Source organism: Rhinatrema bivittatum, chromosome 17 (genome assembly GCF_901001135.1).
Source record: "Rhinatrema bivittatum chromosome 17, aRhiBiv1.1, whole genome shotgun sequence".
NCBI classification, from domain to species: Eukaryota; Metazoa; Chordata; class Amphibia; order Gymnophiona; family Rhinatrematidae; genus Rhinatrema; species Rhinatrema bivittatum.
Window position 1 is genome coordinate 13,199,343 of NC_042631.1, and position 144,179 is coordinate 13,343,521.

The 144,179-nt window shown below is 42.6% G+C and overlaps 2 protein-coding genes across 3 annotated transcripts; both read right to left on the bottom strand.

Moving 5' to 3' along the window:
* Positions 1-6,160: 6,160 nt before the first annotated feature.
* On the bottom strand, positions 6,161-109,656 carry LGR4 (leucine rich repeat containing G protein-coupled receptor 4). Of its 2 annotated transcripts, XM_029582745.1 has the most exons (17): positions 109,272-109,655; positions 74,942-75,013; positions 54,625-54,696; positions 52,859-52,930; positions 34,438-34,653; positions 33,564-33,635; positions 30,011-30,079; positions 27,903-27,974; positions 27,103-27,174; positions 26,272-26,340; positions 25,261-25,332; positions 24,951-25,016; positions 23,016-23,087; positions 22,016-22,141; positions 21,633-21,751; positions 9,826-9,900; positions 6,161-9,048 (listed from the first exon to the last, which is right to left on the bottom strand). In XM_029582745.1, the coding sequence occupies exons 1-17, from the start codon at positions 109,448-109,450 to the stop codon at positions 7,775-7,777; spliced, it is 2,769 nt and encodes a 922-aa protein (XP_029438605.1). In that variant the 5' UTR covers positions 109,451-109,655; the 3' UTR covers positions 6,161-7,774. The 2 variants fall into 2 exon arrangements, with proteins under 2 accessions (XP_029438605.1, XP_029438606.1); XM_029582746.1 differs by lacking the exon at positions 54,625-54,696 and having other exon boundaries at positions 109,272-109,656.
* A 10,516-nt stretch (positions 109,657-120,172) lies between these two features.
* LIN7C (lin-7 homolog C, crumbs cell polarity complex component) lies at positions 120,173-128,121 on the bottom strand. Its single transcript, XM_029582656.1, has 5 exons — positions 127,819-128,121; positions 125,707-125,825; positions 125,326-125,397; positions 124,102-124,311; positions 120,173-122,541 (listed from the first exon to the last, which is right to left on the bottom strand). The coding sequence occupies exons 1-5, from the start codon at positions 127,856-127,858 to the stop codon at positions 122,386-122,388; spliced, it is 597 nt and encodes a 198-aa protein (XP_029438516.1). The 5' UTR covers positions 127,859-128,121; the 3' UTR covers positions 120,173-122,385.
* Positions 128,122-144,179: the final 16,058 nt, after the last annotated feature.

A 144,179-nucleotide genomic window follows, 5' to 3' on the forward strand; every position in this document is an offset into this window, starting at 1 on the left:
ATTCAGCTTATTTCAGTCAGCATTTAATATGTTTTATTATGAATAAGTATGATGTACATAATATAATTATATCTTTATATTAACTTAACTTTTCTATATAAGGCATATAACTACAAGTACAAATTAAAGATAAGTAGGGAGGGGGGGGGGGGGGGGGCAACATTTTGAAGGTTGAAAAGGGGCTCCTGCTCCTAAAAAGGATGAAGCACGGGGCTAAAGGAAACAAACTAAATAATAGCAAACTGCCAGGAGCTGATAGCATTCAAGGCTAGGGTTCTACAGGACCTAAAGTATGAAATTTCAGACTTACTGCTGCTAATCTTTACCTTATCTTTCACCTATGGCTTTTTAGTGAGGATTGGAAGATAGCCATTTTTGAAAATGAGCTGTAACAGTAACAAGTACAGTGCCACAAGTCTGAAAGCTGTGCCAGTAAAATGGAAATTGTTCAGAACAAAAATTACTACACCCATGGATAAAAATGGTTAATAGGAAACAACTAGTATGGATGCATTGAAGGTGCAAATAAAGATACTGAACTAGTCATTATAGTGTATTTGAATTTTCAAAAGGCACTTACTAAAATGCCTCATGAAAGACTCCTCAAGAAATTAAGTAGCATAGGCTAGAAAGTGAACTTAGTGGGGAATGACAACTACTTTACCTCTTTTCATTAGGGTAATTAACCAGTTAGTGCTACTGTAGTTAAATAACACAGTGGTTGAAGGACCAATGTTAGTTAATAAGTTAACTATCTAGAAAAGGAAGCAGTGAGTGAACAGATCAAATCTGCACCCAACACTATTCATAATACTTAAAACACAAGTAGATTGTGAGGTACTGCAGAAGAACCCTGCCAGATTATAGAGCTGGACAGCTAAATGACAGGTGAAGTTTAATATGGGCAGGTGCAAGAGGATGCATGTAGGGAAAACCAAACAAACTTAGAGGTACACAAGGCCAGGTTCTGTAGTAGGAGTCAGCACTCAGGTGTTAGAGAGAAAAAAAAGCCATTCAAGCTGCCTTTTATTTTCTTTGGACTGTTTATTTTTGTATGGAAGTCATTATTCATTTCATACACTTTTCAGCAGTTTTTCCCCCTTTGGCTTTTATATATTTCAGATCTTTTTCTACATTGTAACATCTGTTCTTTGAGTGCCCATTTTTTTTGTGGATCTATTAATGCATTTATTTTTTGGATATTTTTTATATTGAGTATGGGTGAAGACAATGTGGATATATGGGGCCTTTATTATTTTGATTTTTTTTATGAATTATAGGATGGGTAGACTGATCATAAAAATCAGAAAATGATTTTTCTATAATTACAATTTTGTAGAGATTTAAACATTTACATTTATCTTTTTTCCTCTGGTATTATTTTGGAGTAAGATACATTTATAGATCCTTTTTTTTTTGTTTATGTTAATGTGTTTCATTTGAAGATGCAGCTTTAGGAGCATGTTGCTTCAATACATCCTCTTAACCCTGAGCTTTTGTGGGGAGGGGGGGCAGTGCGGGATGTCATGCTTCCATTTTTTGTGAGAGGGGTGTGCGTGTGTGAGGAGGCTATAGAAGTGATATGTTGACATCCTCAGCCTCATGGACAATAGCTATGAAAAAGTAAATAGAATGGTAGGAATTATCTGGAAAGGAGATTAAAACAAAGTATCTAAATACTTCATCGATCTATGGTGCAACCACACCTCTAATCTTTGGTGCAGTACTGCTTGCTTAAGCTTGAGAAACTAGGAAAGAAAGAAAAAGGCTACAAAAATTAAGGGAATGGAACAGCTTCCATGGGAAGAAAGGTTAGGGCTTTTCCTCTTGGTGAACAAACAAGAGGACATGATAGAAAAATCAAACAGTTAAAACAGACAAACAGAATAGTTATTTACCCTTTTAGATAGTATGAGGACTAGAGGCCACACGCTAAACTAGCAAGTAGCAGATTTTAAATCAAATTGGAGAACGTTATCGTTTAACACACAAGCTATGGAATTTGAGGATATAGTCAAGGCTTCAACAAACCTAGCTAGATTTAAAAAATTTGGATAAGTTCCTGGAGGAAAAGTCCATAAACAATTATTAGCCTGCTAGACTTGAGGAAAACCATTTATCCCAAAGTGAGCAAGAAGAAATGGATCTGCCTGCTACTCTGATTGGCTACTAGCAGAGAGAGGATGCTGTGGTTGGACCTTTGCTCTGACCCAGCATGTTCTCTTATGCACATTGACCTAACCTTTCATTTCTTCCTCAGCTGGCACCTGCTTTCTGATTGACAAGGTGTATTCTCTTCCTGTAGCTGCAGGTGGACTGGTACTTTGGCATGGGGGGGGGGGGGGGGGGAGGGCAGGAGAACAATTACACCAGGACCAGTAGAGGCCCTCCAGGGCCTGCTTGCGACAGGAAGAGCATCATTATCAAGCTCCCATCCCTGCTGCTTCCTTTTTGTCTGGTGCAGGCAGCAGATGGGATGCATTGAGAAAGATCTGCTCAGTTGCTGCTGCCCCACTTCTGCAGCTGACAGAGGTCTGTGAGCAGAATGAGTTAATCAGATGCTGTAAGTGGGAGGAGCCTCTTTGGCAAGGCTTCTCCCCCATTTACAGATGGAGAAGAGGAGGAGCTGTGGTGAGTCAGCAGAAGAGCAGGGTAAAAGTACATGGGTGGAAGATGAAAGCAGTGGGTGTTTGGGGGTGGCATTGAGAGCAGTAGGTAGGTAGATAGAGGAGGGAGGATTCCAGCAGCAGAAAAGTGCAGCCAGAGTTGGGGCTAGAGTGGAGAGAAATGAGAACATTAGGCAGGGATGGGGAGGGTAGCAAAGACTTGAGAGTAATGGGAAGGGGAATGTAGGTGTGTTGGGGTCCCATTCAGCTGCATCATCTTACTTTAATTAAGGCCTGTGCCTTTTTCTTCCAATTTAGGATCTAGAGCTTTGTACATCCCTCATTAAAATTCAGAATTTTGAGATGTTTTCTTGATCTATTCAATTGGAAAGTTTCTTACAGAATAGAGTTAGTCCAATGGGTATAGGAAATACTGGTTCAGAAGCTGGTGGAAGTCCTAACAATTTGTGGTTACATTCTTACCATGATGTAGTTTTAAGTTTGATTCATTGTTTTTCTGTGTGTTTCTTTTGTAATTACTCATGCATATATCATGGTTCTTGCATCAATATTCTCTTGCTTTGTACAATTCTAGAAAATAAAAAAATATTTAAAAAAAAACACTGATGGATCCTGTTGAACAGAATTCTATGACCTATGTTGGTAGGGGAGGAAACACCTAGTAGTCAGCAATATTAAATAAGCAGAATAATTAAAAAAAAAAAGTGTCAACCTTCAAGACTACATAGTTCTTTTCTTTTAACTTGAACTTCTGTTCTAGCCTATGCTAGAGCTCAAATTAGGTTGCTTTTGTCTTATTCAAAGCACAATTCCCTATTGTATACCTAGGTAAGGACAATCTTTACTAATAAAGACCTTTAACACACTATAAATTAGGTCTTCTTGTTTGGTTCTAATGGAAAAACTGAAACTGCCACTTCACTGCAAAAAGTTATTTAGTGGATAAACACTGGGAAAACAGACGCTTTAGCTGCCTCAGATCTTATACTGTGTGCTTCTTCCATGCCAATGATACCTCAGTTGCACAAGTTTTTAGCAGCAGATTGACTTATTCACTTCCTCCCACCAGCTGCACTAGCCTGACCATTTATTGCCAACAGCAAGCATCAGAGCAGGTAATAAGAGGACAGAAGGAGCAAGGGTGGGGAGTTTGGAGTGTGATAAGAGCAAGGATGGTGAGATAGTGTAACGCAGGCCTGCCAATCTCATACTAAAGGGAGATAGGTGCTGCAAGCACAACAAGTAGACTTGTTATGGAAATATGATTTAGGATTGCTCTTATATCCCAGCTCAACTGAAAAGGCTGATCCAATCCTGCTTTTGGCCCACTGCATGCATGGACTTGTAGTTCTGTCTAAGAGGTAGTAGTAGGCCAATGAGAACTCCAATTCCATACATGCAACAAGGCAAAACTAGGATGATTATCCACCTTGATCAAAGGACCCCACTTGGCTCCATTTTGAGCAGAATTTTCCTAGAAATTCACTGTAAGTGTCCCTTCCACTTGCTCTCCCTACTCATCTGGCCCCAACTCCTCCACCTGCCAGTATCTCCCCCCTCCACCTCTAGGCTCAACTGCTTCCACTCTCACCAGTTCCAGAGTTTGACCCAGTTCTCAGTACTGCCCCTCACTCACACCCCCTCATACAGACTCCCTCACACTCACAAACATCCCCTCATATAGGGTCCCTCTCTTGCATACACACCCATACAAGCTCCCTCCCTCATGCATACAACCTCACATACACACAATCCCTTTTTCATATATACCAGCTCCCAAATATCTCACACAAACTCCTTCAATCTCCTCAATATAGACTCCCTCTCTGGCACCCACAGACAAGCATCCCCCCCTCTCCCACTTACCCTCCCTGGTCTCACAGCCCCTGCTCTCTTCCCCTCCCTCACACACATACCTTTACACATTCACTCTTACTGAGGGCCTTCATCTTCACTGCAAGTAGAGCACATCCTGTGGCATGTGGAGGCCTTCATCTTCACCACGAACAGCACGCACTTTGCAGCATGCCGGAGTCTCCTCTGGCAATTCTGCATTCCACAGTAGCGCAAAATTCCCCCAGGACTAACATACAAGTAACAAGTCTACCAAAACTGACCCACCTTTGTACAGCTTTAATGATGTTATTGCATATTAGTCCAAACATTTCTCACTGGGTGATATCCATTCTGTAAAAGCTTAGAAAAAAGGAAAGACCTAATGGAGGTTGCTAACTAACCAAGTGGGAGATTAAAAAACCCTTTATTACATTGGTGCCTAAATTATGCAACAAGCGTGTGCATAATTTTCAAAGCAGATTATGCATGTCCACAAATATACCTGCACACATTTATACCTGGTATTTAATGTATGAATTCTGTAGGAAAATTTAAGCGCAAAGCTTTTGTGGAGATTTAAAGAAATTCCCTTTAATTTGCTCCACAATGAAAATAGACAAATCTGTTGCAGTACAAATGTTTTACCACTTTTTAATGTAATATATTCCATGAGGAATATCACACTTCAGGCAAACTCAGCAGATGTTCCTAAAATCCAATACATACAAGGCTTATATACTATTTCTACAAAATAATGGTTCAGCAAAAATATTTTAGATTGACTTCTACACTTTGCTTCAACAGCATATCTTTAGATCATGACCAGTTAACAGGTCAGCATGACCCTGGTCCTGACTGCTATTACCTACAAACAGCACATTTTTGTTACCATAAAGGATCACATCTATTTTCTACCAAATGCAATTAATTCTTCAACTTTGGCATATTGGTACTCTGCTTATCTAAAGATTTTTTATCTAGTGCAGGGAGCAAGTTTTGCAACTATTACATATCTTATTAAAATCTAAAATAGTGTTCATAGCAAGAATCAGTAAAGAATAAGTTGAATTGAACTATATTGAACAGAGATACAAAACATTTGACAGTCCTTTGAATTTTCCAAATGTATACACATGCCCACACCCCTCCCCAACTCCACCCCCAAGAATGCTTCTGCTCTGTCCAGGGCAACTTGCACTTTTGCCATGTATGCACAAAAGTCTACCCACATAATGGATGGGCACTTTTGTAAGACTATTTCTATGCATAGCACTTGTCCTGCAGCATAGTTAGTGTATTTACTGTAAACCACCAAGTACAGTAATTCTGCTGTGGGCAGAATAGAAGTATTTTAAATAAAATATACCTTGTGGTAGCTTTATATAATGCAGAACACCTGACAACCTGAAATTACCATCAGGTGGGCAGTCATGACACGATTTAGAGAAAAACCAAACTAGAACACTGGCTTTGGCTGAATCTAATATAAATCTTTTAAAATAAATATTCAGATATCTACCATCAAGAGTCAAATTGTATGTGCACAAACTAAACTAGTCCTCAAGGTTTAAAACGATAAGTCTCATAAGAGCTGAACTATTCAATACATTATATAGTGGCTAGTAGCAAAATTGTGTTAACTTTATAAATACATTAAGGAAAGGTTTCATACAATACAAAAATTCCATTCTTAAGTATACAGTATTTTGTTTTATTTTACTTGTGAATGTTTATAAAATTACAATATAAAGTACATTCCTCCAATATTTTGTACACTACTTGATTTTCATAGACAGATTTTGTTTTATTACAATGACAATGTACAACCATGTCTATTTACAATGAAAAAAGTATATAAACCACAATTTAACATGTTGCTACTGGCAGCCACTAGAGTTTAGGAGGTAGCTTTAATTGGGCAAAGTGAAGCCACATATCCCATCATGTACTGTCAAATAATTTACAATACAAAGATAAAAATTCATTATATGTACAGTATGTACAAAAGTTCTAGAACTGCACTCTAGCTTAATCTTTAAATAGGAATGTTTGCAGAATAACTGATATGGCAGTGGAATTGCTATTGCTTTAGCCCTAGTGTTCAGAACATGTATGTGTTAAGCTTTAGTCACCTCAAAGTACAACTTAGCATTACGACTGGGGAGGGGTTTTTTTTTTTGTAATTTACCACTTTACAATTTCCATGTCAAAAATCAGCTATCATAACCACAGCATATATTTTCATATCAATATAAATATATGCTAGACCCAATGCATATCACCCCATTACCTATGGTTACCACTACTAAAAATGCCATCATGGACACAGATCTTTTGATGTACTAATACAGAGAATGGAAGCTCCACAGAAAATGGAAGCGCCACAGAAATGCCTTGGCTGTATTATCTGGCATTTCATTTTGCATTGACCTGGTGAAGGAAGTATAGCTCTCAAAAACTAGCAAAGATGGACCAAGTACAGTAAAGGGATAGTCTACATCTTGTTTGCTGACTTGTTTATATAGAGGCAACTTTCTCTAAATGGATTTTAAAATGTCACCTTATACTCACTTCAGTGATATCTAGCACTTTAATTTCTTTTTTTCAGTGCAACCCAGTTATATAATACTGAAAAATACTGTTCTGGGCTCACCAAAGTAGCATGCCACCACAAAACTAGTTTGTTCTGCTGCTTCCCACACTTAGTATAGTCATCTGATCCATTCTGCAGAGTTTAGGGTTGGTAACTATCTGTATTTAAGCAAAGTTGTCTATCCTAAGAAAAGCAAAGCTTAGTTATTAAAAAACCCTCATAAATATACTATGTTTATATTGTTCTCACAGTTTATTATTTGGGATAAATATTCCCTCTCTTGACCCTGCATTAAAAGATGTCCTGAGATTCTCTCTAAAATCTACAAGAAAAGCTCACAAGAGGATTGTTAGGGACACTGAAAATTTAAAATCTGAAAATACGTGTCTTTGTGCTTAGAAGGGAAAACAGCATTAATCATGCACCTCACAAGAGGTGAAACATCCAATATACCATGAGCACAACAAAGGTCATGAACTGTAGAAAATGAATCACATTTTGTTTCCAAAGGAATAAATATCAAATTACAAATTCTGGTATAAAAATGTACAGTCTGGGCAACTATTCTTTAACAGTAGGGCTCAAGGAATCTACCGCCCACTTCCCTTCTCATAAGCAAGGAGGTTAGGATTATCCAAAAGTGCGTCTGAGGTGAAAGCTCTGAACAGGTCTGCACTACCAGCTTTTGCTGTACTGTTTCTAGAACACAGAGCAAATTTCAGTCTTTCATTCTTGGTATATTGTAAGCATAACGAACCAAAGGAAATCCTTTGCTTTGATAGAAACAGGCACGACCACAGGCTTGCACTTGGTCTGAGCTGTCCGATACAAAAGAGTCTCCCTCGTCCGCGTAATCAGAATGAGCAGATTGAGTGCCGCAGTCTGACCAGTAGCCATCTGAGCGGTGGCAAGCCACCACCCCAAGTGTCGGACAACTGTGAGACTTTATTAAGTGTTTACATGGTACAGGCTTTGTTAAAAGGAAAGACTCACAGCAGTCACACACAGTAACATTACCCTGCAAATGTGTATACATGCCACAGTCATAGTAGAAATCCTGGGTCTCTTGTCCACCTGGAGCATTGATAGCCACAATCACTGATCCCGTCTTTCTGGTAATGTGCCGCTTTAGTAATTTCCAGTCTTCCTTGAACTTTGGGTTGAAGAAAATGTACAGTACTGGGTTTAGGCACGCAGGCAGAGGAAAAAAGATCAGAGTAACTGACTTCATGATTTCAGGGCTAATAGAGATTGCCGTGATCAGCGGAGCAAATGAGAAAAATGCAACAGGGCAGAAAAAAATACAATTGGTGAAGATCAGCCAAGCAACATGCTTGATCATGCCAGACTGCACGTTTTCAGAAACGTCTTCTTTTTCCAAGTTGCAATACAATTTGGTGTAGATGATAACCATTAGCAGAAAAGCTAATGAGTTCAGGAGGACCAAGGTTACCGTAAAACCTAACGAAGGCGTTTCTCCAGTGGGGAAAGGCAAGCAAAGTGGGGAGGCTGAAAACTCCCCTACATGGAAAAGTGGCAAGCACCCTGCAGATACAGCACATAGAAGAGCAAACACTGCAGCAATCTGCAGTCGTCTCAGATGGCTTTTCTCCTTCTTAATGATATGCTTTGCAGACAAGCTTCGTTCAACAGCTGCCAAAGTCAGGAAGAAAATGGCACTTTCTGATGAGAAAATAGCAAGAAACCCAGCAACTTTGCAACCACTGCCGGTTTCCCACCATATGCCAAATTCAGCAAAGCGTCCCCAAGAAACTGCATCCAGGAAAGTTAATATGCCAGTGTACACTCCCATAAATAAGTTACAGACAGAAATCAGACCAATAAAGAGCTTTGAAGATGACCGTGGAGAACAAGGTGCAAATATGGTTAAAATGACAAGCATGTTTAAGAACAGTGCTACCAAGAAAATAAACCAGACAGTAAGTCGAATCATCCAGCTTCCCAGTAAATATTCACATGGTTTAAAAGCCCCTAGAAGACAAAGACAATGAATTAGAAACTTACATTACAACAGAGGAAGTTTTGTGGGTATGCAGACATCATATAAATTGATTACAGCAGGAGTATACAAAATTCTATACAAACCAATGCTCAGGGAGTACATGCAGTACAGATATTGTAAGCTGAGGTGTTAGCTGAAATCTCTCTCCTTTCCCCCAAAGCTAACATGGTGAAAGGATCATCAACAATTCAGTGTGACCCTTTGAAATGCAGCTCACTCCTACATGCCGAGAGATGTGTTAGGTATCACTGACATGTCACTGTGCTAATACAAATGTATCTAACTTCAGTGAGGTTTTTAACTAAAGATTTTGGGAAAGATCTTGCTGTGCATTCCACATCTGTTCTCTTATCAACGGGAGTGAAAGAATTAAGCACACTTAGTACCCTTATGTGCTGCTGCTGGTTGGATTTCCCTCTATTTTGGGAATCAATTCCAGGTAACTTGCTGGGCTCCAACCCCTGACACAAGGGAGTTTCTTATGAAGTGAGGGGATCCAGATACAACCCAGCAGAAAGCTAAATGAAGGACTCCAAATTACTGCCATGGACTAGTTGTAGAAACTGCAGAAGATTAACTTTCCTGAAAAAAGTGTCTTTGTACAATCAACTAAACTGAGATACTTGTTTTAAATACAAGAAAATCACTGAACATTTCCTGAATGGATCATTCAGAAAGCTTCATTTACATATTAACAGTATTTCCAGCTCCAATATGTGGGGGGGAAAAGCATATGGTTTAGTTACCTGTTGAAGGGCTACAATGAACCACTGAAGGAATGTGTTCCTTATTTTCATCACTACTTAGATCATCTGTATCGGCTGGAAATCAGAAAAAAATCATTGCAAGCTCTTTTCCAAAATACAGCTTTTGAACAAAAAAAAGCAAAATCTAACTGGATGGTTTCGTACTGTTTTGTTATAACTTCCTATATTTTCACATCTAGCTTTATTTTCAATTAAAGTGTAACCTCGCTTCTGAGAGTTTTTTTGCATACTTTCTGCTTTAGACAGAAGCAAGTCAACCTGTTACAGTACAGAATTAATCTGAGAAACATATCCAGAAAGACTTCAATCCCTGGCTCTTGATCAATTCACAAAAAATTCTATATCCAAAATGTATTAGAAAACTCCCATTATCTGATCTGGAAAAATCTATTATCCAGAACAGCCCCAGTCCCAACCAACCATCCTGGATAAACAGTGCTTTACTGTACAACCACTGTAAAAGCAATCACCTTGTTTTCTATCCTCTGATATTGTAGTATTGGCATCTTCACAGATATGATCCCTCAATGCTGGCACTTATTTACTATTGGCCCTGCCCCCAAAAGTATTAAAAAAAAAAATTCTACAGCCTGGTATGGTTATCCTGCTACAGATGAAAGATTAGAAGAGTATAGACCAGTAGTACTCTGATCTGTGATATAGGAAAGGCTGAACAGCTCAAATTTGTTTTTATTTTTTTAAATGCCCAAGACAAAAGTATGTGGTGTGTCAAACAATCATATAAAAGACAGGCCAAGTAGGTTCCCCAACACGGTCCATATTTCATAATGGCTACATCAGGAGGGATAGAACAATGTAAATAAACCAAAATGTCAATAGAACAGGTCAGATCAAAACATGCACACAATTGTCTAGCATATCATACAAATGATTCTAGAATGGGCAATGTCAAACACTGCTTGGGCAGTAGGAGATGCTGAACCAGGTACAAGTCAAAATCAGAGCGTGTACCAAAACTAACCAATAAGGTGAAAAGATTCAGGCACTAGCCAAAGAACTTGGCACTAGGGATCATGTGACAGAATGCAGCCAATTAATTTAATGGATAGGAAATGTCAATCAGAAAAATGAAAATCATGTAAATAAAAAAACCCACAACCATTCACTCTTGATTGAGGCCCATGGGTGTCAAGTGCCCAATTCAAAAAATCCATCTCTGTTCATGTTGTACAAGTCACTGGGAGAAGTCACTTCCATGGAGCATAGAGCAACCATACTGATCACAAAAAAAAAAAAATCTCTATTCTGCAAGTGGGGGGGGGGGGGGGGGGGGTTCCAGCCAATGAGCAACAAGGGGGGGCATCGTTCCTTGATAGGAGTATATGCAAACAATGTTCAAAAAGTTTAGTCCAGTAATGGGGTCTCCACTGCCTCAGGTACCAATTTAGATTGTGAGAAAATACCCACTATACTTGGATGTAACTCGCCGTGAGCTACAATGAAAAGGCGTGAGCTACATTAAATACATAAAAGAATCTGATATGGGGCAGGCTTGACAGCACTCACATGGGTAATGGCCTGGAGGATTACTGGGTCAGTGGTTTTCCTGGATAACTCAAATGATTGATACCTGAAAGGTAGGAAAGAAGGGGGAAGTATTGCTTGTTGGAGATGTTAATATCCCAGTTATAGACTGGAGAATTGCTTCTGCGGACTCTACAAGATGTAGAGAGATAGTGAGTGCCTTTCAAGAGGCTCTGCTCAAACAGATTGTAATGGAACCCTTAAGGGTGATACTTGACAGTGCTCACTAATGGGGATGTCTCTGATGGGCCAAATTAAAAAGAGCTATTACAAATGCAACAAATACCTCTATTAGAAAAAGTAAACAAAAGTAAGAGGAGTAAGAAAATCTGATTCTTAAAAAGAGGTGGCTTAAAAAAAAAGCAAACAGCACTCAGTTCGGTGTTCATTAAAGACTATCCTGAAGGAGGTCTGTTGGTTGACAAGAACATAGATGGGGGTAGAGTAGATGAAACTCCATTTACAGAAGAGAATGAATGGAAGGAGCTAGGAAAACAAAGTGGACAAGGCCATGGAGCTCAGAGATGTGCTGGTGGGTCCGCTAAAAAGACCTGTTCAATAGATCCCTGAAAACGGGAGTGGTGCCATGGGATTAGAATAGAGCGGTTGTGGTCCCGTTTCACAAGAGTGCGAGCAGAGAGGCTGGAAACTACAAGCTGGTTAGCCTCACCTTTGTGTTGGGAAAATTAATGGAGACACTACTGAAGGAAAGGATAGTGAACTATCTACAAACTGATCGATTGCTGGACCAGAGGTAGCAAGGATTCACCAGGGGAAGGTCCTGTCAGACAAATCTGATTTTTTGATTGAGTGTCTAGGGAACTGGATTGAGAAAGTGCTAGATGTGATTTAATTTGATTTCAGCAAAAACATTTGATATGGGCCCTTATAGGAGACTAGCGAACAAAATGAGAAGCTTGGGAGCGGACACCAAGGTAGTGGTGTGGATTGCAAACTGACAGGAGACAGCGTGTAATGGTAAATGGAATCTACTCTGAAGAAAGAACAGTGTAAAGTGGAGTGCCACAGGAATCTGTTTTAGGACCAGTTCTATTCATTATCTTTGTAACACTGCAGAAGCGATAGAAGGTAAAGTTTGAGTATTTGGATGATACTAAAATCTGCAAAGTGTACACATCTGAAGGAGTAAAGAGAATGAAAAGTGATTTAAGAAAGCTTGAAGATTGGTCAAGGATTTGGCAGCTGGGATTCAATGCCAAGAAGTACAGAGTCATGCATCTGGGGTGCAGTAATCCAAAAGAGCTGTATATGATGGGTTGGGTGAAACTAGTGTGCACAAACAAAGAGGCACACCTTGGTGTGAATTTGTAATCTGAAGTGGCAAAGCAATGTTATAAGATGATGGCTAAAGCCAGAAGAATGCTGGGCTGCATAGAGAGGAATAACCAGCAAGAAAAAGGTGGCAGCGATGCTCTTGTACTGGTCCTTGGTGAGGCCTCACCCAAAGTACTGAGCTCATATCTCAAAAAGGATAGACAGCATGGAGGCAGTGCAAAGAGGCTGGAAGAGAAGAGCTGCAGACCTTCAGATACCTGAAAGGTTTTAACTTTGAACTTTTTCCACTGGAAAGGAAACAATAGAACTAGGCAGTCACAAAATGAAACTCCAAAGGGGAAGGCTCAGAACCCATCGAAAATATATATTTTTTTTTTCAGAGGATCCAAGATGGCGTCTTGAGGAGAGGACGCGCTGAAAGGAGCTCCTCTGCTTGGATTGCTTTTTCTCTTACCTCATGAAATAGAATGCCTCATACAAAGCAAAAGGGGCGGGTGAGGCAGGAATCCGCAGCCGCCGCTTCGCCAGATCCCCTTCAGCCGAAAATCGAGGGCTTTCTCAACGCGCCTATAACGTCTACCCCAGAAAGGAGGTCTGCGGCGCCGGGTGAGGAGCACGCCCAGGCGCCATTGGACCCCGTCAACATCTTTGAGTCCTGGGGCGCTCGATACTCCCTCTCCCCCAGTCCACGACGGGAACCTGGAACAGGCCTGGACTCTGCGACCGGAGGGGTCAGCAGGAGCTCAGGCGGCAGCGGCTGATTCCGGGTCAAGACCTGTCGGAGGGAGGGCGTGTTCTGACGCTCGAGAGGAGCGGGGAGACCAGCAGAGATCCACCGTGCAGAATTCGGTGGACGAGAACATGCCTAGGAGTGTTATCGGAGGGGGAGAGGAACCGGCAGACGAAATGCAGAAAATCTCGGAGGTCTGCCGGGTTAAAGAGGTAAGCCCAGATCTCAGTTTTAAATTAACAAAACCTCAAGAAATAACTTTGGACGTGGTTTGGAACGCATTAGTAGCCTTGGAGAAGGCTATCTCCACTTTGACTGTGGCAGTGACTAATATTCAACAAAAGGATAAGGAATTTAAACCTGTGATGGAAGTTCAAGAAAAGAAAATTAAAGAGATTGAATTGGATGTGACTAAAATTAAAGAAACTCAAGTGAAAATGATACAAAATGAAGTAAATATTTCTAACAAGTTGTAACTCTTGGAAAACTCTCAAAAATATTTAAAATTTGAGGACACTAAATTTTCCTTCAGTAAAATTAATATCATTACGTGATCAATTCAAGAAATATATCTTGGAAGTTTTACAAGTTCCAAATGAAGCAGTACCACCTATTTCTAAGATATATTTTGTATCAAGAGTAACAAAGTATTCAAGCAGAACAAAATGCTCCTATAGATTTAGGGGCAGATTTGACTGCTTTTCTTGAAACATCTACATCAGTACAAATAGAATATCGGGGAACAGTACTGTGTACTTTTGTCTTTCCATCAGACCGAGACTCAGTGTTGAAATGTTTCCTACGTAACAGAGAAAAGCTTTTCTATGGTGAAAAGTAAGAATATATCCTGATCTTTCAAGAAGTACTCAATTGCGCAGAAAACAGATGTTGGAGATGTGCCAAGAAGCAAGGCAGCTGGGCGCAAAAATCACAATTAGATATCCTTGTAAATGTTTAATGTTTATAAATAATAAGTATATATACTATGATCCAACACATTTACGTTCCTTTTTGGATAATTACCAAGCTGAGACAGTGGCAACTTAGTAGTTTGGGCAAGTTAAAATAATTCTCTCCTTAAAAAATTTCTTAAAAATTTTGTAATTATATGATTTATGCTCCTATAACATCTTGGATCCCATTATATTCCTGAGTTATATTATACTTATAATTGTAAGAGTCCAGGTTAGGATGTATTTATTTTGTAATAGACATAGTGTCGGGATATTGCCTATGTATGAATAGAGGATTGGATATATTATGTAATGTGAAATATTGTGACTCATTCTCAATTTGAAAATGCATAAATAAATTAAAAAAAAAAAAAGAAAATATTTTTTTCAGAGAGGTTGGTGGATGCCTGCAATGCCCTTCCTGAAGAGGTGGTGAGGAGAAACAGTAAACAATTTCACGATAAGCACTGTGAATCCCTAAAGGCTGTGGATGAGAATGAACAAAAGGGTACATGGGGGTAACCTGCACAGAGCAGCAGTTAGTACCTTTAAAGAAGGCATGTGGAATTACTACCCTTAACCAATTAGCCTCGATTCTTTTGATGCAACTGCAACATTGCTCTCCACTTGGACAGTGGGAAGGGAGGGGTATTCTATTTTGACGACAGGCAACACTGGGCTCCAACATTTAAGGTCTGGGGTACAGATACACTTTCATTAGGGATAAAGCACCAAACTGGCCAAGTCCATGGCATAGTCTGAATTATCAGGAAGGCTGCTCACCATGTTTAAAAAAAAAAAAAAAAAAAAAGTGTTGGTAGCAGTAATTATTGGTTTGACATTTGCTTGTATTACTATCCTTAACATAAGGCATGGGGGTAACCCGCACAAAGTGGCAGTTACTACCATAAGAAACTTGCTGGACAGACTGGATGGACCATTTGGTCTTTTTCTGCCAATACTATGTTGCTACTAGATATCAAGAAATCCCTAATGTTTTTACCTTGTCTAATGGCAAAGCATAGTGGAAATACTCCCCTAAGAAGGTCAGTCTGTAAATCAACTGGGGTAGTGTATGTAATCAGATGTCCCTGGCCCATTTGTATGTGGGGGAAATTTGTAAAGTTAAGGCTAGCATTTTTGAATATCTATCAAGGAACGCTACCCCCATATTACTCATTGGCTTGAAGAGAGCCACTCTATTGCAGAACTGCCATGTGTGATAGAGATGGTTGCTACGCACCCCATAGAGGCAATTTCTCCCAGTGGCTTGTACAGCGTGAAGAGCAGTGGATCTGAATTAGGCCCTTTGACACCCATGGGCCTTAAGAGATTGAATGGGAATCTCTTCCAATTTGCACGATTTTCATTTTTACGATTGACATTCCCTATCCACTAATTTCATTAGTTGCATTCTGTCACATGATCCTTGGTACCATGCCATTCCTTGATTGGTTAATGCTTGAATCTTTCCACCTTACTGGTTTGTCAGTTTTGGCATGCTCTCTGATTTTAAGAAGCTTGAACCTGGTTCAGCATCTACTACTGTTTTTGATGTTTGCCCACTCTAGAACATTTGAACAGTATGTTCTTAGTCTATTCTGTGTGTATTTATTATTCATCTGACCTATTGTTCTGTTGGCATTTAGTTATTTTACATTTTGGTTCATTTACAGTGTTCTGTCCCTCCTGGTGCAACCATTGTAAAACACGGACCGTGTCAGAAGACCTACTTGGGTCTGTCTGTATTTATAAAATTTACAAATTACTTTCCAAATTTTACAATAAAATCTTCCAAAGTGATGTACCACAAAATTAAAAAAAAAACCAGTACAAAACAAAAAAATACAGGAAAGTAAAGAGTACCATTATAGAAAAATACTCCCAAGACAAAGCATACAGTCCTGCTACTGGTTCCAAATCAAGACAGTCATAGCTTAACACTGAAATCCAGGTCTTCAGCTTACGGTGAAACCGCATGAGATTATTCTCTTCCAAGATGGACAAAGCAAGATCATTCCATAATTAGGCAGGGTCATAGAGTGATTTGCTTTGCAACTTAACCTGCCGAAAACCCCTCATTGGTGGAAGTTGAAACTTTTATTATGCACGCATACCTCTGGTTGATGATTTTCAACAGCCTACAAGACATATGTGGGGGAGAACAGCGCTCCTATTTTGAGTGGCACCTAATAGTTTAAACATACATTGTAACCAATACAGTTTTATTATTTATTATTTTATTTATTTATTTTATTTAACAACTTTTCTATACCGACATTAAAATACACATCATATCGGTTTACATTGTAACAAAAGGTAGAAAATACAAATAACAGGGGGTGGGGTGGGGGGAAAAACTAAGAACGTGGGGTCAGAGGGGAGACCCCAAACTAAGATAGGGAAGGGGAGAAGGCGATAGGAACAGTAACATGTTAATTAAATGCAAAGGAGCAAAAGATATACTATAAATAATATACATAATATACAAATGGAGCCAGGAATCGAAAGGGTGGAGGCAGTTATACGATTAAATGAGAATACACATATGCAATTATACAAAGGGGGTGGGGAGGGGGTTACCGGGGGTCTGTGGGGGTGAGAATGTTAATCTGGGAAGGCTTGATGAAAGAGCCATGTTTTTAACTGTTTTCTAAATTTGAAGGGGCAGGATTCCATACGGAGGTTGGGCGGTAGGTCATTCCAGAGCTTAGGGCCGGCAATGGAGAAGGCGCGATTCCTGGTGGTCGAGAGGCGGGCTTTCTTGAGAGAGGGAACTAGGAGAGTACATTTATGAATTGTTCTGGTCGGGCGTGAGGGTTGTGTGGGTTGGAGGGGTTCATTAAGCCAGGAGGAGTTGTGGTTGTAAATGGCTTTGTGTGTAATGGTGATGGCTTTGAACAAGATGCGGTAGGGGATAGGGAGCCAGTGAAGGTTTTTGAGGATAGGGGTAATATGATCTGATTTGCGTGAATTGCTGATGATCCTTGCAGTGGCATTTTGCAGTACCTGGAGGGGTCTGATAGAGGAGGAGGGAAGGCCCAGATACAGGGAGTTGCAGTAGTCTAACTTAGCTGTTAAGGTGGCTTGTATGACAGTTTTGAGGTCATGGGTGTGGAGAAGGGGCTTGAGTTTTTTTAGGATCATGAGTTTGTAGAAACCTCCCTTGATAACCGATGTGATGTGGTTTTTGAGGTTCAGATAGGGGTCGAGTAGGACACCTAAATTCCTTACGGGGGGTTGTGAGAGGAGAGAAGTAGTCAGGGGGTCAGTGGGGGTGTTAAGCATAAAGGTTTGATGGTTATGTATGAGGAGTAGCTCGGTTTTGGCAGAGTTAAGGGCGAGTTGCATGGATGTGAGAAGGTTGTTGATGGAGGAGAGGCATTTCTCCCAGAAGCTTAGTGTGGTAGCTATTGTGTTGTGGATGGGGATGATGATTTGGACGTCATCGGCGTATATGTAGAATTTGAGTCCTAGGTCAGTAAGGTGATGACAGAGTGGGAGGAGGTATATGTTAAATAGCGTGGAGGAGAGGGAGGAGCCTTGTGGTACACCTTGGGAGAGGGGGAAACGGGAGGATTCTGATTGGCCAAATTTGACAGAGAAACATCTGTTATTGAGATAGGATTTGAACCATAGGAGTGCAGTGCCAGAGATACCGATGTCGGTAAGGCGGGCAATGAGGAGGTCGTGGCTTATCGTGTCGAAGGCAGCAGATATGTCGAGGAAGGCGATGAGGAAGTTTTGGCCTTGGTCAAGGCCAATGAGGAGAGAGTCTGTAAGGGATATGAGTAGGGTTTCAGTGCTTAAGTTTTTACGAAAGCCAAACTGTGCTGTGTGGAGTATGTTGAAGTCCTCAAGGTATGCCATGAGCTGTGTATTAACTACCTTCTCCATGATCTTAGAGATGAAAGGGAGATTGGAGATGGGGCGGTAGTTAGTTGGGTCTTTGGGGTCCAAAGAGGGCTTCTTGAGGAGGGGTTTGACTATGGCATGCTTAAGGGGGTCAGGGATGGAGCCTGAGGAGAGGGAGCAGTTGATTAGGTCGGCTAAGGGTGCAGCAATGGTATTGGGGATGGAGATGAGGTTTTTGGTGGGTATAGTATCGGAAGGATGGGATGCGGGTTTAGATTTTTTAAGGATAGTCTCAATTTCCTTGGGAGTGGTGAGTTCTATGGTGTCAAGAGAGGCGGAGTTATGGTGGGTGATGGGAGGGTGGGGAATTTGGGAGGCTGTTGGGGGGAAACGGAGGAGTATGTTGGATATTTTGTTGTGAAAGAAGTGGGCAAGATCTTCGCATTTTGTGTTTGCTTCTTCTTCAGCTGTGTTGGGGGGGAGGGGGTTGGTGAGTGCTGCAACATAAGAGAAGAGGGCTTTAGGGTTGAAAGTGTATTGGTGGATTTTGGCAGAGTAGTAGTCGCGTTTGGTATTTTGTATGGCTAGGCGGTATGCGTGTAATTGGGTTTTGTAGGAGGTGGAGCGCTGAGGGGTGGGGTCTTTACGCCATGCTCTTTCTTTGAGTCTAAGGTCGTGTTTCAAGTTGTGTAGTTTGGAGGTGTACCAAGGTTTGTTGTTAGTTGGAAAGGCGCGTTGTTGGCGGGTGATGAGGGGGCAGAGTTTGTTGGCTATGTCTTGGGTGGTGCTGACCCAGGAGGTGAGAGCAGTGTCAGGAGAGGAAAGGTCAAGGTTGATCAGGGATTCGGAGAGGGTTGTGGAAAGCTCCTCGGTGGTACATGTTTTGCGGTAAGAGAAGGAGGTGTTGTTATGTTGGTAGCTACAGGGATTAGATGTGCCTATGGTGAGGTGGGTCTCGATGAGGGTGTGGTCAGACCATGGAACCGGGGTGCAGGATGGTGGAGAGGGGGACTGGATGCATGAGTTGGTGAAGATGAGGTCTAAAGTGTGTCCCATTTTGTGTGTGGGGGTGGAGATAGTTTGGGTGAAACCTAGTGCTTGGAGGGCAGTGAGGATGGTTTTGCAGGAAGGTGAAAGAGGGTTAGCGTCTACGTGGAGATTAAAGTCTCCTAGTAGAATGGCAGGCTTGTCACAGTTTATGTTACTGGAGATAAGTTCAATGAGAGGGGAGGGGTTTTGTTCAAGGAGGCCAGGGGGGGCGTAGATGAGGCAGATTTGGAGATCCGAGGATTTGAAAATCCCAGCTTCCAATTTGGAGGGAGGGTTGATACTCAGGGGCTTAAGTTTGAGGGTTTTTTTGGATATGAGGAGGATACCTCCCCCTTTCTTTTTGGGTCTGGGGATGGAGAAAATATCATGGGAGGAGGTAGGGAGTTGGTTAAGGATGACAGTGTCTGTGCACTTAAGCCAGGTCTCAGTGACTGCACAGATGTCTGGTTTGTGGTCATGAATGAGGTCCTCAAGGATATGAGTTTTTTTGATGAGGGAGTGAGCATTGAATAACATGAGGGATAGAGTAGCGAGGCCGAGTAGTTGAGTTAGGGGGGAGGCTAATATGGGGATGAGGGATTTGTGCTGGGTTGGGGGGTTGTACGGAAAGGAGGGTGGTTGTCTGCGTGAGAGATGGTGAATACAGGGGATGGCAAATGTGGTAGGAGCGGGCTGAGCGTGGGGGGGCATGGTGGGGGGTGTTGACTGGAAGAAGGCCTGAGGGGGTCGAAATAAAATGTGGGCAGAGTTGTAGTGGACTTGGAGTGGGAGGTATGTGGAGGAAGGTAGGTGAGAGGTCGGAGGCTGGGTACACAGGTAGGAAAAAAAAAATGTTACAAGAAGACGGTAGGTAGAACAAATCAGAGCCAAAATACAGTGCAATACCATGTAACGGTGCAGTCAAATAATGCAGTACAGTGTAGCATAACAAGCAGTGCAAATCAGAGCGGGGTGGTACAGTGCATGTGGTGGAAATGGTACATAGTGGGGACAGAGGGTGATAAGTGAAACGATATTGAACAGAGGGTTATTGGCTGAGTACAGAGAGTACAAGGGCTTGACCTTCCTTGAGTGGGGACTCAACAGCTGGAAGAGTTTACGGGTCGCACGAAGGGGCGCAATAAGGGGCAAGCCCCTTAGGTCGCGCTCCTTCGTGCGTGCGACGCCCGGCGCGCGGCGCCGTGGATGTGAGCCCCGAATTTAAAGGGGCTGAGGCAGGCAGGTTTCCCAGGCGCTGCAGAAACAGCGCGGCTCTTACCCTGTGATTGGGTCAGAGAGCTCAGGGAGGGCACGTCCGGGTCACGTGGTCTCGGTGGAGCAGAGAGGTCGCAGGGAATGCTGGGCTCTTGCCCCGAGTAGGCGGCGCCGATCGCGCGAGCCGGGCTGCAGGTAGGCAGGCAGAAGGGCCGGCCGGGAAAGAGATCGCCGCGGAGGTGAGCCCCGAATTTAAAGGGGCTGAGGCAGGCAGGTTTCCCAGGCGCTGCAGAAACAGCGCGGCTCTTACCCTGTGATTGGGTCAGAGAGCTCAGGGAGGGCACGTCCAGGCACGTCCGGGTCACGTGGTCTCGGTGGAGCAGAGAGGTCGCAGGGAATGCTGGGCTCTTGCCCCGAGTAGGCGGCGCCGATCGCGCGAGGCGGGCTGCAGGTAGGCAGGCAGAAGGGCCGGCCGGGAAAGAGATCGCCGCGGAGGTGATAAGCAGGCGATTCCTGTCTAGAGTGGCCCATAACAAGTCTCGATGCCATGCTGTGAACTACCCGGAAGGCCCCACTATTGTGGTGTTACAATTATCTAGGACTGCAATGGCTGATTGATTCTTTGACACACCTTGTACTTTTGCCTTGGACATTAAAAAACTGACTTATAAAAAGAATGAGCTGTTGAGCCTTTCCCATATCACACAGTACTACACCCTCATTTGTTCGTGTGTCCAACATTCTCTACCAGAATTCTTGGCTATTAAAGATTAGCCATGTCCAGTACTTGCAGAACTGAGATAAACACAGAATAACCTGTGCTTGACCCTTCCCCCGTTAGATCATGCCCTAGCATTTCTGGTGGAAAATTAGTTTGGCATGAAAAAGCTTCCAGATTTAGACATTGCTGTTATTGCTTCAGAAAACACAAATTCTAATTTACAATCACTGTACACACTTTACATGCTTGAAGGCTTATATACTGCAAGTAAATACAGATTCAATTAAAAGGTAGGAAACAGAACTGATGTAGCCAAAAATCTTGGACATTTTTCCCCACAGCTAATATGCTTGGTCAGCTAAGATATTAGAGTTGTAAACAGCATTGTCAACAGTTGCTCTAATACATAAAACTATTTTCCCCAATACATTAAACTACCAACCTTGATCATGATTTAATACACTCTGATCCTTCTGACTGGTATCTTGTGTGCTGGAGCTCAGATAAGAGTCACAACCCGAAAAGGCACAACACTGGTAAGCATAAGGCAATGACACAGACCTAAAATGAAGGACGAAGCAGTTTAATGATAACTGGAGAGAGACACAAACATAACAGCAAAAAAAAGAAAAAAGCCAGAGTGCCTCAACACACACATATCTTTAAGATGCAAGTGGTGATAACAAATAATTTATATATAAACTGAAACAGGAGTGGCACAGATTTGGTGGAAATTCTCATTAAAAAAGCAGAACAGTTAAATTAACTGAAGAGCCTCTCACAGCAGTACTTTAATATGGCTCTGAGGTTCTGCCGAATGGTTACCGGAGTTTGGGAAGGTCCCTGGCCATCAGAGGTGTGCTCAGCTCCGTGTTGCCTGCGAGTTTAAGGTGGTTGAGGCCCCTTAGTCCTTCAGCGGGAAATGAAGTCAGCACATTGAAACTCAGGTCTCTAGAAAGAATATCAAATTGTTAACAAAAGTAATACATATTAAAAATATAGACTAATTTAATCTAACTGCAGTCAGGGTGACCCAAACATTCTGGTTTGTTAATGTTTGTTCTGTGGCAATTTTATGAATGGTGGTTGTATTACTTTTAACACAATATTTTAGAGCTTGCCTATACAAGGTCAAAAGCACTCCCATAGTACATTAAATCTCCAATTAATTTCATGAGCGTGGAACGTGATTGTTTTATGTAATTTTTTTTTATATATTATAGGCTGCTTTGATTATCTAATATTGATTAGCAGTCAAATCGAACATGATTGACCATGAAAACTCACTTTAACACAGTAAGTGATTTTGGTCAATTTAGTATTTTATTTACTGTTGGAAATTTACAAAGTACTTCGTGAACCCTTCATCACATTTGGTTCGCTGTGAATGGTGTGGATCAAATTTCTGCTGACATCACTGCAATTATTGGGGAGAATAGGTGTATGGAAAAAACCCACATCCCTCAGATTAACATTTTGTTCCAATACCTTGGGGCCTGGTTTCTTGTCTGAGTTATACTGTGATTTCCACCATTTTCTTTAACATTAATACTAGATACAGCATTCTCTTTAAACCAATTTAAATTCTTATTGGCATACATCAGCTTCCTGGTCATTAAAAATACATAGTCCAAGTATACTAACAAGCGCTGATATCACATTATAATAGTTCTACAATTCAGAACAGCTTTTGGGTGAAAGCAGTCTATTACAATAATGCTCATATCTGAAGCACATCTGGCAAAATTTGCCAAGTGTTTGTTTTTTTTTAATAATTTCAGCATATACCAGAACTTTCCAATGTTTTATCAAAGAGCTCACTTACAGTGTGCGCAGAGCAGTCAAGCCCTCAAATGCATCTTTCCCAATGTCTTGGATTTGATTGTGTTGTAGGTAACTGGATAAATTTGCAGACAAAAATTAACACAAAAACACAACTTTGTCATGATGTACACAGTATTCAAATGGCTTCTTCCTTTGCAAGATCACATTTGTGTGTCTCATTTACAGATTGCTTTTATCCAAATTGGTTATGGGGTTTAAAAAAAAAAAAGGCAGGATAAACTGTATTTTGGGCAGATTCTACAGATGCTCAATTGCTAAGATCAATATGTTAATGAAGTCCTAAGAGACTCCTATATCCTGGTAAGCATCATCCTACATGCCTTTTGAAGTCTAAACCATTCCATTTTAAAGTTGTGAAAAGAATAAGTAAAAAATTACATTAAGAAAAAGCATTAGCAAACAAATGCCTTCATCACTTCCTGCACCAGCAAATGTTAAATTCTTTATTCTAGCAATGCTGTGTTTTATGCACCCAAAAACAATGATATGTTCTTGACTTTGTGAAAATCCTCTTAGTATAATATTCATTTCAATTTCCTTTCAATTTAGAACTGCTAAGCTGTCTAGTTATATCAAGAAATGCATGCAAGACTATTCTCATTCTAGAAACTCCGTACATACTCAGGATTCATAGAACTTTATTAGCTCTTTCTGGACATATGGTTTGTATCAGCCACACCATATGAACACTAACTACAGTATTAAAGCTTAATATCCTTGTACATTCTGGTTGCTATTGGTGTCCAATTAGAGACTTGTCAATAGTTATCAATTTATAAGCGATCTTGAAAAGATCATACAGCAGTCTTACTTCCAGTGGGACCCATTTCCTTCCTGACATCTACACCTATCTTCATCCTGAATATGCTTAAGGTCCCCCAATTACTGCCACTAATCTGGCACCAACTTCTCATCAGCTCTTATCCTTGCTAAGATGCATCAATGTTGTGCTTTCTTAGCAAGCACCAGAGAAAAACAGTAAAGTTTTAAAAGAGAATTCAGACAGCCCAACAATTAACACTTGCTTTGGAAGACAAAAAACAACTTTCAAAGAATGCAAGAATCTCTAGAGAATACAGTTATTTGGCATTTAATAACAGAATTTGTAATTTCTGTCATTATGCTGAACAATGATTTTAAGCATTAAATGATGTAAAATTTTTCCTAATTAGGAAAAAGAATGACAAGAGAGACAGGCATGGCAATGAGCTGTGAAATTGTTCTATGGAAATCAGAAGAAACATGCTGTAGAAAGAAAATAAATGCTTGTTTTTGCTGTATTTTGCTTAACAGATCAGCTTGCAAATGAAATTCCAGATCAAGAAGCCATGACCATGTATTGTAATCATTTCTCGGACATGTGCATGTCTCATTTAAAAAGTTTCAAAACGGTTTCCTGAAAACCCAGGCTAAGAATCTTGTACCCTTAATGCTCATATTACGGAATCACTCACTAAAAGACAAAATTGGTAAATGTGGTAGGCTGAGGTGGTTTTCCCCCCCCATTTATACTTCAACCATGCAAGATTACTGAGAAACTGCCTCACATCTAAAGATAACACATGCTGTCAGTGGCGTTACACTACAAAATAAGCATTCAGCTCAGCGAAGGATCGATTTCCGACTGTCCATGGAGAGTTATTCCAGTGCATGCAAACAAATTTGATATAATCAAAGTCATCTTGTATAAAGTTTTTCACATGCTGTTGTAATGGTACAGGACTTTGGTTCTGTAGGACGGATGTCCAAGGTTCTGTTGAAAACTCACTCTGCATACACTGTTCCAGACCATAACTTGTTACTATAGTTTTGGTCTTTTGTTAGTCTACCTCAAATGAATCTGAAATCTCTTCACCATGGGCTTATTCACCATTAACCTTATACCAACATGAAGATAAACAAAACGTCTACTTACATTTCTTCCAAGCTATTGCAGCCCTTAAAACCTGAAAGCTCTTTTATATTATTGTAGGACAAATCCCTTGAAAACAAAATCCAAAAACAAAGGGAGAGGTTTGTCGTCTATTTCATTTTTCAGACTTTAAAGTACCAAATAAGGCACTGTATTATACTGCAGATTAGATGAATTTATTCCAGTGTAGGTTTCAAACAAACATTTATGCTAGCAAAGATAATGGTCAGGCATTTCCTTTCGACTTTGCCTGAAGTGCTGTTATTTTACCATAATTACAATAGCAAAGTGCAAATACAGGAAGGAGACTTACAAAGTTCGAAGCATCATTTGATGCTGACACAAACTCATGGGTACACTGGTGATCTGAGTGCCTGTCAGGGTGCTGTGTGACAGAAGAGAATAAGTACACTTACTCCCGTGTTCAACAGATGAAATGTACTAAAGTACATCTACATAGTAAAAGAAATGCAGCATCAAATGCATATTAAATCCTAAATGACACCAATTTATTTTCTTTCAAAAAATTCCCATACAGCACAGGACTGATATTTTTATTTATTTTATTTATTTCTTTTGTATACCGACATTCGATCGAGATATCACATCGGTTTCCAGAAAACAGGTTGAATAGAGCCGGAACTGCCCTATTTTACATTGTAACAAGATAACAGTTGATTAAACAATAAATATAAGGAACATTGTAACATATGAATAAAATTAAAATTAAATATTAGATGTGGGTATATAGAAATGGCATATAGCCTATATACAATATGTACAATTGACTTGGTTATGAGTAGGGTGGGGGACAGGGAAAAGGGAGGATAGAGAGGGGGAGTAGGGTGGGGGACAGGGAAAAGGGAGGATAGAGAAGGGGAGGAGGGGTTATGCGTTCCTAGTCCACAGGTCTCCCATTGCTCTGCCCTACCTGAATCCCCAAGGCACATGGGTCACATATGCAGCCTTTTCCTAAAAGGCTAAAATTCAGGGTTTTTTATTTTTTTTTTGGGGGGGGGGGGGGGGGTGAGATTGTAAGGAGAAGAAAAATAAGATTGGTATCCAGCCCCTCCCGAGTTAGGGAGGGTTACTTCCATGGCTCTCCCAGCTCCAGCAGGCCCAAGGTCTTGTTAGTGATATAAAAGTAGATCCCTGCTTATACAGACAAGCAGCAAGACTCGTGCAGACATGTAATTTAAGAGCAAGTACATGAACAGCCACCACAAGAATGTCTGAGCCAATTGAAATGGCCAATGTCCAAAAAAAAGTTACATAAAGAGAAATAAGCAGCTTTTCTTCAGTAATATGAAGGCATTGTACTTACAGACTCTCCAGATTATTGGTTCCTGTCAAATTTGGAAACCATTGTACTCTGCTGGCTCCCCGAATGACTCTACATAAAAAAATAACACCCATATTATAACAAGGAAACCTATTCTTCTTATGGAACTGATTTTTTTTTTGTCTTGCAAAATTTAAAAATCTAGAGCCATAGATCATGTCATCTGCAGCACTCCATGTATCCTTCAAACTCTTAAAGCAGTGATGTTCAACCCAGTCCTGATTCTTAGGAAAAATATACCTTCTGCATAATTATGGTAGATATCCTGACAGACAACTAGACTGCTTGAAAGATCAGAGGACTGCCTAGAGAATCAAGTCTTCGAGAGACACTTAGCCTCAACTAGGAATAGTTGCCTAGTTTGCACATAGGTCTACACTAGACCTGATGTTCTGTGCAGGGAGGTCTGAATTTCATTTGACACATGGATCTAATTACCGACATAAGTTGCAGCATAGCTATATCTGCTAGAAGTGAAAATACACCAGTTCCACACAGGATGTTCTCTCTCCTGTCCCAGCCCAGGGACCCTCTTGAGAATAGCTTCTTAAATCACCAATATTTAAAGAAATGATCAGAGAATGAGGTCATTTACACACACAACACTCTTTGATCTAGGCATGTAAGATGAGAGCGAGTATGTTTAGCATAAGATGTCACTCCTAGTTTTTCTAGAAATTCAGAGTATTTATTTAAAACTTTTCTATGCCGACATTCATAACATCGGTATAAAAAGGACAAGATTCATGACATCTACACAAAGCACAGAGTGCTCTCTACTATACTCAGCTCTGCTAACAGAACAGTACTTACAGTGAGTGCAACTCAGACAGATTCTGAAAAGCTGAATTCCCCACAAAGGACAGAGGATTGTCGTAAAAGTGTCTGTAAAACAAAAAGGCGTTACAGCTTCCCCTCTTGTCTGCAACCTAATTACCAGGTCCACCTGATGGCTCCTGAAGTAGCAATGCCCAAAGCTGGCTTTTACACAACAGCGGCACCTACACTCGAGATTCAGGGTGCCTGGGTACCATGAGCCAAAGGGAGCAGAGTTGGGCCCTGGTTTCAGAGGAGAGAAGATTAGCTTTTAGGGATGTGCATGTCACTTCTGTTTCAGTGGGTACTTGCGTACCTCGCCGACTTTCTAGTACATACAAAACAGGTATCTTTTTTTTTTTTTTTTTAAATAAATGAGTTATATGCGTATCGTCCATTTTTTGGCATGTACCAGTAAGTCTGAGAGGTATGTGCATACCCGCAAAACAGAATACACAAATGCACATCCCTATTAGCTTTATTTTGATACCCTTGTCATAATGGCAATGAGCAAGGTGGGGGCAGGTTCCGACTGGATCAAAAGCTCAAGTGTTGAGAAAGGCAATAAAAATAAAAAGCCACAAAATTACCAACAGAACAATTTCTATTAATTCATGATTAGTTGGAAAGATTTTGACCCTTACACCCAGCCAGACGTCAGCGATCAAGACAGGTCTAATCTGAAAGTCAGGCACACTTATTAGCAGATAATGAAACCTCTTCTTGCAAAAAACTGTTGAATAGTATTATAGTAGATGAAAATTTTCACAAGTTTTTCTTTACATTTTTATACTTACATGGTTTTTAAAAGTGGATTTCCACTGAACGAGCCATCAGGAATTACTGAAATGTAATTACTGTGAAATCCCCTGTAGGATAAGCAAAAAAAGAAATCTCACTTTGAATTTGATTTAGAAGACTGGAATTACTCTTTCAACTGAAATGTCTCCTCTTGTCACCTCAGCACTTTTTTTTAATCAACCTTTTGAAAAGGTAAAGCCATGCAAGCAGTTTTTATGCTTAAGTTCAATGGATTATTTTTCCAAGAGATTCCCAAGTATTTTCAATGCCATCTGACTCAGATTGCCCAGTTCTCGGAACGGGTGGTGCCCACAATGCTTTCTAGTGACTTAAGCAGCTGCTCCAGTCTCTCAGTGATAAGACATTATTTATATTCGGCTTTGTCTCTGCCTCGACAGGATAGAAATATCTCTGTAGCAGACTATCATCTTTTACACAGCATTAGAAAAGTTGGCATGGGCAGAGAATCTCCAGATAAATCAGTGAAAAAATTAAGATCAGAGCAAACATTACTGTGCTGTCCTTGTCCTGAACTGGGTCAAAACTGCAAAGACATGATCTGAAAGACTGCTGAGCAAGTTTTGATTAGTTAAAAGATAGTACTGCGGCTGGGTAGAAATGCTTGCTTTTAAGGCCAAAAATGCTGAAATATGCAAGATTTTGGGCCTACATTTCCCTTGCTCAGACAATTTCTAAGATGTGAGCTAATATGGTGCTCCCTTCCTGCAAGTCTGAATTTATTTCCAGTGACAAGTGGTCGAGGTATCTGTAGTATGGATTGCTTGGGATTGAACCAACATTCCTTCCAAATCGCTTCAATCTCAGGTGTGGGGGAAGAGCTCAAACGGGCATTCTGGTGACCCCATCTCAAAAAGGGAATGGCAGAACTCAAATACAGAGAAAGGCAACCAAAATTATAATGGGGTTGAACAGCTCCCCTATGAGAAAATGCTAACAGTTTAGGGCTCTAAAATCAATAAGAGAGCTATAATAGTACTTGAAAACCGGAGGGTTGCCAATGTATTGCCAATTTTTAAAAAGGGATCTGGGGTGATCCAGGAATCTGTAGATCAGTGAGTCTGACATCCTTGTCAGGCAAAATGGTAGAAACTATCATAAACAAAATTGCTGAACATATAAGAAGGCATAGTTTTTAATTGGACAAAGCCAACCTGGATTTAGCCAAGGAAAGTCTTGCCTCACCAAGTTGCTACATTATTTTGAGGGTGTAAATAAACATATTCTTGTCTCATTTAATCTCCTGTTACATGTATTGACTACCAATCTTTACTAACTCTGTTACTTAAGGATTTTAAGTCATTACGAATTCATTGTTTTTATCCCAGTTCTTATCTCCTGTTCTTTGTAAGACTCTCATCAGTCATTTCATCTGTTGTCTGTAAACCGAAGTGCTTAGTGATTTTATCTCTAGAACCTCGGTATATAAAAATGTTAAATAAATAATAGAGGTCTCAAACCATTAGTGTTGTGGAAAGGATAAATAGGGAATGGTTATTTACTAGGACTAGAAGACAGTCCATGAAACTAATGGTAGAACTTTTAAAATCAATTGAAGTAGGCTTTCATTCGGCATATATTTAAATTGTGCAATTTGTTGCCAGAGGATGCGGTGAAACCAGTTAGCACAGATGGGTTTAAAAAGGGTTTGGACAAGTTTCTGGAGGAAGGGAAAAGTAGTCTATAAATCATTAGCAGCCACGAAGACTGAGAAGCCACTGCTTATCCCTGGTTATGGAGGAAGATAGGATCCCAAAGAACAGAGCCAATCGAGTACTTGTGACTTGATTGGCCACTGTCAGAAGCAGGATGCTGGGCTTGGACCTTTGACCTGTCCCAGTATGGCATCTCTTATGCGATGCTCACCCCTCTTAATGCATCTTTTACGTCAAACAGAGGCGAGAGCCAAGAAACAGGAAAGCTTGTGTTTTGGCAACCCCTGCCAGTTCTACTGCACATGCAGGCAAGATATGCCATGAGACATTTTCTGTACTTGAGAAGGTTAATCATGGTGAAAGGGGGTTGGACAATTTAAATATATATATAGTGCTGGAACGTTAATTGGAAAACTGGGGCAGTAACTTACAGTTCTTTCAGATTGGCCAAGGATTTAATGGCTTCTGGAAATTCCACCAGGTTATTATAGTTGAGATCCCTGCAAGGAAGAGCAGAAACCTCAGAGAGCACTTATAAAATGTATCACAAATTTCCCCAGTTACTGGAAAGTGTTCAAATTTAAGCAGATATTTTACAAAAATTAATCATTTGGTCAGTTCTATGGAGGAACTTCCTCAGACAGAAAAATGGGAGCAACAGGCTGACCGTATATTAGATAAATGACAGTGCTTAGGAAGAGCTAACCAGCTTCAGTGCTTGGGTGCATCAGTAGTCCTAGCCTAGAAATAAAAAACCTAACAGTGTCAGGTTGAAAACCAGTTCTGAAAAGGCAAAGGAAAACAAAGATAAACTTGCCTCTGGAACTCTTTTACCACTTTTCATTGGGTTGTGTTAAAATGTTACTCTAACACATCTGCTGCTCTTGCTGTATTTTGATCCCCAATTAAATCTTCCATTATATTCTTAGCTCAGTATTCAACTTAACTTTCAATAAACCACTGCAGGAGAAGCAGCATGCCAGCTAACATTCCAGTTTACAAGGGACACCAAAAATTTATTTTATTCAAAACAAGGCTAGGATAATAGGAACGTGTAACATCAAAACTACAGCATTTATTTTCAGCTTTAAATGATCAAAAATCAGTTTTTGCACTAGGGCAGCCTTTTTATTTTTAGATAAGAAAGGAAGCCCTCAGGAGTGGCTTTAGAAGGATTTAAAAAAAAAAAAAAAAAGTGTTTGAAAAGATTACACAACCCAAAACTGAAACGACCTCCAATGGGGGCCAGCCTTCCAAAGGAAACGATGGCAAACACTCCCCCCTATAGCAGGCTGGCAAATCACAGCCCAGATGTCCTATTTCTCTGTCAACAACCAATGCTTCAGCCTTTCAGATGGCCACCTCCGAATTAGTGAAAGACTGGTGTATGCAAGTCTTCCTACAGCCGTAAAGTCTCCAGCACAAAGCCACCGGTGGAACGGTACTAATGAGTTTGCTTATTTATAATAGTTCTAGTCCCCTTCCCCCCCCCAACTGTCTTGTGATAACATTGCCAAATCAATTTCTACATCAAGTTCGCAAACTAAGGGGGGTCATTTTCCAACGATATCCAACGCAAAAAGGGACTTTTCCCACGTGAAGAGTCCCTTTTCGCCTGCTATATCTAAATTGGGGTGGAGTCCACACCGGAAAGGGGAGGAGTTGGGGCGGCCTCGGGGCAGACTTCGCCGATGGCGAAAGGTAAGACCTCCTTATCGCCGCTAGTATGGCGCTATTGGGTGCGAAAGCCAGTAATCGCACAGTGGAGGTACGATCGCTGCCGGCTTTCGCAGGCCCGCCCCCCCCCGCCGGATTTTCTAAGTTCTGCGAACTTAGAAAATCCAGGCCTAAATGCACAGCTGTGACTTAGTTGATCAAGAGGAATTTTATATAACACACTTAGACTTAAAGAACCCTACCCTCTTTGAAAGGATGCAAGCTGGAATATTTATAGCAGAAAATGACTAAGCATGTATTACTGCGTTACACAGGCACTCAAAATAAGCTGTACTCATACATTTGCCAATACCAGATCTGCCTCCCATATCACATCTTCAGCCTGTCAACTGCCACAGGTGCTGAAAACTGAAGAGGATTGAGAGAGGCAGAACGGGAACTGTGGGGTACTCAAGCACGCGCTGCACCCTTGGAGCTGCTGCCTATATGGTGGTCGCAGGTCCTCTGTCTTCATTCTCTTGCTGGCAAACCTGCCCTTTCAGAAGCATATCAAAGACAGAAATTATTCTGTTCTTCTGTGTCAGAACGGACAGATACAATAAAGGATTCAGGCTTTCCTCGAAGATATCAATCTGGGAACACCAAGAGCAGCAGTATTCCTCCCGGGTGCATGCAAACTCCCTCAGGAATCTGCAACATCTTCCTATACTGTCTGCTCTGTATGGAAACAGCGTCAGAAGCAGGGAAGACTTGACATGATTTAAGTATGGAGCCACCAGGGCAACTGCCATCTCCTCCAAGCATAACCATGACTACAAGTTACCTAAATTACTTTACTACAGAAAGACAAATGTCTTTAATCAATATCTTTACAAACACTAACAGGCAGATACTAGAAGTAACAAAAAAATTGTTTGTACAACAGTCTTGGATAACTTTCATGACTGTGGCAAACAAGGCAATCCGTGCACTGCATTGCACACACCAAGCCAATACAAATATTAGAGGTTGGAATGAGTGCTGTTAGGCTGCTATGCAGTCAAAATAACTGTACCCTCTTTAGCACACGTCCACAGTCTAGAAGTGGAACTGTACACAGGCCAAGAACCTAACTCATTCACTCTTTAGAGTCTAACTGTACACCGTATTGTCTGAAGGAAGTGCATCCCCTGCTGTCTGCAGGTCTTCCCTACCAACTTCACATTAGGCTTATAGTTAACAAAAGAGTTAAAATGCACATTGGTAATGAAAAATGGTACCAAGTTTTGTCCTTTAATTCATTGCTTATGTCAACTAGATATCTACAATACATCACAATTTAATAGAACTGGTCAATGATTGGTTTGTAATTATTAAAAGGGCTAGAGATTAGAAATGAAGAAATAGGTGCATGGGGGTAACCTGCATAGAGAGGCAGATTATATCCTTAATTAGCCTTGATGCTTTCGATGCAACTGCAATATTGTTCTCTGCTTCAATGGAGGGGGAAAAAGGCAATAAAAGGAAGAGGATTCAGCCAGCCAACGCTGGGCCTAGACTATTACGCTCCGGGGTACAGATATGCAGACATTAGGGAAAAAGCACAGGACTTCTTTTACCGGCAAGTCCAAAAGCAACACATATTCAAACAGCGTTGTCTGAATTATCAAGAAGGCTGGTCACCCCGTAGAAGTTTTGCTAGCAGTAATTTTGTTATGGGTTTGACAGTTGCTTGGTTTTGATTGTAAATATTACTACCCTTAACAGAAACATGGGGGTAACCTGCATGGAGTGGCAGTTACTACTGTATCGCTTGCTGGGCATACTGGATGGACCATTTGTCTTTCTGCCATCATTGCTATGTTAATAAAGGTGTTTAGGGTTAACTTGACGTGGAGGGACCTGGGTTCAATTCACAGCTCAGGTTTCCTGCTTCTCGGGTTGGCCGATGCAGCAGGAGATGTCCACAGCTCCTGGGACAGGGCGTGGATGTGGGGGCAGGTAGAGTGTCATCATGCAACAGAAACACCTTAGTGGCTGGGTGTAAGGCAGAGTTCTGGAGAATGTGGCCCAGTGCATGGCTCCTGGTCAGACAGACAATCACTGCAACCACTGGGCTAGCTAAGAGGAGGAGGAGGGAAAAAAAAAAATCTCCAGATAGATGTGAACGAAGCCTAATATCACATCCCAGCCCAAAACAGCAGGAGGATCTTCTTTATACCATTTTCTGTTAACATCCCCATTTACTTGGCATCAATTATGTTTGTCAAGAGGCAGAGTTATTTTTAAAACATGGGCCTGGGATCATCAAATCAGGCTGGTACTTACAAGATTTCCAGATTGTCCAAGCCATCAAAGCAATGCCGCCCTACAGTCCTTATCTTATTGTTGTGCAGATGCCTAAGGTGGTGTGAAAAAAAAAGTCTCAATCAATTGATTTGTTTTGATTGCATTTAAAAAGTTTTTTACAAATCAGACTTGTTACCATTAATAGAAGAATGCAGAGACAGACAAGGCCCAGCCTATTTGTGTTCAATTTATATTCCACTTTTCAGCATTTTTTCAGGTTAACTTGTCTCATGGTCATGACATTGCTGGGATTAATCCTTCACAATATTCTTTTATAACAAATCATTTATTGATACACACACACACTCCTCCTTAGCACAATGTCAGCACTGCAGTAATTCATATAAGATTGTCCAATTACACATGGCTCGCATGGCTAAAATAAAATCACTTACATAGGTGTGCATCTGTCACAGCGTCACTAAGATTGAGAGAGATGTAGCATTTTGCAAATATTAAGGCTTAAATTTAATTCCCGGGGGGGGGGGGGGGAGCAAGAGTAGGGTCTTATGATTGGAGGTTTCATTAGTAATTATTTTTCCCCACAATTAGGAGTTCCAAAATTTGCAAAAAAAACAAACCAGGAAGCAAACTCGGGGCTTTGCAGGTCAACTGCTTTTGGAACAAAATTATTTCTGAAGGAAGAGTCCAAAACCAGTTATTAGGAAGGTACACTTGGAAAAGTCCTTGCTTATTCTTTGGCAGGGAAGGAGAGGGTTAGATCCCAATACATTTCTGCTTACTTTACAATTTGAAAACTTGCGGACTTGGAAAATTCTTGACAGTCCTTGTTTTATTGAGAATTCCTAAGCTGGGTTGGGTCCTTCACTGTTTGGATGTGTTGCATACTTACAGAACAACAAGACTTGAGAGGTTTGTAAAGGCAAAGTCAGGCAGGTGTGTGATTTTGTTGAGTGCCAACGTTAAGGCCTGTAGGGATGGCAGGTTGCTGAGAGAGTAAATGGGAACCTCCGTCAAACTGTTGTCATCAAGCCACAAATGCCGTAGCTGAACAAGACCCTGAAAACTATCTTCAGGGATCCTAACAATATGGTTAGCATCCAAGCGCCTGTAGAAGGGAAAAAAAATAGTTTAGATGACTTTTGTAAAAGAACACAGGATGCCGCATCACAAAAAACTGCAGAGACCAGAAAAAAAAAAAGTCTTGACATGGGAAAGATCTGACAACATTTAACCTGTTGTACACGAGTAATTTTATCATTAAATCAGAGGGAGGGAGGGATGATAATCAATAAGCTACAGTGAAAGCTTGTGTCAGGAACAGGACAGAGTTCATGGCACCACAGCTGGTTGGGTTATGCTGGGTCAAACCATTAACTTATGGTTCTGGCAGTATGCCTGCATTGAAGACTTTTATACTCCGTTGTCAACGAAAGTATGCAGAGACAAAAGCCCTGTTGACAGTTAATTCATGGGGGAATTTACATGTACAGCAGGAAACAAAAATATGAATGTACCCAAGTCATTGATTTATTATGATTTAAAGATGTTTGTACCCAAATACACTGCACGTAGCCAGGACTTGTCAGGACAAGTTTGCTGCAGGAAATTATCTGTACTCCCATTAGCACTGTGAAACTTTTAACAAAAAAGTTATACCTTATACTGCAAATGAAATGCAAACATCTCCTGCTCAGGGAACCCTGGTTTCATTTCAAGACTTATGTATGCAGGAGACATTCCTTTGGTAAAAATCTTTAAGCAGGTTAAAAAGGATGTTTATTTTCATCTTACATTTTCTACTGCTCTCAGAATAGCGTACAAATATATTTGCAATAATCATGACCATCATGACCATCAAAAAATTACAAAAAATTATATTAACCCATAAACTGTTACCATAAAAAAGGAATTCTGACCAATGCTATGTTAATCTTAAGAAAATATTTCTACAATGAATTGGAAGCCAGTGAAGGCTTAACATTGGAGAGAGAGATGATCCCTGCGTTTCAGCTCTAGCAACAATCTGTCTGCCTTTTTTTCACCCATACTGCAGTTCTGCAGCCAAACTATATATATTTGCAAATAGTGAGTTGCAGTAATCTAGGCAAATAGTTATCAGTGCATGGATTACAGCAGCCAAGTTCTTTTCCTAAGACAGTTTATAGTCCTTAAGAAAGGAAAGAGGAAAAGGGGGAATTAGATTCAGACAGCAACCAACAAGGACATTGAATTTTACAGTCTGGGAAAATAAATAAGCATGAGGGTAACTTGCTGATGCGGCTGTTACTACCCTTAACCAATAAGCCTGATGTTTTTGATGCAACTCCAACATTGCTCTCTGCTTCAACGGCAGAACGTGATAGGGAGTTGGACTCAGGCAGCAACCAACAAGGGCCCTGAATTTGACAGTCTGGGGAAACCGATAAGTATGGGGGTTACCTGTACAGCATGGAACATACTACCATAAGCTTGCTGGGCAGACTGGATGGTCCTATTCTGCAGTCATTTCTAAGTTTCTATAAAGGTGTTTGCACACCCATAAACAAACAAGGTTCTCCATAAACAGCAGGATGAGTTAGTCAAAGCGTGGGTAACGTCATACAATGGCACCACCACAGATCCAGCTCTGATGCATGGGGAACTCACCCTGCCTTGTGACCCAGCAAAAGCGGTTGACTCTGCAGGGATGTGGGCAGGAATTTAAGTATGGCTAATTCATCCTATCTACTGAGAACCAGGTAAGCAAACTAGCTTTCTCCATTGACAAGCAGGCACAAGTTAGCCATAAACGCTTGGGGAAGTCCAAGCTGAGGGCTGAATAGTGGAGTACGTAGTGGGAAGGCATGAGCAATCCAAGTCACAGCTCTGCACATGTTTACGATGGAAGTGGCCCCGAGGTGAGCCACTGAAGCCATCTTGGCTCTTACCTGAGCAGTCCTGACAGTAATCTGTAAGCCAATACGTAGCACTGCACTATACAGTCTGCTAGCCAGGTGGACAGTTTTCATTTGGCAACTGCTCTTCCCCAAAATATTGGGATCATAAGGACAGTTGAAAAGCTTGATGGTGAGGCTGTGCCCTCTTACAGTCCAAGGAGTGAAGAGCCCATTCTCACCTTTTGGTTTATGTAGTCCTGGAATGAGTGTAGGGAGCATAAAAAGCTCAATTAAATTGTGAAAATGCAGACATCACTTTCAGAAGGAAAAAAAAAAAAACTGGGGCAAGTTTGTAGAACCAGTCTATTATGAATAAACTGGAAAGTGTTATGGCCTTACTGGTACATCTTTGCTTGGTTACATCTCAGGGCACTGGGCATTCTCCAAATTCTCTGCAGCACAATCAATCAATTTAATCTTCCTGATCACAGCCCCCCCAGATTTATACCATCGCTAAACTTTACAAGTAATTACATTACCAATTAGAATTCACACCAACATTGCCAATACTTTGATAATACAATGAGCACTGGAAAATAAAGTGATCAAATTAGAATATGCACAACTAGTTAACACATTCACCGTCACATTCAGAGCTAAAATTCTACAAAAAAAAAAAAAAATTGCTTTCCTCCTACTCATTTCCTCTCCCCACCTCGTCCTGAACGACTCCCTTGGATAGAACACCATAAGCCTTCATTTATAGCTTCCCGGCTTCTCCCTCCCCCAGTCTTCGGGCCACAGACCATGCCCTCCCCCCTCCAGAACCTGGTGCACGTGCACGCCAAGTCTGGCCAGGGTCACCACTGAGCAGCAGAGCCTCCTCCCCCACCAGGGACTAAGCATCGCTTCCACTGCGAGAACCTAAGCCACCCACACAGCAGTGCACAGCACTACCACCCCCTCACTCCCCCCTCCCATTAAATATTTTGTGTGTGTAAACTGTAGACACTCATCTATACAAATCTAGAGACTTTGGCACCATAAGCAGCTTCAGCTAACAGTCTAACATTACTCCTTATGAATGCTTAACAGTTTTAAATCATCCCTGTTAATTAACATGATCACAAGGTGCGTCCTGCACTAAACTCAATGGGGGTTGTACAAACTAATCTCTACTAAAAACTTCCTTTAAGTGCTGCTTCAAAACCGCAAAGAAATCACTCAAATACTCTTAAGTGAGAAATCAGATTAAAAAAAAAAAAAAAAGTGTCAAATACTGATAAGCCCATTGTACAAGGTAGGATGTGAGTTATCTGCTTTTCATAGTTACTCCCACTTTATCAAGAGGAGCAGTAATTATTTCTTTCAGACACACAGCAAACAGGACATCCGATGGATGTAAAGAAAACCTGGAAAAAAGTGAACCAGTTAACCTGGGGTTACATGCAAAGTTATAGGGGCTAGTAAGGCAGACCAGAAAATTTGAATTTAACAAAAAAAAACCACAAGAATTGCCATACTGGGTCAGACCAAAGGTCCATGTAACCCCAATATCCTGTTTCCAACAGAGGCCAGACCAGGTTACAAGGACATGGCAGAATCCCAAAAGGTCGATAAGATTCCATGCTGCTTATCCCAGGGATAAGCAATGAATTTCCCCAAATCCACTTTAATAATGGTTTATGGACTTTCCAATGCTTTTTTAAACCCAGCTACACTAACATCTTTCACCACATCCTCTGGCAACAATTTCCAGAGTTTAATTATGCATGGAGTTAAAAAAAAAAAAAAGATATATGTTCTATTTGTCTTAAATGTAATTACCCAGTAACTTCATTGAATCTCCTCTAGTCTTTGTACTTTTTGAAAGAGGAAACCACCACTTATGTTCCATTAGTGTTTACCATAGAGACCAACACTAATGGCACCCTTTTCATTTGTAGCAAGAAGCCTGTGAAGGAGTGGGCTGTACTACTACATGACCAAGGGGCACTCAGAAAGGACAAAGCCATAGCAGAAAAAGACTGAATCACATAATTTAGTTTATTCAGGAGCAAAGTGGGGAGATACCCAACCCAGACATTCTTTAATGGTGAAAATGATTCAGAGGAACTGAGGGAAATCACTGGGAAAAACAAATATCACTCCAAACGGACAAGCCTTGGAATTTGTTGCCAGAAAATGTGGTCAAGGCATTTAGAATAGTTGGGTTTAAGAAGGGCTTTGACAAGTTTTGGGAGGAAACCCCATAAACAATTATTGGCCAGGCACACTTTGAAAAGCCACTGCTCAGAGCTAGGTGTAAATCAATAAATGAATGGATCTCTTCTTTCAGACTTGCCAGGATTGGCCTCTGTCAGACAGGATGCTGGGCTCCATGGATATCTGATCCAGCAAGGCACATCTTAGGTTACCTGATTAGGGCAATTAGCTGCCATAATGGTCAGACCAAGGGTCCATCAAGGCCAGTATTCAGTTTCCAAACAGTGGCCATTCCAGGTCATGAGGACCTGGCAGGACCCCAAAAAATAGATTTCATGCTGATTACGTCCAGAGATAAGCAGTGGCTTTCCTTAAGTTTACCTGATTAAGGAGTTTATGGACTTTTCCACCAGCAACTTGGCCAAGTCTTTTGTAAATCCAACTACACCTGTCTACCACATCCCCTGGTAACAAGTTCAACAGCTTAATTGTATGCTGAGCAAAAAATAATTCTATTTGTTTTAACATGTGCTATTTAGTAACTCCCTGGATTGTTCCCTAGTCTATTTTTTTTTTGAAGAGTAAACAGTCTATTTGCATTTACCCATTCCAGTCCATTCATGGTTTTATAGACTTCTCTCAGTATCTCCTCAGTTGTTTCTTCTCCAGCCTTTCCTCATAGGGGAGCCATTTCATCACCTTTATCATTGTTTGCGCTTACCTTTTCTAGTTTTGCTTATCTGACATGCTGTGACCAGAACTGCACACAATATCTCTCTTGATATAGATATAGTCACACCATAGAGTAATAGAGGTATTGTGATATATTCCATGTATTTTGAAAATTTGTATTCTGCTAATCTACAGATCTCAGCCGATAAACATGCATTTTATTCTCCATTCCTTTCTCAATATTTCCTAGCATTCTAGTTGCTTTTTTGTCTACCACCACACACCGAGCCAAGGATTTGTTTAATTTGATTTACATTCCAAAATGCATTACATTCAGGTACTGTAGGTATTTCCTTATCCCCAGAAGGCTCACAATCTAAGGGACACATTCAATAAGGCTTTTCTCCCATTTTGTGCCTTAGTGAATCAAGTACCCACGGCAGCATATTGTCCATGATAACCCCTAGATCCTTTGCCTGGGCAGTGACTACTAATACAGAATCTAACATGTTAACTACAGTTTGTATTATTTTTCCCTTAGGTGCACTTCTCCACATTAAATTTTATCTGCAGTTTGAATGCCCCGTCTCCCAAGGTCTTCTGCGATGTCACAACTGAATAATTTTATGTTGTCTGCAAATGTTATCACCTATTCTCACTCCCTTTGTGCAGATCATTTATAAAAATTTTAAAAAAACATCAGTCTGGTGCATATCCCTGGAGCACGCCACTACTGACTCATCCATTGAGAAAATCTGCCCCATTCCAAATTCACCGTGATTTGTTTCAGATCATCCAAATCACCACCATTAAATATTGTTTATAGCACATATCTCCCAAACATCCTCAGTTACCACTGAAGCAAAGAATTTGTTTAGTCTTTATGCAATGGCCTTCTCGTCCCTAAGTGGTCTTGTAGCCCCTCTATTATCCAACAGATTCTCCCAGGCTTCCTGCTTTGGATATATTTGAAAGGTTTTCATCATGAGTTTTTCCCTCTGCAACAACCTTTTTTTCAAATTCTCTTTTTGCCTCCGACTTGACAGTGCTTAAGCTTTTTTCCTATTTTCTTCATTTACAGCCTCATCTTTTAATCATTCTGGCAGGAGTTTTCCTTTCACCTTTTATGTTGATACCATGTTCCACCCTGGTTAAGATGGAGCCCATCCTTTCAGAATAGGCTTCCCTTCCCCAAAATGTTGGCCCAATTCCTAACAAACCTAAAGCACTATTCTCTGCACCATCATCTTATCCACATATTGAGAGACTACAGCTCTGCCTTCTCTGGGGTCCTGCGCATGGAACAGGGAGCATTTCAAAGACTACTACCCTGGAGGTTCTGGATTTCAGCTTTCTAGTTAGAAGCCTAAATTTGGCTTCCAGAATTCCCCTCTCGCAAATTCATATGTTATTAATACCCAAAATAGGAGGTGCTCATCCCTAGTACTGTCTCTAAAACCTTATCTAGATGAGCAAGGTTTGCACCTTCACAAGATGACCAAGCAATCCTCACGTCCAGTCACCCAGCTATCTAAAATTCCTAATGATAGAATCACGAAACGATGGCCATTCTAACCATAAACCCTTGGAGGCCTATTCTGTGTGAGAGGATACTGCATCATCTGGAGGAGGTCCTAGATAAAGAATCACTTCCCTCCTACACCAACGGATGCTCTCCTAGGTGACCTTTCTCCAAGGCAGCACAGGGGCTGCCAGATTGGCATTGGACTTTACTATGTCCCTGTAGGTCTTACATAAGAAATTGCCATGCTGGGTCAGACCAAGGGTCCATCAAGCCCAGCATCCTGTTTCCAATAGAGGCCAAACCAGGCCACAAGAACCTGGCAAGTACCCAAACACTAAGAAGATCCCATGACTCTGGATGCCAGTAATAGAGGACATTCCCACATGATTAAATAGGTTAGACTTCTCCAAGAACTTATCCAAACTTTTTTTTTTAAACCAGCTACACTAACTACATCCTCTGGCAACAAACTCCAGAGCTTAATTGTGCATTGCATGAAAAATAATTTTCTCCGATTAGTCTTAAAATGTGCTACTTGCTAACTTCATGGAGTGCACCCCTAGTCTTCTCTATGAACCTCTCCTGCCTTGGCTCCTCCAGGTCTGCCACTAACTTCCAAAGATCAGACTCATTCTCTGAAAGCAGAAAGCTCTTTGCACAGAGTGCACACATACAACCTCTCACCAACTAGCAGGTAAATCCTATACGTGGCACACACTGTGCAAAAAAGACTGGACTGCTGCCTGCATTCTAATATCGTTGCGTTGTTAAGATAAAGTTGCTAAGGGAGTAGAGATGTCAGATTTAAATTCCTTCAAATTTAATTTGTGTATTTTATGTTCATTAGTTAATGATTTGCAGAGGGACTGCAGTTAATCTATTAAGTCATGGTTACTCCCTTCAATCTCTAAATCCCTAATTGACACTGCTGAAAAATTTCCCTCTTATTCTCTAAATCAAAAGAACATGGCAGGGTGTATGGGAGTCTGCGAGGGAACAAAAGGCAAACCAAAAAAAGTCTCCTTTTATTTTACTTTAAAATGTACAAACAGGTTAACTTGGGCTTGTCTGGCTAGTAAGTGCCAATATGTAGGTGTATGTTGCCCATATAAATAGCTTGAATTAGAACATTTTCCAAGAACTCAAATGGAACATGGTACATCATCTTTCCTCATCCGATTACAAATTATTTTTTTTAAACCCTAAAGCAAGTTTACAGTTATTTTGGTGAAATCATTTCATGTGTTCAGGAAACTACTCGTATAAAGCAAGCCAAAAAGGTTTAATCTAGTAATGTTCTATGAATTTATTTTTATTTAAATACTTTTGATATACCGACTCAAGACTAGTGTCTTATCGTACCGGTTTACATTGAAACGAGGGGTAACCAATAAACTATGAAGATAGAGTTACAATGAACAGGGAGTTTACAGAGTAGGAGAGTAGAGAGCAAAAGCATACGATTAACAAAATAAGATATAAATAACTAAGTTTTAACATAACGAAGTTTCACATAGGAATGAATGTAACAAGCTTAAACAATAAATAAGTCTATAGGTCTCTAACACTAACATGAATATATGATGGGCCACCTAGGACCTGCAAGATTCAAGTTAGCTGAAGATTTCCTGTCCAACAGAAACCATAGATGTACGAAACCTCTAGCCACAAAACTCCCATCAGCAGATACGGTCATTTGTCAAGGCTCTGTGTGCCATTTCTGCCCTGTAATAGCACCCTTTGAGGGGTAACTTCTGGTGCTAGGACAAAAAAAAGAGACTCAGCCATGGCAACATCCTCTCGTGTCACAAGCAAAGAGAACAGGGAGCTGAACACCCCCCCCCCCCCCCCCCGTTCCACTTTTACTAAATGTACAGAGCAGAGATGTTTAAAGCAAGTAGCTCAGATTTTTTTTCCCTATGAAATTGGTAAGTGCCGATTAATAAAAGCACTGGGAGACACCCTCTTAAGATCAAAACTGCTGCCATTTACCAGCTTCTTGAAATTAAGCTTTGGTTTTAAAAACGTCAGTTTAGTTCGTTTGCATTTCATATATTCTTTTGCCCTTTGTAGCAGACTGCTACAAGAGAGGTAACTGGCAATACGGCAAGCAATCTGGATAGCTGGAAGCACCAAGGACATTTACCAAATAGCAAGAAACAGGAACTACAGCCACAGTCTGTGGGGCAGCCCAAAGAATAACTGGACTTCACGCCTGGCTCCCTCCACAGAACACCAGACGTAAGGCCAACACCATGCCGCTCTCTATCAATGCCCAGGGCATCAGAGACAGACTGCCCTCCTCCTGCTCCATTTTAAATTAACAAGGAACTTGCTTTGCAGGAAAGCTAAGTCTGAGAATGGCATGACCATGACATTGAAACGCAGTTTCTAATAGAGAAACAGAGGAATGAAAGCTCTCTCAATGACAGCCAGTCAGCATAAGCCTACAAAGGATGTCTCAGATTTGACCGGAATGGCAGATTCGGTAGTATTGTTGTAAGCAGTAACCCGAGTACGGCACCTAGAAATCACAGGCTAGACATGCCGTGGCAAGACCAAGCTCTCACTTTGACAGAGTGCCTTTTACCAGTCTAAAGAAAACACAGCGTGCATGGCAGAGCAGTCTATATATACATACACACACACACTTTAACAAAGCTAAATCCCTGCTGAAATCAATTCTATTTGCAACATCTTTCTTACAATGTAGAAGGTTCTGAAGTCTGTTTTACAAACCACTTCGTCAAAACAAGGCTATAACAAGTGACTCTGGTAAGTGCTCCTAATTCAGTGTAAGCAAATATTTGTCGATTTGTTGTGAAATAAGATTAGGAGGGTACAATACTTCATTTTTCCCAGGCAGCAGTGCATACACAAATGGTATGTAATTACTTTGTGACCGGCCGCTTATTTTTCTGATTAACGAGTCACTCAATTCATTAGCTTCTGTGGGTGGTCTGACCCAATGTAGTCCATATTTCAATTACCAAACCCTAATGTCAAAGCCACACACCGATTAGAAATTTGTAATAAAGATTTCTAGAGTTTAAAAAAAAAATGTTCCCTCTTTATATTGTGGTATGTGCAAATTGTCAGGTGTCAATTTCTCATCAATATCTGAACTGGCAAGAATTTGAAAAGCTAACTACAGTAGCACTTTAAACAGTCTCATGAAAAAAAAATCACACAAAATAGCTGCATTTGACACCAAGAACACTGGCTCATAAGAACACAAAATTGCCACACTGGGTAGACCAAGGGTCCATCAAGCCCAGCATCCTGTTTCCAACAGTGGCCAATCCAGGCCATAAGAACCTGGCAAGTACCCAAAAACTAAGTCTATTCCATGTTACCATTGCTAATGGCAGTGGCTATTCTCTAAGTGAACTTAATAGCAGGTAATGGACTTCTCCAAGAACTTATCCAATCCTTTTTTAAACACAGCTATACTAACTGCACTAACCACATCCTCTGGCAACAAATTCCAGAGTTTAATTGTGCGTTGAGTAAAAAAGAACTTTCTCCGATTAGTTTTAAATGTGCCCCATGCTAACTTCTTGGAGTGCCCCCTAGTCTTTCTATTATCTGAAAGTATAAATAACCGAGTCACATCTACCCGTTCTAGACCTCTCATGATTTTAAAGACCTCTATCATATCCCCCCCTCAGTCGTCTCTTCTCCAAGCTGAAAAGTCCTAACCTGGGTCTTACTTCTCTCAAATGATTTCTATGCCCACAACAAAAATGGTTGCACAATTGAGCCCTTGATAACCTTAACCCCCCCTCTTCACGGAGCCCAAACAAGCTGCAGCGATTCATTGAATAAATTCCATGGTGCAATCCTTCAAATATAGGATTCTTAACATTTCTTACCTTAGATGATTCCCAAATATTTAAGATTTTACAAAAAAACATTTCTAGGGAAAGAAAATGGGATATTTCCTGTCTACTAATCAAAGAAAAGTTACAAAAAAAAAAAAGCTTTAGTCTAGAACACCGGGTGCCTGCGCACAGGGATGCCACTCACCATCACCAGCGGGCTCCCTGAAATAACTAACAGTGATGAGAAAGACAGAAAGAAAGAAAAAAAGGTGAAAGAATCCATCTGGAACTGAGAGGGGAGGGGCGGTGTGTGATCCTTGATTGGGAGACCCGCCCCCTCTGATGTCACTGAGGACTGTGACGGACATTAAACGGCGCCAGAACACCAGGCGTCGCGCACTGAAGGGGCACTCCCCTTCGTGCATCCCGTAGTGTTAGCCATTCCCCATGTTCTTTTATATCCCTTAACAATCCCCATATTTAAATGTTTAATGTATTTGACAAAGGTAACGCATAAGTTCCTGCAAATTTTGTTTAAATGTAAACAGATGTGATATGTAAAATCGAACACCGGTATATAAAAGTAAATAAAAATAAAAATAGATTTTTCATAGCAGACACGTCAAGGTAAGCTTGGCAATACTGGACATCTTTGAAAGCAGGCCAACAGGATCAAGAAACTTAACATTAAAAAAAAAATGCTCCAGTTTAAGCAAGTTTCATCCTTCTAAGGAAGGAAAGCCGGCACATCAGTGGCATGCTAGATGTCCTCTAATCAATGGATGCAAGTACAGTCCTGCACTTATCTTGCCTCTACGTCCTGTGATCAGAATGAGATGTCCCACTGGCGAAGGACTAGGAGGAAAGCTTCTTCCCAGAACACCCTAGGTCTCCCGTCACATTAAAGTCCTAGGTACTCGCCAGAGCTACCCAACAGCTTTCCCCCAAAATCCTTCATGTTGGAAGGACACACACACACACACTTTTTTTTTTTTTTTAAATAGCTGTCCCATTAGAGTTTTTTTTTCCCCTGGGGAAAATGTCAGCGTTTATTATGACAAGAAAAAAAAAAACCAGGAGGAAAAAGTGAAAGGACTCATTTTTCTGGGTAAATAGAATGGACCGAAGCCAGGACTGTAAAACATACAGATTCTCCCACCCACCCATGAGCAGCATCACCACCATCTCTACTCCCCATCCCACCGTAACAGCCAGGGCTGATTTAAGATTTGAGTGCCTATAGGGTAGAGATCCCACCTCAAGAGCTCAGTGAGGGACTGGAAAGCAGGGGAGGGAATTCTGGACCACAGTGCTGGATGCCTCTGATGTGGCATTGCTGAATGCTCTAAAGTGGGGGAGAAGGCTCTGTTTGGTCCCTTAGGTGATTCCCTATGCCAAAGCCCAGGCCTCATGACTGTGCTCTTCCTTCCCAGCGGTGATCTGGCCTTCTCTCCTTCAGCAGCAAGCTCACCGAGGCTCCCACACATTGCAGTGCTGCATTACTGCGGGGCCAGGGAGCCTTCTGGGTGGCACCAGACAGCAGGCACTTTGGCTGCTTTGGGGGGGGGGGGGGGGGGGGCGCGGTGGGGGAGAGCAAGGAGGTGGGACTTGAAACAGCAGCAGCACTGGAGGGAGAGTGCTTTTGTTGGGAGTGACTGGAAACAGCCATGTGCTTTGGCCTGCACTGGATTTCCAGCAGTGGCTGGAGGCTTTGACGCACTGCAGTGGCAGCTCTGGAGCTTCTCTTTAATTAGCCTAAAATTAGGGAGAAAAATCAGTTTAAACAGACTGTCACCTTTGGGAAAGTTCTGGGAGTTTATGGGTAAAAAAAAAAAAATAAATCAGTTTAAACTGAAAATGAGGGACTCTGCCCAAGATTAATAGTTTAGATTTGGGTAATCTTCTAAACCTGACCCCATCATGCTTTATTCCTCAAAAGCTCGGAAATGTGTTAACGCTGCTCTAAGCCCAGTTGATGGGGCTTGGGCTCTAAGCTGAAAGGAGCAGGTTGCACCTGCAGAAAGCTGGAGACCGGTTCTTCAGATCTTCATGGGATAATCTGAGGGTTCCTCAAGGGGTTCCACCACAGCACACACAGTCTTAATCACCTCCTTCAAGACAAAACATTAAGTTACGCTCACATCCCTTTTATTTCTCCTCGTTTTCCTTCCCTGTGTGGTGCCTTGCTATTTCAAGAGGAAAGACAAATAGCTACTTTACAGTGAAATTAAAAAAAAAAAAAAACAAAAAAAGTCTGCTTTCAGCAGTGCACTGGAAGCTGTCCAGTCCCTTCAACCAGTCACGTCCGTCACCAGAAACCTTTCCTGCACTCAAGCCCGTCCCCTCTCACAGTGCGTCCTGCTGAGTGCCGAGCTGGTTCGGCACATCCCAAATGCTGACAGCGCAGTTGCCACTACGTGACCTTAAAAAAAAAATTGAGAGTAATTCACTTCTTTACCAAGCTGGGGAAGGGGAGGGAGCTAAGTCTCTAAAGCCAGGCTCTGACAAAACTGGAGAACTACCAAACAATCAGATTAGTGATGTCGAAACTTGTGTTTCTTGGATTCACCGGATTACAGCAGGAGAAAGCAGGCGGCACTAATGCGTCTGTATTTGTAATACAAAGATCTATTTTTGGATGCCAATCACACCCCACAGGAGGTTGGGTTTTTTTGGGGGTTTTTTTTTAATGCCTTAAAAATCAGGGCTTCCCAAGCCTGTCCTGGGGACCCCACAGTCAATCAGGTTTTCAGGATATCCACGCTGAATATGCATGGAATAAGTCTGCATTTCATGGAGACTCAGTATATGCAAGCTCTCTTGTGCATATTCAGCGTGGATATCCTAAAAACCTGACTGGCTGTGGGGGTCCCCAGGACAGGCTTGGGAGGCTCTGCATTAAATGATACCCAAAACCCTATACCCTTGTCCCACCTAGTGCCAATATATTCAAGTATGAGTAACAGCATGGTTTGGGAATTTTTTGGGAATGTTACAACACTTGTGCTTTACTCATTGATTTTTAAGGTGTGCAGCCAGTCCCTTTGCATCCCCTGTTTGCACTGAACCAGTTATTCCTGGAATATGTGCCTTGCGTACATGGAGAGTGATGAAAATAAGTTTATTCAAATTTTATATCCTGCAATTTGCTACATCAAAGCGGGCTCCCAACACTTACAATGGGTAGTAGTCTCTCCAAGCACCCCTCCCCCTTTGATAGACTGGGTGAAGGCATGGACTCTTGTAATCAAAACAGCAACATGGTATGAATTGGATTGCAAAACCTCTCACTAATAATATCTTAAACACTTGGCAACGGCTCGGGTGATAATCTGGGTAACATGGAGATATCTTGTTTATTAGTGACAAGGGCAATACAAGTAGGTGGCAACTCTTAAGCTTCTCCGCACACACCCAACAATGGGTCAGCAAATGCAATCCCTCCTAAAATAAGAGACCAAATCTGAAAGCTCAAGTTAAGTGCACTATTGGCAAGCCAGTTTAGTTTTTACTAGCCACTGAGAAAAGGTGTTCACTGTAGAGCATCCCATGGCCATGCAAGGACCCCGTTCCCATTCCTGCCCCAGCTGTGGCTGGGAATGTTGAGTAGGGCGTGCAGCAGCGATACCTTTAGAGTCCACAACTGCAGGTTTCCGGAAGGAACTCTGATGTATGCACCCCCCCCCCGACACACACACACACTGCTGCCATCACTAGGCTAGGTGAGTTGTGAGGGGGGGTTAGAGGAAGCAGAATCCCTGCTTAGTTGTGAATGAAGGCTCGATGGCAGCAAATTCCAACCCTGGATCCAATTTAAATGTTAAATTCAAAATGTGAGTTTGCACTTCTTGATTGACTATAAATGACACAAAAAAAGTCTTTTAATGACTGATGCATTTGAACTTACTGGGTCCTGTTAACTGTTTTCCCTTATGTAGCCAATACATGCATGTACACATTTCTGTATGACTGCAAGGCAATTCTGTACATATAAACATTAATATGCCACCTCGTTTAGAACATGCGAGGCCACCACGGAGTTGTAAGAACTGCTAAAAATGCAACAGAAAATCTAAAGCCAGAAACAGTTAAGCAAGCCTTAGAAATATATTTAAGAAGATGGAGAACTATTTAATTATGATGGTGTTTAATTCTTTAGAGAGTCACTTCACCTCCAGCCTCTTCCCACCCAGAGTGCAGCAACTTGTCTCCTTCTCCAGCTCCTCCTCTCCCACAAACCCAACTGGCAGAGATATCCTATTGCATGTCTCACCTTCTCCTTTACAACCCAGACTGGTGTCCACGTTACCCAGGAGCTCTTTCACTGCCTCAGCTCCTGCACCCATGAACTGGATAAGAGGACTGGGAGGTCTGACAGGGGCAACAGACTGGACAGTGCAAGGAGTCAAAGCCTTGATAATGCCATTACTGTTTACAAGTCTCAAGCTGCTGCCAATTCGGCCACTTTTTCTCCCACTCCTTATGGCAAAACTAATTGACAGTAAAGACCCAGTATGCTGTTTCATCTTATGTTCCTCAGATGGTAGACTGTTGGTTAAAATTCACATTAGATACAGAATTTTATGACTGTCAGTCTAGTAATAACCAAATCACCTTAGCAAAGCTGCTTTGTTTGATCTCCTGCCATTAATTTTATTAGAGGTTTCCTAATTCAGCACTTTTGCTATAAAAAGGAGGTTATTTACCAGTGAGAATCTAATGTTATAGCTGTAGAAGAGCCCTTTTATGAAATAAAATGTATTTTGATCCTGACTGAACACGTCTAATACAATTCAGAGGGGGAGAAATGTCATTTGTGACAGACGATTGCTCTAGATCACATCAGCTGAAGACTTCACAAACGTGCCGCAAGCAGCAATGAAGATCTGGAAGCAAATGAGAGGAAGAGAGCTCAGAAGCTCGGGGCACTTTGACTAACAGCATTAATTAAGCTGTAGCAAACTTGAAAAGAGGAGAGCTTTCAGCCAGTCTCTGGCTTTCTTCATTTCGTTTCCTGCCCTGACTAGGCCTCCATCCCCCCAACACTGCACGAGGAAGCTTTGAATGGCAGGAAGGCAATTCCCTAACCCATGGATTTCCTCTTTCCCTTGCACTGTCTCGTAACATTATGAGGCCTTAAAAAAACAAAACAAAAAAAAACACAACTTTCCTACGGTGCAGCCTCCAGGCTTAGGCTGAAAACCCAATTTCAATCACATTCACCAAGTCTTCCTGTCAGAGCGATGGGAGGAGCTCTTTCATGCTCTCAATTCTGCATGAGCCTTTAATCCTAGCCCTACAGTCTATCACTTAAAAAAATGGTTGTGTTTTCCCTTTTTGATATTAAATGCAGTCTTTCCTTTTAAAGCAACAATCCTTAGGTTAAAGCTGAACGTGTCATGTTAAATATCTGCAAAAAAGAGAAGCCATGAAACTTAAGATAGCTACACCTGCAACTCCTGAAGATGGACAGTACGCCAACTAACTGGTGACAATGCAGATTCCAGCAGGATCTCGGGGCATAAGAGTACTACAGATTCCAGCAAGATACTGGAGAACATGATATAGGAGTTAACCTCTTGCATTAAGTAGATGAGTCACTTCCTTACAAGTCCTGAATTACCGTGGCAAAGTCACATGGTGTGCAGGGGACCTGCCAGCCACTTCTGTGTAAGGTGAAAGTCGAAATGAATTCAGAATGTACATGGACCACATAAAAATGTGTTTGGTGGGGCAGATCAGGGTCACTATAGGTAACCTTCTATAGTCTTTGGTCACCCTTTAGAGAATTGTCTTTCATATACGGTATTATACAATGCTTTCTAATGTATGTTTCAGTGACTCTGTAGAGTCTTGTAAAGATGTTATTTGATGATTGTGTTCATTTTAATAGTATCTCCACTGCAAACTTTGGAGGGTATGGGAAATAAAGTATCAGCAGATGTGGACAAAAGACTGATTCATCCAGTCTGCCCAGTTATTCAGTCAGACTGGTCACAGCCTCCCACTACCATTGCACACCTCAACTCCCAACACAGTAACAAATGATGCACAAGCACACCAAAATGGATGAACAAATGTTTGAAACTTATGTACAAACGGGCCATCCATCAAGGTTTCAGCCTTAGTTTCACACTTATACCAATTAAGCCCTCTTTGTTTGTGCATTACCCTGCGTTCCAATACAGGCCCAAAGTTTATGCGGAGGAACACAAAAAACAAACATATGACAGCAAACTGTCAGACTTTGTTAGCCTGATGGGCCACATCAAGCCTGGAGATGGTCCCAGTGACCAATTCCATTTTGCTATCAACTAAAAAATAGGAATAGACGGCGTAGCCCACAAATGGTTCTCTTCATTCTTAAGGAACAGGGTATTTCCAAGTAAAAATGGGAAACCACTTATCTGACACCTTCACCATCGATTCAGGTGTCCCCCAGGGTTCAGCATTCTCTGCAACCCTGTTCAACATCTGTATGCTACCTCTATGTAAATTACTGACAGAACTAGGCATCACCTTCTTCCTATATGCAGATGACATGCAGTTCTACATCCCCTTGGCTTCATTAATTGAAAATACAACATCAATACTTGCAAGATACACGATGGCAATTCAGCAAGAACTCATCTTAAACAAAACCAAAACAAAAGAAAAAACACAACACAAAGCCATCTGGTTAAGGAGAAACCCTTCAATAACTAAACCTCCATCCCTAAATCTAGGTGATTTTCAAATTGCACCTTCTGATAGTGTATGAGACTTAGGAATCCAGATATGAAAACATTACAACAGAAAGGCATGTAAACAAACTAATCACTACAGGATATGCAAAACTGCGCATTCTACACAGACTGTAACCACTACTAACTTTCGAAGACTTCCACACTGTCCTACAATCTCTAATTTCTCAGACTGCTATAACTCCCTTCTACTCAGACTCCCATCCTGCCTATTAAAAAAATTACTGCTATTACAAAATGCTGCTGCAAGACTCCTAATAGGAACCAGGAAATTTGATCATACCACACCCTCGCTAATTGCACTGCACTGGCTTCAGATACAATATCGAATCCAATTCAAAAGTATTAACTAATATTTAAAATCATCCACACTGATCACCCTGGACTGATAGGCATTACGCTACAACCATACACTCCACAGCAAACTAAGATACCACCAGTCTGGAATACCCACCTGGAACACATAAGATCATATGCTTTCCATAGCAAGTCTTAGATTATGGATGTCACTACCAGAGTCAAAACGAATGATCCCAGAAAGAAAGATTCCAATGAGAACTAAAGACTTGGCTATTTAAAAGCCCCTATTACTCAACTTAAGCCTATCAGAATGCAGAGTAACATTAACAAGTACAAAGACAATATTAAATAACGAGAGAATGAAAATCTCATGACTGTAACCACATCTCTACCTATAGCATTTAAGTACATCACTGTGTATATACACAAGTACATATTATACCAAAATTTGTTGACCTAAGTATGTCTTCCCATAGTATGTGTTGACCAAAGATATGAATGTTATTCTTGTAGACCGTTGTGGTCTTCATTTGCAATGACAGTACATAAAAATAACTAAGTACAGCAGACTTATTTTAATAAAAAATATAGACTTTGTATCAGCTCCCTGTTGCACTCATGCAATTTTTTATTCCTGGATATTATCTGCTAGTTGGGGGATTGATCTTTTGCCACAACATAGCAACTAAAACTCAGTTTTCTTTCCCGTAAAATCACCAGGATTTAAAGTTAATGCGTACGTAAATATAATTCTAAATTTCTGTGAAACACAACCTGTTTTTTTAATGCATGCTTCAAGCATAACAAATTTCTAAAGCCCTTTAATATTACAGTAAAGTAGGGATCATAAACTAGTGTGCCATACGAGTGTGAGACGTGCTACTTATTACCCCTTATCACTTCTGTAGCACTATTACATGCAGTGCCATGCACAAAAAAACAAACAGTCCCTACTGTATAGAACTTACAATCAAGACAGAACAAAAACACTTTGCTCCTTTCAATCAAATCACCATTATTTTCAGCTGAATGCTTTCTCCGAGTGCCCACAATTTAATTCAAGTGTCACTCCAAGTACAGAGGATCATCAGTGGAAAAAAGTCTATGCTTCAAACTAAACTTTCATATTTAACCAACATAGATTTAACATGCTGAAACAACTTACAGAGACTGCAGAGTACTTAGTCCTTTCAGGGCTTCACTAGGAACAGTTTTCAGCTGATTGTTCTGTAAAGTTCTGGAAAAATAATATGTATGTGTTAGTGTCAGATTTGGCATGTCTTGTTTAAAATAAATTACACAGTTGTGCTTTATTATGTTGCAAAGCTTCAGTTCTTCAAACCTATTGGCGACATTTACATTGAAAATGGACAGTACACAAATAAGCCAAAAAGTCATTCTGCAACAGTTTCTCTTTAGATCCTGGGGCTCATGGGTCCCCCATCTCAGAGTTACAACCTAGCCCTAGGTATAGCACCAATTCCTGCGATAAGCAGATTCTGCTTATATAAAGTTGCTTGCTGCACAAAATTAGCAAGTCTCTCCCTCGTTATCCAGTCTTTGGAGTAAGGTGGAAGCAGCATGTCACTGGCTCAAAATTAGAGGGAAAGAGGCCAAAAATGCTCGTCCATATTCAAAATCACTAACCTGCCTCAATTAAAAAGAAAAATAAATAAAAGTTATCCATGCTTTCCAGCCCTATGGCAGTGGCAGTGCCCTGGATTTGATTTATGCTTCTGGTCCTTGGGCTGGAAATTCTGCAGAAGCCACACTCAGCCACTGGGGAAGTGAGCCTCAACCATACAACAGCGACATCCAATGCCAAACGCCGGTGTATGCGTAAGGAGCTGTCGTCTGGTTGACCACTATTACAGTGGCTGGGGATGAGATGGGGGGGGGGGGGGGGGGGGGCAGCAGGAATGGGGACGGCTCCAGGTGGTTGCAAACTAAGTCATTCGGTGTCACAGCCCAATAAATGCCACCTCTGAATGAATCAGAAGCCCAACAGTAGGAAGAAAAACTAAGGATAAAATACAAAAATGTTTAAAGCTAACTTATAAACCCAGAAAAAAAATGTAATTTGAAGAAAAAAAAAAAGTCTAGCAGGAATTAGACCAGGTTTTGTTGCACCCATGTAAGCACCTTGAATGTTCTCTGGATCACACTAGGAGGGCATGTGTCATCATCGACAGCTTACTGACCTCGAATCCAATTCCCGCACCCTTACGGCAATTCTCTTGAAAAGATCACGCACTTCCACAATAGAGCAAAGCCCCTGGGCTGAATGGTAGTATCCCCCCCTCAGGACTGAATGGGTAGTGACTGGTACCTACTGTGGCATACTGGAACTCTTATTTACAGCAGCGTAAAGTTACATTCATAATAAAAATCTAAAAACATGAACAGAACATCTGCATCAGGCTGCTGTCTAGAAGCAATCTTAGTTTACCAGGTCAAATCTTTAATCTGCTTGTTCAATATTGCAGATTTCTTGTCCCAGGAACCATTTCTATGGTACCCAGAAGCACCACTCCACGGAAGCCAGCAGAAAACAGCCGAAAGGACTATACAGAAGGAAACAAGGCAGGAAGTGCTATGATGCAACTTCCTGTCGGAAGCTGTTTTGCAATTCCAGCCCAAACGGCAGTGCTCATGGATGACAACTGTTTAAGGAAACGCTCTTACATTTCTCATCTGCTGTTTTACAGATTCACATTTAACTGATGTTTAGTCAGGGTCCTGCTTTTACTTTGTTTTTCTATATTTTGTTATCCACATTCCCAAGATAAGTCCACAAGGATTCTATGAAACAGGAAGATGAGGATTTTGTGTTTTGATTCTTTTACAAAGAAAGGCCAATACAATTTGACCAGATATGCCGCCAGAACAGAATAGAGCGCATTCCGTGAGCTGTCCGGTTTCGTTACTTACAGAACTTTCAGCTCTTTCAGACCAGAGAGGGCCTTCGGGTGGATGAAAGACAAATCATTACCAGCCAGCCGCCTGGAAAGAAATTGAAAGACTTTTAAAAAAGAAAAAAGTTTCTACTTAGTCTAAATCAGATGAGGGATCATGAGCAGATCAGAGACTATAGCTGTTACTGCAGTATTTTGTATTAAGTTATACAAAACCCTCCTAACATCACATTTCTGAACAATCTTTCAGAACGAGAATTACAAAATAGAGGGACAGCACTGCAATAAAAGAAAGCATATCCTTGCATACACATTATGTTATGCGTACAACAGTTATCAGCAAGCGCCTGACCCTTTAGAGGGCCAGAAGGCAGCAGCAGTGAGTGTTGTACAGGCCCAAATCCCATCCAGGCCCCTGCCTCCTCGCACCACGCCCAGGATCCCCACAAGCAGCAGGAGCAAGTTCATTCAAGCTCTTCCCCACTCAACCCACACGACTCTTTAAAAAAAAAAAAAAAAAAAAAAAAAAGGCCAGGCCCTCCCACCTATCATTCCTTTACTATAGCCTCTAACTTCTTACTCGGTGGCAGAGGTTATTTGGGAACAAGCTCTGAATACAGGCAAGCAACTTTGGTTTTGCTCACCTTTGCAGACTTCAAGCTCTTATTTAATATAGTCGCCCTGCACATTCCTTAACGTTAACAACAATGTAGATGGAAAGCAGGCCATTTTAAATATTTCAAGAGGCAGTAGTTACGGAAGACCAGATCTACAGAGGTAATGACATTGCCCGTTTGTCTTGTCGGGCTTATTTTCCTTTTTTTTTTATCTTCTTGTTTCCTCATCACCAATCTGTGTGGTCCAACCTTTGTTGCATGGGACTTCAACACCACAAGATCTTTATTAAAGAAGCATTAGAGGTGATAAAAGGGGACACACCCAGTAATCCTCAACTGCCAGACAGGCAGCCCTCACAATAGGGCTGAGCAAGCAGAAGGATTCCCTCCCTCCTCAGTCATGCTTCTCAGGAACACTACCATAATGGGCTAGAAAATATTGTGCGAGAAATATAGGAAAGACATTTGCAACACCACCACCTAATCATTTTTGTAAAAAAAAAAAAAAAAAAAATCCCCCTGTAATCTGCACCTCCTCACCGCCTTCCAAGTCAGTCATCGGACTGGCCCCAATTATGATTTTAACCAACAGGAATGCAGTCTACAAATTACACTGTTAGTGTGTCTGCTGAGAGCTAGATAGTTTTATCAGAACGTGGAGGTTAGAAACTTTGCTTGTGGTTTTTTACCAGCACTACAAGGTCAACTTTTATTCAGAGTTCAGAACACTGGACCGGGCAGATCCTGACAGCTGCTGAAAGACCGGTTTACTAAACTCCCCTTCCGTCACCTCCCACTCAGTTTCTGACCCAGTCACTCCCTCCAAGGGCCCATACCAAGAGCATTCTGTAAGTTAAACATGTGGAATAGCGTCAAAGGCCTCTGATACTGTTCTGCACAGGCGACCTATAGAGTGCACTTGGTATCAAGCCCTGGAATGACTGACTGGGTCAGAAACTGGTTTAGTGGGAGGCAACAAAGAAAGGTGGTGAATACATTTCACTCGGAGGAGGGGGTTGCAAGTGGTGTGTCTTAGGGATTGGTCCTTGGACTGATTCTTTTCAATGTTTTTGTGACAGACATTGCAGAAGGATTGTTGGGAAAAGGTTTGTCTTTTTTCCAATACCAAAATCTGCAATGGGGGAGGAATCTAATGAAGTGTCAGGATTGGTCTGGAATCTGGCAGCTAAGATTTAATGCTTTTAAAAAAAAAAAAGTTAGAGTAATTCATTTATGATACAAAAACCCATGGGAGAGGCACAGTATTGGAGGTAAAACTCTAAGCATGAAAGAGCAGCGGGATCTCAGGGTGATTGTATCTGATGATCTTAAGGTGGCCAAATAGGTGGATAAACTGATGGCAAAAGCCAGAAAGATGCTTGGCTGCATAGGGAGAGGAAGAGTCAGCAGAAAAAGGGAGACAATATCTTGTGTAGGTCCCTGATGAAACCTCACTTGGACTTGTGTACAATTCTGAAAACTCTACATTCAAAAGGATGTAAACCTGTTGGTCCAAAGGGAGGCTACTAAAATGGTCAAGGGTCTTCATTCTAAAGCAATGGTTCCCAACCCTGTCCTGGGGACCCCCTAGCCAGTTGGGTTTTCAGGATATCCACAATGAATATGCATGAGAGAAAATTTGCATGCACATTCATTGTGGATATCCTGAAAACCCGACTGGCTGGGGGGTCCCCAGGACAAACATGTACAGCCTAGAGGAAAGGCGAGATGGAGGTAATTTAAATGTCTCTCACATCTCCCCCTAAGGTTTCCATACACAGAAAGCAGGTCTCTCAACGGAAAGGTAGCTTTAGAACGAGGGGGTCATGGGATCAGGGGGAAAGGAGTGATCTAAAGAAAAGTTTCTTTAGATAGAGAGCGTGGTGGATGTGTGGGACAGCCTCCCATTGGAGGTGACAGAGGCAAGGCAGTATCTGAATTCAAGAAAGCCTGTGATAAGCACAGGGGATCTGAGAGTGATGGGAATTGTAAAGCTAAATTAGTTGGGCAGATGAGCAGATGGCCATATGGGTTTTTTTCCTGTCATGTTTCTATTTTTCTGTGATCCCCAGATTTTCAATCAAAACCTGCCCGTGTCAGGAGCACAGGATATGTATTTCATTCTTTTTAAACTTGTTTGACTGAATATTAGTTTACTTCAAGGAAAAAATAGTTTTGGCTCGGGTTTGGTCAACAACTCGCAGATTATTATGTCCTGACAGATCTCATAAGTACATTTTTCAATTACTTGACTGTTAAGTTAATAAAGTTAACATATGCTCTTAGATATTCATTTAATTACAATTGCTTAAAACTAACCATATGAGTGGAAGGCATAGCCTAGTGGTTAGTGGCTACAAACCAGAGAAACCAGAGTCCCAATCCTTGTGACCTTGCTTAAAGTCACTTTACCCTCACTTGCCTCAGACACAAACTTAAAATTGTGAGCCGACAGGGAAATAGCTACGGTACCTGAATGTAAATCTCCTTGGAAAATCAGAATATAAAAATCAAATTAAAAAAAAAACAAAACACAGTATGCAAAGATCTACCCACCTTGCTTGGATCGAATGCTTAAACAGCTCCTACTGAACAGCATCTCAGTACAGTCTCAAACTCCTAACTTCTACAAAAAACAGTGGCAGGAGCCACAGTAATGAACATGAGGCCCACTCAACACAAACTGCACCGGCTACCAGCAGAAAAATTAAACAAAAAACAAAAGAAAAAAAACAAAAAACTTAGCCTTTAAATGTGTGAACAGACAGGTGCCAAAGGATCTTCTCCCTTCCTCTTGCATCTTACACCCCCCACCAGAAAATTCAGATCCTCCCAAAAGGATCTTCTCTCCTCCCCCTCCCACGAAACTGAACTGCAGAAGACTGCGGGGTTTCAGCTGCTATGCACCCAAAATCTGGAGCGAGATAGCACCACCTCTGTCTTAAGACCATGCTACCTCACCTTCTGGGGAAAAAACAAGAGCAGAAGCTTGATGGCTCAACCAGGCCTTTCCCCAGGCTGTTCCCTAGTAAAGAATAATCTGGGAATTTCTGCAACACTGAATGCACTCACTCTCACAACTAACATTACTGCTCAGGTACCATTTATTCCAATATAGTTTGATTGTGGTCTGCTTTGAGGCCAGTCTTTGAAAAAGAGGAATATCAAGTGTCTAGATTATTTTTAGGATTTAAAAAAAAATAATAAATTAAAGTGCTCAAACACAAATCTTGGTTCGATAGATAAGCTGTAAGCTTTTGTAAATCTAGGAACACTTTCTGAACGTCCATTCAGTGCAGAGAACTCCCTTAAGAATGATGGTGTCTTAGCTCTACTTTGTGAAGTACTCGAGGAGGATAATTGTGAAAGTTGTTTCTGCAGGGAAAGCAAGAGGGTTTGTGTTTTTTTAAAACAGACCCCCCTGTACGTGGTGAGCCCATGTGCTTAATGCCACTATGCAACTTTACCTGCCATGAGAGGAGGTGCTCCTGGGGGCAGGGGGGGCTTGCACTCGTGTGCACACTTGAATTTTTAAGAGGAATGCACATATTTTGTCCCAGGAAAGCCACCCGAACAAAAACAGCATGTGTGGATGTATTCAGATAATTTTCAAAGAACTACACAGGTATGTTTACTTACAAAAAAAAAAAAAAACAAACACTGGAGCAAAATCTGCAGATGAAAATGCACCCATGGACTTGGCAGCAGAGGGTGCAGTAAGATAGCTTACCCCCCCCACCCCCAAAGCACACACAAACATGTTCCTTGGAAACATACAAATGTACTTTTCAAATACCAGGAGCTGAAAGGAGCCAAAGATTTTCCTATTCTGTACTGGCTGCAGAAACATACAGAAGTAATCCTCCCAGGTAGCCAGATCATCATGAAACCAATTCATGTGTCCCCTCTACAAGCTGTAAGAAACCATGAGAACTGAATTTTGGCGGGATCTGAAATGTCATACAAGCGACTCGTTGGTGGACCTATGCTACAAGGAAGCAGGCTTGTTTGCTGAAAGAATGGCCTGACCTAGTTTATGTATGCCTTTTTGGACTGTTTCTTGGTTCTAATGCAGAGGTTTCCAAACCTGTCCTGGAGGACCGGCCCAGCCAGTCAGGTTTTCAGGATATCCAATGAATATGCGTGGGATAAAATTTGCATGCTCTGGAGGCAGTGCATGCAGATTTATCCCAAGCCTGTTCTGAAAGTCAAAAGAAAACCCTCTAAAAATAGTTGGAAGTCATTCTCTTGCCTATTTTTGGACAATACACTTCTGCTTATCTCAGAGTTGCTGGTCCATGTCTGGATGGATATACATTTTTCAACTTCCAAAAGTTAAATTTGAGCATCCCCAAGTCCTTGTTCTACATAGTCCAGAATATTTTACAACCTTCCAATCCTAACCACACCAATTCTTCATTACTCACATTATCAGCATGGCCCAAGGCTCTTCAGACAGTTTTACAGACAAAGCAAACACTAATTTCCATGGTATACAGTAATAGATTACTTCTGGTTTTGTAGTTAAAAGTCAAGGGATCCTAACAATGCCTCAGACAATTTAGGAAGAACATTTTATTTGATTTGAGATTTTTTTTATTTTTTTTTAAGCAGGTCCTTTACTTAAAACAGCATTTAAATTGCAGTGATCACTACCACTCACCCTAATGAAAGCTGCTAGACAGATTTGTGCTTCTGCCCCCACCCCTGCGTTTGAATAGCACTCTGCGAGTACAGGCAGACTTGTATGCTAGCGGGAAAGTAAGGGTTAGCGGTTTGCCTTTCATGAAGACAAAATGGAATCTAGGTTAACATCCTCTCACGGAAGTGGGGCGAGGGCTATCATTCTCTTCCGATGGCAGTACATTTTATTTAATATCATAAATTGAAGGAAAAAAAGACCCATTTACAAAATTTAGGATGCAATATAATATTGTACAAATGCCCTGGAGGAGCAGCGTGGAAACACCATTTCAAGTGGGTTAAAAAACGTGACCGACAGGACGACTGAAGCCAAGGCACCAAAATATCCTCCTCCCTTCAGTGGTTATTTTTTTTATGCTAAGAGGTAGAAATTTCCCCTTCACCTGAAATAAATGATACTTAAAGATAAAAAATAAAAAAAAGTTACCTGTCAAACCCAACATCTACTCTTACACTTTTCAAGATTATACATAAAATCCAAGGTTATTTAGCCACACGAATATTTTTAAACACCTCAAAATGTGTTTGTGGTATAACACACAAGGCCCACTATGGATTGGGCATCTATAGGTACAACTGCATGCACAGATACAAGCGCGTCAGATTTCAAACACTGCCCAAACATAGGTACATCTAGGATTTTAGATACCTACAAATTTCTAACAATTCTGTTGCACAGTTATTTAAAGAAATAAAAGGCAATATGAATATTAACTCATGTGATCCCCATCACATCTGTTTCATTTTGCCACAGAAGGAGCTGCTCTCTCAGAACTGAAATCTCCAAACATAAGGGTAAGAAAGATCTTGTAGGATGCTTTTGATTAGGTTGGTAAAGATTTGTCCCAAGAACCAAACAGATATTGCCCCCCGCCCCCCCCAAGGCTCTTATCTGTCCTCTTCCTGTGGAAGTCACTTCCATGCAACCCATTAAATTTGTGGGCTCAGTCATTAGACGGCTCCCATACGACAACCTGTGAGAAGCTGGATTTCATTCTCTGCAAAAATGTAATTCTGCAGGAGTTTAAAGTGGCACTAGTTTAACTAAAGCACTGGGAGGCAGAGGACAAGAGGGGAGTGGAAATAACCAAGGAAGAAAAAATCCACAGAATATTCAACAAGGTCACCACCACAAATTGTATATTTGATACAAGTCCTAACCAAGCGAAAAAAAAAAAAAAAAAGAAAACCTTGCGTGACTTAAAATGGGAATATTTCACTACCTCAAGGCAACGCTGGTCTCTTGTACAGTTGCAACCAACTGACGACTGCAATGCTTCATTTCCCATTTCTACGGAGCCTGGCACGCTTCCAAGTCACAGGATGCAATCAGCCAAGCGCGCAAAGGTTGTGTCAATTATGCAGTTATCAGTCATGTACTAGCCTTGGGGAGCAGGGAGTTTCATTGGGGATGTAAACTGAGGTTTTTCAATATAGATTAACCTATTAAACCACCAATTACACATAAAAACGTTATACACAAAAGCAAAACCTTGTGTAAACATTCTCAGCTTGTAGCATCCAACATGCGGAATGGTGGAAAGAATGTAAAAAAAAAAAAAAAAAAAAAAAAAAAAAGTCAATATCTGTCCATCCAGGAGCCAAAAAACCTCTGAAAAGGGAGCGTGTCAAATTCAGAATGCTGGAAGAAAGTGGCAATATCAAAACAAGTTTGAAAACCAGAAACAGAGGCAACATAGCTGGAGGAAGTGCCCTTCCCCCTCACAGACTGATCACCATTCACTTCTCTTCCCACTGCAATCCCCTCTCTTGACTTTACAAATAGAGAGAAAAAGCTACTTTGGTTGGCTCCAAGGAAGCCCCTTTTCCCATGCTTGCTTGCTAAAGCTTGAACTTACATTAGAATGGTTTGTGGAAGCGGAGCAAGTTTGGACACAGTTTCAATTTTCTTCCCATCTCAGTCGGGGGAGGGGGCAGTGTTTGGTACAGAGCTCTCACCAACATTACACTGCCTTTAACTCCTGCAAGTTACCACAATCCTTAATAAAGCCTCAGTGTTTTATTCTGAAGCCGCCCTGTCTCCCCCCTTTCCCCCTGGAGATCTTTCCCTTTGAGAGAAATCTGAACATATTGCAACAAGAGGGGAAAACCACAGAGCGCCATACATGTGCTCAATGTGTAATAATGCAAGATGCCCGCCCCCACACACACTACAAATCGGAAGCCACCCCTTCGCATGCTTCCCCCTACTTATATGAAATTTGAGCCCGGACGCTACACTTTGGGAGAGAAAAGGGTTAAAATCCTGCCTCTAAGTGGCTGCAAGGAAAAGGTGAAGCCAGCTAACTTTTTAAAGCAGCGAGAGTGCAGTCCGATCTGATTAGGTCTGCACAGGCAGACTTGGCACCCAAGCTAAAGAAAAAACCTGCAGAAAGAGTGGTCAACAGGCTCCAGAGGGCAGAAGGTTGAAAGTTTCCATACAACTCTGGGGCCCGATGCAATACAGTGCGTGCAGCCGAGCACACTGTTTAACCTGTGGCTGGATGCGCATTTTACATACATATCCACAACCCTTTATGCTACAGGGGGTTTAGCATGTCCAACCCGTGAAACAGCGCTCCTCATGTGCAAATGCATGTTGATGAAGCTATTAGCTGCTCTCCCCAGAAAAAAAAAAAAAAAAAGTTGTGCCCGACCCGCACAGAAAAAGCTTCTGTATATCCTCAGACAACGTTGTCATGATATTAAGTCTGAGGAACCAAAAGGTTTTAAAAGAATAAAAAAAAAGTATGCCTGCAGTCAGCTTCGGAAAAACGGGCGCTCATAAAATCGGGTACCCACTTTCGTAACCGCCGACAGCCACCCCTCCTGGGCATCCATTTGTCCCTAGCACCTCCTTGGCAGCACAACTCATTTCAATATTCAATCTCGGGCCCAGGAGATGTGCTGGGCATGCATTAAAGCGAGCACTCAGTAAGTGCCTGCTTTCTGTGTTGATATGTGCTAAAGGTAGAAAGGGAAAGTCCCTCAGTCTTGGAATTAACTACTGCAGAAATAGCACATCATGTTAGAGAATAATGAATGTGGATTCTCTCTTCCTTTGAATCAAAAGTCTTCAATCTCGAGGTCAGGTATTTCTCATTTGATAATGCAAGAGAAGTGACATTCATAAAAAGAAAAAAATTTAAACAAAAAACTCCCATCTTGATTTAGGAGTTTCAGATCACAATCTGATATCGTGCCTGTGGCATATCTTATATGGATTGTGTAGCAGAGTGGTCAGAGCAGTGGGCTGAGAACTAGGAAAACCAAGGTTCAAATTCCACTACTGCTCCTTGTGAACTTGTGCAAGTCACTTTACTTCAGGTACCCCCTTTTGTTTTAAGCTCTTTGAGCACAGAGAAATATCAATGAAAATATATTTTAAATACATTTTTTTTAAACCCCAGTCACGCAGAGGAGCAGATAATGGGTCCAGGTTATGCTAGGGCTGTTGATGCTGTGCAGCCAGCATTTGCAGCCCCTGGGTGGGAGAGCGAGTGTCGACCATCATGAAACGTCAACACCATGTGACAGAAACTTGAGTCCACCCCAGTGGGGCTCTGGAAGGAAATGCCTGGGACCCTGGATAATTGCAAATGAAGTCTTATAGTGCCATAGCTAAAGAAAGATTTAGTTGAATGCCTAAAAAAATGTAGGAAATGACTGCTGGAAAAGAAAAAATAGCACATACAGAAGTACAAGGAGAGACCTACTACTGGTCTAATATAAGAAATGCCTGGGTCAGATTCAGGTCCATCAAGACCAGCATCCTGCCTGCAACATTGGCCACTCCAGGTCCCAAAGAGTAGATCATTTTCTGTTAGTCACCCCAAGGGGTAGCAATAGCTTTTTTCAGGTCTAGCTGGCTGTAATGTTTTATAGACTTTTCTGCCAGGAACTTGTCTAAATCTCTTAAACCCCACTATGCTGGTCACCTTGACCACATCCTCTGGTGTGCTCACAAGAAAAAAATATATATATGTTTTAAACCTGCTTAGTATGTCCCTAAAAGGCTAATAGCTACCCTTTATTTACATATGCCACCCAATGTTATGAACTTCTGTCATGTTCCCTCTTTTCCAAGCTAGGGCCTTAGCCTGTGCAGCCTCTCAACATAAGAGTTGTCCCATCCCCTTTATTTCACTTTACCCTCCGCCACACCTTTTCTAGTTCTGTGTGAGATAAGGACACCCCCCCTCCAGGTGTGGTTGCATCTTTTTTAGATCATTCCTAATAAGCAGTCTCAGAGCACAATAGATTAAATCAACTTTAGAAACCAAAATGAGCTAGTTTATTTTCATAACATTTTCCTAATTGTTTGACAAAATTAAAATATCCTATTAAGATGTTGTGTTAATTCTAATTTAGAACTTTTGTATACCAACATTCCTTTGCATATCACATCGGTTTACAATGAACGGGGAAAAACAACATTGGAAAGGAAAATAAAAAAGTTACATATAATAGGGAGATGAAGGAACAAGGGGGGAAATAGGATAGAAAATAAATGGGGTCAAGCGGACCAAGGCAAGGTGTTTATAAATGAACTTGAGGCACAAATAAGTAAACTTGTAGGGAGAAGGGGGGGCAGGGGAGGTTCTGTAAATGCCAGTTTGAATAGCCAAGTTTTTAATTTTTTCTTGAAAGCTGTTGTACAATGTTCTTGGCGTAGATCAGGGGGCATAGCATTCCATATTGATGGTCCAGCTATGGAAAGAGCTTTTTCTTTGATGGAGATGTGTTGGGTGAGTTTGGGCGAGGGAGTGAGGAGGCATCCTTTGTGATTTCTTGTAAATTGAACCCAAAAGAAAAAAACTTAAGGCTGAACTTTTTTTTTTTTCACACACACTTTTGGTCTACATTCTAGCATTTCAGCATGTTCTGTCATGTCAGCAACCTTAGTTTTTACAACTCTGGTCAGTGTGATTTTCAAAGTGCAGTGATGACACCAATGTACTACTCACAAAAACTCCAAGGTCTTTTTCCCCCCCAATAGAGAGCCCAGTATTGTTTACTTGTAATTGAGATTTCTTTTCCCTCTGCATTTTTCCACATTAAATTTCATTTGTCATTTAGTTGCCTAGTCTATCTAGTCTCACAAGGTCCCTTTGCAGTACCTCACAGTCTGCTTCTGTTTTAACAAATTTTGAAAACTTGTGTCATCTGTAAAACTTATCACCTCACTTGTCACCCCCTTTCCTGATCATTTATTAAGATGTTAAACAGCACAGGTCTCAGTGGTATTCAGGCAATGACTTCTCCATTTGGAAAACTAATTCCACCTGTGTACATGGGAGCATAATAGCAGAAAATGACCATACGGCTTATCTACTTTGCCTATCCACACAACTGCTCAGCTCTGCAGACTTCCTACCAATTCACAAGAGGACACTGCCTCCTATCCCATGACTAATTCACTGAGGAATCTAATGTGGAACTATTCTATCTAAAGCCTTCTGAAAATTCAGATACGCTATAAATCAACCAGCTTACATATATTTATACCTTAAAAAAAAAAAATCTAAGATTGGGAAGGTAAGAGTTCCCTTTGCTAAAACCATGTTGACTCTTCCCCATTAAGCCATGTGTCTATGGGAGAAGCTATTTTGCCATACACAGATGTTGAGCCCAGTGGTCTATATTTCCCCGGATCACCGTGGAGTTCTTAAAAAAAATATATATATAAAAAAGAATTGTTATATTGACCAACCTCTAGTCTTCAGGTATTGTGGCCATTTAAAATGGTAGGTTATAGATTACTACCAAGAGATTTTCAAGTTCATGTTTTGAGTTATTTCAGGACTCTGAGATGGATGCCATTTGATCTTGGCGATTTGTTACTTTTTGGTTTGTCAATTTGATCTATTTCATCCATCAGAAATTTGTTTTAGTTTCTCAGAATCAAAGAATGTTTACAGAGTGGATTTTGTCCCCAACCAACATCCTCATTAAGAAGAAAGCTGAATTCTTTGTCCTCCCTGAGCACCATTTACCTCAGTAATCTAGTAGTCCATCCTACTCCCTCAGCTTTTTGACTGCTGACTACACTGAAACAAGGATTTCAAATTAATGTCCACCATGATGTCCAGGGTCCTTTCCTGGGTGGTAACTTCTAACATAGAACCTAATATGGCATACTACAGCAGTAGACGTTTTGCTTAAAGGGTATGCTTTAAGGGTTACATTTCACATATTTTATGCACGAGTCATCTTGTGAAAATTATCCAGGGGGTTGTGCAGGAAAAAAAAAAAAAAAAAAAAGATGTGCGCGTATAGCTTGATTCTATGTATACTTTAGTTTTCTCTTGCACTCGAACGGGGTCTGATAGAGAAATCATTTACACGTGCTCTCCTCCCCCCCCCCCCAAACACGTGCATGTGTACTGTCTGCACAGAGTTACACCTGCTCCCAAGCAGGTATAACTTCCTACACCTATGCCCCCCCACACATGGGGAGAACTCGCAGATTTTCAAAGCAAAGTCATGCGTAAGAGTCTGCTTCGAAGGCTTAGCTACCACAGACTTCAGTTCTATATGGGCTGCTGAGAATTCCCCTTTGCTAATAAGTTCAACCTACTCATTTTGAACTGGCCTCCTTCCACTGGGGTTGCAGTATCCTGAGCCTGTCTGATGGTGGGGTGGCTTCCTCTTTAATTTCTCCTTCCCTTCCCCAGTTCAGCCATGGCAGCGACTGGGCCTCCCCTCTGGAACCCAGTACATGAACTTCACTGGTCTGACCACTAGGTGGCACTGCTGGTGGCCAAGATTTCCCCACCGAACATGCAGAAATCAGGTCCACAAAAGCTTTTTGCTTGCCCGCATACAGCACTTTCCACCGAGCCGTTAATACACTTGCAATGTTAATGAGGTTCAGCATGCAGAGCTTCTCCTCTTCATGCCAAACCTATGCTTCAATGCCTTGGAGAGGACTCTACAGCTTGAAGTAATCCAATCACTGTAAAAAGTTTTCAATGACAAGTTTTACATTCCATCTAAATATCTGAGGAACGTGATTTAAAGTGTCAAGCATGTTGCAAGAATTAATCTTATGCTGCTGCTTGAAGCAAAAGGATGGGCCCATCTTGCTAAGCCAGTCCTGGATGCTCTTTCACGGGACATGTCTTGTGCAGAATAAAGCACTGCTTGTCTAGGGAAGCTGTTGGAGGCATTATCTGCAGCTACTTGTGAAGACGCCAGGTGCACTTCTACTTTGTTTTGTCCTTGGAGCTTTTCCCTGAATTTGTTTACCTAGTGAAAGCTGCTGCTCGTTTTGCTAATAAAACTTGTGTAATCTGGGATGCTTACAGAGCCTACTTGCTGGCATTGCAAAATTGATATTTATCATCTTGTCTTGATGCTACACTTGTAGAGTTGGTTTTTATTTTTTAGTTGGGAAAAGTCACTAATCTCTGGGACTGAGCTTCCATGCTCACATGGTACTGGCACTCTGGCTGTGGCTACAAAACTGATGTTAACAGCTATTTCCATTGAGAGGCTTTTCCACTGGTAAATCAAATTAAAAAGTGCAGAATACCGGATGATTTGGAGGGGATGTGACGAACCAATAGAAACCTAACCAATACATATCCAGCATAGCACTCTGCTTCAACGGCAGGGGAGAAAGTCTAACACTTCTTTCAACGCATAGCTCTCTGATACAATGGCAGGGGAATGTAGAAAAGAGGATCTGTATATGGACAACAACCAACAAGGTCCGAATTGCATAGTCTGGGTGGACAGAGGCATGGGTGTAGCGGCGGTTACTACCCCTAATTAAGCTAGATATTCACTTGGATGCAGTTCCAGCAATGCTCTCTGCATTAATGGTGGGGTGGAAGGGAAATAGAACTAAAAGGTACTAAAAGCCAAGAGTAACAAGTAAGAAGGAAAAAAAAAGTACATAGCTTGCTGGGCAGACTGGATGGGCTGTTTGGTCTTCTTCTGCCGTCATTTCTATGTTTCTATGTAACTGCTAATGCTATCCTAAAAGGGATACATTTAGGCTAGGGTGGTGGATTGTTGCTGCATTAATTGGGCTAAGTTGGAAGGGGATAAAATGTAAGGGGGAAACTCCATAGGTGGTTCCCAATGACGTCCATGCAGTCTTATCCCAACAGCAGGTTTTGATTGAGCTAGAGGTCCAAACGAGCAGGATGCCAAAATGTTCTTACTGTGAATCGATGAAGAGGTAGATGTATCGTTAGGAATTTGCGTGAGGTGTGGACATAGTTTAAAAAAGTTTGTCTTGGAAGCCCAGATAAAATATATTCTACATATTTAAAAAGGGTGAAGTAAGGCCAAATGTCTACCAGCATGGTTAATGGTGAAGTGAGGCAGTTAAAGCCAGAAGGGCATCTTTTTGAAAAATAAAATGAAAAGCACATCCAAGTGATGAAAATAGGAAAGAGCATCAATGCTTGCAGTTAGATGTGAATCCGTAAGACAAGATAAATTTGAGAAGCTTGCCATCTAGGCAAACACTAACTTTTTTCAAGTACATTAGATGCAAAAAGCCTGCAAGGGAGTAGGAAAGGGAGAGAATATAAAACGGCAAATGTTATAATGCTTCTGCATAGCTCCATGGTGAGACTGTGCGCAGTTCATTGGAAAAAAGGTACAGATAAGGGCATCCAAAGCGATGAAGGGGAGAGAATGGCTCCCCCCTACGAGGAAAGGCTAAAGAGAGGTTGGGGCTGTTCAGCTTGGAGGAGAGATGGCTGAAGGGGGATATCAGAGATCAATGAAACCACAAGTGGAATAGAATGGGTTATTTATGCTTTCAAAAAAATTATAAAGACTAGAGGGTACTCTATGAAAAGTTAGTAAGTAGCACATTCAAAACAAATCCAAGAAAATTCTCATTCAACACAAAATCTCTGGAATTTGTTTAGAGAATATGGTTAAAGCAGTTAGCTTAGCTGGGTTTAAAAAAGGTTTGGACAAGTTCCTTGAGAAGTCAAACTTATTAACACAGTAGACTTAAGAAATAGCCACTATTTACTACTGCATATGAGCAGCATGGGATCTATTTCTTGTTTGGGATCTAGCCAGGTACTTATGACCTGAATGGCCACCGGTGGAAACAGGATACTGGGATTGATGGACCTTTGGTCTGACCCAGTATGGCAAGTTCTTATCCCCTGTACTTTTACATTCAAAGTTATGGTTCATAGTAATACAACATTTGTAGTATGGGAAGGAACCACCACTATCAGATCATCCCAGACCACTTTAAGATAGCAGATAGTAAGATTAGGTAGGTACAAAGCCACATAACCCCTGACAGACAACACTATTGGAGGAAGCTGTCAGTGGGCTCACTTAACTCTGGGCAGAAGACAGCTGTAACACCAGAGGAAATATTGTGCTAAGTCCTTTAAAAATAGATTGTCTGCAGTGCTAAGCTACAAGGCCAGAACACAGACTGTCTCACAGATTTGCTGATCTTAAAAAGGAGGGGCACATTCTTCTTTCTGGGACCTCCTGCAGACAATTGCGCTAGTTCTCTGGGCTCAGGAGGTCCCCCCCTTCAGCTTGCAGTGACCTCCTGGGATGGCCATGCTGAACCTTCACACCCCCTTTTGTAATGCCCCGGCTCCAAAAAAACTGGTTTAAAGCACCAGAGCCAGCTAATCTTTTTTCCACAGCTAACTTGGTGGCTGACACCTGAAGAGCTTGCACCCAGCACCATCTTTAGATAATTCTTGGGTCAGTCCAATAAAATGGATCCACAGCCTACAGAGCCCAAGTGGGGTAAAAAAAACCAAAAAACTGCAAATAATCTTTAGGCTCCCCTTTCGCTGGATTCATTTATATTTCACTCCTGAGGCAATTTGATAAAGACTTCTAAAATAGTCTTACACAGCCACTTTCACAGTTAGTCTTAGAGTAAAGTGGGGGACTTAACAGTTCCCCTATTCAGGCCTTTTCAAGTATGAGCACACAGCAAGAGTCGCAGACCTTGAAAGCAGGTGGAGTTATAAAAAAGAAAAAAAAGCTGCACGCTTCTCGCCAACCTCTGTGAAAGTATTAGAAATTCTCCACTTCTACAGACAGGTCTGACTCAGAGTGCCCAAGTTGTGCAAATTAACCTGTTCCTTAGATGAAATCTGATGAATATTCATGGTGTCTGTCCTAAAAACCAGACCACCTGAAGTAAAAATTAGGCAAAAAAAAAAAAAAAGGAACAGCACCCAAGAATAAGACCGCAAGTAGTAAGATGGACACCACAGGCTCTACTCTGGAATCTTTCGATAAATGCATTATCACCATTCCCACAATACCATCTTATCATACTATAAATATGCAAAGGCGCGCCCAGTCACCTAATGTGCTAAGCAGACCATGTTCTCAAACTGCCTTCAGAGTCCATCAGGGCTCTCCTGCAATCTCCCTCCATGTTTAGTCTGAAATGTCTTAAGCCTTGAAAGCAACACTTGATACCCCTAATCTTTTCTGTAAGCAAAAGCCCAAATCACTGCCTACAAACCATTCATTGCTTAACCAGATATCCCATTACCACCTGACAGCCATTGAATAAAACCGGAGAGGCTATGGGGCTACGGGACAGTCACAGAAAAGGCAGGACTTCCTGCTTCTCATGCAGCTTCTTTGCTGGCTATGATTTCACTTAATTATTCAGCGCAAGAAGTAAAGCCATGAGGAGTACACACAGAATGGTAAAAGCTTGAACCTAAAAAAATAAATAAATAAATAAATTACATAGAGGCCTACGTCGAGTCATGGGAGCTTTAGATTAGTTTGCAAGAAACTACCGGCATGCTTTGACTCTGAAATTCAAGCAGGGCAAAGCGCGGGCACTGAAAGCATCCCTGCATTTTGCACCTCAGTGCAAGGGGTTGGTGGCGCAGGGAGGAGCAAAGCAGCAAGGAAATCAAAGCCATGCACACTGGTCTCCTCCCCCATCTAAACACAAAGCCTCATCCCTTCCCGTCATGGAATCCACGTTCACCTTTTAGCCACATTTGGGGGCCATTTTATCCAGGTCACTACCTTTGCACATTGCTCTGTCAGGACTGCAGCAGGGGGACAGATCTCTCCCTACCCAACCTTCGCTGGCTTGTGTTCTCTATCCCTGGTTGAATTTACTCCTGGCTCTGAAACCTTTGCTAAGACTGAAATCCCTCATGGAATGCTGAAGGTTTACCATCAGTAAAGGCAGAGACTTCACTTGGAAACCTTTCAAGGCAACAGGACCCTGTGCTTGGGGAGGGGGTGGGGTGGGGAAGAGAAGAAACTGAGCTCTTGGGAGCAGGGTTTGGGAGCTGCAAGCAACAACTCATTGGCTGCTAACCGCAGCAAAGCATTTAGAGCTTCACCGACAGCGCCAACGTGCTTGTTCTACAACCAGAAACTCTTCCACTCTGCAAACCTCAACACACGTCCACGTGCATCCTTTTGAGCTCGAGAGAGCAATCTGCGTACATAGACTAGGCATCTGAAATGGGCCCTCCCTCAGAGTGGGTAAAAGTGGGCCATGTTCCACAGCCCGCACACATTTTATGGGGTGTTCTTGGGGTGAGTGGGGGGGGAGCAGGTGCCAATGTATACGAGTACTTTGTAGTTGCAACGAGTGCCAAACCAGACGTGCCCCAAGCTTCAAAGCCAAAAGCAAATGGGCAAAGTCCACAGATTGCTGGTACCCAGAAAGCAGTCTAAAAAGGACTCCTATAAAAGGGAATGTAGTGTGCTATCAATTAGCAGGTGAATCTTTATTTCTTAAAAACATGTCCCCATGTCCCTAAAACTGCAAGTTTCTGTACTGAACTCAAATAGCTGCAATGCATTTTTCTGTTTTTACAGCAGCTTAGAAAGAGCCACAGACTCCTATAATATTTTTTATTTATTTATTTAATGGCTTTTATATACCGACGAACGTTGGGAACATCTCATCGGTTTACAGAGAACACAAAATTTAGCAACAGGCTTTACAATTAACGCATGATTATATGAGGAACAGTTAAACCAATAGTGATTACATATAATAATAATATAATCTCTGGTCAGTTTTTATAATAAAATGTTTCTGCTTGCTCCAGCACACACATCTGGAAGTAATCCGGACCTGGCACCACAGAGCAGCCCGAGTTCCAGTGGTGCAACAAGGTGCACAGCTGGCAGGACGTTAACACGCACGGTGAGCTAAGGTCCTGAGCTCGCTATGGATATGAATGCTGAATTTAGTTCCCTTAGAACGATCATGGAGAAGGAGGGGAACCCAGAAACAAGCTAGAACAGTTTCAGGGAGTAGAGTCCTCCATTCCCTCATCACACCCCTTGGTTTCCCATCTCATAACCACCATCCAGCTAGCAGTCAGAGGCCCGGCAAGAAGCCATGGTAAAGGGAGTCCCGGTGGCCCTTCAGCAGCTACATTTTACACCCGAAATCTAGCTCCTTGCTACCCTCATCTACAGATTTTCATCTTGCTTTGAACAGAAAACAATGCCTCTAAAAGAATTATATCTGAAAAATTTCAGAGATATACAATCACAGGAACATATCTGCATGAAACAAGGAAATAAACTCATCTGTCACCCTCTACTAAGCTCCCAAGCAAAGGGGATGCCTACAGAAGACAGCCCATGTTTAAGAAAAACCTGTATCACAGGGGTGTTTAAAAGAAAACCCCCAAATCTGCCTCTCCATAGAGCTTTGGCATTATGCCAATTATATTGTAAAAATAAAATGAAAAAAAAAAAGCTAAAAAGGTTTTCAAGATTGACCACCCCGTTTAAGTTTAATCAGTTTGCAAATCCGTTGCCTTGATTACCTATAATGAAAGGAGTTTCATTAAAAGAAAAACTAAACTAAACATTTGCAGTCTCAGTAAAAACCTCATTTGACAAAAAGTTGTGTTATAAGAGTCAGGACTTCAGTGCTTTGGATATCCTGTCATACTGGTACTCTATGCACAGGTTTTGCAGACAAACATCTTAAAGAGAAAATTCAAAATAGCCAGTGTTATATAAGGGTAGCAAGTCTGACTGGAGAGTGGCACATGCCAGGGGTGGCTGCAGATCTCAGCCCCGACCGTTTGCTTCCACCACACCCCTAGCTTATGGCGATTGCACAACCAAGCACTAAAGCATGACTGGGCGTATAATTGCCTTTTCTGGAATGGAGCCTGCCCAGTAAACGTTTCCAAATTCAAGGCAAATAAGACACTTAATTGCCACTTAATGTGAAATAGCTTACAAGAGCAGCCCAGGACAACACACACAAGTATCAGAAAAGATACATGCAAGTCTAAAAACGGTAATAAATAGTTTGTGTCATCGTAACACGACTGCCGTGAAAACAGTCACTGGCATTTCCTGAGGTGGCCTGCTACTTCCCCGTCATCCTGTCTCAACTCAGAAGAAGAGTGGCTCTCTTTATGCTACAAACTAACGCGTGCCAAAACCACAGCTGGACATGCAGGGCCATCCTGTCAGGATCTTCCCAAAGGCATCGGCACCGATGTCTTGGGGGATCCTTCCTTCTGTCCATACTGCATGCGTGCTTTATGCAGATCAATGAGATGCAGCATAGCATCTACTGAAAGCCCTACTGACAAGAAAGGAGGAGTCTGGTGAAAAAGTTTCCTCAGGCATAAACTATAAATCAAACCAATAACCATCTTAAATGATGGTTTTAATTGTTAAAATAAGTCTCCATCAAAAAAAAATAAAAAAAAAAAAAATATATATATATATATATATATATATATATAGATCTGCCAGCACTCCTATTTTGAAGTGTGCTGCACAACAAACAGTATAAGATTAATATGAGCAGGTAGCCCTACGCCAGCCAAAACACGAGATAGCCGCAGCTCTTGTGCCCAGAATGCCACAGCAGTATTAACCACACTTCATGTGGAGGACCCCTCTCTGCCCCTCTACATGTACCATTCTATTTAGTTAACATTTCGTTTTTCACTCCGAATATTCCAATAGGACAGAGAACTACAAAGCCTTGCATTTAAGTACATTTTGGCAGTGTCTGGTTGTTTCCCCATTAATGTCAAAACATTCAGAGGATTTTTACCAGGACAGGAAACTGAGTGGAAAGAACAGACAATGGATGCCCCGGTCAAAAACATCCCCCATTTTTGTATAGTACTCTTGTTTCCTCAAACCCTCGCGTGGAAGAATTTACTAAAATTTAGCAGAAAATACCAAACAGGAAAAGCCACCCAAATTTGTAATCATGCCAACAGCAAAAAGTTGCCTCTAAAAAATATTCAGAAAAAAAAAGATAAAAAATTTATGGACTAGGTTCATGGATTACAAAATTTGTGCATTTCACTGTATGGGATTTTCTGCCCTTATCTGCTACCTTTCAGTAACTTCTCACACACGAGCATTTAAGGACATTGACGCATATACAAAACATTTTTTTTTGCCTTTGGCAACAGTGGGGAATAAGCTTTCTCCTTGTTAGCAATAAATGCTAACTCCAGCTACATTCAGAAATCATACATCTACCTCTATGACGTACAAACTGGAGCTCCTGGCATGATAGCACTTGAATAGCATTTGGGACTTCCCCTCGCATTAGCAATTCTGATTTTTGTACATCTATACTTGATTCCTTTCCACCAGTGATCCCCCAAGAGCAGGTCTGTGGTTCTCAGGATATCCACAACGAATATTCATGAGATATTTCCATGTGCTTGGTCTGTGATCAGGATTAATGGGGTAGTATTTTGGTTCTCCAGAAAGCCAGGCTGGTTTGTAAGCTGGGCATCCTTGCTCCAGAGCCTGTATCAGGTCTCTAGGGAGCTCAGGATAAAAAAAAAAGTGTCTCCAGGCAGGAAAGCGTGAAGGGGTCAGACTGTACAGGGCTACTCAGTGGGAATTTCCAACATGCTGACAAGTGCAACAGAATCTGCCTTCTTCCAGCAGCCTGTGGCTGCTTTCAGCTTTGTCTTTCTACACATTTTCCCATGCTATCCATCAGCACAGTAAGAAGAGCCATGTGTAGCCCCCACCCCAGATACTTACAGCTCTTCCAGATAAGGGAAGGTCCTGAATGCCGCCTCTGATAACCGGGTGATGTTGTTCATGCTGATATCCCTGGAAAGCAAGAAACATGCAGCATGCTTTTAGTAGTGATCTGACAAATCTGTAACAAACTTCAGAACTCAGCTTGCATTGTCCTAGATGTGCAGACAAAAAATAGAACCAGACACGTCCTTTTCAGTCTATGATAAGGAAAACAAAGTACGTCCTGAAGACAGCAAGATATTTTGCATAATTAAAAAAAAAAAGCTTTCCTTATTGTAGAGAAGACTTAGGAACCTAAGTCTATATCCAAAAGACAGATGGCCTGGGAGGTGGCATTATAAACTATAAAAATGGAGCACATTAAAAATTATATTTGTGTATGATCACTTTCAGTATAACCCCTAAGCTGCATGCAGTTTTTTAAATCTTCAGCTCACAGCTTTTCTGCACAGCACACACAGACTGGCAAACCTGGGAAAATTACATGTGTTTAAAACTTATGAACATTAGGGATGTAACCCAGGCCCAGAGGTCAGGTGCTGCCATCAGGACCTCAGTCTGGGCCTCCAGATGTCTTCCATTGATAGTTCTGTTCAAAAACAGCATGCTCGTCTTAGGACGACACACGAACACGACGCCTCCCTCCTGAGCAGAGGGTGCCCTTAATTTTAACTTTCAGAGTGGCAGTTGCAACCCTAAACAGCAGCGGTTTCTGGCTACATCAAGCTCCGAAGAAAGCTGGGATAACCTGAACAGAACAGCCACAGTTAAAACCCAAACAGTCCTGAGAAGCTCAAATGTTTTGGTTAAGAGCCTCAATTTAGGTGGCTGCATGGATTACTACAAGACTTGTTAGTAAGATCTGGAAGGGGGCCTGGGTTTTGGATTAGACAGCCATGTAAGAATCTAGCGGCAGTGTGGGTGAAGCCAGCACTAACAGAATGTGCTTGGAATAGATACAAAGGCCACAACATGTACTAGAGGAGAGAACAAGAAAGAATGAACTTGTGTTGGTTGCTTATCTATCCAAAGCAGTAGAAGGACTAGGGGGCATTCCATGAAGTTAGCAAGTAGCACATTTAAGACTAATCAGAGAAATTTCTTTCACTCACACAATAAAGCTATGGAAATTGTTGCCAGAGGATGTGGTTAGTGCAGTTAGTTTAGCTGGGTTTAAAAAAGGTTTGGATAAGTTCTTGGAGAAGTCCATTAACAGGTATTAATGAAGTTTACTTAGGGAATAGCCACTGCTATTAATTGCATCAGTAGCATGGGATCTTCTTAGTGTTTGGGTACTTGCCAGGTCCTTGTGGCCTGGTTTGGCCTCTGTTGGAAACAGGATGCTGGGCTTGATGGACCCTTGGTCTGACCCAGCATGGTAATTTATGTTCCTTATAACCAGAGCAAGATAACTAGGAAGACCAGGTGGGCCAACTGGTATTTTTCTACCATTATTTACTATAGAGTAAATATAAAAAAAATATAAAGTTTAAAAGATTGGGCTCAGTACTTCACTTAAGTTCAGGTGAATTTTTCATTGAACTTAAGCGCTTAAGTTTTCAGATAAAAGTTTAAGATTTAGGCCTGCAAATTGACTATATTTAGACACCCAAGTCCCTAGGACTAAAAACCACTGGGTGCCTATATTCCACCCCCCCCCCCCCCCCCCCCAGCTGTCCAGCCTTAATCAGTTTTCAAAAAGGGGCTAATTTAGACACCTAAACCCTTTGAAAATTGGCATAAATCTATGGAGAGAACATCTATAGGGATGGGATGTGCTCTCCCAGGAGGGATACAGGCTGCAGCCTGGCCCTAATTGGACAGGGGACGTCCCTTTTGCCTCTGCTGCGGTTAAATTTAAAAAACTGGACATTCAGTCACACTTAACCGCTTAAACACAAACTAATATCCACAAAGTTCAGTTAGAGGAAAAAACTGCTCATGTCACCTGCTAAATACAGAGCTCTTAAGCCCCTGAAGGTGAGAGTGACTTCCAGCTCTCCACACCTAGCTTAGTGGCCTTTTTACTACAGTGTGATACAGCAGTTTTAATATGAGAGTTGCCATGTTGTCCTAATACAGAGCTGTCCAACACCATATTCTATAAACACAAGGGATATCAAAAAGTCTCACCACCACATATACAGCACAGCCATGAACACATGTTCACCCCAAACAGGACCCATGGACAGATACCACCCCCCCTAAACTGCATATAAGTCAAACTCAACGCAACCTTGAGCAACACCTTTTAAACCTATAACTCTTCCTTCACTCTGAGCTGTTCTTTGGTTCTGCATGTGCTTGGGCGTTTTGTGGTGTGGATGGTTTATATGTATAATGCTTTCCTCTTTTATACCTGTCAGTCTGTTTAAAAGAGGAGTGGATCGCTATCTATGCCCTAGTGACAGGACAGCATAGAGCGACCTATCTTACCTGCTCCCTTCACAGATTGACAGGTCGATACTGTAACGTGCGGTTGAAGATTTCCCGTCTGTAACGTGCTGGGAGCGCACAATTCGGACGCGTAAGACGATCCAGCGATACAGTCTCCAGTTTCACGCATCCTTAGTGCTTCTTAAAACAGACGCATAACCCTTTCCGCACGCAGCATGTATATGATATGTAAATGAACGAATTAGCTCTTTAATGAAGGAATTAGCTATTCCCCTCCGATACTGTGACGCGCGCTCAGATTATCTCCTTTGTAACCCGCTATTTTGCTGCGGCCTTAACGTGTTAGTTTACCGCCTACCCTCTACTTGGTGTTAGTGTGGTGTTCGAAAATTAAAACTGGAATAAAGTGTAAAAAATGGGGGTAAAACCGTAAAGTGTAAAAAACATTGCAGCATAAGTTTATATATGTATGTATAAATACCTGTCACTTTCCGAATCCCCCAGGTGTGCGGTCAGAGGCGGCGGTGGGAGCCGGCGGGCAGGTGGGCGCGCATTCATCCAGGCAGAGGGAGCCAGCGGCGAAAGCAGCCTCCGGCTCCCTCTGCCTGGATGAATGCACGGCCCCCGCCGGCAGTGAATGAATGCCCGTGCGATTTCGGCGCTCAAGGCAGTCACATGCCGTGACGTCACGCCTTGAGCGCCGAAATCGCACGGGCATTCATTCACTGCCGGCGGGGGCCGTGCATTCATCCAGGCAGAGGGAGCCAGAGGCCGCTTTCGCCGCCGGCTCCCTCTGCCTGGATGAATGCACGCCCACCCGGCCGCCTTGAGCACCGAAATCGGGAGGAGAGGAGAAGGGAGAAGGGACTACCGTAGCAGGCCCGAGCCTTGCTACTTTTTGGGGGTTTTTTTTGCTTCGGGAGGAGGGGACAGGACTGGGGCTGCACCGGAGACCGGACGGGGCCAGGGCAGGTGAGCGGGGGCTGGGGGAAAGTTTGCCGAGCATCGGGGAACATAATTGTCTACTACCTGGTACCTGTCATTTCAAATGTCATTTGAAATGACATTTGACATGACAGATACCAGCGCGGCCGTGAAGCGTTAGGCCCGCGAACCCAGGATACTGTATAGGCGCTCTGTACAGTAAAATGGGTTGCGCGGGCCTAACGCCTGCCTAAGGCTTCGCAGCCGCGGCATGCATTTGCATGCAATTAGAAGAGAGTATCGAGCGCTAGGTGAAGAGAACTGTGCGTGCGGGGAACGAGGGTGTGCCTAACACTGCCGCACTGTTTCTACCGCGGCCTTAGAGTATCGATCTGTGACACATTCCATTTATAATTAGAAGGAAAAGATTTTAGGAGACTGCCTTGTTCAATATACTCAGCTTTGGAAAAAAAAAAAAAAAGGTTAAGTGTATGACCACTGGGATAATAATTGCCCTCCTCGTTGTTCCACTGACCCCCTAAACACAGCTTCCCAGAGAACAAGCAAGAGTGACATTGCTGTGTACCTTCCTGGTGAGCTGCTGTACTGCAGCTCTTCCATCCCCGAGCACCATAAAACCTTTAGACATGAAAAAAACCAAACCAAACAAAAACCAGAAGTAACAAACTTAGAGCAAGTCAATATTGAATGCAAAAGCCAACTGAATTCTCTGCCATAAGACCTTAAGAAAAGAAACTTGGTCACATCCTTTATAAAGCTTGGCTCTTCACGACTGCCTCCAATTAGCTGATTGTTTTGGAATAAAAATCTTTCAAAAAAAAAGAAAAAAAAGATAAATAAAAGCCACTCTGTCCCCATTACAACAGATTGGCTACAAAATACCTTAATGTTCATAGAAACCCTTCTCAATATATGCTTATGGATAAGAGGGAACGAGTCGCTCATTTTATGGCAATTTGCTGAATTTATATTGCTGTACCTAGATCTAAATACTCCAGATGTCCATTTACCCTCTGCTCTTAATGCACAAGCAAAATGTTAAAGTCACTTAAATCCCACAATCATCTTAATCTCTACTTCTTCTCCCCCCCCCCTCTTAAAAGCACATTCAGCTATATGCAAAACCCATCCACAAGCTCCCTATAGGGACACGTAAGAAAAGCCTTTGTAATTTGATTTAATTTTGTTTTGTTTTTTTGTTATTAAACTTTATCATTTGTCTTTTCCTGTTCAGTCCTGCTGGCACTTACAGCTGCCACATCTGCAGTTTTCCTCAAACACATCCTGTAGCACAGAAAAGGCAGAGAGGCTAAAGAACCAGACAAGTCCACAAAGAGAAATAAGTGGCCATATTTGCAACAGATCCTCAATTTAAAGTTTTGCAAAGTAAAATTTCCTGCTACTGCTCGGTACCCTGGCAGAGGGAAAAAATGGCTAGAAACTTAATCCCGGAGGCAGAGAATCACTGTGCTTCATGCAAATTCTGCCCAAATTCAACATGAACGGAACTGTTGCTTTAAGATCCCCCCAACACCAATAAACGTTTCCCAAGCCTTGTGATCGCACCACTCCACTGCCAAACTCATTATGTTGGCTTCCAGTTGAGCAAAGGGAGCAGTTTCAGATCACAACATTAATGCATAAGGACCTAAGCAATGACACTCCTGGCCTTATCAGCTTTAGACTGAAAATGTATCGTCCTTCGAGGAACTTCAGATCAGAAAGTCCATGCCTGCCTGATGTTCCCCGTCACTGGATTATCTGACTCTCTGAATTAAGAGATGGGCTTTTTTTTTTGTTACGGGTCCAATGTTATGGTACTGTCCCCCCAGCTGCATTGAAGGAAGGTCAGTATAAAATATTTAGGAAGCAGCCGAAGGCCCCACTTGTTTAGAGAGGTTTATTATGCAGTTTGATGGCAATTCTGTAGGCAGCTTTTGTATTTTTCCACTACTGTACTATTGTGATGTCACCTACTTAGCTGTATTTGTTCAGCTATCATCTGTTTTTATATTAAGTTGGTTTCATTTTATTCATGTATGCTTTATTGTAAGCCATGTAGGACACTGAATATACTTGTGTATACATTTTTTACATAAATCAACCAACACATCACTGCACCCTCAAAGCACCCAGCTGCTTGGAGAAAGTGTGTCAAATCACAAGAGGGCGAGTGGAAAGGAAGGAGCGTCATCTCAAAGCTCACATCGCACCCAGCATTAAGGATCCAAAAGCAGCATCCCAGGAAACAGACACACCCCCACGGACTAGGCCAGACTACCACCAAATCTCCAGTCTTTCAAAGTCACCCCCTGCTTAACTTGTCACATTCTACTAGTGGGCAAAGGGAACAGAAGGCCATGAGCAACGGACGACTAGCAGAGAACGTTCAAAAAAAGAGTAAGCAAGAAGAGATGAATTCTGAATGACCATAAGTAAAGCTGTGGTCGTTAAACGTTAGGGAGCAAGAAATCAGACCGTATTCTAATGTTTCTTTAACATAGGCCTGCCTTACAGCATAAATATATTACACAGGGAAGTTTGATGCATTTTACTAGATATGGCTGCTAACCAGTCTGCTTAATTTCACCAACACTGCAACTGTTGAAGCAATAAATAAGAGGCTTGATGAAATAAAGAGCTGGAGGCAAGCAAGACTTCTGGAGCTGCTGACGAGCGTCAGGGAGGGGCATGCCTTCCGCTCTACCGCAGTCAGATCCTCTGCAAAACCTATAAAAGTCCTGGAGCGGAGAGCTTTAAGGGGGGGGGGGGGGATTTCATTTTTAGTCTGCAAACAGATGCAGACAAGTAGCAAGTACTTACACGATAAGTATGCAGGCCAACTTCTCTTTAAAACCAACAGCAAGAGCAGCAAACATAGGTCAACAATTGTGCTGAAGGAGGCGCTTAATTACATTTGTTCCTACTTTTAAACCATTTCTCCTGGGGCAGCGCTCCCATTTCCTGAACCTCAACAGTTGTGGTGAAAGCCTTCTCAGAGTCTGAATCAGCAGACTCTTAATTGGAAGGGCAACAGTAGATTCTTGGCAATGATAAGACCAGGTTAAAATGGGTAGGAACGCCAAGGGGACTATTTACTAAGCTGTGCATGGTTTTACCACAAGCAAGTCCCACGAGATTTACTGAACTGTGGTACGTGAGTGTGTTGCAGCGGCTGTGAAGTTACACGTGCTCCTGGCCTATAGCAATGGATGCTCAGGGCCCCCGATCTTTAAAAAAGGGCAGGTGGCCTCAATGTCATGTCCGCCCCATCTCACTCTCCCCCCTGCCCCCTTCTACTCCAAATACCCCATTCATTTTAATGGCTTCCCCTGGGAACCCAAGCTGGCCTAATCCCAACAGCTGATGAGGCCAGATAGAGCGGGCCTGGCGATGTGCAAGCTGTGCCCACACACAAGGAGCCGCCTGCTCAGAGGGACACCCCCACCCCAGGGTGACACCTGACCTAGCACTGGCTAGGTGAATTATGCAACTGGTAGAAACCGTATTCCATCTTCTCTATCATTTAAGCAGCTTTTACAAAATGTTTTAGATTTTATCTGGTTCTACCGTAAAGTACTGCAGCCAGAGATAGAAAGGGCTCTCATGTCTGCATTCAGAGTTCCAGCTGCTCGCCATTGCACTCTTGCAGCTGGCAATCCACCTACAAAATCTGTATTTTTAACTTTATAAAAAGCATGAAACTGACCCACTGCACGTAACTAAGAGCTTGATATTCCAACGACCTACGCACCTGGGCTGGAATTTCAAAATATTCCTAGGCTCGCTACCTAAAATGTAGACACCTTAAAGGGGGCTTGATCAGGGGCAGGGTAGAAATGTAGGGGGGCTGTGACAATTTCTAGCACCGGACACCTACATTTAGGAGCCTTAAGTTCACATTTCATGGTGTTCATTTAGGTGCCCTATATTCACCTTAAATGCCTGAATACAGGGGCCAAGCCCTTGCTGAATACTTGTGCTATAAAAATCTCGGGGCTTCAGTTCCTAGCGCAAGTTTGATAAAAAGTCAGGATCTCAAGCAAGGGGGTCCAGCAAGCACAGCCTGGTGGCCAGGCTTGCCAGAACTCCTAGCTGAGAGCACTTAAAATGAAAATAAAGTAATGCCAGACGTGACCATCGCACCTTGTGGCACTGACCTTTAGCACCTGACTAATAAAAAGCCCTTATCCACCAGGAGCACAAATTGCTAGGAAGACTCCACACGCCCTTCCTGCTGTGAGAGAATGTCAGGCGTACAGACAGCTTTACAAGGCAATTTTATGGAAGAAATAACGCAATGGGGCTGCTGCTTCTGTTGTACTCTAAAAGCACCACCCCCACCCCTTCTCTGGAGGTTTGCTGCTGGTGCCACCTCTGGAACAGCTGTGCCAGCCAAGAGCGCCAGACTGCAGGATACTTTGCACTTTCGTTATCATCCCCAATAGCCAGCATTTCAAGGAGCAGCGGGCTGTGAACCGGGAAATCCAGGGCTCAGATCTCTCAGGTGCTCCCTGGGCAAGTCACTACCCCCCTCTCACTGCCTCAGGTACAAGTACTTAGGGCGTTATTTACTGAGGGGCTGCCCCTGCTGTGTGCGCATGGGAAAATAACTGCTAAATAGGGCCCTCAGATCGTGAACCCCAAGGAAAGGCCTATCCTGCCTGAATGTAACCTCCCATGAAATAGCTGAAAGATGGAATAGAAATGATTGCGTCAAAAAATGGCAATGTAAATGTGAAAATAAGTTGCTTAGGAGGCCAATATTCAAAAGGAAACTAGAAGGGATCAAAGGTATTTAGCCAGATAAAGTTAAAATTTGCCGCTAGGACGATAGACAAACTTCTACAATGAAAAGCCCACAGTACTACACTGTCCCAACAACCTGTTTTAGCCCAAAAGCTCACAGTATGCTCCTCCCTCTATTCCCCCCCCCCAAAAAAAACACTGATAAAACATGACAGCACGAAGGGGATCTTGGGAGTGCTGGCTGCTGGTAAATCTGCAAATTCTTTCACACTTCTGAATGCCTTGTGAAGTCTCGTTTCTTGTACTAAGTAAGCCTGCTGTACAGCACTAGCAGTGCCTGCCAAATAGCTCGACACGCAGGGCATCCTGAAAAACCAGGTCCAGTGCTTTCCTACTTGAGCAGGATCCACCGCACCACCTGTACCTGACACCAGCCTTGCAGTGGTACCTCCTGTACCTGGCCAAGGAATTAAGAAATAGGAAAACATGCAGCGGCTTGCTGTTACAAATGAGCTTTGGACCACAGCCACAAAAGCAGCTACGGACTGGATTACAGGAGGGGGAAAAAAAAAAAAGCAAAGGGGGCTACGGTTTTGTCCATCCAGACTCCTGATCTCATCAGCAGACAGCCCCTTCTCCCTGAAGTCGCGTTTTGCTTTTTTTATTGCAAAGTTTCACAGAAAACATTTCTGCAAAGCACAGAGAATCATCAAGTTTCAACAGAGTGCCTTTTAAAATCCTGTACAGCCCTCTCTGCTCTCTAAGCAAGCTCAACCTGTTTGCTGACAAGAGGATAATGCTCGTTTGGTGCTTGTACTACTGGGCCTCTGCCATCAAATTTTATTTTATCTGCCAGGAAAAAAGAAGGATTAAACTAACTAGCTAAAATATGAATAAAGTTCTCCTCACATTACATGCAATTTGTATGAATGCCACTACTTTTCTGTCTGCTAGCAGGGTGTCCCAGGCTGTACAATTTGCACCCACACCACAAAATCAAGTGCAATATAATTTATTTTTTTACATGAATACATGCATTTTAAACACCTTGCACATCCATTTGTTTAAAAGAAAACGCTTCCTGCAAATATAGAAACTACCAGATACCTTTTGGACAAAATGGATAGTGGGGTGCTCTATGGATAGTGAGGGCCAGAACAACGCAGCCACACCACCACTTCACCTACTGCAGGCAAATAGGGACGATTAAGAGGCATCCTTTAGAGAAAAAAAAAATATTCACCTCCTGCAAGTTATTGTGCAAATGGTTCAGTGTTACGGCAAATCTTAAATAATTTAGTTTTGGGGCGTTCAAGGAAGAAGAATTTTAAAAATAAAGTGTTGCCTATATCAATGTCTTTAAAAAAAGAAAGTCAACATTTCTTCTCTCAGGACAAAAAAGGAAAGGAAATCAAGACTAAGACCAAACAGCACTATGAACAAGCTCGCTGTAGCTTTTAAAACATGAGGAAAAAACAAACAAAAAACTTCAAACCTACATTTCAATATAATTTAGCAAAAAGCAACAGGACTGAGTTTTAAATCAGCAACAATAGCCATCGATCTAAAACTGGCCCCAAATTGGCAGCTGTCAAGAAAGGACCCCCCCCCCCCCAAAAAAAAAAGAGCCACAGAAGGACCTTCCATCTCCCTGGTTCCCATTTTTGGTGTAAACCCTATACACAGACAGGGATATTTCTAACCAGCAAAAAGATATGGAAAGTGGATTTTAAAAATAAGGGAAGGGTCTTCAAGAATATCCTCTCGTTATGGGGTCTACTTACACGATACGGGACTGAAGGAGGTCAGGCGTTTCCACCCGCCGTATAAACTGCCGAGGAGGGAACCTGTGCACCAGGGTGGATGTTTAGCAAGTACGTGATTTATTGTCCTCTTGGCCTTAAAATAAAAATGGGGTTTGAATATCATCCAAAAAAAAAAAAAAGCACACTAGTTGCAACTCATGGGCAAGCAGATCTACATAGAAATTATACAACATCTAAAGCCAAATGGCCTGTGGGGCTGAATGGTTTCCAGGAGGAATAACCCACCATTAGCAGCAAATGATTAGAAATTGCTTACCAAAAGTAAAAATTTGTCAAGCAGTACTGGTAAAGCCAAATTAAAGGGTTGTTTTGTTTTTTTTTTAAAGCAATCTGAGCTATTCAAAAAATCTTCCTGCTACTTTAGAAAATGTTTCTCATGCCAGTTATTCCACAACCTCACCCCGAAGGGTCGGCGCCCACACCCTTGAAAGTCAGCTCCGCGAGGGAGAGCGCGCCTGCGGGCAGACGTGAAGTAAAGCCAAAACGCTCACCCGCCTGCAAGGTTCCGGCTATCCCCGCCTCTACTGGAGCTCGGCTAAGCGTGGCCTTCGAGGTCATTCTTTCAAAACCCCTCTTTACTTTTAAAAGTCCAGTCACAATCGTGTTTATCAAGGGAGGGAGCAAATGGTTAGAAGAAAAAAAAATTCAAACCAGCCTGCCTGACTTTCTGCTTGCATGGTAGCAATGTTTGCAGAACGCTACATTTAAGGTTTAGGGGAGAATGGCTCCCTAGAACGTTTTCATAAAAACACAGTCCTCTTCGGAGAGAAATCCTTTACCACAATTAGAGATCCTGCTGGCTGCCTTATAAAAGTGAGTACATGTTCACTTTAAGATGTATGCTTTTCCTGGAGTCTGTTACCAAATATATCTTGGATTCCAGCCTCCAACTGCTTAAACAAACAGCCATAATGATATAGAAGTGCCTGAAATAACAGAGGGCACCGAGGCCAGATGGAAGAGGCAGGGAGACTGCATGGACTCTCATCTCTTCCCATTCCACTCGCATGCACGTGCGTAGCCCACTCCATAACCTTCAGCTAGTGGGGATTCGGATGCGGCTCCAAAAGCACCTTTACGGCCAGCTGCTCGAGCCACGACTATCCAAGTGTCCCAACAGGGGAACATCTGAGCCTGTTGTATGGAACAATATTCCCCCGCCTTCACTGACATGTGAACATAGGAATACTTCCCATCCCAGTCATGGTAGTGGGGCCCTAAATAAAGCCCACAACTGCTCTATTGCTACTGCAGGATAACTGCTGGATCCTCCATCAAGGGCAGCTGGGGGGGGGGGGGGGGGAGCTGCTACAGGTAAGTGAGCAGCACTGCTCTGGGTCCTCCGGCTGGGAGAGGACCGCAGAGACAAGAGGTGAATGGAAGTTACTGCAGGCCAGAGGTGCACAGTTTTTTGTTTTTGCTTTTTAAGCAGCCAGAAGTTGCCGACATGGGGCAGGTGACCTCATTAGCCCCGCTCTGAGGACAGGCCCTGTTCAAGGCAGTTACTGTGATTTGTCCTTGATGTGCCACTATCCCCTGCATCAAGCTAGATCAAGCGCAGGAAACTAAGTGTGGGTCGAGCTGGGACTTGCTTCAGAGCATTTACTCACAGGTTAGCTAAGGAAGAAAGAAAAAAAAAAATGAACTGCTACAGAGCCACCTGAATTAGGTTTAAAAATAAAAAGTCTTTATCACCCCAATTTTTTGCCAGGAACTTCCCACTTGACCTAAAGTGTCAATGCTTACGAGACTCATGAATATATAAGCAGGGGTGGTTACCTGTTTATGGATTGCCCCTTTGTCTCAGTGGTTAAGGACACTGAAAGCAGCGTGCTTATCCCCTCCATCCCAGCCACTACTGGGCGAACAGGGACCACCACGGTAATAGCAGTCATTTTCCCTCCCGGACAACATTTCAGCCGACCATCGCATGGTGGACTGAGCCCCAGGGGACCAGTCAAAATTCTTTATATTCCGTGGCACCACAGGAAAGCAAGGCTCCATCTTTCATCCACCATCAGATCTAAACAGATCTAGGATTAACAGAGTGACAAGATGCAGTAGCAAAGCCTAAAACTGCTCTGGTTACAGGCATAATATCCATAACAGCTGCACTGTGACACTCACTGTGTGGTTAAACCAGTTGTGCACAAACCCAATGTACATTCTCGGAAGAACTATTTCAGGCAGCTCTGGACGACTCCATTATCCTGCGGTCAAATACCGCACTGTCTGCATTTACCTACTCCAGAAAGCAGTTTGAAATGCATTCCACGCAAGCTGCACATGCACTTGAAACCCAAATTGAAGCAAGTTAGGTATTGAAAAAAAAGGTATAGTGGACAGCCAAGTGTCCATCTGTATGCGCCACTCAGTTTGTGACAACAAATATCAGTTTTCTGTCACCTGCAAGAGCTCGTGCTATCATCCACTCACAGAATAAAATTTATTCAGAGTAAAAGCAAAAAAACCTTTTATTCTCCTCCATGTCCTCCAGAAGCTGGCAATTCACAGAAATCCAGACCCAAGCTATGATTAAATCGTTACCACCAGCTAAATGTTCTCCTCTGGTTTTAAAAAAGGGCCCATTTCAGGATTTATAAGAGGCCTGCTGGAATCACTTGGAACGTGTGGAACGATACGGACATTTCCCTTCGCAAGAGGGTAGATGGAAGTCTGCTGCCAGATCTTTGCCTGGCACGCTGCACGTTACCGGGTTTCCATTTCAAAACCGACATGGACCTGTTTTATTAATTAAATGATGGTGGAATCATTCCCTTTCCTGGCCTCTCACACCTCAGAAACAGCACCAGAACCAGCACAAGACGACGGGCGGTGAACTAAGCAGAAGTGTGCAGACACAGCAGATCTCGTGGTATCTGAAAGAGTGCACGTAAAATCCCAACAGTCAGGCTGATGCAATCCCATGCACCGCAGCTAGCCCAGGGCTTAACCTGCGATCGGATGGGTGCCCATAACCCCTCCCCCCCCTGATGAGATACAGGGATTAGCACAATCCAAATCACGGCACAGCTAACGATCATCACAATTAAGTTCCATTTAGATGAGGCTATCAGCTAATACCCACGATTTAATAAAAAAAAAAAAAAAATTTCCCCCACGTGGCCAATGCACCCATTGCAATGTGGCAAATGTTATGCCCACATGAGGCTGGCGTGACGGTATGCTGCGCTGAAGGGCTCATTGATAAACAAAACATCCTGCTCTGTGATTGCACCTATTGCAATCACCACAATACTAAGTAAGAGGAACCACACAGATTCAGGTTAAAAAAAAACAACCAAGCACGTCTTGGGAAAAAAAAAAAAATTCTGGGGGCCCAATATACATGCAAAAGCTAAGCAGCCCAGGCCGTATATTTTGTGCCGGCAGCATGAGAAAACGGACGCTTGGATTGAATGTCCGTTTTCCCAACCTGCACCAGCTGCCACCTCTCCTGGGTGCCTGATGCAGAGGCGCTAGGGATGCACAATTTTCCTTAGTGCCTCCCTTTTTAACGCAACCCCTCATTTAAATATGGTATCGTGGGCCCAGGAGAAGTAGCTGGGTGTGCGCATTAGGAGAGTGGGTGCTCAACACTGTGCATAGAAAACTGGTGCTCAAATATCACACTGGTCTTACTGTTTGGATGCTCTAGCAGGTAACATCGCCCACAAAATCTGACAGTTGGGAAGCTCTGCACAAAGAATTTCTGTAACCTCACTTTGCTAAATCTCCTCCCTTTCAGGTCAGGATGCTCAATAAAAATACAATTTTGAAATACAGCATCTACATGTGATAAGCGCTATTAGCTTAGCACTGGTTTGGACATGCTAATCCCATTACTGCATGGGAACTTGTTCTAGTGCATCCAAAACTAGCATCAAGCTGTGCACTAAGCTGAGCGCACTATATTGCGCTGGCCCCCTGAGAGTGCCAAGTGACACTGGAACATGTTAACTGTAGAAAAATAACACGGGTATTTTAAATTGTTCCACTCTTCTCTCCATCTCTAAAACAAACCTTGCCGAAGGAATGAGCAGAACATGGAGGTTCTGTGATGCTCCTCCTGCCCGAGCCAACCACAGTGATTGAGGGGATAAGGGAAGCACAAGAGCGCATGCTCCTATACTTAAGACTAGCCTGCAGTACCCAATTTTGCAGGAGACTCCTTTTTCCTTTGGCTTCCTGGTCACGGGGACATTGCCCAGAGCTGAGCTATGTCCCCACCCGCTTGCCTCCTTTCCTGTATTATGATTGGATGAGATGGGGAGAGGAGGCGGGGCACAGCCCTGAGTGGTTCCACAGAACTCAGCAGCAATGGCCTTCTGGGTCCTTCCCCCTCCCTCACTAAGTGCTGGGCCAAGACCCAAGACAGGGGGGAGCTGCAGCGACCCAGCAGGAGAAAGACAGCCAAATCACAGGGTGAGGAAAGGGGAGAGAGAGAGAAAAGGACAGGGAACGATGAGACATGGAGAGCAAGGGAGGAAAGGTCACAGGGAAGGAGTGACACAGGAGGAAAGGAGATAAGGAAAGAGGAAGGCAAAAAACCAAGAGCATAGGAGAGGGAGGGCAGCACAAGAGGCATGCAGAGAGGAGGGGGAGAGCATAGTGAGACAGGTGGCACAAAGGAGAGCAAATGCTGTAACAGAGCAAGCTGTGTTTTTATGGGGGAAGTATGGAGATGGTGTATATATGAAAAGCTTTAGTTGTGATAGAGGGCAAAACTGCATGAGAGAGGCTGTGGCTGATGTGTTTGAGGATAGTTGAAACATTTTATAAAACAAAGTATATTGAGGGAGGAGGTGCTTGAAAGCCAAGTAATGAATGGATCGACAACTGACCATAATCTGCAATCTCCCCTGTCCCCACTCCCAAAGCATGAAGTTTAGTAGGGTGTCCAGTTATAGTCCATGGAAGAGTTGGCCACCATACGCACCCCCATAGTATAATTTGTGTGGTTCTGCCCTACAAAAATTTAGAGACCTCCACTTCAGCCCTCAAGATCTTGCCGGCATGGATGGAAGAGAGGTTTATCCACGATGGCCAACAGAAGATAGCTACCTTTTTGTGTCAAAACAGAATAAAGTTTGGTGTTTGGCCTCCTGATAATTTCTGCAAATTTTTTTTTAATAAGGTGGGCTGCAAGCTAAAAGGGATCCAAAGATAGAGTTGGACTGTAGTAGGGGGGGGGGGGGGAAGATCTTCAGAGTTACTTTGGATAAGATGTTACACAATTTGTGTTGGCCCAGTGTTTCAGCAGCAATGTGGCAGATCCATGGTTTGAATCCAGAGTTGGGTCTTCCACTGCGGCATTTGCACCCAGGCTAATCATGACCTTGTTTTAAAAGTTAATTAGCAGCCAGATTCGGGGACCACGATTCCAGAGTTCCGGAAGATGCTCTGGAGCATGGCCCCCAGGTCAAGGGCCACTGTTGCACGCGACAGAATGTGTATGGTAGGGGGTGGGAGATAGAACAGGAGAAAGTCCCTGGATACGTGTGAATGAATGGATCTGATGCCATGACCAAAGCCCTGCTTCTGACTGAGAGGCAACTACAGAAGAGCAGGAGGAAACACTGCCAAGTCAAAAAAAAAAAAAAAGCGCTATACAGTTTTAAACAATGTCAGATTCCAAGCTGCTAAATTTAGAAACTGGAAAAATTCTTGCAATCAAATCCTCTTTAGTTTGTTACAGTCCTTCTGTTGACCCCCACCCGGTATGTAGCGATCTTACAAAAAAAACAGAGGGTCATGTCTTAGTTTGCGAGAGGTAAACAAAACACACACACAAACATACAAACTTAAGCAACAGCAGACTAAATGCAGTAAACCAAGAACATAACATGTAAATCAAGTCCAACTTTCACTTGCCCCATCAGGTATTGTAAAAGCATTTGGACCTCTAGTGTCAGAACACAATCCAGTTACACTGTTGCATTATTTATTTTTTGCTTTATTGAATTTCAATTGTATCCAAAGCAGAAGCATTGCATAAAGAAAAACAGATACTTAAAAGATTTACATTAAATAGAAAGGTAATCCAACAGATTCTAATGCTTCTCCATAAGCAATCAGTGCTTATGGAGAAGCATTAGAATCTGTTGGATTACCTTTCTATTTAATGTAAATCTTTTAAGTATCTGTTTTTCTTTATGCAATGCTTCTGCTTTGGATACAAGAGGGGAACCACATTTAATGGGAGAATACAAAGGAAAAAAAGAAAGCAAAGTTAACAGACTGTTACATAGCACACAAAACAGATCTACACAAATAGCCTCCTACCAAAGTGTTACAATTCTGGATTCTATGAAGGACTTTAAATGCTCAGGAAGAAATAAAAATAAAAGGAATCCCCTCTATCCTTAATACCACCTCTGCAAGGATAAGGAAATAACCCAGGGAGGTAGCTTTAGAGCATAAGGAGATAAGTCTCTTCCACCATCCTTGGGTAGAACGAGCAGAGTCAGGGAATACATGAATTGTCTGGCCTAAAAAAAAAAAAAAAGGGGAAGAGAAATGCTCGAAGAACCTTCTCATTACCTCATTAACATTCTGCTCATAAATGAAGGAAACCAAGAGAGTAGAGCGCTCAATCTCAGTCCTAGAACTTTCAAGACATTCAGACAACGTTTCAATAATATTGAAGGAAGCTTGCTGAGGATTCTGCACGCTCCCTCACAAGGAGGGGAAGAACACCAGCTTTACTTATGGAGGGAGGGAGTTTTTGCTCCAGGCAGGTGTTAATTGCCGAGCACTAAATGTCTGCTAGGGCTCCCGGGTTTATAAATTTTGGGTAGTGTTGCATTATTTTTTACTATGCAAAAGATGCCAAACAGAAAGATGGGCTGCTATCAGGTTTAAATTTCACCCCAAAACAGTAATTCGAGACAACTACATAGCATTTAAGACCCAGGGTGGAAATGCAGGTTTCCAAACAGAAGAGAAAAAGAGTTTTCTACAACTTTTCTCCATTAATAAAAAAGAAAAAGCTGTCAAAGCACCTATAAACCAAGTAAAACATGCAAACCAGCAGTCAAAAATGAGGCTGCATAGGAATCATGGGCACAGCTTTCAAACAAGTAATTACTTTTACTTGTTTCATGTTCAAGAATTCATATGTTAACCCATGTTAAATGTATAACGCTCCGGCGTATGTTCCTGTTCTCTGTACACCGACGTGATATCTCTGATGAGCGGCGGTATATAAAAAACTTTAAACAGCACATATGACCGGAAACCGACCAAGGGTCCCAGACAGGGGTTCACTAAACCGAAAAGTCTTTGCAACAAGCAAGTCCAATCTCGACTGAAAAGCTGGGCTTTTGTAATCGTAATCCAGTGTGTTGGGAGGTAGAGGCGTTTTCTATTTTGTGGAAAGCTGAGAGAATTTATCCAGTGTAAAAAAAAAAAAAAAAAGAAACTAGCTGGATTCACATGAAAAAAAAAAAAGACCTGTAAAAAACAAAAAAAAACCACAAAGTGGAGAGCAAGTTGACAGAACGCTTCACACAGGACTTGAAAGAGACAGATAGGACCGACGCCTAGTGGCGCTGGGGGCATTCGCACATCTTATTTAAGGCTTTTATATACCGATGTTCCTGTACTAGTACATATCACGTCGGTGATATCTTCCTGCGGAACTTCCAGGTCTTCACCAGTGGCGACAGAAATGGGATTTCTTGTCATGCCCTTTCACAAAAAGGTAACTGTCATCACAACATCCTTGTGGAAGGGGGGGGGGGGGGGTTCATATTTGCCTGCAGTTCAATCCATTTGCAGCTGCCCTGTGGAAATACCAATAATTGGCTTCTTTCCCCTCTGTTAACCATGAACAAAAGAGCCTTTCAGTTTGGAAAACCCGACCAGACGCACCAATGGAGGGGCAGCTCCCAGCCAGTGGAGCGCCTCAACAATAACCCTGCAGCGCTTTCTCCCTCCCCCCACCCTTTTGTTTAGTCTTTCAAAGCCGTTAATTAAGACCTGCACAAAGCACCCCTACAGGCTCTTTCTGGGAGAATTACACCCCTGTTTTCCTTGCATTTAAAAGGGAAAAAAAAAAAAATGCAACAGCGATTTCTGAAACACATTAAGCAGGACTTGCAACTTCCATTTATTCACAACCATGAAATACTGTTACTTAGAGATTTGGTGAAGCTTTCTTCGTCAGCATCTCATCATTATACCATTTGTTACTATTAATTTATACAGCTCTTGGGATAGTTACCCCCTCTTCCCCCAAGCAACAGACATCAAAGCCAGGGCTCACAAATGAAAAGCCCTAGGAACGAATGTTGACCAAATATCTCAAGACATCTTGAAACAGTCTGCTGCAAAACTGCTCCCCAGTTGCCCCAATATCCCACTCCATCTGCCTAGAGCAGCCCCTGCTCCAGACCTAAAACGTATGTCACATAATATTGTCTTTGGCAATGTTTCTAGATAATATGCTGCTGCCACCGCCTCTAGCTAAACTGGGTCCAAATGGTTACAAACCCACAACTTCCTGCAGAACAGAAAAAGCACACAAACAGAAGATGGGCCATTGGACAGAGGTTTGCATGTCTCTCTTCCCTAGTGCTCCAAATTTCACACACAGCCCTCCGGTCTTACGGAGCTTGAAAATCATGTGCTTAGGATTTTGCATCTGGAGTTGTCCCCCTAATCATTCCGGAACCCCTGCAATCGCAGAGGTCTGATCCCCTGTTTTGGCACTGTAGCCTCAGCTGTTTTGAAGAAATAAGAGTGGGGGAGAGGAGAACAGTACTATGTATTTATTTATAAAATGCTACGATCTTATACGCCTCTGTCAATAGGACAGAAGCTAAAGCCAAAAGTCGAAACATCTGTCTCTTGCAGACCATGCTGCTATTGGTCTCTAGAACCACCATAATTAGGAAGTTAGCTCTCAGTGGTTGGAGTAAGCATCCCAGTTCCAGATAACTGGAAACCAAGAGGCAGCAAGGACACTACCCTCCTCAGGACCTCGTTTTCCTTCAGGTCCAGCAAGGGTCTAGGCAACAGCTGCTAAAAATCATGGGTCCCAAAACACTTTCAGCTGGGTCATGTCACAAAGCAACAATGGGGACACTCAACCAGACAACTGTAAAGAGGAGTGGTGGCATAAAACCAACAGGGTGACTGCGGCAGAGCTGCACACTGCCACACCGAGGGCCCTGGCTTCCACTACCTCCTCGGCCAGTGCTTACAGGGCCTGGGGGGGGGGGGGGGGGGGGGTACTAGCCAGTTATTGTGCAATGCTCGTCCATAAATCTGTCCACTAGGCGTCAATAATCGTAGGGTTCCAGAAAGAACCCAGGTAATATGGCGCCCAGTGCAATGACAGACTACGGGCTATAAAATGGGGAAAAGGTCTCAAGACCTTTACATCTGGAGTCTCTTCATGGATTTTGTGCTGTTCTACCAGGGCTGGAAGTTTTCCCACATGTCTGGTTGCCCAGGCATTCACTAAAAAAAAAAAAAAAAAAAAAGGTTGGTGCCCTCATTCTGAAGCAGGAGATCTGCTACTTTACTGGCATTTTGCTCCACTTCAGGCCACTAAGGCAGGAGGAGGAGGAGAAGCAGTGTGTGGCTGGCCACCCTCTCTTGCAAGCTGCCAAAGCAGCCTTACCACTGCAACAGGATCCTTTAATTTCTTTTTACAGGCAGAAACAGCTTCTACAATTGCTAAGGACTCCCAAATAAAAAGTTTGACAAATGCTCAGGCTGGACCTTCAGCCATCCTCAACCTCTCTGTATCCCCCATCCAAAGTGTTTGTACCCTGTTACAGAACTACACCATATGAGAACCCCCTCTGCCTGAAGCAAAACCAAACCCTTATCACCTTCCTGGGCACCAAGTTTGGAAGAGGGAGAACGTTAAAAGCAATGCAACGAAGCAGGACACCATTACAAACTTAATGATTCTCAAGAATGGGAAACTCACAACTTGAAATGGTAAATACATGTCATGCCACACAGAATTCGTTTTAGGCAGGATATATGAACAAATAAGCATTTTTACTGTGGAATTCCTTGTGTCCTGCCACAGAACCTACCACAGTATTTGTCATCTGTTTTAAAAAAAAAAAAAAAAAAAGTTTAAAAATCCATAAAATATAACCAAAAATGGATAACCGCAGCAAGACAGACCTTTTGCCCGTTACTCCCTGGCATTGGACGAGCAGGCGGGGCGGTTTCACTCACCAAGATATACAAACATAAGTTAAGAACAGCCAGGGGGTACAGAGTCCAGAGAAAGGCAGTAATGAATTCATATCATGGGCTTTAACATGACTGAGGAGCGGGCTCAGTTTCCCCTGCCTTCTAAAAACAAAAAGCTTTAACTGGAGGGACTGAAGGGGCAAAATGTGCAATTGACACTGGTGTTTGTCCACCCTAAAATTAAACCAGTTTTCAAGAATGCATTGAGACAACTGCAGTGGGTGAAGCAGGAGGCGACAACTATGTTGGAGGGAGGAGAGCAAATCCTGAAATCAAAGTGCACAAGTGGCGACGGCTGCACTTGCAACCCCGAACCACCATGTTCACCAACCCCCCCCAGCATGGCAGACATCACAGCAGGCCCATGATGCAACAGGACAGGAGCTGTGCGCTCATAGGCTGTCACCATAAATCTTGCGCCTTGTTTGGCAAGCAGGTTTACTATTGTTACAAACCTTGTAAGCAAGAACGCTCTTTTCTCCTGCAGATACTTGTCCAGTGTTTAATCCGCCTGTGTACATTTAGTGTGTAAACCAGCAGGAACACAACTTGAACAGCTAGCGGTTTATATAGACTGCTTCCTTCACATAAAAGGTGCAGTGTGTAAAACAAGCCCCATACTTACTCCAGGGCAGCCTCTCTCCTCGCAGCCCAGACAGGAGGAGCAGTGGGCAAGAAAGCTGCCCACCCAGGGGCATAAATCAGCTACTGACAGGGGGACAGAGGCCAAGGGCTGGCCCTCATTTTCACACTGCTCTGATATTTATATGATGGCTGTTAAATAATTAACACCTACTTAAAACCGTTTGGATGCAGAGATGGACAGCTGAAGAACTTATTAGTCTAGCAGCTATAAGGTTAAATTAGAGGGTCCACTGAAGAAGGAAAAAAAAAAATTGTTGAACCAGCCAGTGCCTGGGAAAAACAACAACTTTATTCATTAAAGGTCTAATCCAATTCTAACATTTCACCCTCCACTCCTTGGCCCCTAATGCAGACACACCCAAAGCTTTCCTATCTGCAAACCCTCAGCAACCCTACAGCTTGGCAGAATCAGAGCTCCTGTGCAAGAGAACTGTATGTTCCTGGCCCAGCTAGAATTACACCACATTTAGAGCACACTTCCAGCCCATTAATTAATTCTTACTAGGTTTATGCAAATTCTTGCAGTCAGGCACATCTTACAAAAAAAAGTTTACACCTGCATTACAAAGCAATCAGGTAAAGTGGCATTAAGATTGAACAGATAATAATGGTGATGGCCAATGTGCACAGAGGAAGCCCTATGAGCTTTTGTATTTCTGCAAGCAGAAAAGGCTGTCACAACTGTAGCCAGCATAGTTCATGTTCTCTTGTTCTGCTATGCCAGGAATTGTCAATTACTACTTCTGCCTAAAACAGGGCTTCCCAAACCTGTCCTGGGGATCCCAGAGCCAGTCGGTTTCAGGATGAGAAGTTTGTATATACTGGTCTCCATAACATGCAGTGTCATCTCATGCATATCCTTAAAACACTTCTAAACATGTCCTGAAGTCAGGTTAAGTCAGGGCTTCTCATAGCACTACTTGATGTATGCAACACTGTACAAAAAAAAACATGAGACCATGCCTGCTCAGTAGAGCTTACAGTCTGTTCAAGAAAAACAGAGCAAAAGACCTTAGGAATTTCATTTATGAATGAGGCTGTATGTGGGACAATCAGGGTTAAGATTTAAAAGCAGCCTCAAAATGGTGGTGTTTTGGAGAGGATTTAAATAAGGCAAGATGGGGAGCATGACATTCCAGCTCAGGACGTCCAAGCACATGGTGCAGCCAGGTGGAAAGCACAGAGTCAGGAACTGGCAGGAGAGATAGATAGGAGTGACTGGCCTGACTGAGCAGAGTGCACGAGGAAGGATGTAGAAAAAGACATGAGAGGAGAGGTAGGCAGAGAGGAGCTGCAGAGTGAAGGCACTTGAGATGAGTAAGAGGAGCTTGCACTATATGAGAGAACAGATAAGAAGCCAATGTAGTCACCTGAGAAGAGGGGTTTATATAGGTGTAGCGACGTCAAACTGCTGAAAAAGTGGTGAAGAGTGCTCACTGGGAGACCTATGAGGAGCAGGTTGCAATGGAAATGTGGCTACAGGTTCTGGTAATGTGTTCAAAAAGAATTTATTTATTTAGTGATTTTTTTTATATACCGCGGCATGTTAATATCACCTCGGTTTATAAAGAACAATAAATCAGCAACATGCTTCACAATCAAATGAAATTAAGAGGAAACATATATATCAAATAAAACAAACCAATTAAACAAATGACAATCATATTCTATAGTTAAGGCATGCCTAATAAGGAAAGGGAGATCAGAGACAGATAAAATAAAACTTAGCAACAAGGGATTTACTAAAATGGTGAGTGGCAATATATAACAAAAGAATGTTATATAGAACAAAATGGCACATTTTTGCAGAGTTTTAAATACAGAAGGAGAGAGAAGAGTCGAAGATGATGCCAAGGTTACAGGCTGAAGGGATCGAGTGTATTAGTGTGTTATCCATAGAAATGAAAGAGTGGGTTGGGGGGGGGGGGAAGGAGGGAGATAGAGCGCTCTGTCTTGGTCATGCTGAATTTAAGATGACAGTGGGATATCCAGACAGCAGTATCAGACAAGACTGAGATCTGGGACTTGACTACTGATGAAGTTTCTAGTGTAGAGGTATAAATCTTTGAATCATCAGAATAAAGAAGGTATTGAAAGCCATGAAAGAAATTCAGAGCACCAAGGAAATGAATACATGGAAGAGAAAGCGGCCCAAAGACAGAACCCCCAGGCACACCCAATTGGTAGTGGGATGGCAGTAGAAGAGGAACCCCCCAGAGGAAGTGGTACAAGTGTGACGGCAGAGGTGAGAAGAGAGCCAAGACAGGACAGAGTATCAAGAAGTAGGTGGTAATCAGTGTCAAAAGCAATAGACAGTGTCAAGTAGGATAAGGACAGAATAAAGGCTTTTGGTTTTAGCCAGTCACTTTGACAAAGGCTGCTGCTGTGGAACGTAAAGGACAAAAACCAGACTGGACCGGAATAAGAATGGCTTGAGATGAAAAAAGTCAAGACAGCCACAGCAAAAGAGGAGGGAGATAGTTGGTAGGACAGGTAGGGTGAATTGATTTTGAGGAATGGTGTGATCATAGCATGTTTGACAGCAGAACAGTAGCAATGGAAAGTGATAAGACTGAGAATGTGACAGATAGAAGGAATAAATACAGTGAAGCTAGAGCTAAGGAACTGGATGGGAATGGAATCAGAGGAACAAGTAGTGAGTTTGGAGGATGAGAGAAGATGGGTGGTTTCCTCCACTGTGGACTTCAGAAAAGCAAGAGAGTGATGGAGGCCAGAGGAAAGAAGTGGTGACCTGATTGAGAACTCAACCAACTTCATGAATCTTGTTATGGCAGTAGTTAGCCATAGTCTGGGAAGAGTGAAGGAAGTTTGAGGAGGGAATGGAATGTGGCAAAGAGACTGAAGCTTGAATGCAAGAGTTGATCAGATGGGATGTGGTAGCCTTGCTTGGCAAGTACAATAGAAAATTGGAATGTGGTCAATCTAAAGTGAGTGAAATCTAAATGTGATTTTAACCACAGATATTCTGCAAGGTGTGCATAAGAATGTAGGAAGCGAATTAGAGGTGAGCCTTACAAGATGAGTAAGGGGAGGGGCAAGGGAGTCTACAACAGAAGAGACTAATGTTAGAAAGAACTGCTTTGTCAACTGATTCAATGTAGTGGAGGAAAGGAGTGATAAAATTGTAGCAAACAGCATACAAGGGTCAAGAGTTTGGAGATTTCCTGAAGGTGTTCGTGGCGATTCGACAGACTGGGGGGGGGGGGGGGGGGGGGGGGGGGGGGGGGAGGGTAGTTTAGTGTAAAAAGTCAACAGATCACAGTCAGAGAGGGAGAAGTCTAAATGGATTAGGTCAAGGCAGTGGCCATGCTTGCAAGTAGGAGCAGTACAGCAGAGTTGGAGATCAAATAAGGAGGTTAAGGAAAAGAGTTTTGAGGCATATGAATCAAGCCTTTCCAGACCCCAACTGATTCTCGGCATCATCTATAGAAAGACACTTCTGAATACTGTAAATCATTATAGCTCTGTATGTTAAGTTACTATAGCTTTGTTTCTTCTTCTCCCAGTTGAATAGCCTTGTTTTATTGTAACTGCATTGATTCTCTTTACTTGTTCAAGGTTCAAAGTTATTACACCCCCTGTTATTTGTAAACCAGCATGATGTGATTGTATCATGAATGCCGGTATAGAAAAACTCTAAATAAAAATATGGAGGTTAAAAGTCACCAAGAAGAAGGGAAGGGGGAAGATGGGTCAAGGAAGAGGGAAAACCAGGCTGCTTTTCGCGCCCTGCTCCGGGAGGAGGGAAGAAGGGACTGGCAGTGTAAAGCGACCTCTCCTGCCTCCAGCTGCTCGCGAAGATGGACGCCTGCACGGCCGCTGAAGACGTGGCGTCACATGCCGTGATGCCACATCTTCAGCAGCCGTGCAGGCGTCCATCTTCGCGAGCAGCTGGAGGCAGGAGAGGTCGTCCGATGTCCGGAGGGGGGTGCAAAAAGTAAGTCGCTTCGCCGCTTCATACTGCCAATCCCTTCTTCCCTCCTCCCGGAGCAAGGCTGCTTTTCACGCCCTGCTTCGGGAGGAGGGGAGAGGAGACTGGCACGGGGGAAGCCACGATGTCCGGAGGGGAGCTGGCAATCCCGACTTCCTGGTATCTGTCAATTCAAATGACATTTGAAATGACAGATACCAGCGTGGCCGTGAAGCGCTAGGCCCACACCCAGGATACTGTATAGGCGCTCTATACAGTAAAATGGGTTGCGCGGGCCTAATGCTTCACGGTCGCTTCTTAGACACAGCTTGCATTTGCAAGCTATTTACATACAGGATCAAGCGGTAGGTGAGCTGCACTGTGCGTGCGGCAACCGTGGGTGCGCCGGGCACTAACGCAGCTCTTCCTACCGCTCGTTACTGGATAGACCTGTGTGTGAGATGTATGGGGAAAAGAACGAGACAGCAGCAACTGAAGCAGAGCCTCAGTCAAGGCAAGGCAGTGAGAGTGGTCATAATATAGGCATTCCACAGGGAGCATGAGAAAGGAAGAGGGGTAATAGTGCCAAGACTGCAGGTGTAACAGTTTGATATGCACCAACGGAGTGCAGTGTTTCATCGATTATTCAGGGATGACAAATTTGCTCACGTCTGGACCATCATGCGCATCACTTCATTAATTTTAGTCTTCATCCTAAGGATGTATTATTTTGCCGAGTGAAAAAGACCCTCCCCAGCAACTGTCGGCATTGCAGTGTATAGACCAGGTTTACAAGGGAGGGGCCGATTGGAGACTGGGATATCCTTGGATGCTATCATCTAAGACCCTCCAAGAGTTTAACACAGCAAATCAAGTCAATCTGCTGATGTTTAAAACTGAGTGCAGGACGTTCTTTACAGCCCCAGGAATATTTAGATGCCAGCAAAAGCAATACCTGCTATTAAGTTCACTTAGAGAATAGCCACTGCCATTAGCAATGGTTACATGGAATAGACTTAGTTTGTGGGTACTTGCCAGGTTCTTATGGCCTGGATTGGCCACTGTTGGAAACAGGATGCTGGGCTTGATGGACCCTTGGTCTGACCCAGTATGGCATTTTCTTATGTTCTTATGTTTTATGAAAGTCAAACAATTAAAGACATTTTTATTCTATTACCCTCTTCAGTTTTATATCCTGTTTCTCTCACACAACTCAAAACTGGGTACATCCAAATCATAGAAAGGTACATTAAAAAGTAAATTTAATATTAAGCACTACAATAGTTCCCAAAAGAACACCCAACTTTTCCCACCCTCCTCAAAGGCTGGAACAAAAACCTAGAGGCATTCAAACCCTCCCCTTCAAAAGAGAACAAAAAGCAATCACTACCATATGCATCAAGAGAGCTAAAACAGCAGCAGCAGATGAGTTGCCCAAAACTAGCCTCCACAAGCAAAAGCTGCCAATCAGACATGTTCTGGCCACTTAAGGACTACCAAAGGAGCAAGCCCACGCCCAGAACTGGGGCTGCACTTCACCACCCCAACCACACCAGCAGAGGGCAGTCATGACCAAAGTCACAGTGTGTGCATTCTGTAGCCTCACACACACATGCACTAGGGATCATTTGACAACCACTGTCTTACTGTAATATATTTGTTCCAGGGACCCTGGGGGTGTGCAGGAGTGTCACTGGACATACCGGCACCATGGACCACCACAGTGGGTGGGAGGAAGGAATCCACAGGCCCCCTCCCCCCATGATACAGCTGTGCAGAACATAGCTGCACTGCTGGTTTGATGCTGGCAGCAGCTGTCTGGCACCTGTCTTACCTGCCACTCGACATGACCCTGCCCAGGGGAGGGATCACGGAGGCTGGTGCTACCTGCCACGGGATAGGCACACCCTGTGCTTGGCCCTTCAACGCGGTCATCATGGCACTAACCCGGCACGGATGTTATGAAGGACCTTTCGTTATAAGCAACATTTGCTACTTACACCAGTTAAAAGTGTTAAGATTTTTGAATGCTTGTTTGTGGGGTAGCAGACAGCTCTGACAGGCCAAGCTCCGATGGCTGCTCTCCTGGCCAGCCGGGCTTTGGTTCTGGTTCCACCCCAGAACTGGGGCCCCTCCCATCTCCTGCCCCAGACTTAATGGTTAAACAGTTAAATCACTGAAATTCAGTGGTTTAAAAAGGGCTACATCCCTCTCACACACACACAATGAAAGGCAGCTCACTTTCCTGTTTAACATGAAAACACTGAACAATGGAAATATCTTCACACAGCAACTGTGGCAAACGTTTGCAGCACTGCCTCTATTAACTTTAATAATCTACAAAGGACATGCAGTTCCGGAGGTTAAGCTAAAGACGTTAACACAAAAAGGAAGGGCATCTCCATAATGGAGGAAGCGAGCGTGGCCTAGTCAAGAAGGCACTAGGAGTAGCGCATGGCTCAGGCCTCTACCCAACTACTCGATTGCATCTTTCTGCAGTGCACAGCACAGGGGTGTCCCAATGTGTCCATTCTGCAGCAGGCCTGGCCTTATTTGCAGTTGCTTACTGGGCACAAGGTTTTTCCAAACAAACGAACCATGCAGGAGGTGAAAGGGCAGCAAAGGCAATTACTGGAAGGCAATCTCTCACTAGGCTAGAGAGGAATAATTAAAAGTTCACACCAAAGCCTATTAGAGAGGTTACACATGAAAGGCGACGGTAAACCTCATCTATTCCACATAGGTTTGGCATTTAGGGAGTTCTCAGACCTGAAGGTTAGATAAATTTGGATTCTTAGCTCAAGGCACCAGACAGCATTAGTAATTCAGGTACTACTATAAGTCCCTGCCCCACAGAGCTTACAAGCTACACAAGTACCTGATGCTATGGGAGATAACGTGGTGGGTCCAAAGTCACAAGGAATGTCAGTGAGAGAAGAGGATTTGAACCCTGGTTTTCCGGCCACACCAGGGCTTCTAATTTCAGACAGCCAAAAGTGGCTTATAACACAGAAGACTCCCAGGCCAGCAAGTGTCCATCCCCAGGCAGGCCCAGGATCTGTCACTACTGCAGGGCCGCTCAACTCTGCATATCCTGGTGCAAAGCCCAGGCTGCCAACACACACCTGACCAAACGTTACCAGCTTGGCTCCCTGTCCCAAATTGGGTCCTTCAGGCTTTCCAAAATAAACACACACAAGATATATTTATATGCATGTTCGCTGTAGAAATCCTGAAATGCAGCTAGGTTGCAGCCCTCGAGGACCATACTGGGGACCCCCTGACTTAACCAACGTGTCACTTGCAATGTTTCTAGCAAAGACTGCAACAGTACAGCTCACATGGGAAGAGAATACATCCAGTAATGCCTCAAAAGGTAGAGCAATTAAAAAACAACAACAAAAAACAGAGGTAGGGCTCGTTGGCAGTGTGCAGGTGACCCAGGTCATGCTCAAGAAAGAATGAGCAGCCACCACACAAGCTCACCTTGGGCTGGGTTCCAGAGAACAAGATTGAATCTCCCACTTACGGGTCAATACAGTACAGTGCGCGCCAACGGAGCGCACTGATAACCCGCCATTGGACGCGCGTTTTCAATGCGCTAGCATTACCCCTTATTCAGTAAGAGGCCAAAAACGCACATCCAATACCCCGAACCTAATAGCACCCTCAACATGCAAATGCATGTTGACGGCCCTATTAGGTATTCCCGCGCGATTCAGAAAAGAAAATGTGCAGCCAAGCCACACATTTTGCTTTCAGAAATTAGCGCCTACCCAAAGGTAGGCGCTAATTTCTCTGGGCACCGTGAAAGTGCACAGAAAAGCAGTAAAAACTGCTTTTCTGTACACCCTCCGACTTAATATCATGGCGATATTAAGTCGGAGGTCCTGAAGGGTAAAAAAAAGTAAAAAAAATTTGAAGTCGACCCACAGCTGTCGGGTCGAAAACCGGACGCTCAATTTTGCCGATGTCCGGTTTCCAAGCCCGTGGCTGTCAGCGGGCTCGAGAACCGATGCCGGCAAAATTGAGCGTCGGCTGTCAAACTCGCTGACAGTCGCCACTCCAGGCCAAAAGGAGGTGCTAGGGACGCGTTAGTGTCCCTAGCGCCTCCTTTTGCCTGTTTTTACCGCCGGGCCTCATTTAAATACAGAATCACGTGCACCGGGAGAGCGGGTGTTCGCCCGCTCTCCCGCGGACTTTACTGTATCGGCCTGATAACGCAGTAGCTTGGCAGGGAAGACAGGGAAACCCAAAAGGCCAGAGGCCCATTACCAGCCCAAAAACAGAACCACCCACTACAAATGTAGCACAGACTCTATGTAGTCTACACTGCATTGCACTTTGCAAGGCGCACGCCTGAAGAGCCAGCGACCTAGTGGCACAGTCCGTCCCAGACCGGAAGGGAGGAACGAGCAGCTGTGGTGTGCTACAGAAATTCTTTACAGCAAAAATAACCTTTGGGGGTTTTAAAAGCTATTTTTTCTCCCCCTTCAGTGGACAGTGCTGCACAGTCTCCAGCAGAAAAGCTTGGTGGCTACCTTGTGGGCAGACCACACCAACGCAGCCCAAGGTGCCAGAACGAAAGGCTGCCGGAGATCGGTTTGGCTTAAGGCGTGAAGAAGTAAATGATTGATAAAGCTGGAGCCCCAGCAGAAAGCTGGCAGCTGTGGTAAACAGCCACACACACTGTCACGCCAGCAGGAGTCTGCCCTTGGAACAGACTTTACAAAGCACCCACAAAGGCTGGAGCAGGGTAAAAGATTAACAAGTTCGACTCCACAAGCACATCTCTCACAGAAGAGCGTTACAAGAATTATCTAAATAGAGTGCCCCTAATAAACATAGTCTGCCATTCTTGTGTAGGCCCAAGCATAAACCACCTATTAGCAGTGAAGGTCTGGATCATTCAAGGATCTCCCAGCAAAGCAGACACCAAGCGGTCAGCTAGAAACTTGGATTTTGCTCCCATGTATCTGAAAGGCATGAAGCAATAAAACACAGCAGCCCAGGTCACCCGTTTTCCCTTTCAGACAACAGGGGGGGGGGGGGGGGGGGGGAAGAACTTGCAGGAGCAGCTGCAATGGTTAAAAGTTTGCACGAGGCATGGACATGGTTTAAAGATACCATTTTAGAATCCAGATAAAACCAATGCCATGCATTAAAAAAAAAAAAGTAGAAGGAAGACCAAGCGACTGCCAGCGTGATTTAATGGAGAGGTAAAGGAGGCAGATAAAGCTAAAAAGGGCATGGTTCATAAGATGAAAATCAGAGCCCAATGAGGAAAACCGGCAGGAGCAAGAGCACTGGCAACACGACAAAAGGACACTGGACAATCAATCTTAGATAACTGATTGGCCAACGCTACAGTAAAGGAAATTTAGAAAACATTTTTAAGGGAGAAACCGCACCAGCAAGCCTGAGAACGGCAATGCATGCAGCAGAGCTGTCCGGTCTAATCCTCATGTGTGGTGATTTTATCGAAGCCCAAAACAATGCTTTGAGAGTAAAATTAGAAATGACCTATTTGAAGTATAGTCCGTCTGTGCCTGTCTCAGATATCGTTAAACAAGACCCGACAGCGGCCAGTGTTTCGCAACCAGGCAGTTGCTTCTTCAGGAGTCTCAATCAAAAAATTCAGTACGCTAAAAACCGAGGGAAAAAGGGCAGACTTAATAACTTGTCAAAAAAAATAAAAGCAATACTTAGCTTTAATGATAGCGGCGAAGCAAACCTTTTTCTTAATGACACCAGGTCTCAACAAATACAATGTGTATGGGACAGAGACCTGGTGTCCTTAAGAAAAGCAGCAAGGCCACTGGAGTAACCCTGCTGAGAGATTGAGGCAAACCATTCCTGCCTAACCATGCACACGTCAAAATGCCAATGAGAAGAAAGTGTGTGTTCTGATAAAACCGGTTTTGATGGAGAACTGCGTAAACCAAGCACAACATGCCCAACCTCTTGTGTGCTATTGCACTATTTCAGATTTCAACCCACTGAGCAGCTAGACCCAAACCAGGAATTGAAAACATTTTGCCCAACTAATAAGCAAATGTGAGCTTACAGATCAAGTACAAAAGAATGTTTTTCAGGGGAGGCAGTGGGAGAAGCAGCTCTCTGGATTCATCTAGAAAGGACTTGAACAGGTTAATGTAAATAGGCTGTTTACTCTCAAGTAATAGGACTATAGGGCATGCCATGAAGTTAGCAAGTAGCTCATTTAAAACAAATCAAAGAACATTCTCTTTCACTCATCGCATAGTTAATCTCTGGAATTTATTGCCAGAGGACGTGGTTATGGCAGTTAGTGTAACTGGGTTTAAAAAGAGATTTGGATAAGTTCCTAGATGAAAATTCCATAAACTACTATCAATCAATAAGTAATAGTAGCTTGAGATCAGTTTAATGTTTGGGTACTTGCGCCTTGGATTGGCCACTATTGGAAACAGGATACTGGGCTTGATGGACCCTTGGTCTAACCCAATATGGCACTTTTTTGTTCTTTTGTAAACTTGGTTTGATGAAATCATGGTCTCTCTCCTTACAAGTCACCATGCCTGACTGAAGAACAAGTTTGTGGCTGGACAACTACGGTACCAGAGCAGCATCCACAACACAAGGTGCCGGCCTCGTCTGCTAAGCTTTATAACTCAAGATACTTATGAATTGTTGCGTTTGGCTTGCTCTCCCCGTACAGGATACCAGACCATCAGCTGATAGTAGCCAATAAGCTTATGACCAGAGAAAATACAATTGGAGGATCATAATCCTTCATGGAGCTCATAAAATTATGTAGTTGGATTTGCATCTCAGAAAAATAGTAACACTATGTCAGCGGTCTCATTTTAAACAGTAACATGTAACCGGAGAGTAACAAAACTGGTGGGCTCAGTCCAGCTCCCAGACTGGTGTACATCTCTTTACAACTGCTACAATTAGTACTTCTCAGTCTTAGATCAAGGAGTATTAGATGTCACCACCCAGAAAGACACTGCAGTCACTGCAAACAATATATTGAAGTCCTCAGGTCAGTGTGCAATAGTCAAAAAAGCAAGCAGAACGCTAGAAATAGTTTGGAAAGCAAAGAACGCCGACTACCATAATGTCAATCTATGGCATAACTGTACCATGAGTATTGTGCCCTGCTCTGGCTGTCCCATCTCAAACATGTACAGAAATGGTCAGCAGACAGATTAGGGCTCTTCAGCTTGGAAAAAAAAAAGTGAGAATATGAAGGTTAACGAAATCACAATGCAGGTGGCAGAGGTAAAAAGGGAATGGTTATTTATCCTTTCAAATAATACTAGGCCCAGGAGACACTTCATGAAGATAGCAAGTTAAAAAAAAAAAGAGAAAATATTTTTCATCCGATGCACATTCTAGTGGTGGAATTTGCTGCCCAAGATGCAGTCATGGCATTAAGTCTAGCAGGGTTTAAAAGAGGTTTGGAGAAGTTCCTGGAAGACGAGTCCATACACAATTAGCCAGGTAAACTCGAAAAAAAGAAAAGCTAGCGCCGAGCTCTGGGAGTGAGTACCAAGGAATTGGATCTACCAGGTAGCTGTGACCCAGACTGACCATTGTCAGCAGCAGGATGCTGGCAAATCGATGAACCCATGATGGCAGCCGCAAGGCATAAACCTCCAGCCAAGGTCAGTGGCTGTAACGGCCGAGCTGGAAGGGAGCCAGATCCCCCAAAAGTTGCAGAGGAAGGCTCAAGGTGCTGGCCGGTTCAGAGTGTGCCAGAAGCTCCCCTATGAAAAAAACACCCCTATTTCTCAGGGTGCCTCATTTAACCAAGTCCTCAATAGCATTCTAGACTTAAAACGAACTATACAAGCAGAACTTGGGGCTCAGTGTTTACCACTTTTGTTACAAGCCATTCTGATGCCTCTAAAAACAAAACAAATTCTTTGCAAAACTCAAGAGAGAAGATGGCATGTAACACTATTTCAAAACAATAATTTGGAAAGAATCGGAATGACCAACTTTATTTGGCTGTGCATAAAAACCGCTGGCAGCCAACTTCTATAAATATTGGGCAGGAAATATTACTTGTGACCACAGTGAAAAAAAACAAAACCCACACACAAGAATGTAAATAGAATTGTGTCAGGAAATTGCAAGTTGCTCCTGCACATTTTTTTTTCCATTTTTAACTTTAGGATTGCCTTGCGCAGTCCACGTCAACACTTAAAACTAAGGTTCTGCAAACAAGTTGTAGGCGAGACCCTTTCCACTTGCCCAGCAAGGCTCCCCTTCATCACTAGGTGCATGCACTCCCTGGAGCCCAGCACTTGAAAAAAGCAAAATCACAAGTGTACTGAGCTGCTTCAATAGAAAAGGTCTCAGTCATAACTTATTTGTTCACCCTAATTTCTAAGGGGGGGGGGGGGAGAAATCCAAAAGGCTCAATATTGCTTATTCTGATTTATCACATTCCTTTAGTGTCTTAGTCTAACCTGCATTTCAGAAAGAGGGGGGGGGGGGGGAAGAAACTATGCAGGAGAATGAGGAAATGGAAGGTGGCAGCCAGGCAAAATGCAAACTCAGGGCGACATACGGTGTGCTCGGCTCCACCAGGTTCTGTGCATACGGCTTTACTCCCAGCCAACCAAAGCGTAAGCATAAACCGAGGCGTTAACTTAGGCACGTCCCCGCATCGAGGAGCAACTCGTGTTTTCTTAAGGCCAGGAGAGAAGTTTCAGGGGCTTTGGGGCGTATAGGATAAGGGGGTCCTGGGACCTGAGATTTCTACACAGTTCATAGCCTTTTAGAAACTCCCGCACAGGGCATGGGTTGGTCCAGGGCAGTTTCACTCTCCCATCGTACAGATCTTATGCACCGTAGCTAGAACTTTCATGACAATATTGGTTTGTTTTTTTTAAAGATACAATTAAACCAATGTTAATATGCCAGAAGATTGTGCTCCATGCAACAGAGTGTTATGGGGCAATTGGGCATAACCGCAAAGATTAAGAGAGTTCGACATGGCAGCTCTTTGGCAGATTGAATATTTTACAGCCTAGCTCAAAATAGCATAAATCCGTCAATTACAGGGAAATACAATACAGCATCTGCTCCACAACTCATGTTGGTATAAATACCAGCACCATGTAGGGCCTCTAGCCTGTGGCTTTACAAACCGGGCCAGTGGTTGGGATGGTACAGCTGGCAATTTAAAGGGAAAAACATGATAAAAATACAGACATAATTGAATATTTACAGGTGGCAGGCTTTATTATTTGCCAAAATACTGTCCTGGATTGCCAAGGGAAGCGCCCGATGAACAGCCTCTACATGTAAACGTCTCCAACGTGTAATTAGTGAAGGCTTTTAGGGCTTAAAGGACTGTAATTATGGTAAATTTTCCAGACTCAAGGTCACTACCAGCTAGCAGCAGTCTTCAGCCCTCTCCCCCTCGTCCCAGCAGGAGGCTGAGCGCTACCCCCATCATCAGGAATATCCTGCAGCCTCCCAGCAGGAAAACCGGAGCTCCTGAACAGGAGGCGGGGGGGAGACCCTTGTCCACAGCGCGAGCCGGGGCGCTGGCAGCGCATTTCCCGCAAGGCGTCCCCCCACCCCGAGTAGCCTCCCCGGTACTTACAGCGCGTGGGTGAAGGCGCTCAGCCCCTCTGGCACGGCGGTCAGCCCTCGGCCGGAACAGTCCGCTCCTCCGTCCCCATCGCAGCGGCAGGGCGACGGGCAGGAGGAAGGCGCCGATCCGCCCGAAGCGGCCAAGCTGAAGACGAGGAGGAAGGCGAGCCGGCCCAGGCAGTGCGGCATGTCTGGCGGGGAGGAGGGGGTGGGGCACCCGGTCCGTCCGATCTCCGGGGAGGGAGGGGGGGTGGGTAGCTCGCCCCTTCCCCGCTGCAGAAGCGCTGGGCTGCACCTCGCGCCCGGCTCAGCCCTCAGCGGTACAAAGCGGCTCGCGCTGCCATTCGGCTCCCAGGCCAGCGTTCCACGCAGCCAGCGCCATGCTAATGAGCAGCCGCGCCGCCTTCGTCCTATGCAAAGGAGCTGGGCGGGGGGCCCCCGCTGATTGGCGGAGAGGTGGAGCGGTGGGCGGGGCCTCGCGCGCCGCGGGCGGACTCTCCGGGGTCAGGAGGCAGCCGGCCGGTCCCAGCGCTGGGCGCAGCCTTACCCCAAAATACGTGCGCGCCACATCTCTGCGCGCATTTCTCGGCGTCAGACATTCCTGCCATAGCTTCCACTTTGCACTGCTAATGGCGGGTTTTGTCTTCTTACTTTAGGAAGTTTTTGCTAAAGCTAGAGCCCAGGGAGCTCAGCATGCCTCACAGGCATCGCCTCTTACCTATCAGCCTTTCTGATTGCTCACTTCTCTATGGTATTACCAAGTGTACAGGTCGTCTAGCCACACATAGAACTACCCACTTGTAATAAATGCTACAAAACAAGCAGTGAGCGTGTCTAAAGCATTCGATTTGTCTCACCCTGATTTCATTTTTGTCTCTTTATCTTTCCCTGCACTTCCAAGCTTATTTCTCTTCGCTGTCTTTGACGCAGTGTTCTCACCCCTGTATTTGTTCTTGTGTGTTCCTTCTTCCAGTCAAACATACCACCGGATGTGATTTTTCTCTTAAAGTGTCTGCCTTGTTCTAGTGCCTGGTCCATGTCACTTGATCGTGCCTCTATATCCTCAAGGCAAATGCTCTCCGCTGAGGCGGAAAGACAGGTCTTAGTATAAAACCTTTTACATTTCCGACTCCATCACGCCACAGTCCTTGGTGTTTGCAAGCCCAAATTCATCTTACACATCTGTAAACCTGTCACCTCCATTTGCAATTCCATATCAAGCCCCACATCTGTCACACCCATAGTATTTCCAGGAAAACACTTGTGTCCTCATCCTATTATTTATTATTTCTAAAACAGTACTAGACTTATGCAACACATATAAGAGACTCCTGCTCCACAGAGCTTTCAATCTAGTGAAGAAGATAGCAGACAAGATAATATTTATTTCTCAATTCCAGGTTAAAAATCTATCAACGATTTTCACTAGGCCAAATGCAATGTTCACTGGTGATTTAATGCAAAATCCTTGACATGATCATTCCTGAACAGTTTATTGGATCATCTCCACTACTCAACCCCTTGTTTGAATTATCAACATTCCTCCTCAATTGTATCATTATTAATGCAAAATCTGGATTTACCTAACAACCTTGTCTGAAATTCTCACTGATTCTACAAAATATCTGCATCTCATTCATGTCACCTGATCTTCCATCCCTGTCCACCATCCATGTGTCACTCATCCCTGGCTTCTCCTGATCTTTCATCTCTGTCTACCATCTCCATATCCCTCATCCTTCACATCTCCTGATGGTCCATCCTGTTCACCATCCTCATGTCACTCATCCTTCATTTCTCCTGATATTCTATCCCTGTCCATTCATCCCTCACAGCTGCTGATCTCCCATCTCTGTCCACTATCCTCATGTCACATTATGGTATTGCCTCACCATCTTTATTGATTCAAATATGCCTTTCTCTGAACAGAGCTGTAATATTACACCTATCTCTATTATTATTGTGACTGGAAAATGTTCTGGCATATGTGTAAGAATGTTAATTCATACAACAGCAGTAATACTATGACAGTGCAGATAATGGTCAACCTCAGAATGAAGGAAGACATACCTTCAGCACTTTATATTTCATGGACATGTCTCAGAGCTTCAGTTCATGTTTACATCATGTTTACATCACTTTCAAAATATTTTCTCTGTTCTGATCACAGATCACTTGTCTGTGGTTCAGGTGAAATGTTCCTGGAGCAGTCATTAGGAAGTAGAGAACTCACCATAGAGGTGCACTGGGTGGCACACTTAGTATTGTAAATTGTCAGGGCAGTATACAATACCAAATAATTAAGTGTGCAGTTTGGCATTTCAGCAAATGAACAACTTTTTTTTTTCACAGACTGAATAGCAACATACAGTTGTGAGCTTGTTTGAACATTGCTGTGACACAATAGTTACATTTCTTTAGGCCATTAACATTTCAAGTTGTGCAGCTTGGAATACACAATCAACCAAGACCTTAATGAGTTCAGGGAAGTGCATATCCACTCACATCACAAATTCACTTACTCAAATAATATTTGCTCTAGAGGCTTTAAATAAACAGATAGTTTCAAGACTTCCCATTGAGTATTATAACTAAAATCTCTGCTTTTCTTGGGCTCCACCTAAACAATTAATGCAGTAATGAGATTACTTGAATGGATTCTCCAGATTCAATGCCTACTTGATTCATTTTGCTTTCTGTGATTCTTCAGCCCCTTTGTGCACAAGGAGAGGTCTTGCAAGTTTTAGTACTTTTATTCTTCTACCAATTTTGAGGGGGTTTTTTGTTGTTTTTTTTTTGCTGTAATACATTTTATTTAGAATTCCTGTTGATCATTCAACAGGAAAAGCAGAAGCACAAAACAAAAGGAGGAAACCAGCAGCCTATAAATTCACATTATTAAAAATGTGAACCCTCCCCCTGAGATTTGATTTGGCTTTTGAAGTTAACTTATTTCATGGTAGGCTTGAAAGTGAAAAGTTTGGGAACTATTTGTTCTGACTCTCTCCTGGGTCCATTAGGCAGCTTCTGATGGAACAGGATCTTGTTTCTAGAACAAAGCAGGAGTTCGAGCTGTCAGAGAGGGAGCATTGTATTTTTGAGGTAAAGAAGAAAAAACCTTTTTTGATCTAGGAGTTATTTTGTTCTTCTGAAAGGCTATAGCCCAATATATTCATGCGTGGACATTCTAATAGGGAAACAGGAAAGAGGTTAGGGCTGTTCAGCTTGGAGAAGAGGCTGCTGAGGGGGGATATGATAGAGGTCTATAAAATAACAGGACGTGAATGGGTAAATGTGAATTGGTTATTTATTCTTTCAGATAATACAAGAACTATGAAGTTGGCAAATAAATCAGAGAACATTCTTTTTCACTCAATGCACAATAAAGCTCTGGAATTCATTGCCAGAGGATGTGGTTAATGCAGTTAGTGTAGCTGGGTTTAAAAAAGGTTTGGATAAGTTCCTGGAGAAGAAATCCATAAACTGGTATTAAATAAGTTGACTTAGGGAATAGTCACTGCTATTACCAGCATTAGTAACAAGGGATCTATTTAATATTTGGGGACTTGCCAGGTACTTGTAACTTGGATTGGCCACTGTTGGAAACAGCATGTTGAGCTTATCCAAGAACTTATCCAAACCTCTTTTAAACCCAGCTACACTAACTGCATTAACCAAATTCCAGAACTTAATTGTGCATTGAGTGAAAAAATAATTTTCTCCGATCCTGAAAAAAGAATTATCAGTCCCTGTCAGGGTCTAGTACAAAGTCCACAATTAAAAGTAGTAGGCAACACAAGACTTATGCAAGGCTCTGATTCAATCCAAAGAATCAAAAAAGGTTTGGAGAATGGTAGATAAGAAGGTATGGATATAGCTGGATAGGAGTGTTCTTAGTATATCTATTGGTGAAACCATAGCCATTTTGGCCCACTGCTACATTCATTTGAATGTGATTAAAATAATGATGTTTCTTAGTGATTAATATTGCATTCCTCCATCAAATTTGTGGACTGATATGCACTGATGTATTGTTTCCTTCTTTTTTGCCTTATTTCTTAAGCATATCTCTTATTTCATTGCTGGTTTCCCAAGAAGATACATTTCTTGGAATTTTCTTTGAATATTTGTAAATAATTCTTTATTTATAAAGAACTTAAAAAAACCTAGGGATTCTTTGTGCTTTTCCAGGCCTTCTTGAATTCTTCTACTATTTTTGCCTGCAGCACCTCCCTGAGAAGCTGTTTCATGTATTCTCTTCACTACCCTCTCTGTGAAGAAAACTGTTATTTACCAGGTAGACTCGGGGAAGGCCATTGTTTATCTCTGGGATAAGCGGCATGGAATCTATCTACCCCTTTGGGATCCTACCAGGTATTTGTGATCCGGCTTGGCCACTGTTGGAAACAGGAAACTGGGCTTGATGGTCCTTTGGTCTGACCATGAATGGCAACACTTAAGTTCTTATGCACCAAAAGCCCTCTGAGTTGATTTAAAGCTCTAAATATGTATGCTCAATAGAAAAGGAGCATTGGTATAAATAATGCATAAGAAGCCTTAGCAAATCAGGCCCAAAGTTTGTACCTGAGTGAATGGACGGTGAGGTGACTTGCCCAAGGTCATGAGGGGCATCAGTGGGATTTGAATCCTGGTTTCCCTGGTTCACAGGGAAGACATTGATTCCTAATAGCCCACAAAATCCCAGCTTAGAACAGTCATTTTAGTTTAAAACTTACACAGATTGGTAGGTGATCTTTATGTGGCTAAAGACCTGCATTGATCCATGTGCGAATGCAGCTTGAGAGTGCAGTTCTGGTGGCCCCATCTCAATTAAGGCACAGCAGGATTAGAAAAAGTGCAGAGGAGGGCAACAAAAATGATAAAGGGGGTAGGACAGCTCCCCTATGATGAGGCTATGCAGCTTGGAAAAGAGATGGCTGAGAGGGGACATGACAGTTTGTAAAATCAGGAGTGGGGTGGACCAGGTCAATAAGGACCTTTATCTTACCCTTTTAAATACTACTAAAACAAGGGGAGACTCCATGAAGTTAATGAGCAGAACATTTAAAACACACCAGAAAAAGTACTTTTTTCATCCAAAGCACAATCACGCTGTGGAATCTTTTGCCAAAGAACATGGCATGGGGACGAGGTTTGACCCAGGTTTAAATGAGGTTTGAACAAGCTCCTAGTGGAAGAGTCCAGAAAGCATTATTAGTCAGGCAGACCAGAGAAAACCATTGCTAGCCCTGGGAGTAACAAGAAACATATCCACCTTTTGAGATCTGCCGGGTATTTGTGACCTGGACTTTCCATTGTCAGAGGGAGGATGCTGGGCTCCGTTGACCTTGGTCTGACTCAGCACGGCCTTTCTTAACATTCTCTAGGCTGAGTCCAGAAGTGTTACATACTAACTACATCCAAGATTCAGGGTCAGGCCCAAAGGGACTGCAAGCTTTGGAAAATTAAATCCTGGGAAAACTGAATCAGACATCAAACTTTCAGCTTTCTTTCAGATGTTGTCTTTATTAGCAAAACTTGCATAACAGAACACCACCTCTTGCTCATATACACACAAAGCAGTCTTTTGGAAGACAGAAGCAATTCAGAATTCAATCTGTGTAGGAGATTTTACAAGCACCTGCAGCCCACCATACTTTTTAGAGAGGCACCCAAACAGAATGAAGTCAGCCTAGGGTTACCGAACTTTGCCCCTCTTCCTGAAGATTTAAGTGCATGACGTTATTGCTTTAAGGACCGAGTCTTATTGAAAGTTGCCTTGGTTTGCCGCCAGCAGAAATAAGCACATCTGTGTGTGTATGTCAGATTTGTCGACGTTTGGCAGTGGGTAAAGTCTGCAGTTATGAATGGGTAGAGAGGAAGAATCCTCACTGTGAGTGGATTCCTCTTTTTTCCAGGCTATCCTTCTGAGACACGGAAGGATTTCTGCAAATCACTTTCACTTATCTATGATATTTTTTTAATGGGCCGCTGAGGGAGATAAATACGCCTGCTCTGCAGCCGATATGATCCCACGGATTTGGGAGCCATTTAGCATTATAATTCATGAACATACTTGCTGAGCCCTGTGTTAGCACTACACCATTCTCCCCCCAGGATGTCTGTTATCTGATTGCAGTTACATATCCCAGGATGTTTTGACTTGTATGTCCCACTTTTGTGTGTTACTAAAGGCATTCAACCTTGCAAACCACTTTTTTCTACTGAGGATCCTTGCACCACTTAGCATGGTACATATAATTATGTTTCCCTTTTACAGTGCTTTCAGATGCACTAGATTTTGAAGACCCACATGTAAAATTAACTTATTGAGTGTACACTTTTTATAGAATTACATTTGTTTATTTTTTATTTAAAAGTGTTTATATACCGCACAAAGTGACATTTACATGTCCGTCTAGGCAGTTTACATGCACACATACATAATTTAAAAGACAAAATACAATAAAAATACATCATGTTGCAATTAGTAGTAGGTCACAGCACCGCTACAGCACCTGATAAGAAGGCAATATTGTGTAACAAGGATTGGGGAAGGAGGGTGCCCAAAGCAACCTTTGCCCAGGGCACCGTTTTGTATACCAACTGCCCTGTACGTGTGACATTTCAAACCTTGACAGGCAAGCAAGCTTTGGTAGAAAAGTGTTTTAGATGGACCAAGAGATCATGAAGAAGCTGGAGAAGATATGCACAAAAGGAGCTTAAGAAAACATTTTTTTCAAGGAACAGCCCGACAGCAGGCATGGACGTCGGGGCTCAGGAATGAGAAAGGCAGAGAATGCATCACAGTCCAAGATTACGCATCAGGTATAGGCTATGACACAGTCCTGCAGCTAGGGGAACTGAGAAAGTAGATGGGTCTGGGGGTTGGGGGCTAGGCTAGATTCCTAAACCAGGGGTAGGCTACTGCAATCCTGGTGTGCCACAAACAGGTCTGGTTTGCAGGTTATTCACAATGAATATACATGAGGTTTATTTGCATGCACTGCCTCCACTGTATGCAAATATACCACATCCATATTCATTATGGATATCCTGAAAACCTGACCTGATTGTGGTACTCCAGGACCAGAGATAAGAACATACAATTTGCCATACTGGGTCAGACCAAAGGTCCATCAAGCCCAGCATCCTGTTTCCAACAGTGGCCAATCCAGGCTACAAGTACCTGGCAAGTACCCAAACACTAAGTAGATCCCATGCTACTGCTGCCAGTAATAGCAGTGGCTATTTTCTAAGTCAACGTAATTATTAGCAAGTAAAGGCCTTCTCCTCCAAGAACTTATCCAAACCTTTTTTAAGCCCAGCTACACTAACTGCACTAACCACATCCTCTGGCAACAAATTCCAGAGTTTAATTGTGCATTGAGTGAAAAAGAACTTTCTCCGATTAGTTTTAAATGTGCCCCATGCTAACTTCATGGAGTGCCCCCTAGTCTTTCTAGTATCTGAAAGAGTAAATAACTGATTCACATTTAGCCGTTCTAGACCTCTCATGATGTTAAACACCTCTATCATATCCTCCTTACCCAGTCCTAAACTATCCCAAATGCTCAGTGCATTGGCAACAATTCACTCCATTAGGCTTAAATAAAATCCTTTTCAATGACTTAAGGCAGTGTTTCCCAAACCTCTCCTGAAGGTACACACCTAGCCAGGTGAGTTTTCAAGATTGTCATAATGAATATGCATACACTGGGGCTTCAAATCTCTCTCATGCATATTCATTATGGAGATCTTGAAACTCCAATTGGTTAGGTATGAATCCAGGAGAGGGTTCGGAGCCCCTGGTCTAAACATCAGCTTCCACCTCACAATGCTGTCCAGGGTTCGTTGCTGGAAAAAAGTTACTTATCAGTTGCACATTTGGCCAGGCACCAATCGACAGTAAGACATCTTTCGAAATGCTGGATAACTTCGTAACTGGTCTGATTGTGTTTAGGCTAGACAGAATGTGCAAAAGCTTACAACTAAGGTTCCAGTGTTTTCTTTAAATAAAAAAAAAAAGCCCAACCTTGTTTTTCAATCCTAGTTTGCTATTTCTTTGTTTGGTACAAAAAAGTCACTAGATAAGTCACTCCAGGGTGTTGGTTTTTCTGTAATAACCTCACTTTCCTCATGGTTGAACCGCAAACAACTTGCTTGGGTCGTGGTTATTATAGCATAACCACACCCTGTCATGTCATTATTTTTAAAATACTTCCTTGCATGAAGCTCTAGCTGAGGCATGGTTATCCACAAGATTCAGGACAAATACTGCATCCCGCCCCTCAAACCTATTTTAAAAATCTAATAGCGATCCTCTAGTGCAGGACTTCCTAAACCTGTCCTGGGGACCCCACAGCCAGTCAGGGTTTCAGGATACCCCCAATGAATATGCATGAGATACATTTGCATATTCTGAGTCTCCATGGTATGCAAATGCATCTCATGCATATTCATTGGGGATATCCTGAAAACCAGACTGACTATGGGGTCCCCCCAGGACAGGTTTGGGAAGCTCCTGCTTTAATGCCACCAAATAATAAAAAACAAAGCTTTTTTTGATTACAATGGAAAAAAAATGGTTGGGTTTATCCTATATAAGGTGAAGATTCTAACAGAACGCTGGATGGAAACCCAAAGAGCACGTAAGCTTTCTACTGAATAGCACCTCTAAGCCAGGTCATCTTTATTCTTAAAATTGTTACCTTGTGTACATTTTTGGGGAACAAGACACCAAAGTGAAGCTGTGCAACTGTCACAATTCACTATTAGGAGTACTTCATAAGGAGATGGTACAAACTGGCCTAACCTCCACCTCTTTGCATTATGCATAGGGCAATGGGTTGAGAACCAGTTACTCTTCTCAGCCTTCTAGCTAAGATCCAGGGCTAGGGTCTGTCTTACAAGCTGATAATCCCCTCATCTTCTAGCAGAGCTTAGGAATCCATACCATAGTGGGTGCGGAGAGGGGTTAACAGTCCCAACACCTGCCCCCCCCCCAATGATGTCAGGACCATTGACACACGATTAAATCACATATTTAATACATAGGTATTTTGTGTAAGAAATCAATTCATAACAAGCTTCACGATGCTTTTAGAAATGTTCACACTGGGATTGAATAGGCTTTAGGCTGCTCGGAGTACAGAACAAGTCATTGTGTAAGCGTGCGGTCGGGCAGAGGGTCGGCACTTGCTGTGCGCACACCCTTCCTACATGCGTGCTGTCGGGCAGAGGGTCGGCACTTGCTGCGCGCACACCCTTCCTACATGCGTGCTGTCGGGCAGAGGGTCGGCACTTGCTGCGCGCACACCCTTCCTACATGCGTGCTGTCGGGCAGAGGGTCGGCACTTGCTGCGCGCACACACTTCCTACATGCGTGCTGTCGGGCAGAGGGTCGGCACTAGCTGCGCGCACACCCTTCCTACATGCGTGCTGTCGGGCAGAGGGTCGGCACTTGCTGCGCGCACACACTTCCTACATGCGTGCTGTCGGGCAGAGGGTCGGCACTTGCTGCGCGCACACACTTCCTACATGCGTGCTGTCGGGCAGAGGGTCGGCACTTGCTGCGCGCACACACTTCCTACATGCGTGCTGTCGGGCAGAGGGTCGGCACTTGCTGCGCGCACACACTTCCTACATGCGTGCTGTCGGGCAGAGGGTCAGCACTAGCTGTGCGCACACACTTCCTACATGCGTGCTGTCGGGCAGAGGGTCAGCACTTGCTGTGCGCACACACTTCCTACATGCATGTCGGGCAGAGGGTCAGCACTTGCTGTGCACACCCTTCCTACATGCGTGCTGTCGGGCAGAGGGTCAGCACTAGCTGTGCGCACACACTTCCTACATGCATGCCGCCACCCAAGGCTTTTGGCTGCTACTACTAACCTTAAGGCTGTTTGCCAGCGGCACATGAGTGTATGACCCTAGGAATGAACTCTTCTTGACTTGCTGAATCACCAAATGGCCACAGCTCCTGCATTAAGTTCTACTATTAACAAAGGAGACGAGCTGAGGACTTTCTGGTGATTAAGGAATGTTCAGTTGTGCTCCTACAGATTTTAGCGCGAGCTTGGTAATAAAAGCAGAATATGTCTGACTCACAGGAGCGCTTCATTTTGCTCCTAGCAGTAGTCTTTAGTCTCTCATTATACACAATAAGACAACCTTCAAGGACAAAATGTTGTTCTAGGGTGGTCTTCGTTTAACATCTTATAAACTTCTGTTTATTTGCACTGAGCAACCAACACAGCAGCTCTGACAGGATAAAGAATCCACATCAACCTAAAGACAGTAACACTAGCCAAGAAAACATTTCAATAACTTAGCAATTAAATAGATATTACAATTTCACTAATTGGTTAAGTGTTATTTAAGCTGAGGCAAAGTATATGTTTAAAGTTTGGGAAAGTTTCAACTTATTGCTACTCTTCTTAATGTAAGAAAATCGATGTGTGCAACCTCTACGAGCCTGCCAGGCATGGGACTCCCCTGAAATAAGTCAGATCCTCCAACATTTCATGCAAATTTGTTCAGACAATCCAAGTCAGATTTAAGACAGGCAGAACTGGTTGCAAAAATTCCACATTTACTGACGTTTGGCAAATACAGGTAGAATGGGCCTTTTGCAAGGGAAGCAACAGCCACAATGATGGACTCGCCCGTCTGAATAGGAGTCCTGTCTTACAATGCATTAATTGCACAGTAAGTCTTGGACTGATCATAGAGCGAAGCTTTATTTACACATGGAAGCCAACTTCTGGAGACTGGACTGCACTAGCGCTAGCAGCTGCTGCCCACAACTCCAATAACGAAACATCATCCTTTGAACTTTATTTCCAGGCATTTATACAGCGCACGCGGAAAATGATCAGAGTGGCTCACAGCACCGTCATAAAACAATATAAAAACCAGCACATGGAACTATTTATTAAAGAACATCACAAAAAAAGCCTTGCCATTTAAGCGTCTTCCTATTGTTTCTATAACATTTATGGCATTTGCCAATTCTGAAAGGTGGCCTGTTATCTTATCAGAGGCTGGAATGGTTCAGATAGATGCAGGAGTCATTTTGTGGGGACAAATTACTTGGGTTAAAAAAAATCCAAACACATTTAAGAGTAAACCACCATAGAGTGAAAGCGTTAAAGGTTTTAGTCTCCCTCGTGTCTCTACTCGGGAACTAAAGGCCCTGGCCCAGATTGTTTCACTCCATGTTAAGTGCATCAGTGTCCCACCGTCAGTAAAAGATACTGTACAAAGAATTCATCTGCTCAAGGGCCCGAGAAATTTCACATATGAATGCCACTGGGAGCGTAACTTCTCTGCATCTGACAAGCTACAATAGATCTTTGGTGGGGTAAGAGAGGAATCCTTGGGTTGCACTGCTACGCCCATTAATGCAAGAAGCAAGGGTTACAAGACTTATTATAAAGTTATTGACACCTTTTTATATTACAGCCCTAACACAAATAATCCTAACATTTTACAGTTAAATAAAAAAAAAACTGCAGTAACTAAACTGTTTATTTTGGTCTCCATATTTAAACATTTAACTCTCAATAAATCTACAGTTCAAAACACATGATGTAACCCAATACAGGAAATCTTTCATAAGTTCAACATCTCTACTCACTCATGCGGGTCAGAGCTCCATTACATCCTACCACTATCAAGATTTAGTGATGCAGACTCTTCACCACCAAAAGCATTCAAAATATGCCTGGGAAAATGCAGAAAGGATATCCAATCTAATCTGCATGTAGCCACCCTGGGAATGATATTTATTAATGAAGCAAGTTAGTATTTATACACAGCTTCACTCTGTAGGTTCGGTGAGCATTCCAGTCTGTGAATCTTTGCCGCTTCCTCTACATCTAAGAGGTGACAACAAAAAGTTTATAAGTAGCACCAGGTTTTCCTAGCTAGGACTAGAGCTGAAAACAAACACAGCATGCTGCCTTAGCATGTTTATAGGACCATGGCAAGTCCTAGCTCCAGTTACATGTTACTGTTGTAGATTAACAGTGACCACCAGTGGCTCAGCAGGGGAACTGCAAGCATCCATTACACTTACCCCATAAATCTACCACTACAAAGTAGAATAAATTAACAGTACAAATATTTTAGAATTTTCACAGGTGCACACTACTTGTAAAAATATTTTGGCATCTTTAGCCAATAGCAAGCATTAGAAAAATATACGATGTAAAAAAATATGCAATCGAATCATTAACGGTTTAGTGACTAATTAAATATATTTTTCCCTATGGTATATACTAGTGTGCAGTTGATTAGTGATCTGCTATAGTTCACCTTTGTACAAGATCTCATTAGCACAGACTCAAACTCATATAAAATGTTTTAAACCAGACTAATATTGAGAGAGTAATACATGTGGAATGCTGCGGGATTTTGCTCCATATTGCTGGGAAAAACGGGTTTAATGAATATATACTGTACTGAGCTCCATTTGCAACTGTACGATTAGTCTGACGTGAACCTACTGCATGGTCAGTTGGGCAGTGGGTTCACGTCAGCCTAATCGTACAGTTGCAAATGGAGCTCAGTACAGTATATATTCATTAAACCCGTTTTCCCCAGCAATATGGAGCAAAACCCCAAAGCATTCCCACAGTATCTGTTTTAGTCTGGTTGAAAACATGCCTGTGTCCTTTAAGCCGTGTTTTCAATTTAGTCTCAGCTTTTCAGAACTCCTGCAAACTATAGAATATACCTAAGTTTGAAAATGAGAATTCATCTTTTCATTTTTAACAAAAAAAAAAAAAAGGAAAAATAGAATTTCTTAGAAAATGATTGCTACAAAAGTTTCAGCACATCACAATTTCAAAAAGGAGTTTTTAAAATGTTTCTATACATTAAGATCCAAATCTGAGATTTTATTTGAAAATAGGTGTGGAGGAATGACTTGGCTTCAGAATGGCTCGACAGCTACAGCTCAACCACTGGTGATGCTACGAGCAAATCTTTAAAAGCTACAGAAAGCCGCAGACAGAATCCTTCCCAAAAGAAGTCTTTTAGAGTCTTGCACTGATGGATCACGCACGTCTGTTTCATAGAACCGGAATGTTTCCAGCACCTTACAAGCACACGCTAGGCTAGTTCTGCTGTCTGCGCTTCGACGATCTCATTTTTTCAAACCGAGATTCCATTTCTTCGAGCACCTTTGGCGTGTAACGCACAACCAGCTTAACCTTTCCTTGGGCAGCCTTTAGTAGCTCAACTGCTTTCTCATGCTGCTCTCCTTCAACACTCTGTAAATCAAATGACACAGAATATAAGAACTAAAACATAAAAGTAGAATCTCAGCTTTAGCCTTGAACTCATGTCATTTAGCATTTCTATTCCATCTTTCAGGACTGGCCAAGGCTGATTACACAATGTCTGGTTAGGTCAGTTTAAAATGTTAAGTTACAGGCAAGTAATGTTTCCAGACCAAGGGTCATTTTTGGACAACAAACTTCTATTCAATTAAAATTTTTAGGGATCAAACTATTCAATTCCATCAGTGATTATTTACATCCAGAGAGTTTGTCAAAATAGTTGAAAGATGTATTGAGCATGAACTTATATGTTAAGCTAAGAGATAGTTAGGATATAATAAACACCTTGATTTACACAGAATATGAAGTCTTTTTGTTTCCTAAGTCTTTGATAGTCCAACTTCACTTTTATGGTTAGCTAATGTGAGTAAAGTTCCAAACATAGAAAAGAAGATCACGATACGTGAAAAGCAAAGTCTTCAAACATGGAGACTTCAGGTTCAATGTTAAGCCTCCCCCTGTATGGAGCGGAGACTATCAGGGTGCACTGATTACTGGGTGTTGTAGTTTCTGTGTGCCCACTAGCACCCTTATTACATCTGGCTCAACCGAACTTGGTGGGGGACCTCAGAATGCTTTACTTTTCAAAGGTGGGCATGCTTTCAAGGAGCATGGAAGGGGGGCAAAAAAATGGGATATCTGCCATAAGAAATGAACTGTGACTAGAAGCAATGCTAGAGAGAATGTCACTCTTTCTACATATTAACTAGTTAAATCCAAGTACAAGTTATGACCAGGGCTGCTGTAAATAGCTGATTTACTTTTGCATTAATACCGCAGGGACATAATACAGAAAAGAGAGAGATGGCAGCAACATGTGCCAGCCAGATTAGAGTCAACCATGTCAATCATAGGGTTAATCATTATGTTCACACAAAAACTTTAAAAAATGCAATTTTCTATCTTGCTATATAAACACTGCAGTCTAGTCAGTCATCAGGAATATTATTTTACCAATCCTGCTACAGACTTATTTGTATCATAAGCAGGCATAGCAGTTGATTCCCTATAAAAGAACTCCCAGCGGAATAAGGTGTCACATAATTGCTGAACCAATACAAATAGACAATATGAACCTAATTGACACAATTATCAAAAATTTCTAACTGAAACCACAGAGGCCTTCAATTCTGCAGGGTTCCTAAGCCATATAAATGGCCAAGTACTTGGAGATACTGGATTCATAGCAATTTTTCTGTCCTCAGATTATTCCTGCAAGGCTCTAAATTTCACAAAACAGGTCCTTAGTGGGCTTCTAAACATGAATATTGCAAAATATTTTCAACCATCACATCTGGTGCAGAAAACGTCTGATGAAATGAGGTTTTAATATCTTTTTTGTCACCCAGTCTCAATTTGGTTTCCTGGCTTTTGTGATCACAGGCTGCTGTGTTGCTTTCAGCTTAATCAGCCAGAAAGCCTGATGTTTTATTATCTGGATGAGGCAGATACATCTCTACAGTTAGAAACAAAATCAAAACAGAATCCTACCACTCCGTTGACAGAAAGAAGCTGGTCCCCACGTTTCAGACCCCCGTGCCTGTCGGCTATCCCACCAGGAATAATTCGTGAAATATAGATTGGAGAGTTTTGCTCTTTTCCGCCCATAATGTTGAATCCAAGACCCTCCTCTGTTTTTGGCAGTTCAACCACCCTGGGATGCGAATGACCTTCACTGGCAGCAAATGCGGCTACTGTGGCCTGTAAGAAACAAGATTCTGAGTCAGGCTCATAGCTTTTGGAATCATCACCCTATTGAGGGAACTAGAGATGTAACTTTACTACTCACAGTAAAATCATTTAAAAACAAAGGGGGAATGGAAGTTTTTTCAAATGAGGCAATACACTGCCCGACACTAGGTGAAGTGAGCTCTAATATAGTATGTTTGAGTTGCACAAGACTGTTTTTTTTTACTTTGGGGACATTTTGTATTTTTTAGGATACTTGCTTTGTATACCATGTGCAAAAATGTCAGGAGGCGCTGAAGAATAATTTGTGGCCTAATGCGCCTGTAAACTGGTGATGTGTATGCTGTGTTCCCGGATTTATGATATGCCATATCCTGAGCACATATAGCGATAAGGCATGTTATAAAATTGGAAATATCTTCATAGATCAAAAATACACCACTTCTCTTCTGAATGGTACCTAGCAGCAATTCAGAAGCTGTCATGCTTTTGTGAGACCTAAGACCATGTAGTGATCTTTGCTCGTACAAAACAAATTGAACAACCAAGACAGTGGAAGGGAAAGAGGGAGAGGGAAATGTACTCCTTACCACTAGTGGAAGACAATTAAAAAGTTCTTAAAAAAAAAAAAAAAAGGCAAAGTTCACTTCCTTTACCACAGTCTATCATCAATAGTTATAATGCACTTAGGTTCACTGGATGGTGTGTTTTGTGGAGTGTGCATGAATCCCAGTGCGCATGTGCATGCATCTCATTGCCGACCGGCCCCCCCTAACTTTATACCAAATATGCTGGACTGGCCGGAGGCTTGTAGTGAGCTGGAGGGAGCTTAAGAGAGGGGGAGGGCAGGCGGACTGATTTTGGAATCAAGCTAGGGGGCAGGGGGAGCACCAGAGTGTGCAGGGCAGGAGAGTCCCTCCACGAAATTTCATCGAGTATCAGCTAATCTGAACTATAAATCCTCTAAGTCATTATAATTGCTTTTAAAACTTGTCTTGTTTTTTTCCATCGAGTGTTTCTTTTTACCTTGGCAGTAGCATTAGCTCTTACTTCAGGACTGCTGCTGATGTCCACTGTCTCATACACATGTTCATATACCTTTAAAAAGCCCAACAATTACTACGTTATTTTGTGGTTACCTATGCTGTTTCAAAAAGTAGTTTTCTTAAATTCATGATTTAAACCCAGAAATGTGACTTAGTATACATTTTATGAAAGGGGGGGGGGGAAAAAAAAGTCACAAACAAAATAGTCATCAAAATTTTTTATATTTGTTTTAAAACACATCAGGTTCTTGCATAACAATTTTAAACTAGCAGTATTCATACCCAATACTGTACATTGCATTAGAGTAAATATTTAGAAGTTGGTCAGAATTATTTAGGATGCAGCCCACATTCTACCAACCTCCCTCACGGCATTACAGAAATCACTCTGCAGGACCCTCTGAAGAGCTTGCAGCTTCTGGGGTGGCACTTCTCCGCTTCTTTGTAATTTTTCCAGCAATTCAATTGCTCTAGAAATGTCTAGAGTTAAAGAAAACAATTATATTAAAGCAGAGCACGTAAATCTGACAAATGTTTACAGCACATCTAACTAAACAATAAGTAAAAGCCAATTCTAGGTCTTTGTGATTTAATTCAATTATTTAAAAACCACCTTTTCAAATAAATCAATTAGATCAAACCAGTGTATAGATTAAAAAGTACACTAGTCAATAAAAATCACAACTAGCAACAGCCACAAGCTAAAAATATCATGAACAGGACAATACAATCACAAATAACCCGACAAAATGAAATAGACATGAATTTAGTAATAACAGGACATGCACACAGACATTTATATCTGAATATAAAACTGCACAATAAATATCACGGATCACTTCCCTTGTCTGAAGACATTGTATATTGTAGCTTCAAGGGTACTGAAAATTACTATAGTAACCGTATGCAACTTGGACAAGCTGAACACTGTACAAGCTTTCCAGCAAATGAAAAGGATAGCTCTGCTACATCGAGTATGCCTTAGTAGCTAGGAACTAGTGAAAGTCTGGGGTTTATAATACCAAATCCCAGCATGGTCATCTCTATCTTTCATTAATAATTAGTATTAATTTTCCTCATTTATTAAAATTTTGTATATATCACTTTTAATAAAAAAAAAAACCCCTGCTAAGCGGTTTACATATAAACAAACTAGTCATTCAAACAATGCAAAAAAAACATAATTCACTATATAAAAAGTTAAAACATCACAGCAATATATTTCTATTTGTTAATGATATGGTAACATTGTAACTGGATGGGTCAGGATCCTCTTTCCTTTTGTACAATTATACAAAGTTTCAGTTTACAAAACATTTAATGATTTTTATGTGGTATTTTGTTATTTCTATAAAAGGAATATAAACGAGCAGTTGAGCCTCAATTTAATCAAATCTGCATGAAGTATATATCCACTGGCTAAGTAATCTAATCCCTTCTTTTACTACATTTCATAGAACAGTTAGGAAAATAGTTTTTAAATTTCATGTTTTTTTCTTCCCTGTGCAATAATGTGGTTTGTTACTACTGATGATCTACATTAAGAAATGTAGGGCTAGGAACAATGCTCTTTCGCAGTTATCAATCTTAATAAACTATTGCTCCATTTAAAACTTGAAATCCGCTCCCCCCACATAAGCACAGCCACAATATTTAAGAAACAAACTGGGTCAGACCATAGGTCCATAAAGCTCGGCACCCTGTCTCCGAGCGAGTGGTAAATCCAGGTCTCAAAGAATTTACTCTTTCGGATAGTAGAAAGCCTAGGGGGCACTCCATGAAGTTAGCATGGGGCACATTTAAAACTAATCGGAGAAAGTTCTTTTTTACTCAACGCACAATTAAACTCTGGAATTTGTTGCCGGTGGATGTGGTTAGTGCAGTTAGTATAGCTGTGTTTAAAAAAGGATTGGATAAGTTCTTGGAGAAGTCCATTACCTGCTATTAAGTTGACTTAGAAAATAGCCACTGCTATTACTAGCAACGGTAGCATGGGATCTTCTTAGTGTTTGGGTACTTGCCAGGTTCTTGTGGCCTGGATTGGCCACTGTTGGAAACAGGATGCTGGGCTTGATGGACCCTTGGTCTGACCCAGTATGGCATGTGCTTATGTTCTTATGATCCAATCCTTCCAGCTCATAACCAGGGGTGCGATCACCCTTCATGGAGGGAGGTAAAGGCACCTCCCAGGACGGTAGCTTGTGGTGCACATTCCTGGGACCTTTTGCTGCAGGAAGCTAAGCAATAAAGGCAAAGAGCTTCCGGCGGCTGCCGTGGCCCATTCACGGGTAGAAGCAGATGGAGACTCGCGCTCTAGGGGGGAGAAGGGGGAAGCCCCGGGCCCTGAAGAGGGGAGAGACCTAAGGGATGCGGCAGTGGAAAGGAGGGGACTGGGCGTCCCAGGCTCGAGGAAGGAAGGAAGGCGAACCGGGCTCTAAGCGAGGCTCGGGGGAGCGCCGGACCCGTCACTTACCTCGCTCCAGTCTCACCGCGTCGCACACCGCCGCCGCCATCTTGCCTTGCAGCCCTGGGCCAGCCCAGCGCGTCCGGAAGTGACGCAACGACGGGAGGCAGAAAGCTCGCGAGACGAGACTTCAGCCGGACGGACCCGTCAGCTCGCCCCGCCCCTGCTGCTCTCTCCTGCCAGGACCGAGGCGGGCAGAGCTTGGGTTTTCTCCGCCTGTTACCCAGCAGCGTTCCCGGGATCAGCACTGCCCCCAGGCCCGGCGGCAGAGGCTAGGCCAATCCCCCAACCCAGTTGCATCCTCCTGCCCCACCTGGACTCCCTCAAACACCCCAAGGTCATTAAGCTTAGCTGGTACTGGATAATTTAACGACTTATCCGGATAACTTAGCCCTGCCCCATATAAATATTATCCGGCTAATGATTTACCAGGGTAAAATGTATCTGGTTGGAGTGGTGGGAAATGTAAACCTCAGGGTTTATCTGAGTAAGTGAAGAGTTACCTGGACCATAGCTTTACATATGGACCACCATACACTCTAGCTGCCTACCCTGTGTTTTCATATAATAACGCTCTTTAGAAAATCAGGGGGCTTTCTTAGTCGAAATTAGTAAAGGACCTTTTAAAGGAGCTATAATATTCTAAACACCAACCACCTGCCAGATTTTCAACTCCACTAGAGCATCAGGATAGAATTTATGTTTAGCTCTACATTTCCTGAAAGAACTTGTCTGTTCTTGAGAAAGCCATGAACAGTCTGTTTGAAAATAAATCAGAAAATGATCTGACCATGAGATTGGCAAGATATCTAAAACTGTACACTGTACAAGCTTCCACTGAACAAAAATCAAATCAAGTGACTGACCTAATAAGTGGATAGGGCCAGATCTCATCTGAGAAAAGCCAAGGCCTCTCCCTACATTAATAAAATCAAATGCCATGAGTGACGAGACTCATCTATATGAACATTAAAGTCCTCTAGGATTATTGCCAAAACTAGAGGAAAATTCTAATATTTAATCAGACAAGGCTAACAACGAGTCAATGTGCTCAGATGGGGCTCTTTATACTAATAAAAGATGGAATTAGTTTTTTAACCATAAAGACATAAGCAAATATTCCCTATCCAACACGATTAATTTGAACTTGCTCTGCTGCAATTGAGTGACAAATCATACCTATTCCTCCTCCTCCTCTATTGGCTGCCCTCGATTGTACAAAATAGTACTAACCTGAAGGGTGTAATTGAATCATAGCAGCTAAATCACATCTAGAAAGTCACATCTCTGTGATTTAAACAATATAGGTGCCATCTCTTTGGATGTGGTGGGCATTTGAGCACCCCTAATATAGAGCAAACTATATGTAGGGAGGGGAAATCTGTGTTGAGTTTATCATACCCCCAATTGTTTTGAAAAGTTGACTATTAACTGCCTCATCCTTTAACAAATCATAAATTTGAGCTGGTTTGATTGACCATGGATTAGAAAGCCTCCCATGTAAGGTAGGATGGAATGGTCGTTGAAGCATCTAAGTTCTTGTTCACCAAAATCTTTTAAAAGAACGTCAGTAACCATGCAAGTATTCCTTCTAGGACTTATACATCATCATATGTAATACTTATACTGTATCTATGCTTACCCATAATCACTGGAATATATAACAAGCTTTCCCTTCCAGTGACCCCATGATTAAGAAGAAAAAGCATTTTGCAATCAAACACATTTTGATTGGATATGAACCATGCAAGAATATGCAGCTGGAGAAAGGAGAAGCATCTTTCCATGAGCTGCACTTTAGCTGTTGCTTTGTTGTAAGAACATGCCATACTGGGTCAGACCAAGGGTCCATCAAGCCCAGCATCCTGTTTCCAGTGGCCAATCCAGGCCATAAGAACCTGGCAAGTACCCAAAAACTAAGTCTATTCCATGTTACTGTTGTTAGTAATAGCAGTGGCTATTTTCTAAGTAAACTTAATTAATAGCAGGTAATGGACTTCTCCTCCAAGAACTTATCCAATCCTTTTTTAAACCCAGCTATACTAACTGCACTAACCACATCCTCTAGCAACAAATTCCAGAGTTTAATGGTGAGGTGAGTGAAAAGAACTTTCTCCGATTAGTCTTAAATGTGCCACATGCTAACTTCATGGAGTGCCCCCTAGTCTATTATCCGAAACAGTAAATAACCGATTCACATCTACCCGTTCTAGACCTCTCATGATTTTAAACACCTCTATCATATCCCCCCTCAGCCATCTCTTCTCCAAGCTGAAAAGTCCTATCCTCTTCAGCCTTTCCTCATAGGAAAGCTATTCCATTCCCCTTATCATTTTGGTAGCCCTTCTCTGTACCTTCTCCATCGCAATTATATCTTTTTTGAGATGCGGCGACCAGAATTGTACACAGTATTCAAGGTGCGGTCTCACCATGGAGCAATACAGAGGCATTATGACATTTTCCGTTTTATTCACCATTCCCTTTCTAATAATTCCGAACATTCTGTTTGCTTTTTTGACTGCCGCAGCACACTGAACCGACGATTTCAATGTGTCATCACTGATCATTTAGAGTTTGAATATCATTGAAAAATGTTAGAAAGAATTGCATTTTTCATGCTATGTTTGGCCAGAATCCACATAGTTTTGTGTCTCCAGCGGGGTTGGGTGTCAAAGTATTAACCCCCATCCCCTCTGCCCCCTTACTGTATAGTTTCTCAGTCTCAGCCAAAAGGTGAAGAAGGCAGCATCTTCCACTCATAGGTCACACTTAACCTTTGAACGTAGCCAAAACGGCAAAATACAGGTCTGCAATTAGCAGTAATGTTCTTAGAATTTCTCCCCTGTTCATTGTAAACCGTTCATTTGATTTCTCCCCTGTTCATTGTAAACCGTTTCGATAAGACTTGTCTTGAGCATCGGTATATTAAAAGAACTTAAATAAATAAATAAAATAAATAGAAAGATCTGCTCATTGTACAAAGGTTTCGATTCAGACTGACATTCTTAAAGATGTCCAAGGTGTAGACCTTTTGAAGACAAATCCCATAAAAACAAACTACTTTGGGAACAAACGGGTTAAAATAATTTTATAAATAAATAAGTAAAATAAAAACGGAAGCTTGTGTAAATCAAGATCCAGGTGTACTAAAGGGTTGTGCCCATTTTATGTCTATGGGAAAATGCTTCATACATCTGGCCCTATTCTAACGATTTTATATGACATTATCGCCATCTAGTGGAATTGTGGAAGCACTGCTGGTGAGTGGGTAATGGAAGGGATGAACGGGAATGGAATGTATTATTCATTGAGCAGCTTTGTTCCATTCCTTCATGGTGCATTTTTTTGTTTCATTTTGATCTGGAGCAGGCGAGGAGTGATGCCTCATTTGTCAGCAGTAGATGAACCCATTGCTTTGGAATTTTAAATAGTTTTTTACAATGGAAACTGGGAGAGGAAAAGAAGTGTGGGAGAGTGGCATCATGTGAGAATGGAGCAGTGTGGTCATCTCTTAATTTTGCCTGTTCCACAAGCACTGGCAGCATACAGAACCAACTGCATTTACACATCAATGCTGAAGTCAAAACAATAAATAAAAAAATAACTTTACCCTGCTTTTGGAAATAGCAGCTTTTTTTTTTTTTCAGAGCAGAGAATCTGGTTTAATTATTTGTGCACTCATTCTCTTCTTCAAAAACTTGTTGACCGATGTAATTGTCATTCGTGCTTCTTTGGGACATGATGAGGCAGAGCCGTGCAAAGGCTTTTGTTTTGAACAAGCTGAAGTAAATTATGTTCAAGTCCGCAGGCTGCTGGAAGTGAATAAAACACACATTTGTATTTGGATGAATAGTTGTCTTGGGGCGTGTCTGGGGCAGAGTTGAAGACAGTAATGGAGTGTCTTGATGGCTTCTCTTTGAATAGTGACAAATGTATCCCCTTCCTATATATTCCCTAACATCTAGTTTGACAGGTTACAAGTACCTGAACATTAAATACATCCCATGCTACTAATGGCTGGTAATAACCAGTGGCTATTCCCTTAGTCAACATGATTAATAGCAGTTTATGGACTTCTCCCCCAGGAACGTATCCAAACCCTTTTAAACCCAACTACACTGACTTTCTTAACCACATCCTCTGGTAATGAATTCCAGAGCTTAATTGTGCAATGAGTGAAAAAAAATGTTCTCCAATTTGTTTTAAATGTGCTACTTGCTAACTTCATGGAGTGCCCCCTAGTCCTTGTATTATCTGAAAGAGTAAATAACCAATTCACATTTACCTGCTCAAGTCTTTTCATGATTTTATAGATCTCTATCATATTCCCTCTCAGTCATCTCTTCTCCAAGCTGGACAGCTCTAACTTCTTTAGCCTTTCTTCCTAGGGAAGCTGTTCCATCCCTTTTATCATTTTGGTTGCCCTTCTCTGTACATTCTCCAGTGCAACTATATATTTTTTGAGATGTGGAAAAGAGAATTGCTCACAGTATTCAAGGTGCAGTCTCACCATGGAGAGATACAGAAGCATTATGACATTCTCTGCTTTATGCACCATTCCCTTTCCAATAATTCCTAACATTCTGTTTGCATATTTGAATGCTGCAGCACACTGAGCAGATGATTTCAATGTAATATTAACTATACCACCCAGATCATTTTTCCTGAGTGGTAACTCCTAATATGGAACCTAACATCATGTAACTACAGCAAGGGTTATTTTTCCCTTTATGCAGCACCTTACACTTGTCCACATTAAATTTCATCTGCCATTTGGAGACCCAATCTTCCAGTCTCACAAGGTTCTCCTGCAGTTTATCACAATCTGCTTGTGTTTAACTACTCTGAATAATTTTGCATCATCATTTATAAATATATTGAAAAGCACCGGTCCAAGTACAGATCCCTGAGGCACTTGGAGAAGAGACGGCTGAGGGGGGATATGATAGAGGTGTTTAAAATCATGAGAGGTCTAGAATGGGTAGATGTGAATTGGTTATTTACTCTTTTGGATAATAGAAAGACTAGGGGGCACTCCATGAAGTTAGCATAGGGCACATTTAAAACTGATCGGAGAAAGTTCTTTTTTACTCAACGCACAATTAAACTCTGGAATTTGTTGCCAGAGGATGTGGTTAGTGCAGTTAGTATAGCTGTGTTTAAAAAAGGATTGGATAAGTTCTTGGAGGAGAAGTCCATTACCTGCTATTAAGTTCACCTAGAAAATAGCCACTGCCATTAGCAACGGTTACATGGAATAGACTTAGTTGTTGGGTACTTGCCAGGTTCTTGTGGCCTGGATTGGCCACTGATGGAAACAGGATGCTGGGTTTGATGGACCCTTGGTCTGACCCAGTATGGCATGTCCTTATGTTTACCTTTGTCCACTGAGACAACTGACCATTAATCCTACTCTCTGTTTCCTGTCTTTTAACCAGTTTGCAATCCATAGAAGGACATTGCCTCCTATTTCATTACTTTTTAGGTTTCTTAGAAGTCTGTCATGATGGATTTTATCAAATGCCTTCTGAAAATCCAAATACACTACATCTACTGATTCACCTTTATCCACATGTTTATTCACTCCTTCAAAAAAATGTAGCAGATTTGTGAGGTAAGATTTCCCTTGGGTAAATCCATGTTGGCTGTGTCCCACTAAACTATGTCTTTCTATGTGTTCTGTGATTTTGATCTTTAGAATAGTTTCCATGATTTTTCTCAACAGTGAAATCAGGCTTACCAGTCTATAGTTTCCCAGATCACTCCTGGAGCCGTTTTTAAATATTTGGGTTACATTAGCTACCCTTCAGTCCTCAGGTACAATGGATGATTTTAATGATAGGTTACAAATTACTAACAATAGGTCTGATATTTCAGAAGCCTGGGATGTATACCATCTGGTCCAGGTGATTTGTTGCTACTCTTCAGTTTGTCAGTCTGAGCTACTACATCTTCCAGGTTCACCATGATTTGTGTCAGTTCATCCAAATCATCACCCCTGAAAACTGTCTTCATCCTCATCAGTAAACACTGAAGCAAAGAATTAATTTAGTCTTTCCGTGATGACCTTATCTTCCTTAAGTGCCCCTTTAACCTCTTGATAATCTAACGGTCCAACCAACTCCCTCACCGGCTTCCTCCTTCAGATATATTTTTAAAGGTTTGTTTTATGAGTTTTTGCCTCTACAGCCAACTTCTTTTCAAATTCTTCTTAGCCTGTCTTATCAATGTTTATTTTACATTTAACTTGCCAAGAATTATGTTTTTTCTTATTTCCTTCAGATGGAATTTATAATTTTTGTTTAATTATTTGTTTGTCCACCTTTCATCAAATAAAGTGGTTTACAATAAAAACAAATTACACAATCATAACTATAAAAAAAATTGGTAACTGAGGAGCTACAGACATTTTCCTCACTCCAGTTAAAGACCATTGTACTCAATGGCCAAATATAAAATTTCATGAGACGTGAGATGAGGTATTGAAGCAGTCTCCCTTGCATGTCGCATGGGGAAATGTCCAAATCTGCCCTCTTGCCCCAAGCCCTTCACAGCCTCCACCCCCATCAATCACGTGCAACATTGGAAAAGCATAAACATCAGATGTCCACCAGAAAACTAGCTGTACACAACATCTGGTCCAGCAAAATCAAATTGTTTTGAAAATATAAAAGGGATGAAATATCATTGCATTGCCACATAAAACAGTAACCAAGGACCAACCAAACTTTCATTCCATTCCATCCAACTAAAGCTCCTGATGTCCTTGTTTCAAATACTAAGTTTCATTAGAACTAACCCAGTGGTTCCTGAGATTATGCTGAGATGAATTCCCCCTCCCACCCCATTTCTTAGAGGGAAACTGCCACCTTCGTCCCACTCCTGCATGCACCCCACAAGGCCCTACCTCCACCCAATGTATGGTCCACCTCAGTCTAGAAATTAAAAAGGGGGAGGCCCATCGACACGTTCAGCCATCTGCCTGCATTGCTTTCCTCTTGTCTCTTCCTTCACCAGCATTTGCCCCCCACTGCCTTTCCCCCCAGCATTTGCTTCCCAGCTTTTCCCACCATATACCTTTCGCCTTCCTGCCCTTCCCCAGTATCCTGCTCCTCAGCGTCTGCTTCCCCTCTTTTCCGTCCCATGTCCCATGTCTAGTCCCGCCCTCACCGGTATCTACCTCCTTTCCCACTCGCCTGCTCCCGCTGCTGACTGCTCTGCACTGCCTCTGCTCCCGCTGCTGACGGCTCTGCACTGCCTCTGCTCCCGCTGCTGACTGCTCTGCACTGCCTCTGCTCCCGCTGCTGACGGCTCTGCACTGTCTCTGCTCCCGCTGCTGACTGCTCTGCACTGTCTCTGCTCCCGCTGCTGACTGCTCTGCACTGCCTCTGCTCCCGCTGCTGACGGCTCTGCACTGCCTCTGCTCCCGCATGCGTTTCCATCCATGGGGCTGAAAATCCGTTTTATACAGGCGCACGTGGGGGGGGGGGGGTCTTTGGCTCCCCAGATATCTGATAAATGGAGTCACAGTGCTGCAGTGGAACTTGGTTGTAGGAGGATTATTATACAGAGGGTGAATCCGTTTTTCCCAGTGCGCCTTGGCTCTTTTTGGTTTAGAAAAGCTGAGTTGGCGAATCACTTTGGCCCTCTGTGAATAAAGCTGAGCTGCCCGGTTGCACATCAGCTGTGCAAATAATTTGAACTGGCAGCTGACGCAGGCAGGCACTGTGTGTCTCATTGACATTACAAGAAGATAACATATTTGGGCTATTTGTTCATGCCATGGCTGTGTGTTTTGTGAGCATTCTGCAATCTCTGAGCTAGCTGAAACATGATGTGAGAAGGGGTTTGTTCCTGGTTATTTTTGACACCTGTGCTGGTCTGCAGGGACTACATTGAAATGATTTCAGTTCAATCCTGGAGGGTTCCAACCTCAGTGAAGTGAGTTTCCTGTCCTGCACAATAACAATGGGCTGCCAGCGTGCACCACTGCAGGACTAAGGGCTACATTCCTGCCCTGTAATGCAAAGCTTGGGGAGTGAGAGTAAGCACCTGAGCCTTATAAGGCCAACCACACTCCTTTCACCTTATTCATAAGCCTTATTGACAGGGCCTCATTCAGGGCTTAGTGGAATCTTATTTGCAATTTGGGGATGGCTAATCACACTCCTTGGGTTTGACTCATATATAAGTGTATTTGATAATCTCATATTTTTGCAATATATAAAAACAATTACCACACCAAACCCAAGCCCATCCCATCCAATTTTATCCTCAAGTTGTTGCAATGACAGACTAAGTTCATCAGCATTTTTGATTCATGTTTATGTAATGGTAGCGGGGATTAGAACCCGCACAAATATTTTCCCCATGGTTCAATGTGGGATTTTTAATGTGGGCTTTTTGCATATCCCCCACCCCCCCAGCTTTTGGGCTGTCCTCTTTTTGGGATGGGTCTGAGGAGTATAAAACTGCCACTGAGCATGTGCGGAGAGTTAGAGGGTTGGGGGGGCAGAGGACTAGTAAAGTGGGCTAGTAGTGATGTGAAGAGATCGCTCTGGGATCTCCCAGTGCAGAGGAGCTTATTGAAGGGGAGAGGGTTTTTGAGTGGCTCCTCAAGGTCTTATCATTTGAGGAGGTTCTCGTGAGTAAGAGTTTTTGAGAAGATTGGAGAAGTGATTTTTCTGCTGTTCCGGACCCGTTCCTGACTGAGAGGGAGGATTCCCTGGATCTCTGTTTCTGCATCTTGAGAGTTTCGGGAAGAGTTTGGGAGAATCCCTCTATTTTTCGAAGCTGGGGGATTTTTGCCATCACCCTTGGTGTTCGTTGGAATTGGAGGAGCACCTTCCTATCCTTATTGGGGAGGACATTTTGAACCAAGACACAGTTAAAAGAAGGAGGGTGATAAAAAAAACAAACAAACACTGTGGACAAAGAAACCTATTTCTTTTTGATTTGTATTTGGAATCATAACCTGGATTTTTCTTTTCCAGCTGAATACCAACCTTGGACTCTGAGCCTTCATTCGAGTGTGCCCTTTTGGATCGACCAATCCCCTACTGTGAGTATTGAGCAAAGCGTGAGAGTGGCTGTAGACCTAGGCCCCCTCCAAGCTGGAGAGCCCCCATCCCCAGGACTGAAGTTTGGTGCATGAGCGTGTCAGAGGGCTGGGAGAGAGTCAAGACAACCCTGGCACTTTGCTGCAGCCCCTGCATCAGAGACCCTCCACCAGAGATGGGGGGGGGGGGGGTTTACATAATTACTTTCGACTTTTGTTTCGAAAGCAGACACTTATGAGACCTGGGTGACTCCCTGCTTATGGGGCAAATGACCTCTGAGACACCTTTTGTAATGGGACAGCTTTTGTACTCCTGCTCCCTTCTTCCTAAATGACAACACAGCTTTAGTTTGCCTACGTGTCCCGCCGTGTTGCGGAAGGCGAGCGAAACGTTTTCCGTTATTTGGTGCCACTTGTCTCAGTCCTCCGGGCACCGAGCCCTGCAGCTGACTGGAGAGATGAATGGCAGAGCACCCCACAGAGGGAAGGGCACTTCTCGATGTCCTAGGGCCAGAAGTGCCCTGGCTGGCCTTGCTTGGCTCAGGACTGGTGTGCTGAGGCCCAGAAGGACTCCCATTGATAGCCTGGTGCATGGCCCTCACCCCCTGAGGATCTGGATTGGTCCTCGGGGGGATTCAAATTCTGGGATTCCAGGAAGCTGTTCCTGGCATTTGGAAGGCTCAGAGGCCAAGAGATGGGGTGGGATCATGGTGGAAGACCCATGGGTTCTTAAACCATTGCATACAGATATTGTATGATGTGAAGATACTGAGGTCTTGTTTAACCTTGTAAAGAGAAGTCTCTTACATGTATGCTGTGGTAGTCCAAGAAGAAGGATTACCATGTACATCCTTCTTCTTGGACAACCATTGATGAGTGGCCTGGATTTAAGCTTTGCCCACATGTGTTTGTAGCTTGATCCAAGTTACCTGTTCTGTTATGCCTGCAATACCTGTAAATTAGGAAATACCTGTGATAATGCTCTCACTGCAAATAAACACTGAGAGGTCAGTATCAGAGTGACTCGTTCCTGCTGGAGCTTCTAACTTGATGCATGGCTGTTGCAAGGGATGCACATGGACATTTATTTTTAATTCGTTTCAGTTAATTTAATGTTTGTTTTGTTTTGTTGGTGAGCTGAAATAAACATTGAATTTAAAGAAAAAAAAAGAAAAGGTCACTCTCTCCCAGGCCATGTTTCCTCCTTCTGCAGGGGTCTCCAGTGTAGAAAGAGGCTGGAGTGGTCCCCAGTCACTCTCCAGGTTCGGAAATGATGCTGGCCGGCCCTGAGGCTGGTGTCGTTTTGTCTTAACAACTGTACAGCATGTGGCCACAATACAAGACGACACCGCTCTCAGGGCAGGCCAGTACCATTTCCAAACCTGAGTTGGCAAGGCAGGTGCGACTGAGGATCACTCTTGCTCCTTTCTGCATCGGAGAAGGGGGCGCGTGTGATACAGGGAGGGGGGCAGGGGAGGTAAGTTTTGCTTCTCTTAGTTTGCTTTTTCTGTTGACTTTCTCAAACAAAACTCAATGGGAAAAAACCAACACATTTTTGGGGGGGGGGATGGCTTTATTTTGTTTTTAAATGAGATTTGAATGTTTGCGGCATTCTTCATTTTGTTTAAACATGAATTCACACTTGTAGCTTTTGCACTGGCTGCTAGGAAATTAGGTTTCTGGTGTTGCAGTCAGACAGCATAGAGGAGTGGATATCCCGGTCTGTGCGGAGCGGTGCCCTGCCCCACATTCACTCCTCAAGGAGGAGAGCGCCAGTCTTCACTGACCTCTCTGGTCCTCTGCCATGGGGAGGAGATCATTGGGCCTTCAGTAACTTTTTAGTTTCCTCTGTCTCTCCCTGACTTCTTTCTCTGCTGACGGTCCCTGCAGAGGAGATCACTGACTCTGCTTTGCCTTCGGGCTGCATGATGTTGTTTGTTTCCACGTGAGCGGGAATCTATGAGAATGCACAACCTAAGAGCAGAGCAGGCCCAGGGATATTAATGCTGGGTTCTCTAATTTGCACAATGTCTATATTTTTTTTTGGGTTGCAAAAAACAGGTGGGATGTGAATAGCAACAATTCATTTCATTCCTTTTTGATTCAGGCTGTGATATGAGCAGAGCACATCACAGAGATATGTGCTGTTCTGTACCTCCAAAAGCCCTTGTGATGGAATCCATGGAATTTAATAGTTTACATTTCAAGTTTGAGAAGCACTGGGCGATCGTCCATAAAACACTGATGTAACGGAACAGATTCTCCAATGATTTGCCAATAAGTAAAGCCTTCTTGGCCGAAACCTGAATGGGCACAGATGTTATTTCTAAGGTTTTTCAAATGTTCCTTACAGTCAGGTGTTTAGGAGCTCTGTAGAGTAGCAAGGACAGGTCAGCAAGGCATTAGGAGGATCCGTTTCCCGGTTACCTGCTCCCTTCGGCTAGCCTTTTCCTCTGCATGGCTCGTGATGATGTCAGCAAGAGGAGCAGGACCAGGGGTTGAGCGTGAGGTAAGATCTTAAGAAGAAGAGCCATGAGGGAAAAAAAAGGCCGAACATGCTCAGTTTAGCGCCCCTGTACTTTTCGGGTGCTGGTGGTGGAGGGGGATGACTTTCTCCCACCGATCCATGAGCTCTCACTAATAGCAATAATTGAATTGTGGCCCAGGACCAGGGGTTATGAATGTAGCTCAGCTGCTGTAAAAAAAAAAAAAAAAAGGGGTCAGTTAGCAGCTTACATCGTGGACTGGAAGGAGGAGGAGCAAGTGGGCAGAGAGGAGAAGGTGGCACGATAAGAGGTAGCACCTGTAATATATCTTTCTGGTTTTCTTGTTGACCTTTATTTCTGGGCATTCAAATGGACCAACACGGCAACCACACTACTTTATCCAGGAGAGGAGAAGGACAGAAGGAGAAGAGCAGGAAGTGAAGGAAGGGAAAGTAGAGGTGGCTGGGGCAGAGGAGGAGAACAGAGAGAGGCAGCATCATGAGCCATCCAGTAGGGGGCAGGCCACTTCCGAAGGGGGCGAACCAAAGGGCGTTGCTCCTCTAGGAGTGACTGAGAGGGACTGGGATTTGAATTATGATTTTCCTGGATTGGATAAGGAATTCCTGTTACTATTAATTGGGAGGGTTTTGGGGAGGGAGTGCATTGATTGATATTGCCTGTTTGTTGTTTGCGCTGCAGCACAGATTCACTTCCTTATGCAAATAGAGGTGGGTCAGTTTCCGTTAGGGATTATTAATTGCTTTCTAATTTATTTTATTTTAAACTGTGTTGTATTTTTAATTGGTTTTGGGATGCATTTTTAGAAAAAAAAGGCGGTATAGAGGTATGTAATGTAATCTGTACCACGGCGAATGATTTCAAATCTGTCTTATTTAAAATTGTGTTTGTATAGCTGACCAATTTGCACCAGCTCTCATACAATATATACTTGACTTTCTTTATCTTTGTATCTTATTCTTCCCTCTCCTAACCATTATTTTTTAAAAATTTCCTTAAATAGTTTTATAGTGCCTCTCTTGTTAAGGGCCTGAAGTACCAAAGGGTTATTTTTCTCCTATTTCGTGTCTATGGGAGAAAAGCTTGGCACATCTGGCTGTTAGTGAGTCCTCCGTAAGGATTAATACGCTTTCTCACAGCTAATCATGCAATTTTTCTGCACCTCACGACCACCCTAAAAGAATTAGTCTCCTCTCTGCACTCGCCCAATGCCTTTTCAGCTAAGCTGTTAATGTTTCTTTTTCTCTCTCTGCCTGGATTGATCATGAATGATGTTTATAACCAAGTGAGGGGCAACCAGGAAACCTTCTGCTGAACGAAACCCTGCTGCCCTTTTCAAATCCGGGAAATAATCAGGAAAGGACACGTTCATAACTAGGTTTCCAGCTTCAATGAAAACAATGGTTCTCATCTCCGGGATTCAAAAGTGGTGCCTGAGACAGATACAAATGGCACCTGCACAATTAACAAACCAATATGGGGAAGACTGTGACAAAATACAACAACAACACAGAAAAAAGTATGCACTATCATCCATGGAAACAGGGAGGATGACGTTCAAAACGGCTCTCGTGCGCCCATTTACACATGCATATGGGTGCATGCAAAGTTGCTTCTGAATTTTAGGGATGTGCAGAGGGACGCCATACGTTGCATTTGGGATTCGTATTCATCAGGGGGCAGATACGTTGCATTCGGCAAGGGGCTCCCCCCCCCCGATACATTTATACGTTAATTGTTATTCGTTTCCCCGCTAAAATTAAATTAACTACAACCCCCCACCCTCCTGACCCCCCCAAGACTTACCAAAACTCCCTGGTGGTCCAGCGGGGGGTCCGGGAGCCATCTCCTGCACTCACTCCTCGGCTGCCAGTATTCAAAATGGCGCCGATAGCCTTTGACCTACTATGTCACATGGTAGGAGCAATGGATGGCCGGTGCCATCTTGTGCTCCTACCATGTGACAGGGGCTGACCAATGGCACCGGTAGTAAGGGCCATAGACATAGTAAGGGCAAAGGCTATCGGCGCCATTTTGATTACTGGCAGCCGACAGGCCGAGTACAGGAGATCGCTCCTGGACCCCCTCTGGACCACCAGGGACTTTTGGCAAGTCTTGGGGGACCCTCCTGACCCCCACAAGACTTGCCAAAAGTCCAGCGGGGGTCTGGGAGTGACCTCCTGCACTCCGGCCGTCGGCTGCCAGTATTCAAAATGGCACCGATAGCCTTTGCCTTCACTAAGTCACAGGGGCTACCGGTGCCATTGGTCAGCCCCTGTCACATGGTAGGAGCACAAGATGGCGCCAATGGCTATGTGACAGGGGCTGACCAATGGCACCAATAGCTCCTGTGACATAGTAGGTCAAAGGCTATTGGTGCCATTTTGAATACCAGCAGCCAAGGGTATGAGTGCAGGAAATGGCTCCCGGACCCCCCGCTGGACCATCAGGGAGTTTTGGTAAGTCTTGGGGGGGGGGGGGGGGGGTCAGGAGGGTGGGGGGGGGGGTTTGTTTAAATTGGCTCCTTTAAGCGACTGAATAATTCGGCGAAGATTTGTTGTATTCGTGGGGAATCGCGATACGTTTCGCTTCCCCATGAATACAACGAATATGGCCCTATACGTTGCGGATTCCCAATTCATAGGGAACGAATGCACACCTCTACTGAATTTTATAACTTGCGTGGATATGATATGCGCAGGTTATAAAATACGAGTGCATATGTGCACACAAATGCTCGTGCATGTAAAGACTAACACTTATCGGGCCAAAGGCTGATTTATCTGGCTAAGAATCGGCACTTAGTCAGATAAGTCCGTCTAAGCAGCACTTTTTGGATTTATCTGACTAAGACTTATCTGGCTGAGTAGTGCCTACTAGTTAGGCAGATAAAGAACATAGCTGGAAAAGTGCCACTACTTATCCGGATCAGTTCAAATTTGTCTGTTTAGGTAGCAGCAAAGGTGCAATTTAGCCGGATAGGTTTGAATTGAGCTGGAGAAGTGTGCGCAAATGATATTCCTGTGTATTCAAATTTTAAAGGGAGACACGAATAGACTCTGCTCACATTATTTAGATGTGTTTACTCCCTGTAAGTCGGCTTTTACACGCATGAGTCAGGGGATTTGATAACATTGCACATGGCAAAGAAATAACCAGTTTTATCAAATAGTCTGCCAGCTCGCCCAGTCCATCTGTAACTCATGAAGACCCTCAGCCTGAAGTTCCCCCATTTCACTTAGACCCTGCCCACCACCTAGCATGTTTTAATTTTAAGATGTTTACGATCACTTACACCAGATATTGAGCAGGAGAAAATATTTATTTATATTTAAAAACTTTTCTATACCGTTGCTAAGTTAAATACCGTCGCAACAGTTTACATGTAGGCCCATATTTAATGTAGGTAAAAGTGTACTATAGTACATTCTAACAGGTGCCGTCAAAGGTTCGGTTACAATATATCATTAGACATAGTCGTTTAGCGAAGTAGTTCATGACCAATTGTACCAAGGTACTTACACCGGTAGTTTTATTACACATAGTATTATAGTTATGGTTTATTGTGGTGTGGAGTTCAATATAACAAATAAAGAATTAACACATCTCACTTTGGCAGATTATAAAACATCAACTTACTCGTGCCACTGACTATAGTCAGCTCTCTTAAAGTTAGCAGCCCTATGGGCTGACCTGAGTTAGTGGGGCTACTTATCTGACTAACTCAGCTCCTCCCAGTTACACCCCTGGAACGCCCCTAACTTATCCATCTAAATTCTAGCCACTTAACCTAAATTCTAGCTGGAAAAAAATAGCTAAGTGGCTGCATGTGCCAAATAGATGGATAACTTTTGAGACATCTGTCTAAATCAGTGGTCCCCCCCAACTCTGTCCTGGGGGCCCACCAGCCAGTCGGGTTTTCAGGATAGCCACAATGAATATGCATGAGAGAAAATTTGCATGTTATGGAGGAGCATATTCATTGTGGCTATCCTGAAAACCCGACTGGCTGGTGGGCCCCCAGGACAGGGTTGGATGCCACTGGTCTAAATGACTTTTGAATATGGACGTCATGGAAACCACCCAATAGAATAGAAATGTAAAAGGTAAACTTCTGGGAGGAGTTAGGTCTAGCTGGAAACATTTCTAAGAGATGTGGACTATTACATTATTTTATATTTTATGACTATTACATTTTATATAGCTTATATTTTATGCTTTTTTGTTATATTATGAAGTGTTGATCTTTCTTATTGAGGATTTGTAATATGCTTTGAGTATGGTTAGGGGCCTTCGTTTTCAGTTTTTATTTTAATTTTTGTAGGGATTTCAATGACCTAGAAAAAACAAATCAGTGTAAAAATGACACTTCCACTGATTGTTTTTCCTGAGTGTTATAACAAAGTCATTTTTGCACCAATTTCTTTTGTTATGACATTGAAATTCCCAGGCAAAATAAAATAGAAACTGAAAACGAAAGGCCCTGAATATGATCTAGTAGAAAGGCATGGAATAAACCCAAAGACAAGATAAATGCCTTTATTACTTCCATCATGGTATTTCATAGCAACATGCACAATTGCACAGTTATTTGTATTTCTAGAGTGCACTACCTTAGCCTTCTGTGTTCTCTGCTACAAGCGTTACGTCTTTGATCACAGCTAGATGACCTCTAGCAGGCATTTACAAATTGTAGACTTCACATGGACTTTCTGTGATTAACCAGAGAAGCCTCTCAGAACTCGTAAGGTTTCTGTAAGCCCCTCTCCACTTCATTTGGAGGATCACAGAAGTCATTATCTGGGAAC

Coding starts and splice junctions, on each gene's coding strand:
- LGR4 (XM_029582745.1), bottom strand. CDS start 109,450: ATGCCGCACTGCCTGGGCCGGCTCGCCTTCCTCCTCGTCTTCAGCTTG. Junction 54,697..74,941: donor TTCCCTTATCTGGAAGAGCT/GTAAGTATCTGG, acceptor ATTTCTTTCCAG/GCGGCTGGCTGGTAATGATT. Junction 22,142..23,015: donor TTGACTGCTCTGCGCACACT/GTAAGTGAGCTC, acceptor TATTCTTTCTAG/AGACCTGAGTTTCAATGTGC.
- LIN7C (XM_029582656.1), bottom strand. CDS start 127,858: ATGGCGGCGGCGGTGTGCGACGCGGTGAGACTGGAGCGAG. Junction 125,826..127,818: donor CGCGGTGAGACTGGAGCGAG/GTAAGTGACGGG, acceptor CTTTAACTCTAG/ACATTTCTAGAGCAATTGAA. Junction 125,398..125,706: donor TCTGTAATGCCGTGAGGGAG/GTTGGTAGAATG, acceptor GGCTTTTTAAAG/GTATATGAACATGTGTATGA.